Raw genomic sequence first — 144,179 nt, forward strand, 5'->3', positions numbered from 1 at the left:
GGAAGTAGTTCAAACCCACCATCTGTCAGCTCCCAGCTGGCCGCAGAGCTGCTCTGAAATCTCACATACACCACATTACCGTGCAGCACCACGGGTGCAAATGCAGGGAATGGAGGCAGAATGCAAAATGTGGAAAGAGGGTGTGTAAGGCTTGAGAGCAAAGCTACCCTCTCTCCACCCAGAGATGTGAGGCAGTGCCAGAGCTGGTGCAAACTCTCTTGCTGAAGTGAGAAACCACACCATGCAGCCTCATGCGTGGAGTGAGATCGTTCGTTCTCCACATCTTACTACTTTCGAGTGATGATTTAGTTTAGCTGATTGTTCCCTTAGAACAGAGGGGAGCATGCTGTAGTTTATGCAGAGATACCAGCCTGAGGCTGTAATAACCCAGCATGCTGTAGGAAAAGGTATTGGTGATGCAGAAGAAGCATTGTTCTCTTGGAGTCAATAGTGACTCAATGCCCCAGTATGGTAACTGGGGATAGGTATTGTGCTAGAGGAGGATTGGCATATTTTTGGGAAGACTTGAACTAGAATTGGACCCATCCCCCCCCCATCACACCACCATTTCCCATGGTAATTTCCTTAAGTCCTTAAAGGGAATTCATTTCTGCCATACACCTGTGAGCACGGGTGTACCCATGTTTCACTGGCCTGAATGTTCACAGCCAGCACATTGCCAAGATGAGCATGTGTGGATTTGCAGTAACCAAGTTTTAGATATGCACACGTGACTATTTGTATTGGAAGTACCAGTGCACTCACCCAATCTGGAAACTGAAAAAAATACCATGTGACTTCTCACCAGTCAGAACCAACCAACACAGCTCATACATCAGACACCCTTAAAAAGCTCTCAACATTAAATGCACGGAGTAAAGAAAGGCTTTTGAAATAGTTATTAACAAGGTAGATGCATTTTTTTCAGTAAGCTTTACCCAGTACCCACATCTTGATCCCTGGTGCTCCTTAAAGATCTCATGAACTTTACTGAAGAGGGAAGTGATTTTTACCCACATGTTTTGGCCAAATGCCAACTTCAGTTATTACAGTTCACCTACTTACTTTTCTCACTGCTGCCTTGGCTGCAGTATTCTCTGCTTCCTGCCCTATATTCAGCCCACAGCATCATATTTGACACTTTATATTGCAGTAGTGAAGTAAGATATACAAAAGGCTAGACTGTGCCTGCTTCTGCGGGATTGCCCAAATCTCACATCCAGCCTAGCAGAATTTTGCTAAGACATCCAACCTGCATAGATCTCCTGTAGCAATTCAAAGAGGGGAGAATCTTAAAAGAATTATGGGCCTTCTGTTGACCATCTCAGTGGATAAGCTGAGGATATTATCAGGCAAAGATATTTGCCACAAACTTTTTCAAACCTGGGAACTTGAATTAGGCTTCTATCATATTCTAAGTACAAATTGTGACAGATATGGCAATTTCTGGCAATATCTTTGGGAGATCTTATTGATGAAGTTTAAATAGCTTTGGAATCCATTGTATTATAAAGGCAAAGTTTATGTACTATTGTGGGATTGTATGACACTTTTCTTGAAGGTAGCCATGGCCAAGGTAAACCCTGGGAAGGGTCTGAGCTTCAAAGGACTACTTTAAACAATGTGTCAGCCAAGAAGGCACTTTCTGGATGAACATAGTTGTGGGTTTCCTAGGAAATATCTCCTCCAGACCCAAGCTTTTGAAACCATGCCCTTAGGAGGAAACTACTGTATGGCTGATTATCTCTTTGCAGTCTCTGCAGATCAAAGATCTAGGCTGTATAAAGTAGTGACTCAGATTCCTGAGTGTTCTTGTTCCAAGCAAAAGATTTCATGCACTTGTAACCACAGAAAAACTTCTTAGTGGGGTTGAAGGACTTATTGCCCATCAGAGCCCATGTTGGAACTGAGGGTGATCTCTGGTAAGCCTGTTAGCAGGCATATAGGTTCTTGTATTGTTTTTCATATGTTTTATTTTTAAGGTGAAAGCATTATAGACAAATGTGCTTGCTTAGAAGGTGCCTTGTGATAATTTAGAGCTATGGGCAATAACACTGTTTATAGCCTCTGGAGAGAAAGCAAAGCAGGCCTGCTTAGGCAGTCTGACTTGTTGAGGACCTTGGGGTAGGCAAGGGAAGCTTGGGAAAACCCAGGCAGGAGGGAGACAGATGCAGGTCTCTGGCCAAGAGTGGTGATGGCTGGGAGTTGGAAGCCTAAAAGTAGGTTTTGTTGCAGGACCATAGAGAGGGATACTGGTACGGTTGTCCTGAACTGTGATACAAGTGTCCTGTTTTCAAAGGTGCTGAGCGCATACAGATCCCGATGCTTCATGTCAGACAATGACTAGGCGGCACATGGAGAGCCTCTGGATAAAGTATTCCATTTTGTTTTTAAAGACTTGGTTGTAATGCAGCTTCAATACTGCAGAGATGTGCACGGAAAGTGAAGACAAAAATATTCTGAATAGATCAAACAAAAGACTATTCATGTTTAATTGGGTTATTTGTAGCGTGTTTTGGAACTAGATTCGTTTACTTAGGGGCATGGTCCTTCCACTGAAGTCAATGGCAGCAGGGTGATCTGCCCCCAAAGGGTTACCCTTTGATCATGCTCACTTCATTTACTGCAGAAGAAACGACTAGCATATGCTCACTGTTGGCTTGCTGTGCTGAAACAATCCATCTGAACCCTGATAGCATAGAACCATTTAGGCAGTTATGGAGCTTAACCCACTTCTGCTGCCGTAAAACTCTTCAAGCTGCGTCTGTCTGTTCACAACAGGAGTCTGTTTTAAGTGTCCAGGCACTTTATGGTAGAGAAAAATTGGGCTTTTGTAAATTTTAATTGGAGTAATGCATTCTTTTAAGAAGCAGCAGGGGAATAAAAAAAGAGTGGGCAACCACTTTTGCTCCTAAGATTGGCAGACTGGCAGCCTCTGAAACAGGAGAGGTCTTTGTTTAGCTCCATCACTGGCACAGTGCAGACAGCTGACACGTCAGTTTCTCCCACACTACCAAGCTAATAATATCCACCCTAATCTGGAAGAATTGCTGTACCCAATCTAACAAGGAAAGTCAGAACAGAGACTCATCAGCAAGCAGGACCCTTGAGTCAACGCAACCAATGGACCAGACAGCATGCCAACCAGCTGGCATACACCTTGGAAATCTAATGGAGCTTACATATACTACACATCCCTTTCTCCATATCAGATAAAATAATGTTGGAAGAGATCTCTGACATCACCTCCCTCCTGCAGAAATGCAGCCTGTGACACTGCTTCCCATATGTTTCATAGTAATAAGGATATGATTGTGTCATAATCATAATGTATTTTATGCAAGAGAGGTCATGTGAGGTATCATTGGAAAGGTTATGATTTACTGAATATGATTATCCTATTTGTATGCATGTATCATTTTTGTATCTAAAGTTAGGAATATTGACTATACAGCTGTACTACAAATTGTTTGCACCTGGGGAACACCCAGGAGACAGAATGTTGGCTATCTGGGAACAAGTCAATGGACCATTAGGGAAAACAATAGGTCTTAGAAGATGCTAATCTCCCATCTTCCGTAGAAGCTTTCCTGGGATGCTACAAACAGCCTCTGACTCATGACTGCTTTGCCACTGCAGGATCATGTGATCCAGTCACCTGGTACTGGACTCCATAATAGAATACCAGTATTTTTCCACTGAGAGGGTGGGAGGACCACACTGGAAAACAAAGGATTCCCACCATATGTAAAACCTATTTAAGGCAGGGGAGTCACATAATCAGGGTCATTCTCTGCTGAATCCCTGCCCAGAATGAATGTTGTGAACATCTAAAAAACAAAGACAAATGGGGTGGGGGTGGGGGAGAAGGACTGAGTCCAGGCTGGAAAAGGTGTCTGGCCTGTGAAAGAAATGCCTGGAGTTTTAAGCTGCAAGCAAGAGCAGCTTGTCTTCAAGAAACTTTGCAATCTGCCTAAAACAACATTTAGGATGAGAAATTATTACTTGTGACTAGTTCTTTAGTACAGTGCTTCTCAAGCGTTTGTAGTGGTGACTCCTTTCACATAGCAAGCCTCTGAGTGCAACCCCCCTTATGAACTTAAAACATTTTTAAATATATTTAACACCATTATAAATGCTGGAGGCAAAGCAGGGTTTGGGGTGGAGGATGACAGCTCGTGACCCCCCCCCCACATAATAACCTCATGACCCTCGGTCCTGACCCCCAATTTGAGAACCCCTGCTTTAGTATCTTAAGTTTGTATTGAATTTTTGTTTTATTTGCTGCGTAATCTTCTTTGATCTGTTTGTTAACCCTTATAATTACTTAAAATCTATCTTTTGTAGTCAATAAACTTTTTTCTTTTCTAAATCCAGTTTGTGGAATTCATAACTGGGAGAGGGGCAAAAAGCTGTGCATATCTTCCTCCACTTTGAGGGAGGAGGCAAATTTCAATAAGCTTACGCGGTATAGTTCTCTGTGCAGTGCAAGACAATACAATTTTGGGTTTACACTCCACAGGGGGTGTGCACTTGAGTGCTGGGCAGTTCCCTAGCTGAAGCCTTCCCAGGTAGAGTTGATTTCAGTGCCTGTGTCTTTCTGCAGCTGGGTGTGTCCCTACTTGTGTTTGTGCTGGAGGAGGCTTGAGAGGGCCTGGCTGGTGGAAAGCAGGCAGGCTCAGTAGTACCCAGTACATCCGGTTGCACCCCGGAGGGGGGTTAACTTGTTACAGTGGGACAGCACCGAGGGTGCCTTTTCTGCAGCCTACTCTTTAGAGTGGGTTAAGTATTTGCTTCTAAAGTTCAACTATAATTCAACCCTTGCTAGTTCTCACCCTGCCCTGTCCCATCCCTCCAGAGCCGGATGCAAGGAGCAGTGACTGTGTGTGGCTGGACAGGAAGAAGGGTGGTAAAATCCTGAATGACAGGGACAGCATTTTGATACGCCTTAACATTCAGAAGAAAAGGCCTGGGAGATGCTGAACTGAATTAATCACAGACAAACAGAATGTTAATGGGGTGTTGGGGAAGAGGGAGCAGGTTTAGTTAGTAGGGAGCAGATCTTACCCTTGAAGTTTAAGAAATGGGCAGGCCTTGACTGGAATCCTGCACATAGGGCTTGAGCATCAGAAGTGCAGAGAACTGGCAATGCTCATTGACTGCAGCTGTGTGGGCTCAGTGCTTCTTAACATCAGGCCCACATTCTAGCTATCCCGTGTAGGAGAAAATACCTGGAGTGTCTCTTCTTTTACACTGAAATCTGATCACTCAGAGGCCGTGCCAGTGTACCGATGGATGCAGGTCCCAGGTGTCCTGTACACGACTGGAAGTTACATCTCACTGCCCAAGGAGCATAGAGAGTCAGAATGACCACAAGCAGCACAAGGATGGGCTAGGGAAACCAGGGGCAGAGGAGGATAAATATGTATTGTTTTACATACCCCTGTTTAATGCCCTTAAAATCATCTCTATTAAATCTGAGAGTTTGCAATGAGGGTGTAGAAAGGTGCCTGGAGGGGAGACTCTTGAGAGAGAATGAAGCTGTATGGTGAATGGAGTCAGAGAGGGTATCCTAGGAATAGGGGGTGATGCCACTGCCAAACAGCTGTTTGGTGGTTAGGGGAGGGGCTTGGGGGCAGAGTGGAGAGGGGTGAGTGGGGGCCTCAGGGAAGGGACAGAGTGGAGGTAGGAGGAGATGGAACAAGGGCAAGGCCTTGGGCAGGGGGCAAAGGAGGGGCAGGAAGAGGCAGAGTGAAGGTGGGGCTTGCGGGGGGGCAGAATGGGGGCGGGGCTGTGGAGCAGAGCACCTCCAGGAAAAGTCGGCACCTGTGAAACTTACAGTTTTGTTTCTTTATTATTGAAAGGAAGGCAGTGTTGTCTAGTGGATCATGCACTGGCCTATGACTTAGGATATGTGGGTTCTGTGACCAGCTTTGCCACTGTGCAGAGAACTGGGTGACCTTGGGCAGACACTTTAATCGCCCCAATGCCTCAGTTTCCCCACCTGTAAAATGGGGATAAGGACACTTGCTGCCTTCGTAGAGCACTTTGTGATCGATGGATGAAAAGTACTGTATAAGAGCTAGGGAATTAACAGTTTCCACAGTGTTGCTTTCTATGGCAGCTTTGAATCTCTGCTGCTGCCTCCTTTCTCAGCCACTGCGTCTTTAAGCTTATTTCAAGCATATCTGACCTATCGCTTGACCTCTGAAAAAATTCTTTGTGCTTTCAGACAATATCTTACATTCCTTCACAGTCTCTGGCTCCCTTAAACAACAACAACATTAATTAATTCACAAACTACATTACTGAAGAATACAGATAACTTCTCTGGATGTTTACAGGAACAACAGTTTCCACCAGTAGCTTATTATTAGTAAGCTGCCGAGCCCTACTACCTCTGTGCAAAGCGTGAGGTGCCCAGAAAGGGGGTTGCATATGTAGCTCAGAACTGAAGTCAGGACTGTGAGGAGAGAGAGAACCTCCCACCTCCACCCCAGACCAGACCTGCTCACAGCCTGTGGTCCAAGCATGCGGGGAGCAGAGCTGGGGCCTGAGCCAACATGCTTTGCTCACAGCTTCTCTCAGCCACATTCAGACTGCAAGTTAAACAAGCAAACAAAGTGAGCAAGGCTCATTTCAGGAAGTGAGCAGGGCAGTTGCCTGGGGCTTTGTTAGACTTTGGCCTAGGGCTGCTCTTAAACCTGCCTGGCCTTAGTTTCGTATTAAGTAGGAAAGGGAAGAGGTTGCCCCTTTTAGTCACCCTTTCCAGCCAGCCTCTGCCACTCATCAGCCCAAGTGTGTGCAGTATTCTCCCTTCTCAGTGGCAGCTTCTCCAGGTATGTGTGTGTGGACAATTCCTCTTCGCTGTTCCTGTTTCAGGCTGTTCACCCATTCCCTGCCTATCGGGTTGCTGGGTTACAGCACACACCACCACAAGACCCCAGAGCACCCCCCTGTGGGAGCCAGAGAGGGACCTCATGAGTGACCCCAGTACACTATCACCAACATCAGTGAGTTTTGGTGTCACTCTTGTTTGATGTCTAGGTCTCAGGTCTTGCTGATAATGGCAACTGCCCAATACCACAGCATCTGAACATACTGGCATCTCCCAACACTCCTGTGAGCCCGAGAGCTCCCTTTTACAGATGGGGAAACTGAGATACAGGGTGGTTGAGGGACTTCAAAAGCCCATCTCAGAGATTCTAATGGCTGGCTCCAGTTCTGTGCTTGCTTTAAGCATAAATCTCTTTCTCTCTTTCTCTCTCTCTCTTTGCAGAGATTTTTTTAAATCCCTCCTCCCACCAGTAACTTGCCCCCCTTTCTTCCCTCCAAGACACTGCAGATGGATTTCTGAACCTTAGCCCGTCATTCACAACAGCAGTAAATTTGGGACAATGTACAGTATCAACTGTGCAGGCCTCATTTATAAAGCTAGAGTTATGGCTTCACTCAGATCTGCAGACAGGTTTTAGTGTGATTAATGCCCAAGTGGCTGGAGCCCGTATATAAGAATTACCTGCTGTTGCAGAGGCCCCCATATTTTAGAGCCTTATCTCCCTTCTGAAAGCAGAGACCACTTAATTACGACTCTCTATACTGAGAATAAAACCCTCTGATTTACCTATATCCCTGTTCTCAGCTTGATCAGCTTTTGGGATGGTAGGACTAACCCTATGAATTATTCTGCAGTATATGTAGCATTGCAACTCTGTATTTAAAATGGTTCTTCAGTGACTCTTGGTAAATTATTTTCTCTGCAACTGTTTTAAAGGATCCTAGAGATCTGTTGGGTCATCTAGGTTCAGATTTTTAAAAGGTATTTAGCTTCCACCACTATCCTTGGAAGACTAATTCACAGTCTAATAGAACGTGGGTAACATTTTCAAAAGTACCTCAGTGACTTAGGATCCTAAGTCCCATTTTTAAAAGGGACTTAGGGCCATATTTTAAAAGATGCATATGGGCACTTTGTGGGATTTTCAGAAGAGCCTAGGTACCTAATTCCCTTTGATTTCAAAAGGACTTGGGTTCTTAAATACCTTTTAAAAATCTGGCCTTTTGTGTGGCTTTTGGGCCTTAGACTCATAAGTCACTTAGATGCCTTTAAAAATTTTGCCCCTAATGGTTAGGAATTTTTTCAGTGCTTGGGTGTATATACTAACTGCTACAACATCATTAGGATTATCTAACTTTTGTGAACTCCAGTGAGAGGTTCCTTTATTTTTCACATGGGGAAAACCACATAAATGCAATGGTAAGGTTGCACAGTTAAGTACTTGAAAGTCTGGAAATGTGAAAGTTAAGGCTGAACGTATAACCTTAACTGTGCCCTAAGGCAGATGAAGTCAATGGAGTTACACCAGTTTAAAACAAAAATCATGCCCTCATTGTTTACTTCATCCTTATTTAGGCACCCTGTCACCAGATTCCTTCCCCAGGGCACCAGTTAGGTCCTGAGCTAGGCCTCTGCTCTGCAGCGTCTATGTAGTTCACCATGCCAGTCCTGTCATAAGAAGCTCAGCCTGCCAGCTAAGCCCCAGTCTGCCCCTTCCCGGGTTGTCAACTGGGAAGAAAAAAAATTAACACAAATGAATTGTCCCACAGGTGGGTTAAAGATCTCTTCATTCAAAGGGCTTCTGTTAAGCTGTAGCCCTAACTAAGCTCACAACCTAATATAGAGAAATAGACCCCAGGTCAGCATCAGGCACTCCCTTCTTTCAGGGAAGGGCTGTCAGGCAGCAGTCATCCAAGGCATTTTTGCCTTCAGTCCACCCTCGCTCTAGAAGCCAAGGACTCTCCTCTTTGGTCTGCCACCAGCTGTGGTGTGTTCTCCTCTTTAACCTCCTCCCTCACAGGTCTGACATCCCTCACAGGTATGGCTGGGCAGGGATGAGTGAGCCCACAACAGATCATTAACTGGTGTTGCCCAGCGTGGGGATTGTACACCTCCATCACACAAACTCATACTGAAGACAACAGAAGGAGGCTAGATACAATGGGCCTGATTTCCCACTGTCTGACCCATTGTGTGGTTGTATACACTTGTGGGGGAAGAGAGAGTATAAGGCCCAGATCCTGGAAGGTAGGAGCCTAAATACCGATGAGGATCTAGGCCTAAAATACGATCAGATCAGAACGCTAGCATTTTACACCTGCTTTTCACAGGTGTAATGGAGTGACAAGGGGCAAGGTGGAAGATCTTACTGTGGTCTTGCAGGCTGTGCCTTTAAGGGCTGAGCTTCCCAGACTGAGAATATGGGCAGGACACTGTGAAGCTCTTGTTGTGATCAGCCAGTTGGAACCAGACACAGAATAAAGCAGTTCTCTAGCAAGCACATTCAATACTGTGTGATCAGTGAACGTGCTTATATTTAGACCTTGCTCTTTCCAATTAGCTCTCATAGGCAGACCCTGTACCCACTCAGAAGCACAGTGTTTTCAGTGTGGCTTTATGTGGCTGCAGGGATTTGCTAGGAAGAAGCTAGTTGTGGGATTGGGACCTAAATCTTTACTGAGGCCAGCTCCCTTTGACAGTGCTATCTGAGTGTTTTACAACATTACAAAGAGGCAACGGATCATCTTGACCTAGATTCTTAGCAGCTTTGTTAAGGCAAAGCAGGATTTTTTTAAGCAAAGCAAAAGCACTAGTCTCAAATGACGGCTATACCCAGGCCAAGTTTCAGTTGCCAGCTGTTCTTACTGCATCCCTGTTCAAAAAAGTGTGGAAAGAATTTCTTTAAGTTGGAAAATTAGTTTCTTCTCCATCGACTGTTGCTCAAAAAGCAACTGATGGGATTATAAAAAAGATCCACTTTAAAAGCTATAATCTCCCAACACTATAAGGGAGCATCACCCAAGTCTTTTTATTATAGCTCCCTGTTTTCACATGCACATACTTTAAAAACAAAAATGTAGCCTCCAGAGATAGATGTCTTGGAAAGGGAGGAGGGGGAGTGTGTGTGTCTGTGTCAGAGAGAGAGAGAGAGAAAACAAGGGGTTCCAATGCAAACAGTTTTGTAGCCTTTCAGGGAGGCCTAGAAACATGTATGGCCTTACCCAATGACATAATATTTGTTTAACTGGAAGAGCCTACATGCTAAAGCTGATGAGATTTAGTGGAAGAGTACAGCTGCCCTGGCTTAGAGGCAGGTGTGTATGCTGAATGGGTATAAGGTGGGGGTTGACAGGAGATGCAAAGCAGAGAAACAAATATACTAAATATATAGAACCTGATTCTCAGTTACTTGGTCTTTGTGCATGGAGCAGGGACAGAAGGGGTAGGTTTTAAGGTGGCTTTGTGAGGTCTGTCTTCTGGGGCTGTGCAGGGGCCTGTCTGGTCGCCAATGTAAATTAGAGCAAACTTATGCTTTGCTTCCCATGTCCTTTTATGGGCCCTGGGAAGCAGAGAACAACTGTAAAGCCATGCACTCCAGCCATGCCCCTGACACACCTCAATCCCTCGCCTATACCAGATACCAGGATCAGGGCCAGGATAGTGTCCTTATGCCATTTCTACACCAGATAGGGCCTCACCTCAAGAGGCATTCTGATGGGGACTGTTTTCACCCACTTTAATGCCCTTTTATGCTGCCTTGAAAGGACCTTATTGTAATTGAGAATCAGCCCCACGTAATGAAAGAGAAAGCAGTGATGCTATCATAGGAAGGGGATGAAACCTGTCATATAATTTAATGCTTTGGCTAGTATAGCCAGTAACATAGGTTGTTCAGGGCTTTTAGGATGTTGAACTTCTGATTAAAAGACAATAGGTACAGCTTGCCTTCTGGGTGGGCTAATCTCCACTGCTGATCTATGGGTGAACTCCTGCTTCAAGCTTCACAAGTGTCTCCTCAAATAATTGAGTTACTGGGCTTACCGTATGTAACCAGGGCCTGAAACACACAATAACAACCAGCTGCCAAGTCAAATGTTCTGATGATAACAGAGCCATGCATAAACCTTGATTGTGAACTAGACTTACCCATCACATCACCAATAGTTCCGTGCCTATCTTCTGCATGTAACATTCATTAAAATGCAGCTAGTATGTAATTAGCATGACAAACCCAGGTCATTTTAGCCTTAGAAGAAATGGATTTTGAAAAAACAAACATTATCATCAGTTTTTAAATTATGCAACGAGGATGATCAGGAATTTTAACCAGCCAGACACAAATGGAAGCTTTATAGTCAAATTAATAGGAAATGACGTGCCTTATTAATGGTGGTTGTAGAAATGCTGAAGATGGGTTTTGAAATGTGGCATTGTTCAGATGGCACACATCATTCTTAGGTGGTTTCAAAAGCACCTGCTGGAGAGAGGTCCAGTGAAGGAGGAATTAATTTGAAAATAAACATATATAGCGAGTGGTCAATATTCTTTGAAAAAACAATAGAGCAAACAAGAGCTTTGAATATTGCTGATTGCCCACTGCATTCAAATGGTGGCATAATTCTCCACAGGCTTGGCTACATGCTGGTTGTACCAGTTTCACTTAAGGTGATTTTAAACCAATTCAGTTAAGCTGATGCAAAAGGCTGTGTGTGGATACACTGATTTCACCTTAAACCAGGCTTATTACAGTTCAGTTCAACCTGATTAGGAAGAGGTTTAAGTTAAACCAAAATAAGGCTCTCTTAAACCAAAATAAGAGTGCACACACCATAAGTTGTGCTGGTTTAACAAAACCTGCGCAAGTCCTTGGGGAGACAATGCATCAGGTTTTTAAAGACGCAAATCTGCACATTTGACTCTCACGTGCCTCTCCCACTGGGTATGTGCAACTCATAATCTGTGTGCATAAAGTAGGGACTGTGAAAGAAAATCCAGAACTGTTCCCATGAATCAAGAGTTTTGTACACATGGGCTGGACATATGCCGAGAACATGCTCTCTCTCACTTATGTGGCTAGTCCACAAAGAGGCTAAAGTCCGGAGCCTCGACAGTATTTAGGTGAAATCAGTGGGAATTAGGACCTGAAAACCTTTGAGAATCTGGCCCTGAAGGCCCACTACTGCTAACAGATAAGGGAATTACTTCTCACTTCAAGTAGAATATACCTTCCTTTTGTGCAGTATTCCAGCCTTGTCAGTAACCATGGATAAGGATCACAGCAATATTATGCAAAATTATACCTTTCAAATTCTACCCTCACATTAGGCCTCTTGCTAGGACAAATCAATCAAGTGGCAACTTTCACTAAGGGAGCCTTATGCACCATACACAGTTATGAGAATAGTGGCTGACATTTATGAAAGAGATGTTTTGAAATGTGTTCATTTTTGGAATATATCTAAATAGGCAGGTATAGATACAGCAAGCACCCTTAATCTTCACCTGTTTGAAAGAATCCACCCGTTTTACAGATCTTCCCCCTGTATTAAAATGGGAAATCCCATTAGAACTGGCAGAACCATTCCAGCTATTTTAACTTTTTAAAGTGTGCCCACTTTTCTCTTGTTTTGGCTAGTGAGCTGTTATATGAGTATGTAGCTAATCCTTGCAGGTTTCATTTAAGGGCACTGTTGTACGTGGCAGTTCATTAAAAAGCTCTGGAGAACTAGCATAAGGTTTCTATTTTAAAAGCTATAAGTTTAGAGATACACACAATGTTCTCTTGCAACCAAGATTAGTGACAGCTGGCTGCTATGCAGCAGCCATACTCTGTTGTAAATCATCTTCAATGTGATGTCATTATAATTGACAACAAATTTCCCAAATGACATTGTAGCTGATTGGTGTAGGATAGTATATGAATGAGTTAATTTATGGTTAAGGAAAGAGGGGGAGAGAGAGAGATCTGGCTGCTGCTCCCTGTTCACAAGTTGGTTTTCCTTTCTGAACAAACAAAGAAGAGTACCTCATGTGAATCACTGGTGTGGTAAAGCCACAAAGTTGAGGGCTGTCCAGATTCAAGTTTTTGCTGCAGTCCATTATAAAGACAGGGGCCACTTGCAAAAGTCAGATCAAGATAGGAGTTCAAATTTTGGTTGTTCAGAGCAGGGAGGTTTAATCTGGGCCCATCAATAGGAATCTCTTTTATGCACCTCTATTCCATGTGGAACATAGGGTCTTCACCACTGCCTTCCATCTTTGCTGGTCTCCTTCTGCAGTCTTAGCTTTCAATTTTGCTTCTCTTGTGTGTTTCCACCTTGTCCGTGGTCTAACCTTGTCACCTCTTAGTCTAGGGGGTTCCAGTCCAATGCCTGTTACGTTATTAGGGCCTTTCTTCCATGTAGGCTTAGCCATCTTCATTTTCATTCTGTAATTCCTTGTTCTATCAGTTTCTGTTTCCTCCTCCTCCAGAGGTCTTAGTTTGTGATTTTTTTTTCTGGCCATCTGATATTGGAAAATCTCCCAACCCCCAGCCCTAAGCCTCCCACCCAAACTCCTGTTGCTGCTTGGGAAGTGGGGTGGTGGCCTGAGACTGCCCCAGCAGCGGATGGTGTGGCTGGTCCAGGGGCCCCCCAAGCTGCTCAGACGGCACCTGGGCCAGCCACATCAGCTGCTGCAGAAGTCACAGAGGTCACGGAAAGTCATGGAGCCCATGACCTCAGTGACAAACTCGCAGCCTTACTCATGAGTGCCCTAAAAGGATAATTGTTCTGCATACCATTGATATAGGATTTTCTATCATGTCAGAAATGAGCTTCTCATTCCCATGAAAAATGGCCTTTCGCACAAGGCACTTGCATGCCAGTCACCATTGGGGTTTCCAGTTAGATAGAATTGCCGAATTCTAACACTCCTTGCACTGCTGTTTCAGGCCTTCAGCTGAAAGATGGAAAAAAAATGGCTTCAGTGTTAAACTTTACATTATGTACTCACCACCCAGTGTGTATGTGAACTCCCTTCAATCGCCAATCTTGCTGAGCCCTTATAAAACCCATACATACAATAAGACCAGATCCAAAGCCTGTTGAAGTCAATGATAACACTCCCTTTAACCCCAATTAGCTTTGTATAAGGCCCTCAGTACAGTACAGCTTTATTTTGCAGAAGATTTTTCATGCAAACACAGTCCCAAAATACTTTAGTGTCAAATAATGTTTAAAATGAAATTTGCAGATGATTTAAGATGTTTAAAAGCGAGCTGCAGAGTTGATGAGACAGAAAAACAAAGACAGGTGAAGGCTTTCACTTCAACCGTGATGGAACAGCTGGTAACCGCTGAGTGGAGTGCATGAGTAGGAGAGAGAGTGGGAAAAGCAGTTACCTATGTGTTCAAAAGAAAAATAATCTTTCCTCATGACAAGCTGTCGTGTGCAGCGTGATTCTTGTACTTGTCATCTCAGTCTGCATATGTACAAGGTGGTATAATATGTTAGCCTATAGCATTCCTGCACCTGCTGACAAAGGTTGCTTACAGCATGTACCTCAGTCCTCTGCAAATGAAAAGATCACCATTAAAAAGAAAAAAAAAATGCAACCACAGTTACCAGTGACCGACCAGTATAACTCACTACTGCAGGACATTATTGTTGTAATTTCTTATTTCTATAGCTTTAGCACCTGGGTACCCCAGTCAAGGGCTAAAATCCCGTTATGCTAGTGACGGTACAAACACAGAACAAAGAGATGGCCCTTGAAGCACATAGTTAGGTAAGATTCAAAAGCGCAGACAAATAGGAATAGCATTTTCATTCAAAATAGGTACATTCCCATTTACAAATTTGATTAATTCACATGTATAAGGATATACATTTATCACCCGCTGAAGCCAGGAATAAATACTCACCTATGTTGGTTACTGTGCATCAGCTAGATCAGTGGTGGGCAACCTGCAGGCAGCCCTTCAGGGTAATCCGATTGCAGACCATGAGACATTTTGCTGACGTTGACCATTCGTAGGCACTGCTTCCCGCAGCTCCCAGTAGCCGCGGTTTTCTGTTCCCAGCCAATGGGTGCTGTGGGAGGCGGTGCCTGCAGGGAAAGGGGCCACAGGGATGTGCCGGCCACTGCTTCCCACAGCTCCCATTGGCCAGGAACAGAGAACTGCGGTCACTCGGAGCTGCGGGGGGCAGTGCCTGCAGACAGTCAACATCAGCAAAATGTCTCACGGCCCACAATCAAATTACCCTGATGGGCTGCTCATGGGCCGCAGGTTGCCCACCACTGAGCTAGATGCTTTAGAAGGGTATTATGCCTTACTCTAAATTGCCGAATATAGGTCATTGTTGGATGGGAGGAGCATAGTTATGATGGACTTTTGGGTTCTTCCTAGTATTGCGTGTCCTTTTCAGTAAATATATGAGCTGGTCCAAATAAAAATCATCAGTACTATTATTGACTGGAAAAGTGGGTCACTGATTACAGAAAAAATTTTGTGGAAAGTGTTTTCTTTCATCAGAAGTTTTTGATTGTTTTTTGTCAGAAAACCCAGCCCTCCCAAACTGAATATTTTCTGCCAAAACTCAGTTCATTTTGTTTTTTTTATTGGCAGTTTTTGTTCAAAAGTATTGAGTTTGTGTGTTTTGGCTTTTTGATTAAAAGTCAACTTTTTCCTCAGGGAAAAATTTTATTTTCTGTCCAGCTCTAGTGAATAAACAAAGAAGTAGTTAGGAGTAACGTAAGTGCAAGAATACAGCACCCCAGAACACACAATGCAAATCAGGAGAGACTGAGGCTTCCTTTGAAAGGAGCAGTGAAAGCATCTGTTCTGCTGAGGCGCATAAGGCTCACAGTGGCAAGAAACTTTAATGATACCATTATCATTCAGAGAAATTATTACATGCTGGCATGATCTAACACCAGTGCAGCCATTATTTGCCATGGAAATGGATTACTGTAACATACACTGTCAGAAGATCATTTCAGAGACTGCAATTTACTAGTGTCCCCAGCAGTGCCACTGAAGGTTGCATTTAACCTCAAGCCACTAGCATGTGGAACTGCATAAAAAGCACTCACAGGCACATTTGTTCTTTAAAAAAAAAATGTGCACTCTGCTGGAAAGTCCCTCAGTGTACATGATAACGTATGTCTTTGTGCATAATTTCAAAGAGTGCAGAGTAGAATTCATTCTTATGAGGCTTCTAACATCCTATTAAGTCAGATCTGAGCCTGCGAACTCTAGAGGTGTTTAAGTTGTGCATTATGTATTATGTTTTTAATGACATATCCTAAGCCTTTTAAGCACAAACGAGTGTACATTTAACTGTTTGTGTGTGTATGATGGTTTTATGAAGGTAGAGCAGTGGTGCCCAAACTTTTGAGGGTTGCACCACCCCTCCCCCCAATCTGGGAACCCCTGCCCTGCAGCCCCACCTGGGGCTGGGAGTGGGGCCTCAGCTCTGGGATGGGTGGGTGGGACATGGACAGGGGTAAGGGGGCCAAGACGGGGGCCGCAGCTGAGGGTGGGGCTGAGAATGGAGCAGAGGCCAGTGACCGAGGCTGAGGCGGGACCAGGAGTGGAGCTGCGCTGAGGCTGGGGCTGGGGCCAGGCATGGGGGCTGGGAGCCCAGGATGTAGCTGGTGGTGCTCCCTCCACATCCCCCCCGGGGCGGGGGCTGGTCCAGGTGCTGCCCCACCCCCTGGATGTTCTTCCATGCCCCCCTAGGAGGGTGCACCCCACAGTTTGAGGCCTCAGCAATAAAGGATAAGTTATCCCCCTCCATCACTTTGCTGTAGCTGTCCAAGTACTTGAGTGTAGTGTTATAAAGCCTCCCATTAGGCAGCTCTTAATATAATGTAGGGCTGCATGTGAAAGATCCTCTTGTTACCAGAGCCTGAGAGAGGCCGATATGCGAGCCAGGGTCTCTATGGCGAGAAATTCAGGCTGCATCACGTCACACACAACAGCTCAGATGCAGAGTGTAACTTCCACTGCTGCCCTGCCACAATCCAGGGGGATACATTTCATTAGTCTGGGAGGCTGTTCAGAGAGGAGCAAGGCTATTCAGGTCACCAATGCATGCTTGGTGCCTCACAAAAAGAATTCATTCTGGAATCTGATTTAATTAACAGAGTGCACCAGCTTTTAGTGACACTCATCTGGATATCTGCTAAAAACACAGTAGCTACAGTTTTAGGTTAGCACATAACTGAATAGAACACTGATTTGAGCTTGACCTTTACAATACATCTTACTTAGGGTTCTCCAACCAGCATCTGAATCAATCAAGCATGGGCCATCCCTACACTGGAGTAACTCAAAGTCTGATCCAAAGTCAGTAAGTTCCCGCTGACAGCACTGGGCTTCGCATCAGGTCGCTGAAGAAAAAATAAATAAATCTGTATTATCTTTCTTTAGAGGCACCATTCATTATCTGTACTTGATCTATCCTGTATGTCTTGATAGAAGGGAACCTTGTATTACTTGGAGCCTCACAAGGATGGGTGGTGTTTGGTCAGAACTTTCTTTCCATCTGTATGTGAATGGTCATTATAAACTATTGTATTTGCGTCTCACTTTTTTGGATTCTACTTCCCTTTTTATTTCTGCATAATTCTCTGTTTTAACACGCATCTCTGTTTGTTTGTGCCACCCCATAAATTATACGTTAAAACAAACATTTTCCAATCAGCCATGCTGCAGATTCAGGTCAGAATGGGAATCTCGGGCATTTTGAAAAGCTGCTTTACGCTGCTCTTGAGTATAAATCTATAGAGCCTGCAAAGCTTTAGGTTACTAATGAAGACCGAGACCTGAAAAACTGAACATTTTTTGATTCAAACAACAAAAAAACCCCAGGCAATTCCATGCAAGTTTCAAATCAACTGAAGCTTATTTAGTTTACGTACATTTTTTTTTCTTGGCAGAAGATAGTTGCCATTTGTTGAGTCATCTTCAACCATGACCCTGACTATGAACTCACTCAGGTATCAAGGGAGCTTAAAGAGCCCTTCCGCTCCCCTGCACTTTCTACTGGCATCATGGGTTGCGCTGTGGATGGCTGGGAGGGAGTGACAGCAGCCACTGCTGGGCTCTTCCTCCCCTCCTGTGCAAGGGCAGATAGGCAATGGGAAGATCCAGGGCTGGACTAGACCTGCGCCCATGATTCTCTACTGCTGCAGGCACCAGAGAGGCTATGGCTGTGACAAGCACAACTTAGGGCAATCTGAAGGCTGCTTTAGCTTGCACTTTGGCTTCCAGCAGCAGCAGCAGCAGCAGCAGCAAAATCAGGAAGGTACACATAGCCCCCTCCCCGTCCTTGCACCAATGTTACAGCTGGCACAGGGATAAATCTGGTACAGGCAGAGGTGCACTTTGAGTGGCAAAGAAAGAGTAAACATTATTTAAGTGCCGGATTCTGAAAATCCTTTGCCTCCAACCCTGAAAGTCTTGCTGAAGTTTATAGGAGTTCTGTCTTGCAGGCACAGGCCATATTTTAGCCTATTTGATCATTTGTTTGTGTTGCCTTAGGACAACATTGCCCAAAGATGTGTTGTAATTTAAAAAAGAATGTTATTCTCTCAGGAATGAGCCCCTTTGAAACTTGAAACAAACCCAGCTGTTTTGTCTTCCAAACTGTTTAGCCTGCGTGGGGGGTGCATGCTAATTTGTTATTCTAAGGATGCTCCTCAGGGCTGGGAATTCTGAGGCTGATATTTTTGAAATGGAAGAAGTACTGTTGAAACATTTGTTCCGGGAGACAAAACAAATAAAAAAGATTCTATCAGCTTTACATTCTTTTCCCCCCCAAAATGGATCAGATTTTGGGTCTTCCAAGCTAATGTCCCTTTAAATATTTATTTTATATCCCCACAAGGTATTGAATGGCTGACAAATGAACTAGCAAAGAAAGGTACAGAGCAAAAGAAGAAAAAAAATCAACTGTAAAACTAAGAAATACGCAACTTCTAGGAACAGGTGTACTGCCAAATGTTTACTATATTTACAGGAGGACAAACAGACCTGAGATAGCTGGTCTCTATCCTGGCTCTCGGTGACTTGCTGCGTGAGTTTAACCAAGTCATTAAACAGAAATTTTCAAACACGTTTGCTTATTTTGGGTGCCCACCTTGAGATATTCAGGCATGATTTTCAGGGGGGCTGCTGAGCGCACACAGTCCCATTGCCTTCAACTGGTTTTGTCTGGAGCGTTTTGAATGGCCAGCCCTAAACCTTTCTGTGCCTCATTTTCATTTCCCCAGTCTAGGAAATAAGGCTTTCAACACTTATCCACCTTCACAGGAGAGTTGTAAGGATTGGTTGGAAAGTGCTTTGAGATCCTTGGATTGAAGACCCTCAATGCAAACTATTATCAAAAGCTTGGAAAATTTCCCAGACACCAATTGGTCGCAGGACTAAAGATTACAAGCCTGGGTGAAAAAAGATACCTGTGCTGCTAAGCCTCCAAAGCCACAACCCACTTTGGGGCCTCCATATTGTCAGTCAAGTCTCTAAACCATAGAATCATAGAAGATTAGGGTTGGAGGAGACCTCAGGAGGTCATCTAGTCCAACCCCCTGCTCAAAGCAGGACCAATCCCCAACTAAACCATCCCAGCCAGGCCTTTGTTAAGCCGGGCCTTAAAAACCTCTAAGGATGGAGACTCCACCACCTCCCTAGGTAACCCATTCCAGTGCTTCACCACCCTCCTAGTGAAATAGTGTTTCCTAATATCCAACCTAGACCTCCCCCATTGCAACTTGAGACCATGACGCCTTGTGTTATTTACAAGATGTGGTGGCAGATGACAGAACATCTTTACAACTCACAGGCTTTTGTTAGATCTTCCTTCATTTCCTGGCTTCCCTCCATTTAGCCTCCCCCACCCCCACCATTCGCCAGCGAAGCATAATATATATCTTTTCCTGCCTTGGTTTCAGGGTTCATTTTCTCTTTGCCCCCTCTCTTCCTCCTCCCCCTTAGCACTGTCTCCCTACTTTCTGTTCTCAATTTCCCCCTTTGTCAGGGGTTGACTGGAAGCCTTGGGCTGGCAGTATGGCTAATGGCGATACTCTGGGGCTTAATGCCTACTGGCGAGGGTTCAAAAGGGGCTGCTTTGCCTAGTGGTGAGAGTGGGAAGGGTAGGGGAACCTGGGCCTGCCCTACTCCACTGGGTTCCAACCCAGGACCCTTCAAAAACAAGATCCCCTGACACAGGGTTCAAGTCCTAACACTCCCAAGTGCGTTCCCTAGGGCTCCTCCTAGCCTGGTCCCAGTCCCTTCTGCAGCTTCCTCCAGGTTGGCTGTGGGCTCCCTCTCACGTCCCTTCTGCCTCGTCTCTGGCACCTCCTCTGCTGGAAAGAGCAAGTTGTTCCCTTCAGTTCCTGCAGTCGGCTGGTAGGAGACTCGACCCGGGTGGCTTGGAGTCCCAGCTGCTTCCCGGCAAACTGAGCTGAGCTGCTTCCTTATGAAGGCTCCCTCCACTGGGAGCATGCCCAGCAGGGATGATGGGACGTGGCCTCTTGAGCCAAAAATTGCTCTTAACCGTTGCTTTACCAGTGCGGGGTTGATGGACCCCGTCACATCCTTACATTTCCTATCTTCGTTCCCAACATCTCTCTCTTTCCCCATAACACACTTCTCTTCTCTTCTCTGATTGATCCCATTTCCCTCTCTTCTCCCCTCCACCTACCCAACAACCTCCTCAGAAATAGGCTGGCAGACACGGGGCTTGGAGCTCTTACCAGACATCTGTGAGCCAGAGCACAAGATCTAATGTGGAAAATGGTAGACCCCACCCCGACACAGCAGTGGCAAAATGTGGGAATAAAACCCTATAGGATGGTCAATACAAAAACTGGCTTAAACTCTTATGAGGTTATGAAACCAACATTCCCAGGAGCAGGAAGCTCACAGAAAAGGGAAGTTCAGAGCCTAACTCACACCATTATGCTTTCTTCACCTGCCCCAACAGTGTAAGCAGGGATGGGTGGATCAGCCTTCACTTTGAATTTCCTGCTTTTTGTTGATTTGCATCTCAGGCACTGTTATTCAAACCACAGATTTCACGATGAAGTGCACAGACAGGAACGCACTGCACCCTAAGCACGTGCCAAAACTTTTCAGTGGGTTCCTAGAGGTAAGGGACCAGCTGTACTAGAGCAGTGAGCTTTGCTTTGGCATTCCTAGGCAGGCTGATTGAAGTCAATCAGGAGCTGCAATGGCTGCAGATTAATGTTCTCTGTGTCCAGCATTGGCCCAAGAAGCGGCTTTTAACTGGAGTGGGTTTACTGAGGCTGTATTTGCAGAAGAGGTGGACCAAAACCAGAACCAGGGAACCATCCCTCACGTTTAAGCTTTGAGGTCTGGAGGGAGTAGGCTCCAAACCAGCTTTTGGTTTGGTTTTGCAGGACAAAATCCCCACTAACGAAAAGTCTCCTCCTGCTTTTGCCCATCATTTCTTATTGAAATATACAAAGCAAAACCAGAAGCGTTTTATATGAACCCTTCCTCCTCCCCCACCCCCAGAGGCGGGGGTTCAAACAGGCTGTTTGACCTGATGAATTCAGAGTAGGCAGCGCCTGCCCAGCTTTTACTGGTCTGTACCAGCCTCAGAGTGGAAAGCAAGGATGGGATCGGAAGGCTCTCAACCCAGAGGAAGTAGTAACACACAAGTCAAATCAGCCCCTCCATAGCTCCATCAAAGCAACAAGAGTTTGCAAAACTAAAACCAGCCTTGGTTTCCTTGTCTCTGTGTGTCAATTCTGGACACGTGTCTCCACCTAAGGCCTCAACAGTCTAGCACAGGGGTGGGCAAACTTTTTGGTCTATGGGCCACACTGGGTTTTGTAAATTCTATAGAGAGCTGGTTAGGGGAGACGGTTGTGGCCCAGCCCCCACCTCCTATCTACTCCCCCCCCCCGAGACTCCTGCCCCATCCAACCCCTCCTGTTCCCAGATGGCTCCTCTGGGACACCGGCCCACCCACAGTCCCCTGCTCCCTGTCTCCTGAACGCCCCCAGCCTCCCACTGCCTCTTCATCCAACCCCTCGTCTCATTCCTGAGGCCGCTCCTCCCCGGGGACCCGTGCCCCCATCCAACCACACCTTCTCCCTGTCCACTGACTGCCCCGTCTCCCCATCCAATCCTCCCTCCTTCCTGACTGCCCCCTCCAGTACCCCTGCCCCCATGCAACCCCCGTTCCCTGCCCTCTGACCACCCCAATCCTATCCACACCCCCACCCCTGACCACCACCCCGAACTCCCCTGCCCTCTACCCAACCCCGCCTACTCCCTGCCCCCTTACGGTGCTGCCTGGAGCACTGGTAGCTGGCAGCACTACAGCCACGCCACCTGGCTGGAGCTGGGCCATGCCGCTGCCACCATGCGGCACAGAGACCAGGTCAAGACGGGCTCTGCAGCTGTGCTGCCGCAGCAGGAGCTCACAGCCCCACTGCCCCGAGCATTGTGCTGGCAGCGGAGTGAGTGAACTGAGGCTGCGAGGGAGGTGCTGGAGCTAGCCTCCTGGGCCAGGAGCTTGAGGGGCTGGGCAGGACAGTGGGACGTAGTTTTCCCACCTCTGGTTTAGTATAACTCCCTGTGACTACGTGAACAAAGGAATCACTATCGCATTCATCCAGCTCAAAGCTATTTCATAGCACTGTTGGTGTGTGAGCCTAATCCACTGGTGAGCATGTGTTACGTCTCCCCCTGTGCTTGATCCACACAGGACAGGAGTCTGTTACAGCACCAGCTGGAGAGCCTTGGTTCTTTAGCTCAAACCACAGCGGCTCATGCTTTAGCTCTGCAAGTCCCCCATTCAATTCCTGGTGGGCTGACCTAGATGATGGCTGTCCAGGGCCGGCTGTAGGAACTGCAGGGCCCAATTCAAACATTTTCGGCAGGGGCCCGGGGGGATGACTAAAAAAAGAAACATGTTAAAAAAAGCCTTTCATTTCTTAGCAGCCGGTTCCCTGTAAAAAGTTCTGATTTAAGGGATGTGCCACAGTATGTATTTTTTGTACCAATAGGGTTACCGTACGTCCGTATTTTTAAAAATTCCTCCTGGATGGCAATTTAAGAACCAAAAAACTGGACATGTCCGGGAAAATACAGATGGATGTTAACCCTACCTAAAGTTCTTTTTTAAAAAGATGGGCCTGAACCAGCAGGACCTGAAACTCCGTTTCACATGTGAGTCCCCACCACTCTCTGGGGGTGTGCTAGGGTGACCAGATGTCCCAATTTGGGAGTCTTTCTTATATAGGATCCTACTATCCCCCCACCCTGTGCCAATTTTTCACACTTGCTGTCTGGTCACCCTAGGGTGTGCACATATGTGGGTCCCAGCTGCTCCCTACCCCTCTTATTGAAGCAGGTGTCCAGGGTTACTGCCCTGGGAACTGCAGGGCACTAGTGGATATGGGACTGGCTGGAGGCAGGGCAGGGGCTGGCTGGAGGCAGGATCTGGCTGCAAGCAGGGCAAGGGGTGTGGGGCTGGCTGAAGACAGGGGCTGACTGCAGATGGGCTGGCTGCAGGCAGGGCAAGGGGTGCAGGACTGGCTGGAGACAGAGGAAATGTGGTTAAAAGACCAGGGTGGCAGAGGCAGCTGGAGCCCCCCACTACCCCAAGGCTCTGGGGGTTATTTAAAGGGTCTGGGGCTCCCCTGCTTCTACCATCCCAGCCCTTTAAAAGCTGCAGGAGCCCTGGGGAAGTGGCAGGGCTCTGGGGGCTAATTAAAGGGCCAGGGTGCTAGAAGCAAGGGGAGCCCCAGACTTTTTAAATAGCTCCCAAAGCTCCAGCAGTGGGGCTTTGGTGGCAATTTAAAGGGCCTGAGGCCCCATTCCTGCTGGGAGCCCCAGGCCCTTTAAATTGCCCCCTGGGGAAGCCTGGCCACCCTGGTACAGCGCACGGGCAGGGCTTGGGTGCATTGGCTGAATTGGCCTAAAGCTGGCCCTGTGGCTGTCACATCGGTTCTGGGACCACAGGGCCAGGATGTGCATGTGTATTCCCTGCATTCTTGCAAGCAAGGGTTTTGTAGAGCCAGGGGATGAATGTAGACTCCAGATTCAATGAGTGCACTGTGCTAGGGAAGGGATAGGGGCTGTGTGAGGGTTGGAGAGGGTCCTGTAGAGTTACTACCCTCCCTGCGGGAAATGGGGGAGGCTCAGCCCTGGATGCAACTGTGGGCTAATCCTAGTCCCACCTCCAGCTTTGTTGCTGGTTGGAGCAGTATCCTCAACCCCACTCCTCCTCTGGGCTCTTGGCCTGACAGGTCACCTCACATCTGGCAGTAATGGGAAGATTCTGGGCCTTGCTGGGGCAGGGAAGTTACTCTCTCTGCACTATTGATAGTGAGTGCCAAACCTGAGTGCCATGGAGACTCTATTTTCTAGGTTGTAACCTAACCCACTGCAGGGCGAAACCTGAGTGGCATCACGTGTTCAGTGGGAGCAATTCAACCCCTGCTAAAGCTTCCTTTGCGTAGAGCTCTCCTTGTGATCCACCACTCCACCCTGAATACGCACAGGAGCGGTGAAAAGCAAAATAATCCATAAATTGTACCCAGGAAAGTCTAATAAGCTTAGAGCAAGAGGAAGACTATAGGAACCCTGTTTTTCATAGTCTAATGATTGCTTAGCCATGCAGCATGGAGATCATTCAGTCTCCAAGCAACTGAGCACAGTTTGCCATGACCCAAAAATCCAACTGTGCTTGAAGTCAATAGCATTCCACATGACGCAAGGGAGGCAAAAGCCAGACCAACAGCTCTGTAACCTTTGCAAGGAACTGATTAAGCACGGAATGGGCAACATAAATCATCTTTGGATATTTCTTTCCACCATAAGAGGCTAGTCACATTGTGTGCGTCTAAAAAACACTCAGTGCCTGTGCCTATGCCCGTTTACAAAATGCAAATAAAACTGTAGGTTTAATTATTCAGCCAGAATGAATAAATGACAGATTAAAGAACAGAGCACATCCTGCAGTGGACTTGTGTTAAATAAGAACAGGTGATCCATACCAGCTCGCTTTTAATTTCCCATATAGCCCTGTCTTTGCCATTGTCTTTCTAACTTTCCCATCTAGAGGTGTGAACACTGTACATCCACATGTACCCAAACTGTCATGCAATATAACCATGGTTTGCTTTGAAATGGATATTATTCCTCTGTGGTCATGCTTGCAATGAAGAGGGGTTTGTAACTGACTCACCTTCCACAGTACCTGGCGATCCTGTTTTTCTGGTCAGTGGACAGAACTCAGGGGATGCAGTCTGAGGGGTTATTATAAATCTACTGCTCATATGAATAGAGGAAACAAATCCAAAGTGGCTACATTAGAGATGGAGGCAGAGAAGAGATTCATTTTAATTAGGCTTCCTCCTCCCACTGTAACTTGTCGCCTTCTCTTCTTCGAATGCATGTGAGACAGAAATAAATAATATCTAGTTCTTAAACAGCACTTTTCATCTGGAGCTCTCAAAGTGCTTTACAAAGGAGTTCTCTACCATTATCCCCATTTACCAGGGCTTTGGGGGTGGGGGAGAAGCTGAGGCACAGAGAGGAAATGACTAGAGCCCTGCAAACGTGCAGCTACCCGCTTTATAGCCACAGACCATGTTTGGGAATCACGGATCAGATGCGGATACAAATTTTGTAACCAAGAGGGCTCTAGAAAGGACTCTCCCAAAGGCACCCAGCATATAACGGAGGTGTCCTAACTGCCCCCTCTTCCCCCCCGACATGCTGTCTCCTGTGCATATGTAGCCGGCCCTCACCCCTTTGTGAGTTTGTTTACTAGGACTGGTTGACAGGTTTTTTGCTGGAATTTTTTTGGGCTGAAGTATGTTTTTTGGACTAAAGAGAAGTTTTTAAAAGGAGGTTTCTGGTTTTGTCAATTTTTTTTTTTACTGAAAAAAATCCAAAATAGGCTCTCTCTAGTTGTCATTAAAAAGGAAAAATTCTGCATTAAAAAAAAACAAACAAAAAACCACGAACAAAAAACTTTTTCCCCATGGGAAATAAAATACAAGCCCTGACCAGCTCTCGTATTTATAGTGGTGTTAACCAGGAGTGGTGATCTATTGATGTCAAGGGAGTTCAACTGGTGCAAGGTGAGAAGCAGAAATGTGGAGAAGGAATGGCCTGATGTTGAGAGCATTTTATCTAATTTTTTTCTCACAACTTTTTAGAGAGGAAAAACTACTTAGATCCGTATCAGGAACCCAGGCCCAGATCTTCAAAGGCATTTAGGTACCTAACTCCCACTGAAATCATTTCAATGGGAGTTAGGCACCTTAATACTTTTGAGGCTCTGGCCCCAGGTTCTTACAGTATCCCCACTTAAGCAGCAGCACAGTGCTATGAGGCTGTTGGCATCTCCATGCGTTTCAGTGAATGTTATGACCCTGGTCTTGCCAAGGAATCTGTGTGGGCCTAGCCCTTTGCAGACATGAGGCCTGGGGGGCGTGGGAGTACATTGCTCACACAGTTTTTCTTTTAATCCAAAATTGCTCATGTGAATTGAGTACTTTAAAAGTTGCCCGATCAGAGTGTGGTGCACTCTGTCCCCAGGGCAGGGACATGGCGGCAGAAGCAGTGAGGGTGCAAGCTTCTACCACGCCATCTTAGCAACATGCCTAAACCTGGAGCTAGACTGGCCACTTGAATGCTGAGATAGCTCATTTCGTTATAACAACAGACCTGAGCTGCATCTGAAGTGATAAACAAAACCCATCACCTCCACTCTGAGCAACCCAGTGCCTTGAAAAACAACCACTTCACAATTCACAGCTTATCAGTAGGGTTTAAGATTTTGTCATGGTTATTTTTAGTAAAAGTCAGGGACAGGTCACGGGCAATAAACAAACATTCATGGAAGCCTGTGACCTAACCCTGACTTTTACTAAAATAAAAGTGACAAAATGGGACTGAGGGGGAGATGAGAGCCCGAGCCCTGCTGTAGGAGGGGAAAGGAGGGGTAGCTTTCACTGTGACTGACAGCTCTGGGTTTCCACCGCAGTGTCTTGGAGCTCTGGGTCCTCTCACCAACCGTGTCGACTGAGAGCTGTGGGAGCCCCTGCCAGCTCCAGGCCTGCTTGCCCAGGGCTGAAGCGGAAAATGTCACAGATTCCGTGACTGTGAGTCCTCTGAGACATAAGTAAGGATAAGATTATTAGGCCTTGTCTATGCTGGTGCCAATGTATAGGGTATGTGTAGCTACATGTGGCAGTGAAAGGCTCTGTCAGGCAGGAGGCAATGGGGAAAGGCTCCCACTGCCTCCCTTCTACCAGATACTTCCCCTACTGCTGGAGCCTTTTCCTGTAGCAGAGAAAGTTTCCAGCAGTGATGAGGCAATGGGACACACTACACTGCTAAAAACAGCAGTGGAGACAGAGAGCACTGCTTGGGTGCGTAGAGAGCCGGGTAGGGTACCTACCCTAAAGTTCTGGAGTATCTTTACTCACCTAACCAGTGCCCCACCATTTACACTGCTATTTATACCACTGAAAGGGTGTGTGCTATGTATGTACTGCACAAATTGCCATAAATGTAGACATAGCCTTGGACATGTGACTACTACTGGGAATCACTTTCATTTAGAAATAGTTTGATTAACATAGTTTGTGCTGTGTCCTTCTTCCCTATTTTACTACTCTTGTACTTTAAATTAGGAGTTCATCTGTTCTGGCTTATTTCCCACCTTACAATCTTCCATGCTATTAGTTGTTTGCTGAAGAAATGATTAGGACATTTAAAAAAATCACTGGACTATAATTTCACGTATACAATGAACCAGATGTGACTCAAGATTCAGAGATCTTCCAGGAAGTATTCCCAGAAGTTTGGATTAAAATAACAACAACAAATTCCCCTAGAAACATTACATAAAAACCAGATTATTTCTAAACAGGATGGTCCTAAGGGTGGCAGATATGGAACTCTTTGTAGAAGGGACCTCATGGGATCAGATGTTAATATAAATTTGATTTAAAAACTACCTGGTAAATCACAGTAGAAAGGGATTCCACCAGGGATGCAACAGAGTCATCTCTAGTCTTTCTACACTTTAGGGTCATCATGGACTGTGGACTGGGTAACTTGCAGATTAATTGATACTGAGCCATTCACTTCTCTATGACAACAGCAGGGAAAGTATAAATTCCAAGGGTGAAATTCTGATCCCATTGAAGTCAATGGCAAAACTCCTTTTAACATCAAAAGGGCCAAGATTTCACTCTTAGGCTACCAGGCCACAACAGCTCAGCCACTGAGAAAACTATGTGACAGAAGAGAGAATTTTGGGCCAGATTTTCAACTGAAATATACTGCGCTAGCTCCACTGAAGTCAGTTGGCCCTTCCTATTCCACTGTGTAAAATATGGGAGTCCAGGAGAAATATTTCCTCATGTTTTCAGAAATAAACATTTTTTCATGAAAAAGCATTGAAAAAAAAAAATGAGGCCTGCAACCTAGGAGGAAGGACAACACCAGCTGAGACAGCATTACACTATTCAGCCCAGTAAAACAGCCTGGGACAGTTACCAGCCAAGGAACAATATCTACTAGTATATGATTTAAGAGAATACAATCTGGTTAGGAGTTTTCATTAGTTTTACTTACCTGTCCAAAAAATTTACTCACTTGTGGCAAGGAGAATTGTGCAAAGATGTGCTATGAAACAGCCTGGCCCCAAATCAAGAAACAAACAATAATGACAAATGGACACAGGGACAAATGCAAATAGGCAAGTTGGTGGAGCCCCTTCATGGGCACATCCTTTATGTTTCGTACAAGTATCAACAGCTTTCAGATACCCAGGGTTTCTGGCTTTCAAGCTTTGGTAACATTTTTATAGGTCGTCATGCCAAATAAGGTGTAACCAAATAGAACTGAGTATAGCCTGGGCTGGTGACAAATGAACATTTTGTTACTCTTACAGGTGCTTGGCAGCCCACGCTGAAATGAGCTGGTGGTCTCAGTCTGGTGGACGACTGTCCATTCTATTAAAAAAAACCCCACCACAATTAGCAGTGAGAGGTGCCAAGGACTGAATTTCAATTCCTCTCTCAATCTGAAGGATGGTCTCTCAGGACTACGGTCAAGACTTCTGTGAGGTGATGGAAGGCAGCTTGAATACCTGCACCTGCTCTGAGGGTCTGACCTCTTTCATCTCCATGCTGTCAATGGCTCACTAAAGTCACGAAGGGACAAATCCCACTTGAGTCAACAGCAAAACTCTGAAACGATGTCAAAGGCAGCAGGAAGGAAAAAAGAATAAGGAGATGGAGCCAATCCTCCCAAACTGAGAACGTGGATGGGGAGAACAAACCAATTAGCCATCTCCATATTGTGCAGTTACTGGTTTTGCAGGGTAAGTCAAGGGAGATTCCAGGAGCTACTTGGAATCCAAGAGCTGCTTCACATACACTTGGAAAGAGGAATGCAGCACCTAGTGTCTGTTTCCTCTAAATATGTCAGTACAGGTTTGTCTTAAAAACACCCAAGCCCGTTCCTTCCATTTGTAAATTACTTTAATTTAAATATTTTGAGGTTAAAATACCTTTTGAATCAGACATGCCCCCAAAATACAAAACAGAAACAGAACCAGAACCTCCTCACAGAGGGTAACCCCCCGCCCATTCTTTCGACACTGGAGTTTATGGACTGTGAGCTGGCTGCCCTCCAGGGTCTGACACAAGGTCTGGAGTGTGGAGAGCAGCTGGAATTCATTTTCTTTCTTCAAATCGATGCACTCTCATGTGAAGCTGCATTTTGGCATCTCCGTTTAAGAGAGAGAGTTCAGTGCAAAAGGAACTAACCCCAGCCGGGTTTCTTTCCAACCCAGTGCTCAAAGAGCAAAAAAAAAATAAAAAATAAAAATCCCTTCCCCTTCCCCCACACATACACACTCGACTGACTCTACCAAACAAAGGGTCATTCACGGCTGCTAGAAATGGGTCACATGGAGAAATGTTTGCAGATAAAACCAACACTTTAAACCCCCCCCCCCCCACTTTTTAAAACAAACACCAAGGAGCTGGGGATTGTTGACCTCTGAGAGTCCTGGTCCTGGATATTCCCTCCTCCTTGCCACACTTGCAATCCACTCTGCACCGCACGCAAACCAGGCCAAGCTCTAGCAGTTTGGCCACCACTCAAGTATGTCAGTGAGTCCAACCCCCCCGGCAAGTTCCTCGGTGTAAGGTCCACTGTTAGAAGCGTTACGGTGCAGTTAGGTGGTACAGTGCGTCTCGCGAGTGCTTTTTTAGTTCACATTAGGTCAGGTGGGGGTGCCAAGAGCCCCTGGGTCACAAAATCACACACTGCAGTTTGTGGGAGCCAGTCGCTCTGTCTCCTCGCCATTTGGTCTTCTTCTTCTGACTTTTCTCTGGGATCTGTTGCCTGTTTGGAGGAAAGAAAGAAGCAAACCTAGTGAACCATCCCTACTGTTTACGCTTATGGGTAGATAGATGATCTCTAGAGCGCTAGGAATCAGTCAGAAGAGACCCCACTCACTGACCCCTACAACAGGTGAACCTCTCCTCTTCCCTCCTGCACAAGGAGACAGAGGGCCAAAAGAAAGAAAGAACAAAAGGGACAGGACTCTGTCCATGAGAATTTAAATAGCTGCACTGTTAAAAGAGCCAGCACCTTGGCACAGCTCCTACTTACGCTGCCATACAGAGAGAGCGAGCGAGCGTTTGTTCAGGAACAAACTGTTTTTCCTGGGCTCAGACCAGCAGGCGCTGCATTTATCCAGGGCTCCCTCAATGTGTTTCTGGCCAGTTTCTTAGATTGCTAGTTCTTTGAGTCAGGGACAGTGTCCTCCTGGGTGCATGAGCAGCACCATACCCATGGTAGGCCCTCCTGGTACTCAAGAATAGTAATAATGCACCAGATCACTGCCAGCTGCCCCATTAGCGTACGGAGCTGAAGTTAATGAAGTTAGGAGTGAAGAACAGCCATCCATTTGGGATGGGGGAAGGGAAGCCTCTGTAGCAGCAGCTGCTAGGAAGAAGGAAGGGAAGTATTGTGGCTACAGCAAAGGTTACAAAAGGGGGTTAGGGTGACGTTGCCATGGCAGTGGATTGCAGAGCCACATTTGCGAGGAGATTTGCTGTTCTTACTCCTGCTAGAGGGAGCGTGACCGCTACTCCCCCTGCCCCCACCAGATGATTTACCATGTGAGTAGTTAGCCAGTATTCAAGGCGTAGGGGAGAGGAGCATGCACAACACATTAATGCTAATGGGAGTTATAATGGCTGAAGTGAGAAGGCAATATACCGGGTCCTGGTTAAAACACAACCCTTTCCTCTGCCCCTAACAGCAGGCTGGGCCCCCGTCATCTGGTAAATATGGTTAACCTAGTGTTCTGACATGCTGCATTATAGCTTACTCCACCACTGGGGAAACTGAGTTCTGAGCAAGGGACTACAGAGAAACAGAAATCAGGGGAGAAGGAAAGCCTGTTAAAGATTTACATCTGGCTGGAATTTCCCCCTAGTCAAATGAATTGATTTGGAATCAATTAGCATTGGGTTTTTTTAAAACCTGCTATTCAAATGCGTTCTGCCCTGGACTGATAAATAAAACAATTTTCCAATCTAAAGTGCTGAGTGGTCCAGAAGGAGAAAGTGGTCTGGGTCATCACCAGACACCAGCCCTTAGGAGGACACTCCAGGCAGCATGAAATCAAAGCAATCAGAAATGCACAGCTGGGATTCCCTCACTGCTGTATGCCACTGCAGCTCTCAATCATTTCATTCAGCAACTTCTGTGGGTGTTGGACAAGCAATATCTTTAATGCTCCTACAATTCCATTTGATTTACATTTCTGAGTCACTGAGGGCCTCCCAAATTCTCTAGGTTACACACTATCCAGAGTCACGTCATTTAGAAAAGGGGACTGACTGCTAAACAGGGCCAGATCCTCAGCTGGCATAAATGGACATAGCTCTGTCAACCACTAGATAGTTTTTCCTTAACACTAATGGGAGTTTACACCAGTTTATACCAGCTGAAGATCTGGTCCAGAGTTGCAGAATAAATAGGAGAAAGGAAGGCTGTGTAGTTAAATGCAGGACTAGGAGTCAGTGGGTTTGATTGCACAGACTGGCTGTGTGTTCTTGGCAACTCACAAAGGGCCGAACCATAGTCTCAGGAATAAATCAGATCTGTGTGTTGGGGATCTCTTTTTGCCATCTCCTCAGCTTGTTACATACTGAGCGCTAAAACAGAAAGGACAAGCTAGCCACACCAGATACGGAACACAGCCAGTGTTGGCAATTCTTGTGATTTGATCATGAGCCTTGAGATATTTGGTGTTTTTTCCCCCCTCAAAGCCCCAGTTCCTGGAGTCCTGATACTTATGTGAGAATCTTCGCTTTGGATTTGTTTTTAAAAATGCTACTAGCTCTTATGGTTGCAGAGAAAAGCATAAACATGAGATCCTAAAGGGCTCAAAGGCTAGAAAGCAAAAAAACTCCCTCAAAAACCAAACGCGCACACAAAAAATATTAAGCCGATCTTATGATGTGTGGAGCCTGATTCATGATTTTGAAATGCTTGGGGTTGCCAGTACTGCATAGCTAAAGGTAAGTGATTGGTCCTTGACTTCTTCCCCTCACCCCCAACCACAGTCTATTGAGATAAAATTTTGAAAGACATGTTTAGTGAGTTCTTTCCAGACAGGTATATCTTCAGAGAACGGACCAGACCTAAATCTATTGTTTAGAAGTATTATTAGGAAGCAAGGTAACATTAGCAGCATTATACAAAGCTGATTTCTGGAAGATGATCCCAGAGACAGAGAATTACCCCGTTCTCTGTTACAGTGGAAGAATGCTCCACGGCGAATTTACAGCAGAACAGAGGGCAGATCAGGAAGATCCCGATAGATCTACCTACCAGTTAGCTGCTGGTACCACCAACTATATGGATTGCCCCAGGCTTCTTCCAGCCAATCCCAGCACTTGGAAGAAAAATTGGGAATCAACCAAATGCAGCTCTACTCAGAAGGAGCACAACCATTGGCTGACAGTTGCCACGGTATCCATCAGAGTATGACTCATGGCCCAGGTCCTGTCAAGTGCTAGCCCCTTACGTTTGTGAAGCAATTTGGAGATAGGTGAAGAGCATTAGGAAGTTTTAAATGACATTTTCCTGACTACAGCTGAGCTAACAATTTGCGATAAGAAGTTTAACAGATGATTTTATCCTATTTCTGATTGTGGCTAATCCTTGATAGTCTTTCAACAGTCTTCTCAAAACAGTTCAGCAAAATGTAGTTCAATTGGCCAGCTAAGTCACGTGGCATCATTTCTATTCTTTAATTGAATGAATGCACAAATTTTTTTGATACTGAAGGCAGCAACACTGAACAGGTGTCTAATTTGGCTGGTGGAACCTTTATAACAACTACTGATGCACATGACTAAGGCTCTGGGGTCCATTTGGAGGCCTGGCACAAACAGAATATACATTTTCAAAATTTAGCTTGTTAACTGAGAACATTTGACCTGGAGTCACTGAGAAACAATATATAGGGAGACCCACCATACCAATTATTTTGCAGTGATTTTTCAGAATAGTATTGGATAGTGATAAGAGCTCAAATGTAATAAATACTAACGCCTAGCCTACTAATTACAAGGTACAGAATAGTTCAGAAACATCCAGGGACATTGCCAACTTATGTCTGTAACCCTCCAATGATTATCCGCCCACACCCTCTGTCTGCCAGCTTGACAGGATTTTGGAAGAGTGGGTAGCACCATCTGCTTTTGATGGATGCTGACTCGAAGCTGTGGTAAGATAAACACTACCTGAGAGGCATCTGTGAATAAATGCCTAACAAGTTTAATTGCTGGGGAAGCCAATTCTTCCACCTCATATGGGAAAACTATAGCTTCACCTGATAGCATTAGTTATTAACCTAATAGGTTTCTTTGACAGGGTAACAAGCCTTGTGGCTAGGGGGTAGAAGAGGTTGATATGGTATAACTTGACTTTAGTAAGGCTTTTGATTCTGTCTTGCATGACCTTCTCATAAACAAACTACGGAAATACAACCTAGATGGAGCTACTACAATGTGGGTGCATAACTCATTGCAAAACTGTTACCAGTGAGTAGCTATCAATAGTTCACAATCAACCTGGAAGGGCATATTAAGTGGGGTCCCAGAGGGATCAGTTCTGGGTCCAGTTCTGTTCAATAGCTTCATCAATGATTTAGAGGATGGCATAGAGTGTACACTTTTAAAGTTCTTGTACGATACCAAGCTGGAAGGGGTTGCAAGTTCTTTGGAGGATAGGATTAAAATTCAAAATCTGGAAAAACTAGTGAAATGGTCTGAAGTAAACAGGATGAAATTCAATAAAGGACAAAACACAGAGTACTCCACTTAGGAAGGAACAATAAGTTGTATGCATACAAAATGGGAAATGACTGCCTAGAAAGGAGGAGTACTGCGAAAGGGATCTGGGGGGTTATAGTGGATCACAAGCTAAATATATGTCAACATGTAACACTGTTGCAAAAACAGCCAACATCATTCTCGGATGTATTAGCAGGAGTATTGTAGGTAAGACACGAGAAGGAATTTTTCTGCTCTACTCCACACTGATTAGGTCTCAGCTGGAGTATTGTGTCCAGTTTTGGGCACCACATTTCAGGAAGGATGTGGACAAATTGGAGAAGGTCCAGAGAAGAGCAACAAACATGATTAAAGGTCTGGAAAATATGACCTATGAGGGAAAATTGAAAAAACTGGTTTATTTAATCTGGAGAAGAGTAGACAGAGGGGAGATGATAACAGTTTTCAAGTACATAAAAAATTATTACAAGGACGAGGGGGGAGAATCGTTCTTCTTAACCTCTGAGGACAGGACAAGAAGCAATGGACTTAAATTGCAGCAAGGGCAGTTGAGGTTGGACAAACACCTGTTAGGAAAATGTCTACACAATATTTAGTTCTGCTTTGAGTGCGGGAGAGTGAACTAGATGACCTCTCAAGATCCCTTCCAGTCCTATGATTATAGAAGAAAACTGTCTGCAGAAATACAGGTCATTGACATGGGGAAAAAACCACACTCAAACCTAAGGCCTTTAAAGATTCTGCAGGTGGCACAATTGGTGTCATAAAAAGAAGACAGAAACCAAATATTTTATAGAAGTTATCAGTGTTGGAGGTGGAAAACATACAAAGAAGTCCATATTCCAGATTGAGCAACTGAAGAACAGGGGTGAAATCCTGGGCAAAATTCCATTAATATCAGCTGAGCCAGGATTTCACCCAGGGTCAAACTGATTTGCCAAAGGCCACAGATGAAGTTTGTGGCAAGACTGGAAACAAAACCCTGCTCTCCAAGATGGAAGTCCTATGGCTTATCCAGTAGATCTCATTGTTTCTCATACAAATTGGGTTACATTTCACTACTTAGTGGGTAGAAAAAGTGAAATGTCACCTTCAGAATAGAAAATAGCCAATTCCTTCAAGTTTTGGCCACAAGAAAACCACCAGACATTGTAATCAAAATGACAGTGTAATGGAAATCCAAACAGTGCCATCCTCATTCACAGACTTACACTGATTCAGGAAGTCAGCAAACAAAAGCAGGGTCGAAACAGCTATAAGACTCTCCTGTACAGTATAACAGTTTATCTGCCTCTGTAATAATTTTGCTCAGCAAATGCCAGATGCTGTTATCTGTATTGTGTTTTGGACTATAAGTGAAACGGGGATCTTAGCCACTCATGACAGTTGAAAGTCCCCCCGCACTTCTCAGAATAGGTGCATTCTTACCAAAACCCTAGTGTTGTTGTCTGTTTGTGATGAAACTTCATCCTGGAGTTTCAGTTGGGTTACTCACCTACCCTACTTAAAAAGCTGCTCTGTGACATGCATGTGTGCTGCCAAACAGAAACAGAACACCCCAAAGCCCCCTGCCACAACAAAAGGTGGCTGCATTTCAGTGATGGGGATTTTTATATTATATACATACACATACCCCCCCCGTATTTTTATATTACAGCCCTCATGAGGTCAACTGAAACCAACGATATACACAAATGTGTGCGTCAGATTCCAGTGGATTAGGTCATATACAGGACTAAATGCTGCTTGCAGACCAGTCAGTCTGTAACTCTGGAGTTCATATCTTTGAGGTTCTACTGTAATATTATTTACACCACTGTCTAAAGTACTTTGGAGTACTGCCCTATAAGCAATGCTATGTATTAAATACAATGGGACCCTGGTTATCTAATCTAACTGGGAGGGGCCAGATCAGATAACCGAAAATCCAGATAAACTGGAGAATGGGTGGTAGGGCTCTGGTTGTCAGCCCTGGAGACTGGGACTCCTGCTGTTAACTTTGGTTAAATGGGGTTCTACTTTATATTACTTCAAAATTAAAAAACTCTCTCTGCGTTGGAAGTCACAGCTTAAACTGGGTGAAAGATGTAGTGGAGTTATGGAAATCAAAAGATTCCAAGCCTTAAAACAAGAAGGATACCTGGGAGAACCAGAAGCAAAATTTCAAAGACAGGTATGAGCCACACTCAAAAGATTACTGGCATCAAAACAGAGGTCAGAGTTAAGGATGCCTGGATGTGACCCATGATGTATGTGGAAGATTGGGTAGGGGAAATGAACAGTATGTCTGTGACTGTCTGCAGGAGAAGGTTATACATGTAGATATACTGTTTTAAAATTTTATTTTCTGATTTTTGCTCTGGTGTTCCATCTGACTTTCAGGAATACAATATTACGCCAGATACATAGTGTCAATTGGTATAACTCCATGGATGTCAATGGAGTTATGCTGATTTACATTAGCGGAGGATCTGGCCCACAGTTTTCGTATGCCAATATAGCATGTTGTTATTGATCACTAACGTAGTGTTTGGATGTATTGTAGGTGAATCCACTAGATTTTAAATTTTTTATATGCAGTTAGATCTCAAAATGTTTAGCACTGACAATGAAGATTTTATACCTTAAAAGAACTACATTTTGATAGCGACAAAGAGTCCTGTGGCACCTTCTAGACTAACAGAAGTATTGGAGCATAAGCTTTCATGGGTGAATGCCCATGTGTCTGACTCTGTCGCTTTTTACAGATCCAGGCTAACACGGCTACCCCTCTGATACTTGACACATTTTGATAGTTGTGTGCAGGTATGGAACAAGCAGCCCTAATAAAGAATAAAAGATCAGGTTCTTGGTTCCATGTGTTATAATGATTCATGAGCCTCCTGACAATGGAGGTTAATAGATGACTGAGTGAAGTGTTTTATGGCTCACCTGATTACTCTAACAAGATCATGGAAGGCTTTATCAACATTCAGAGGTGGGTCCTTCGCACTAGTTTCTATGTACGGGATCTGAAAGACAAAAGCTCAGCATAATAAATACTAGTAACACCTTATATGTGGACAATGAACCTCTCTCAAGTGACAACCAAAGGACTAGATGGAAAACAGAGGGTTCTCCTAGAATGACTAATGCAGAAGGACTGTACTGAATATATTTGGAGACACTTTCAGGTAGTCTCTTAGAACAACAAACTGTTTAATAAGGGTGTTCTCAACCATGGAATTCCTTGCCCCACTGAAGTCAATGGGAGCTTTGCCACTGATTTTAACGGAGTCAAGATTTCACCTTACATATAGAGATCACTTCACTCACCACTGAAATGAGCAAAGGGTGGAATGTAGCCTCTGTGTAACAACGTACAGCTGTGCTACACTGGAGTTTGGGGCACAAAGTGAAAGTTATATTCAAATGAAACTGCCAGGAGAAAGGCAGGTAAGTGAAATGTTGCCATGATATCAAGGTTAATTGGCAGAAAGGACACAAACACACTACAAAAGATCACCCCATCCTATAAAATGTGCAACATACAAAACAACTGGAAGCATAAAGTTCTAGAATTCTTTGGGGGGGGGGGAAGAGGGAAGTAATTGCAGAGTTTATTAGGAGAGATGTTCTTTTTCCCTGAGACGTACTTGAGGACATGAAGAGCACACAAACAAAGACAAACTATTTACCATGCCTGCCAGAAGTTTGTTAGAGATTGCTGAAAAACTAACACCTGCCAAAGATCACTTCCTTGCTACACTGCATTTTAAGGTCCTTGAATGAGGATCTCTAGAGTTACCTTTCAGGCTTAGAAAACCTTCTGTTCAGCTGACAGAGGTGGTCATTTTCTATTGGTAAAAGAGCCATATTTGTAACCCTGGCTTCTGATACTGAATGTGAAAATTCTGCATTTGCACATACAGCACCTTCCACACCACTGAAACTGAGCACAACACAGGAGCTGTATGTTCTGTTCTTGTTTAGGTTTACTGTCTCTCTGCTCTTCCACAAAAGCTTCTTCACAGAGGTGGGAATAAATATACCCTGAATAATTCACATTATGTTATCTTTAAAGTCCACTGGGGTGCAGCAAGTTCCATTAAGTCTTTTCCATGACTGTGGGCATTTAGAAGTGATTAACCTAGAATAATGGTGATTAACCTAGAATAATGGTGATTATAATCTTACTTGGGAGGCATTTCTGGAACCAAACTGCAGTAAGGATAACAGGGAACTGAGATATTGGGTCTGATTTATATGGGTTTTACATTATCATTAATGGACTTACACAGGGCCTGATTCTGATCTCAGACGGTTGTCAACCAGGAGTATCTCTAACTACCTTTTCTGCATTTTTATTTGGAGTGCATTCTGCCCATTTTACATGCCCATTTCACCCACCTGCAAATAACTTGCATTACATGACTTTATGATCACGTGTGCAGTGTAGCTGTAGCCATGCGGGTCCCAGGATATTAGAGAGGTCAGACGGGTGGGTGAGGTAATATCTTCTATTGTACCAACTTCTGCCCATGAGAGAGACCAGTTTTTGAGAAGCGCTGTGTGTGTGTCCCCGTGTGTGTGTGTGTGTGTGTGTCCCCGTGTGTGTGTGTGTGTGTGTGTCCCCGTTTCCAGATCTCATGAGCTTGTCTCTCTCACCAACAGTAATTGGTCCAATAAAAGATATTACCTTCACCCACCTTATCTCTCTAATGACTTTCTTATCATCAAACTCTGCTATAGTATGGTGTACAGAACTGGCCCCACTGGAAGTAACCTCTCTCTCTGCTACTTCCTTTGCCTTTTATTTGAAAATGTAATTGCAAGTGTTTAATTATAAAAGATAAGTGATCCAATTAAACTCCAAATGCGGAATGAATCCCATTCTGAATGCCTGTAATGGAACTTAAAAGCAGTGCAACTGCCAAAACAACATGCAAACAAAGAAACACCCACAAACTTACGTTATGTTTAGTTGCCATTTCTCTTCCTTGTTCCCGAGTGATTTTCCGCAAATGCATTAGATCAACTTTGTTGGCCACCAATATCATTGGAAAAGACTCTCTGCAAGAAAGCAATAGGAGGAGACTTTCAGTGTAAAATGTTCAGCGTAAGCTTCCTTTTTAAAGACTACCCCCATCTAGCATTTTCAGCTAGGAAGATGCAGCATGTAGGCATTTAGCAGATTAGCTATAATTAGGCTCAAAAGGATTCGATTTTTAAAATCGGTAAATATTGCTAAACATAGATTTCACTGTACACGCAAATGGATGAAAAATACTTTCTGTATATTTTGATCATCATCAATGAAAAACGCTGCCTGAGAATTTATTAGAGCCAAAATCCAGAGATTTAGATTACACATATAACAAATGGACTAGTGAATGAATAAACAGTGAAAATAGATATGATTTGTTGATTTAAGAATATTTACTTTGTACATTTTGATATGTGATATTGACAATTTTGTGTTAACTTTTGAATCTCAATGTCTCTGGTCATTAAATAATTATCAGCCTCCCTCCCCCTAATTTCCTGCAACTGTTAAAATTGAAAATTGAAAACAAGAAAAAAAAATGCTTAAAACCCAAAACTTCATGGAATTGTGAAAATTGATTATCTAAAAAAAGCCTAAAAATAAACATCAATATTATCTTGAAATTATAAAAGATAAAAATCAAATTCTGCCAAGCCTAGTTATAATTACAAGCAGGATCAAGCAATCATACATTATCACAAAAACAGGACTATTTATACATAACCTAGGCAAGATATTTTCCTTGGTAGTTAGTACATTACAAGTTGTACACATAAGCAGCTGATGTGCCTGTAAGTGATCAAAGCTGTTGTTTTCTTATAGTTTAAGAATAAGCTCCACGATCCAAGATTCCTGTCAGTTACACAACTTCAGTACTTAACTAACATTGGTCCATACGCATGGCAGAAAATTAGTGTAGATATCCAAAGACATTGTGATCAAGAGAAAATGGGCAGATTTCCAAGGTTTCTCATTATGGCTTCTGATTAGTTTCACTCAAGCCATGTCTCAGAACTATGCTCGCAAATGAAAGCTGGAGGGAAATGATGTGATGTCCATATGGCAACATTATTTTGGGGGGCGGGGGGACAGAGGAACATACTGGGAATATTTTCGTGGCTGAGAACAAATTGGTTTTGATACACACACTTATTGTGAGGTACCAAAAATATGCTGAAGGCCTATTTGGAATATTCTCTATTCAGAAGCTGGTGGACTACAGGAACAATACTATACCTAGTGCCTCCTGCCTCTAAAAATACAAGGGAATGAACTACTATCCTTAAGTATCAAAAGTTGTCTAACTTTACAATAATTGCTCTAGTCTAAGTAACAGTCTACAGACACTTCTATGACAAAAACTGGGCTAAATCCTGACCTGGTGTAAATCAGCATAGATCCACTGAAGTCAATGGAACTATGCCAGTGTACACCAGCTGAGGATCTGGCCATGTGTCTTTTAGGTCCTGCCCCCCAAAACAGTCATGACTGGTCATTAATGCTAGTATTCTACTGAGCAAGACTCTCCCATGAATTTTTACCCACCAGGCCCTATGTACATCCAACTAGTTTTGAAACTGCTAAATAAGATGAAATGGTTTTTACTATTTTACTGTAAAACAATTGATTTTCCTCAACTCTCTTTCTTCTTGGAAAAAAAAAAATATCATGGGCAGCATTTTTTCTTCTACTTTCTAAAATTATGATTTCTATATTTATGGCTCTGTCATTGCAAGACTATTGGCCATGACAAGTAGCAAGCCTTACTTATTTGTATAAAAACTTTTGACTGGAGTTACTTTAAGTTCAAATGAATTTGCAGCATCTGTTTCCATGTCTTTTTTTTCCACTGAGACAGAGAAGGACTCCGTCTTTTCTCTGATATACTGCTTCAAAACTGTGGCTGGAGATACACTGAACACAGGATTTTGAGTTTCCATTTACTCTTACAGTTAATTATGATAATGTGGATTTAATTAAATGTCTGAGCAATAATGGATCTTGATTCTATGTCTATTCTAGGGTAAATGCTTTGCTCTCTTCAATGATCCATTCTTCTCTGGCTGGCAGCACAGTGGTAGAAACAGACTAAATTTGGACAGTATGTAATTTGCCTTGTTTACGTCAGAAATAAAACTCTGGACATTGTTCCCTGTAGTGAGTTGTATGATTGCTAGTCGAACAGGGCAAATGCAGCCATTAACTACACAAAACAGTTAAATGTACTGAAAAAAGCACTGTCTTTTAAACAACTCGTCCAAAGCAGGAAACCTCTTGGATGTCAAACCTCCAAAAATAAATGTTTAAGGGGGACTGTCATGGTATAATTCCCCACTCTGAACCTTAGCGTCCAAAAGATGGGGTACCAGCATGAATTTCTCTAAGCTCAATTACCAGCTTAGTACTTGTAGCACTGCCACCAACCAGGAATTCCAGTGCCTGGTACACTCTGGTCCCCCCGCCAAAACCATGCCCAGGGACCCCCAAGACCTCTGGATCTTACCACAAGGAAAGAAAACCTTTCCCCCCTACCGTTGCCTCTCCCAGGCTTCCCCTCCCTGGGTCACCCGGAAGATCACGTGTGCAACTCCTGAATCACAAAACAGAGGAAATTCACCTTCCCCTCCTCGCTTTCCCCTCTGCAGACGCTCCCGAGAGGAAGTAACCTGACACAGAGAGAAAATTAATCTCTCTCCCCTTCCCCTTTCCCCACCATTCGTGATCAGACCATCCTCGGGTCCACCAGAATAAAAAGACACCACATAGGTTCTTAAACAGAAAAGTAATAAAGAGAGGAAAAGGAGATATTTTGGAAAGTTTAAGAGGATAGGTACACGGGGCTTGTCAGCTATAGACACTCGGAAATAAGCTCTCCCACTAGGAGAAGCAAGTACAAATAAAATCTTTAGCAAATACAAATTGGAACTCGCGCAAAATCAACACTCCGAAATAAAGAAAACAAACACAAGCCTAATGCTTAAGCTGGCCTAGTACAGCCACTATTGAACTGAGCCACCTGAATGATAGAGTAGTGATCGAGAGAAAACTGGCTGCGTTTCGGAGGGCTCCCTCTTCCGAGCCTCCAGAGGAACACCTCACAAAACTAACAGTCACACACGAACTTCTCCCCAAGGATGGAAAGTCGTCCCGTATTGTGCCTGATCAGGGGAGCCAGGCTTACTGAACTTGTTAACCCTTAACAGTCAAAAGAGATATAAAGTACTTCTGTTCTATTAACTCCTACTATCTGTTTATGACAGGGACATATGATTGTTAAGATGAAAACACAGTCCAGTTCTGTTCTCAGTTACATTGGTATGAATCTGGAGTAACTACTGAGCTCAGTTCAGAATTCAGTGCCATGTAGTATGAAAAATGCTTTACCCAGGCTGCTAAAAGAGTGTTGGCTAATTAAAATGATTCCAGCTTTTAAATCAGCTAACTTTACTTTTTATCATTTGAACTGTTTGTTTACTTTATGCACTTCACTCAGGTTAAGCTGGAAAAGGAGAACATTTTTCTTCCTAGTCAATTACACTTCCCAGTTCTCATACACAAGCTGTTGGGTTTGAGTTAACAACATGGCTGAAGGGGCAGAGGGAGGGGGCGAAAAAGAGAGGAAAGTTTCATATCAAAACCAAAAGGGTGACCCATTTTCATTGAATGTAATTAGATAAAACGCATCTCTATTCATAACAGGTTATAAAACCCTGTCTTGTTCTCTCTCAACTTACAAAGACTTCATTGTCGACCTAGCTTAGGCTCAGGTTTTAAAAGAACATGGTAGATACGGAGAAAATCCCACTTCTATATCTAGGAGGCAAAATGAAACGATTGCTATTTATGTTCATGTAGATGCAGTAAAAGGGTAGCTTTTCCTTCATTTCCCTCTCTTGTGGGCTGGGTTGTTGGACGCTTCAGTGGAAAAGCATTCCAGCAGTAAACCTCTTGTAAGTCCACCCCTCCTTTTGGGGAGTTATTCAGAGACAAAAAGCCAGCAACAAGGACTGACTCCCTCTGGCAACTTCTCTTGAGGGCTCCCTTGATTAAAAAAAAATTAGGAATGGAAAAATTAAGTGCTTTAAAGCTGCAGGGATGCATGATCTAAATTCACACTCCACACAGTGAAAATGGAAAACACTTATGTGGTAGGATGGAGAAGAGTGAATTATTAACAAGACCCCGTGAGCTTCCTCTCTGATCTTTCTGAAGTATTGGCTTACCACTGGTTTAGCACTCTAATATTGCCTTTTCTCTTTTATTCACAAATATTAGACAACTGAACTATCCACCCCACGTAAATCTTCCATCAACCATTCATTCCCAAAGTGTGGGATCATTGTCCAGGATGGGTTGTAGATCTCTGATGATGTGTTGGAGGGGTTTTAGCTGAGGGCTGTATGTGATGGCCAGTGGAGTCCTGTTGGTTTCTTTCTTGGATTTGTCTTGCAGTAGGAGGCTTCTGGGTACACGTCTGGCTCTGTTGATCTGTTTCACAGAGCTCAGCAGCCAGTTGTGCTGTGGCATCATCAGGTATACTGTTCCTGAGAGCTTGTATTAATCCTGTGGCACCTTATAGACTAACAGACGTTTTGGAGCGTGAGCTTGTATTAATGGCTTTTATTAATCCTGGTGCCACAGGATTAATACAAGCTGTCAGGAACAGTATCTCTGATGATGCCACAGCACAACTGGCTGCGGAGCTCTGTGAAACAGATCAACAGAGCCAGACGTGTACCCAGAAGCCTCCTACTGCAAGACAAACCCAAGAAAGAAACCATCACATACAGCCCCCAGCTAAAACCCCTCCAACGCATCATCAGAGATCTACAATCCATCCTGGACAATGATCCCACACCTTCAGATCCAGACTAACACGGCTACCCCTCTGATACTTGACATTCATTCCCAGACACCTAAATGCAAGTACACAGAGATGCTGTTCAAATAATAAATAAATAAATAAATAAATAAATAAATTCCACCTAGCTCTCAGTGCTTTCCATCTATAGATCACAAAGCACTTGGCAAAGGGGGGTTAAGTGACTTTACTCCATTTTATGGATCTGGAAACTGAGGCATAGAGTGGGGTAGTGACTTGCCCACGGCCAGTGGCAGAGCTAGGACTAGAACCCAGGTCTTATGAATCTCAGTGCAGTGCTCTACCTGCTGGATCATAATGTCTCCAAAGCAGCAAGGGCTTGCGTTAAGGGAGCTCTTTCCTCCCGTGCACTCACCTGTCTTTGACTCGGAGAATCAGTTGGTGGAACCTGTCCACGTGTTCAAAGCTGGCTTTGTCCGTGACTGAATAAACTATAAGGAACCCGTCCCCTGTCCGCATGTATTGCTCCCGCATAGCGCTGAACTCCTCTTGTCCCGCAGTGTCTAGAACTAGTATAGGGGAGAAGATTGTTAGTCATTCTGCTGGCATTGCCATCACTACATTACATCTTTCTTCACGTTCCTACCTTCACTGAGATGACTGTCGGGATCCGACAGGTGCCATTCAAGGCTATTGGTTTGCTTCCTTGGTTAAATCAAGTAGAAGGTTTGGTTGGGGAAATCACAGAACATTACTAGCCACACGAGCTAGTCAAGTGAGAAGTGCTATCACCTCCCACACCCCCAATCATTGGGCCATTGCTAGCTAACCTTCATTGTGCCATTTCCTTCGCTACACCTGTCACCCCTACACAGGATTAGATGGCTTCCACCAAAGCAACAAGCATCTGTTGCTGCCAAGAGCAGGATACTGAATTAGGTGCATCAGCCCTCTGACAGGTCATGGCTAACATCCTCAATTTCTGCCTTGCCAATCTCACTGTTTCCCCAAACAGGAGACTAGGCAGACAGCAGTTCAGATGACTTGGCAACTCCATTAGTCAGCTGACCACATGGAGCTGGGCCACACCTTGGAATAATTACTTTTTGTTTACAGTTCTCGTCCAAGACCAAAAATTATTTTGCACAGTTCTTTGCTCCCGGCCAAAGGAGGAGAGCCACAGGGCCACTCCTAAACATATCACCCTAAAGCCACTAGCTGGTTAGGAAAGATGGTCAAGTTTTAAGTGACCTCCTTGTCGGCAGTTCAGTCTGCAGTCTAGTCAGGCTTCTGTAAGCGTGCTTATATCCTGCATCTGTCAGTGATGCAGTTTAGCAATCTGTCACCCGTACCACACCCCACCAGACCACCACTATCAGAGTAGCAACCACGCTGGGCAGTGACTGCTGTGCTCCGGCTCCATGCTGGCTCCAGTGGGTTAGTCCCCTCTTATTGTCCCTGTAATTCATTCTGTCATACCACTCTATGCAGCTGGGGTCCTAGTAAGCTACGTCAGGAGCTAGAGCAGGGGGAAATGACAGCTGTATTCTAGATAAACACTGAACATAGATCCTTAAGGGGTGTGGCGATTCTCCATCACAGGGTTAAATCAATCATCAGGTTTTAAGTTGGGGGGGGGGGGGGGGAAGTGTCCTATGAGGGCATATTGAGAAGGATCTTGGAAATGTTTCATTTTAGTTTAGTGCACTATGCAGGGATCATCTGTAAGGGGGAGAAATGTAGGGCTAGAAGGAATCTAAGGAAGTCATCTAGCCCATCCCTCTGTGCTGAGGCAGGATTAAGAATACCTAGACCACCCCTGACATGTGTTTGTTTTACCAGTTCTTAAAAAAACCTCCAACAAGGGGGATTCCCCACTCCGCCTAAGTAACCTGTTCCAGTAATTCAACCATCCTTATAATTAGAAAGTTGTTCCTAATATCCAACCGAAATCTCCTTTGTCACAAACCCTCAACTTCTTGCTCTATCTATGGTGAACTATGAGTGTCTTTCACATAAATCGATATACCCTAAGAACGCTGGAGGAACGGAGCCATGAGCGTCAACCTTTGTCTTGTCCTTCTTCAGTCAGTCATTCTACACTGCCTGTTTCACAGTGAAATACTGGAGATTCTTAATGTTTTATTACCAGTGCTGAAGGCTTAGTTTGCCAGTCAAACCCATCGTGCAGGGGAACAAGGGTGGAAGGAAGGCATGAGAAGAAACACAGGAAGTCATGGAGGTCAAGGGCTTAATAAATCTCCAGTCTCTTGTAGAATCTTATTAAGAATGGCCAGAATTACGGGTAATAAACATTTCAGAAGGGATATAAAAATGTCGCAATTGGCTTGGGCCCTGAAGCACAAACTATTAGACATCAGGATGAGGGGGCTGGGTTATCTCATGCTGGCTTACTGCAGGATTCTTACAGCCTTCCTCCAATGCATCCTGTGCTGGCTCCTCTCAGAGGCAGCCTAGGGGACCTCAGGTCTGATGCACTCCTATGGGTTCAGACAGCCAAATCTGCACACACAGATTCGCTTCCGAAGGCAGCAGGAATGCCCCAAAATGGTGACCTTTGAAGTCATGGAAAATGAGAGGAAGCAGATGGGTAGCAGCTAACATGGTATCCTCCAAGCAGAAATGAGAACAAAGTGGGATATTAGCTATTCAAATGAGCAGGGAAGGTACTCAGTTAGAAAAGTAAAGCGGAGAGCTGGGGCAACTAGACACGTTGCCTATCAGCGTTTGCTGCCCACATACGCACCAGAAAAGGAAGCATCGGGCCATAAGCAATCTACTGACTAGACTGAGGGTGCTTGACATGGGGTCACAAACCTGCACAACAAGAGAACCCTAACAAGGCACTCCTTGTTTGCATCAGATGTTGAGGCTGCCTTGGTTTCTAGAGGATAAGCACCCTGGAACTGCTTCAGTCCTGGTGGTCCCTGCAGAGTCAGCATCAGTAGCCAGCCATGCCAACCTGCCAAACATATCACCTGTAGAAGTGTGCTCTGCTATCTGCCCCTGTGCATTAGGCCTTCATATTAAGGAAAAAAGTGATTGGTGAAAGCTTTTGGAGATCATAGGTATTGTTTTGAGAGAACTTCTAAAACCTCACATCACGGGGCCTACCTGCTCCCAGCCCCAGCATGCAGGCCCTTTGCTACTCCCATGTTATCTGTCTAATACAGCTGCCCCTGAAACTGAAGGACTCATTCCTGATCCACATAAGGAATGAAAACCTGGACCTAGTAAACATCTCCTCCCCCTCCTCTACAACCTTGGAAGGGTGCAGGCTTGTCCTTTAGTGCAAGTTACAGTGAGAGACAACCTGGGCTACTTTATGTCTCATCAATTTCCATGCCTCGGGCTGAAGCGCATGGAGCCAAGAAAATGAGTACGGGGGGAAGAGGATGGGAGAACCTTCATCCCTCCACACATTCTTTGTACCCATGAACAAGGACCAGCTACAATTGGATGGGGGTGTGGGGGCAGACTACACACAGAGAAGGCGATGCCACAGTCCCAATCCCACACCAGCCAGTATCTCTGGTGGGGCAGGGACGAGCTGTACCCTGGAGTCATCCTCCACTGCACTCCCTCCCCTAGAGTCCTTGGGAGAATTCTGGCTGAGTCAGCTAGAATCCCTTCCCGAGGGCTCTTACTGCAGCATGGCCCTCCATCCGAAATGGGCTGCAGCTTCAATCTGTAACCTCAGATCAAAGGCTTGCCACATCCTATGGTTTTTCCTGTGGAATTCTTCAGCCCTTCTGGTGTTTGCTGTGCCCTGTCTGTCTTGTGCACGACTTACGGAGTACGCTGTTCAGGCAGGGATGCCTTGTGTCTCACTCTCTATTGCAGCACACCATACTGCAGACTAGCCTGGTTAGAGAAATATTTCCCTTGCTCTCCAAGAGCTCAAGCCTTCCATGAGACACAAACATTTCTACAGCCTCCCCTCCGGAGCGCCCTCTCCTCCCTAGTTATGGAATCAGCGAGCATTACGGTCTCCAGTTACTACTCCCTTGGGGCAGCATGGAACACCAGACTCTGATATCACAGGGGTGGGCTCCTGCCTCACTTGGACCTTTGCCACCATTGACAGAGTTGCTGAGTCAGCAGCTTCTATTTAAATGGCTTTTGGTCACGGTGTTCATAGAACGGCGAGTGAGCATTCCAATTGTAAAACAGCATCTGGAACCAGATCAAAACATTTTGGGTCCCTGCACACCATGGAACTGGAGGCCTCCTCCATCTTTACTCAACTTGGCCCAGACAACTCCCCTGTCATGACAGAGGAGCAGCCAGGCCACACCTGAGCAGTACTGTGATCCCATGCACCAGATCGCAACACCACTCACTCAAATTTGGCCCAGCCGCCCCTCGGGACAAAATTTGAGTGAGTGGTGTTATGACCTAATGCACAGAGGCACAGTACTGCTCAGATGTGGCCTGTCGTAGTGCCACCCTCCCAAACCTGATGGTCAGGGCCCCTGCTGAGCATGTACATTGGTTAAACCAGGCCAGGACACAATTAAACCATAAAACAGAAAGGAATGAAGGTTCAGTACATCTTAGATTGTGTGAATAGTTAAGGGTCATGTAATTGAATGGCAAGAGCCTCAGTTTAATTTCTAGCAGATTCCTTTAGAATATAAAAAGGTGTTCAGTGCTACGTAAACTGAGAAAGATGATATACCAGGTAGCCATATGTTCTAGATAGAATTTACACTCCTCACATGTTTTTCCAACATTGATGGGTCCAGTAATAGGAACTGCTGAAGTACAAAAATCTATAATTGCCACCTCCTATTATGAACACTTTTTTGAAGACCAGAAAGTCTTGTACAAGCAGGATTCTCTCTCACTGGTGTAGTTCTTCCCAGGGGAATCTGTCCTTACAGCCATGACAATGTCCCTTACTCTTGCAAGAGGCATGAAGCAGAGACTCCTCAGGCTTAGTGGTTTTGGGCTCTGCTTTGAGCGTGTGCTCAGAGGCCATCATACAGAGGGGTCTCCCCAGCCTGGATCTGACTGGTGTCTCAGGGCATTTTCCATGAAGTGTTTCCATGGGTGAAACTCTTGTCCCTTATAGGTTCAGGGAGAGGAGGAGTAACAAATGCTGCACTTGGCAGTGCTGGGCACCTTCTCAAGGCCATGCTGGCATTAGTTGCAGATGGAAAAAGGAGCATGGGTAGGACAAACAGTCATTGAACTCCAGGATTCTGGGCATAGTCCTTCTCCTTGGGGAGAAGCTCCCCAAGGCGGGGGAAGACTCAAACGAACTAGACTATAAAAAAACACTGAAACTACTTAAACACTAAGAATAATAAAACTACATTTGCCGATTCTGAAGATTGCTATAGACACAGAAGAGTCTGACTCAGGCTACATGCTGGTCAGAAGGAAGTATAGAGGCGTTGATTTGCACCTCCACTTATGCACTCTGTACAGAGCATTGTGGGGAGGAGTAGCTCAGTGGTTTGAGCACTGGCCTGCTAAACCCAGGATTGTGAGCTCAATCCTTGAGGGGACCCCTTAAGGATCTGGGGCCCTTCCAGTTCTATCAGATAGGCATATCTCCACTATGAGTTAGAAATCTGTGGTCTCAGGTACATGCAGCACATACGCACTCACGGTGGAATACACCAAGGTATCAGCACTTGAATAAAGTTTCCTCCCATTTTACCTATGGTTAAAGTGAGGCACAGAGTGGTTAAAAACAATCCTTCAAGGCCCAGGCTGCTTACCATCTCCTTGGCAACACTTGGTATGTTGAAGGATTAGCGCCTCAGTGAATCCGTAGCAGAACTTGGAAACGGAATCCAGGAACACAGTCTTGTTGCCAAGAACTTGCTCTGACCAATAGACATGGCTTTCAACAGACCATTAAAAGCTAACTTTTTGAAGAGCTGTCTACTGGGCTACCATCCATCTTTTTAAAAGGCAGAGCATTGCTTGACTGGGCCTCAGTTCCCTACACATAAACCTAGGCTAACGGCACTTTCCTGTCTCACATGTGTCGTGGCCATAAAAAACATTAAAGACAGTGAGGTGACAACAAACTATGGCTACTCAGAGACTAATCCAATACAAAAATGATTTTTTTGAACACTCATTTTGTTTTTGAGTTAAACATTTCCTTACAGCACCATATTATGCTGGAGAACCCGAAGGAAAAATAGACAAAAAGCAAATACCAATTCTGTTCTTAAAAGAAGGACGCTGTCAGGTTAAAAAACATTAAGAAAAAAATCTTTAACAATATGACAAAACTCGTTAGATTACTGAAAACCTACTTGCCCACAATGTATGCTTTCCCCAGCACCCTGCATTCCCCTTAGTTCAGACAATAAAAATATTGACCTGTCAGTTTCATTCACATCTTGTCTATTTCTCCTTCAGGGTTATCCCATGCTTACAATTTCCTTGCAGCATTGTGTTACGTTAAGTGTAAATCTAAAACAAAATGACTATTAGAAAATTAAAGCATTTTTAGTAATAGATTTTGTACAACTTTTTGGTGTAGTTTAACCCCTTTGTGGGTTCCCCCCCCCACTTAAAGTTTTGGGCACAAAATATACTCCAACCACCCACATTTTTTTGCTTCTGATTAACAATATACTTTGTTTAGAGGCAAAGGGCTTAAGCCTACAACTCATACTCTTATCAATGGTCCTTACTGATTCAAAAATCCCCATTGACCTTAATGGGGCTTATCCGGAGGCACTGAGGTCAATAGTGCTATTCTTCCAAGTAAGAGTTTGCTCAGGCTGGGGTTTTCAGATGAGCCTAAGGGATTTATGCTTTCAATGGAAATTGAGTACTTAGGTTCTTCTCAAATTCCCAGTCTTGGTGTTGCATAAGGCCTGTCTAGACAGAAATAAGACGTAGAGATACACTGATTATAGGATTTCTTCTCTTTTAAATCTGCAGTTAAGATTTTCCTCTCATTTGGCAACACATATTGCTGACATTGAAGTCACAACATTGACCTGGACACCAGGGAGCAGTGATTTCCCCCACCCCATCTAGCGAGAATTGAAATCTGACTCAAGATACGCAAAGAAGAACTTCCTGCTGAGTAACTCAGTTCTAACAGGCTTGGTGAATGGGGAACCAAGGGGGTATATCAAGCAAAGGAAGATTTCGGGTGAATAGCGAGAAGAGAGATTACTCAATGGTGACACCCATTCGGCAGGGGAGCAGTCACTCAGTGGAGTGGTGGAATCCCTACTAGATAGAGCAATCACACATCAGCTGTGGAATAGACTAGAGGCCTGATCCTGGCCTACAAAGACCGATGCATGTGCTTACTTTAACTTACCTAAGTAGCCCCATTGACTTCAATACAGCTACTTTGCGTGAGTGAAGTTATGCATAAGCATTAGTCTTTGCAGGCTTTAGGTCAAGCAAATGGGTGGTTTCATTCCCTAAGCTTGTATGGCTCCATTTTAATCAGCTCAGCTGGTAGATATCCCTATGACAGAGCCTTCTGAATGGCAGGGGGTGCTGGGTTTAAAACTTGGCTGCAGCAACTGCAAGATACACACAAAATTTCATCCCTAGAGTAGTTCAGGGACTTTAGTGGAATTACACTAGGACTGAATCTAGGCTCCAAATGGAGTGAAATATATTGAATCCACGATTTGGTCCATTAGCCAGAGAACGTGGACCTGGTTGAGCTTTTTGGAGCATATGCCCACAGGCATAACTCCCATTAATATATCTGTGGGAAGGACGTGGTAAACACTTGCAGAGTTGATGGTAAGTAACACTTATATTTAATATTATTCAGTGTTCCTTATTTAGTGTAAACTAAAGTTAGATCTGACCCAGATAACCACATCTGAACCTTCTGGGAGGTGTGTAGGGGTGTGGAGTGGTGATGGGGGGGGAGGGAAAGAGTTTAGTTCTGAATCTGAACTCCACATCTTGGGCCCATCTCCAGTGAAAACTAACTCACTGTACCAGTTTTCACAATGAATTTGCCTTTGGCCGAGTCAGCTTTCTGTTGCTCCCATCCTGCTCTTATCATGTGATAGTTTTCTGCAGGGGAAAGCCATGCAATGAGGAAACACTTGGGCCTTTATGAGCCTCTGCATTGTGCTCTAACTAAACACACAGATGTTGTAACATGGAAAAACACAAGTACTTGAATTCTTGCCCTTTCTTTAGGGGAAAGAAAAGGGCCTTTACGAAGACAGAGAAGCTCTTTAAAGAACAGCTTCCATTTCAACAAACAGAGTAAAGAGCCGATTAGTAAAAAAGGGCCTTTTCTCTGACAAATAGGCATGAATTCAAAGACTTGCGTTTTCCATGTTGCAACATTGACATTTTCCTGGCAGAAAGACAAAAATAAAATAAGCCTCTTAGAAGGTCACAAGCCCCCAAGCAATAAAAGCAGCAGCTTAAGCTAAAATTTAGCTCATTCGGTGAAACTACCTGATTAAAAAACAACCACCACCAGGCAAGACTGAAGGAGCCTGAAGATACCCCCAACCTTTCACCTTCTGGTCAGACAATTCCCAAGCTTCTTTAGTGGAAAAAGCAGACAGTCAAACGCAAGTGGTCTTAGGACCAGCAGCAACATCCTGCCTCACAGTGAGAAATCTCAGGATCTCTGTTCTGCTTTGCAAGCGCACATGCACATGGCCAGGAGAACTGTCTGCAGTTATTTCAAGGGTTTAAGCACACAGGATGGAGTGGGATTATGTAGGGCCTGATCCAAGTCTATTGGAGTCTTTCCATTGACTTGATGGGTTTGGATCCAGCTCCTAGGTTAGTATGCACAAAGATAACAACTAGGAGCAAAAAGGCATGACCTAAAAAGAAAAAAAAAACAAAACCTGAATATCAGGAAAAATCTTCCTTCTAGTACGTGCTGCTAGAAAGATTGGAATAACCTCGTGTCAGGGTTCCCTCCCCACTCTAAACTCTAGGGTACAGATGTGGGGACCTGCATGAACGACCCCCTAAGCTTATTTGTACCAGCTTAGGTTAAAGACTTCTAAGGCACAAATTCCTTCCTTGCCCCTGGTATCGCTGCCACCACCAAATGATTTAAACAAACATCCAGGGAGGGCTACTTGGAGCCATACCTCCCCCAAAATATCCCCCCAAACCCATACACTCCCTTTCTTGGGGAAGCTTGAGAATAAATATTCTAACCAATTGGTTACAAAGTGAGCACAGATCAACCCTCCTGAGTCTCTAGGACACTGAAAAACAATCAGGTTCTTAAAATAAAAGTTTATTTAAAAAATAAAAATAAATAAATAAAAAAACCAAACACAAAACAAAAACACAACCATAAAAGAATCTCCTGTGTAAAATCAGGATGGAAGATAACAAAAAGATTCCGAACAGAGGATTTCCCCTCTAGGGGAAATTTTAAAGTTACAAAAACAGGGATAAACCTCCCTCTTAGCACAGGGAAGATTCACAAGCTAAAACAAAAGATAATCTAATGTATTTCCTTGGTATTACTTACTATTTCTGTAATATTAGATTCTTAGTTCAGATATGGCTTAGGGAGATGTATTTTCCATGCCCTGGCTCCTCATTGACCCAGAGAGAACAAAACACACACAAAACCAAAAAACCTTCCCTCACAGATTTGAAAGCATCTCCTCCTCTTATTGGTCCTTTTGGTCAGGTGCCAACCAGGTTATCTGAGCTTCTTAACCTTTTACAGGTAAAGGAGAGATTAACCCTTTACAGGGTTAGGAGGGATTTTATGCCACCCTTGGCTGTATATTTATGACACCTCATAACTGGGAGGTCCCAAAAGGTGAGGCACTTAAAACTAGAGTGCACAACCACTAGAGAATGCAGGGTTCACCACACACTGGCCCCCAGGGAATGGGTCACTTTCACTAACTGGTTTAGCAATCAGGAGACCGAGCACAGAATTGGAGTTTATGTGGGTCTTCAGAAACAAAACACACACGTGTATAATAGTATTGCCCAGGAAACAAAGGCATACAGTAGCTTCTGCACCCAAAACGTGTAGGCAACAGTTACCAGCTTTGCCTCCTTACCCCAGTCCAAAATTTTACAGAGGATCGGATCCTCAGCTGGTGGAATTTAGTATAGATCCAAAGTCAATACAGTTACACCTCTTTACACCAGCTGAGAATGTAGCCCAGGGAGCCTACAAAGGGTGCACACAAGTCAATCATGACAAGTTAGGTCCAGCAATGTGCCAACCAAACCTTCATCTTGTCGGCGAAACAAGGCTATTTTGGATTCCCCCATTTCCCTGTGTGTGGCTTGAGCCCCTAGGAATTTTAGCCTTGTGAAAGTATTCCATGGTGGCTCCACATACAGAATAATAATTCCAGACTAGCATTTAACAGTCATAGAAAAATAAATCCTCTGCTGGTTACCTCTCTTTCTGTACACAGGCTGAATTAGTAAGAAAAAAAGCCGTGATTGAAACTCACTTAAAGATACAGCTAAGCAAATCAGATTAACTCAGGGAGCTATTTAAAATTCTAACCTGCAACTTGTGCTTGTACACTATGTGTGATTGCATCTAACCCGGTATGATATGGCCACTTTGACCTCACAGGACAGCAGGAAATAATGAAAATAGCTGAGTGCAGAGACAATGGAGCCTGCAATCATAAAACATCCCTAAGGAGACAGCATTCTATAATTCACAGTTAGCACTTGCCTTTAGGGGCATGTCCCTTATTTAATAAAGCACTCTATAGTATTCACCAGCAATGTGCCCCAAACGCTGCAGGGACAGTCCTGCAAGCTGGATTGGTTAGGATCATTAATAATTATCTTTGCACTTTTGTAGCAGCATCTTCCATATAATCCTCTTAAGGGGCCTCCTTACCACTAAGTCTCACTATACTGCCTTGAGGCAGGGAAATACTATTGTCCCCTCTTTATAATTAGGAAAAACAGACACCAAGAATAAGTGACCTGAACAAGCTCAGAGAGCAAATCCCCCCCGTAGATGGGTCTGAAAAATGAAATAAAAAGCAAACTGCATTTAAACCTAATTCAAGTGAGAAAGAGTAAAGAAATTATATAACCCAAATAAAAACGTTCCATCATGTTCCCAGCTTCTGTTACACAAGAAGGGCAAGCGTAGGTCTTGTTTTGGTTAGCACAAAGCATTTTACAGGGCAACGTTGGAACATTATTACAGCTCATGGACAGTATAGAGGCTTGGAGGGGAACTCCAAAGAAGGTGGATTGTGTTTTTGGAACAGTCAAATGCCTACCCATTCCAGCTTGTGTGTTATATTCACTTCTGCATCACGAGATGCTTACAAAGCCCCCGCATCTTATGTCTTCACTTGGCAATCACATCCTCCACAGCCAGTCCTAATCCTTTTTTAGAAGCACTGGGGGGGAGGGGAGGAAGGGGGAAATCACCCCGTGAAGGATTGAACTGCAAATGAGTATAATGAAAGGAAGGCAGATGAGTTTGAAGGGTAGCATGATGTATCTTTATACTTCTGTCATGCTTCTCCCCAACTGTATTGCTTTAACCACTCATGTTAAAAGTATGTACCTAGCATGAGAGCAGCTGTCTAAGGATTTGTATTATTCTGTGATACTAGTACCTGATCAAAAGCTTAGATAACTCAATGGAAAAAAAAAAAGACACCTATTGACCTTAACGGGCTTTGTAACAGGCCCTTAAGGAACAGTGTCAAAGGAAACAGGTAAGAGACACCCTTTAATTTTCTCTCAAGGGGCATGGCAAGGGCCACATGCAGTTTCAAACAAGAGCATCCTTTTCTTCCCCACTAGCTGGCCTCAGGGGTGTATGGTAAGTTTTTAATGCAGGATGAATAAAGGAAAAGATAGAGGCTGCTGCAGTTTTACCTTTGAGGCAGTAGGATGACTTTAGAATCCTCATGCCACTGCTAAGTGGGATTCCCAGAATGCAGTTCCAGGTTATGGCTGAATTAAATTCTGGATGTGATGAGGTGTGTGGAGAAGAGCTAGTCAAAATGGTTTATTCAAAGCTTTTTTTCTGAAGGGTGAAAAAATGGCTTTTTATTGAAACAATGTTCTGTGAGAAAAACTTCCATTTGTTGACAGCAGAAAAAAAGTTGATTCTTTGGAACTTTTTGGTGTTTTTGATGGAAACCCCCAAAAAGTTACATGCAAGTATATTAAAAAAATCATTTTCTTGGAATTGTTTTCTGCTGAAAACACAATACATGGTTTTGACCAGCCCTAGTGTGGAGCAGCTGTTATTGTGATGTAAGAATGTATGGTGTGGCTGCAGAGAGCAAAGGTCACTTGTCACTTTAGAAGGCAGGGTTCTGGACAAAAGGAGGCAAATCAGACAGTGGCAGGCTACAGGTAATAGCAGGATCTGGCTTGTATCTGATGTAATATTGGAATAAAAATAATTAGTTAAATAAAAGCTCAGTTGGGGGCAGGGTAGCAATAAAGCAAAACATGACAATCCATATTTATGCCCTGAACTCACTCACACATGCTTAAAGTTAAGGATGAGTGATTTTAAGCACATTAGTAGTCAGTTAAGCACATATGTTTTCAGGATTGAGGCCTTGAAGCAAGATTTATAGCCTTCCTTTAAACACTTTAGGCACTGCTTTTCTCCTCTAGAAGGTAACCATAACATCTTAGCATGCAACTGAATTCTCAGTAAAATAATTTTGATCCAAAAAAAATTAAGAATTTTTGAAGATTTAAAAAAGCTCCTTAAAAAAAAAAAAAAAAAAAAAAAAAAAGAGATACTGGTGACTCTCCCTCCCTCTTGTTTTTCTGCCTGGCTGTTGTTTAAAAACTGACAGTTGCCACAAATGCCAAACGTCACATATCTAAAGCCCCAGACCATCTTGAGCACGAACATTTGAAAAAAAAAAGCATTCCAGGCTAAAGTTATGTTTTCGGGTTGACTACGCGCCTATGAGAAATTGGACACGTGCTTTGGGACTGGTTCATGATACTGGAACTCAGGAGTCTGCGGGGGTGTTCATACATGTGATTTGTGGACTGGATGATTATGCCTTAATGGTTCATAGATTTAGATCCCAAGGCCAGAAGGGACCACTGTGATGATCTAGTCTCATTTTCTGTATAAGAGGATATTGAATGACCAAAATAATTCCTAGAGCAGATCTTTTAGGAAAAACATCCAGTCTTGTTTTAAAAAATTGCCAGTGATGAACAATCCACCATGACTCTTGGTGAAGTCTTCCAGTGGTTAATTACCCTAACTCTTCAAAATGTTACACCTTATTTCCAGTCTGAATTTGTCCAGCTTCAACTTTCAGCCATTGCATCATTTTATCTCTTTTGCTGCTATACTGAAGAGGCCATTATTAAATATTTGTTCCCCATGCCGGTACTTACAAGTCACCTCTTAACCTTCTCTTTGCTAAACTAGATTGAGCCCCTTGAGTCTACCCCGGTAATGTTGTATATTTGGTTGTCACGGTTTTTGTTTCTATGGCAACTGAGTTAGATTATTAGGGGATAGCCCAGCCAGCTTTGGCGGGTTAGGCGAGCTCTGTGTCTGTAAATAAATGCTAGTTTTGTTAGCTGTCTGGTCTCAAGTGATTTCTTCCTACACTGGCTGCCCCCAAGGATATAACAAGTGGTGACAATAGATGGGATTCTGATGCTGCTCCAGTAACAGAAGGAAGAAGAAGTCAAGGTAAAGAACAAACAAACAAACAAATCTGCTTGTTTGCACTGACTGTGAAAGTGAAACTAAAAATCATGGCTACTCTGACCGGGCCACTGGAACCTTTTGATGAGAAAATAGTGCAATGGCAGGTGTATACTGAGCGTTTTGAGCTTTTTGTTATTGCAAATGACATTACAGAAGAGAAGAAGGTGCCAATATTCTTAAGTGTTGTAGGGGCTAAAACCTACTCCCTGCTACACAGCTTACAACACCCTGTTAAGCCTGAGACTAAATCTTACAGTGACATTGTGGAAATCCTGGGGTCCCCTTTTCTCCCCAAACCACTGGTAATTGCTGAAAGATATAGGTTCCACCAAAGAGACCAAAAAGAAGATGAAACAGTTGTACAATCTGTAGCAATTTTAAGAAAGCTAGCAGAACACTGTGAATTTAAAGAGATGTTAAATGATGCCCTGCGTGACAGGTTAGTGCGTGGCCTGCTTCCTAAACCGGCTGCCCCAAGGATAACAACAAGTAAGGCAGGTTTTCTAACTCTTTAATCATTCTTGGGGCTCTTCTTTAAACCATCTTCTTGAACCATGAACAGCAAAACGTATTCCAGCAGAGGTTGCACCAGTGCTAAATATAGAGGTGAAAGAATCTCTCTATTCCTATTCAAATTTTTCCCTGTTTAATGCATCCCAGGACTGCATTACCCCTTTTGGCCACACCGTTGCACTTGGACCTCATGTTCAGTTGATTATTCCACCATGAATTCCATTTTTTTTTCCTCCAGAGTCACTGGTTCCCAGGATAGTCCCCCATTCTGTAAGTATGGGCTGCATTTTTTGTTCTTAGAGGCGTACTCTTACATTTAGTTCTTTCAAAAGATGTATTGATTGCTCACACCCAGCTAACCAAGAAATCTAGATTGTTCTGTATCAGTGATCTGTCCACTTCATTATTTATCATCCCCTGACTTTTGTTTTATCTGCAAATGTGATCAGTGATGATTTTATGTTCTCTTCCAAGTCACTGATAAATATGTCAAAATAGTATAGGGCCAAGAGTTAGTCCTTGTGGGATCCCACTAGTATCACTGAGCAGGTATGTTGATTTCCCAGTTACATTTTGAGATCTACTAGCCAACTTTTAATCCATTTCATGTGTGCCATGTTAGTTTTATATTGCTCTAGTTTTTTTTAAAAAAAAAAATAAAATCAAAATGTCATGCAATACCAAGTCAAACACCTTATAGGAGTATATTACAGCAACACTATTATCTTTATCAATGCAACTTGTAATCTCATTAAAAAAAATCAAGTTAGTTTGACAGGATCTATTTTCCAGAACCACGTGACTAGCATTAATGATATTACCTTCCTTTAATTCTTCATTAATCGAGTTCCATATCAGCCACTCCATTATCTTGCCTGGGACCAATGTCGGACTGACAGGCCTATAAATTATCTGGGTCAGCCCTTTTGACCCTTTTTAAAAATTGGCACAGCACTAGCTTTCTTCCAATCGTGTGGAACTTCCCTAGCGCCCCAAGACTTATTGAAAAAAAAAAAAAAAAAAAAAATCACCATTAACTGTCCAATGAGCTCTTCAGTCAGCTGTTTTCAAACTCTTGGATGCAAATTATCTGGACCTGCTGATTTAAGAATGTCTCTCTTTAGTAGCTTCTGTTTAATATCATCCTGAGATATTAATGGACTGGAAAGAACATTATCCTCACAATATGAAATGACTACACCATCTCCCCCCCCCCCCCCAATACATATAGAAATATTTATTGAATTCTTCAGACTTTTCTGCATTGCTATTGACCAATACCATTTTCAGGCTGATTTTGTTGCTTTTTAGTGATTGCGTTGAAATGCTGGGGGGGCCGGGGGGGGGGGGGAAGAGAGTGAATTTCCTTAACTTATCACAGAAACCATATTGTGAAGCACACAGGTTATATCATCCAAGTACAAGTACACATATGTATTAATACTGGATATAGTACATTGTAAATAAAACCATCTCAAGAGTTTGATTCTGACAGTGAACAGTTTCCCTTAGAGCTTCTGATCAACTTGTTTTCCTTTAAAAAAAATATGAGTATGTTGCAGTTTTAGCCAGTTCAGTTTATTCTTCTTGCACGAACAAGAACGGACGCACAAGTGATCTGTCCTCAGTTACAAGCACCACCACACAGCAAACAGGCATCTGACTGGTACGTTAAAAAGGTGGACTTAAATGTAACCCATCACAGAACCAATTCCTGCACACGATGGGATGCAATTGGTACCACAGTTCTTATAATTGCTGGAGGATAAAATCTTCTGCAGTGGATATTTTAATTTTAGTCCTCACTCAGATATCCCTTATTACAGCATACACCACTTAGGCAGGACATCACCCCAGAGAATCAGTTTAACCCCAAATGATATTTAATAGCAATGACAGCTTAACAACGGGCACTATAATTCTGCTTAATGTGAATGCCTTCAGATGACTCAGGTGTATATCAGTCTATGTTCATATTCCAGGTCCCTCACTTGCCAGGGCAAGTTTCACACTCGCATACCTGAGGCAAGAGGTTTTTCCACACACTGATTATAACAGGTGATCAGGAATGATAGGGGCCACAGAAAGGGAAAGATTGCCCACCAGGGCATCACAATGAAGAGAATTTACTATTTGCAAAATGATTTGTACAAGAACTGATGCGGCACAAAAATAGGGCCATTAAACATAGTGCATCCCCCCATATAAACTTCCCTGGTAATGCATAAGTTTTTATGAACCTGCATGAAATGATACAGCAGAGAACTGTAGCTTTACAAGAAGTCAGTTGTCTAGCATGTACAAATAGCTCACAAGGTGGTTTGCGGTATAATTACAAACAGCCTCAATTGGAGTAGAAGATGCTTGTAAACCCAACAAGATATTGAAAAGGTCAGTACACAGATGTGCTTGGGTACTGTCAGAATGGACAGATCCAAGTGGAAGTAGGTTACTCACCATCAAGAATTGCCCACTGGCCATCTATTTCCGTGTGTTTCAGGTAGGAATCTTCAATGGTTGGGTCATAGTCTGGCACAAAAATCTTCTGGAAGAACTGAATGGTGAGAGCGCTTTTCCCCACGCCACCATCCCCAACCACCACCAATTTGTATGTGGGCAGGTTTTCACTTGGAACAGCACTTGTAGCCATGTTTCCAGTGGGTCAGACCTGAAGGAGAAAGAGAGGCTGACTCATACTGTGCATTAGCAACAACAAGACGGCTACCTGGATACCAGTTTCCATGAGGAGTGACAGCTGGGATTCCTTCCATTAACCTCACTCTAAACTGGTTGAGGGAGAAGGTGGACCATGACCTTGCATCTTTGCTGCTCTTCTCCACGATGCTGGAAAGGGAGCAGAGGTGAGCAGTTTCTGTATGCCATAGGGACTGCTATTGCAAGCAGCTACCCTCAGGGACTGCGGGAAGCGTGAGGGTGGACGCTTGTTAATCCCCATTGGTTTCCAAGAAGCCATTCACAATCTGGGCTCTTATTAGGATTTTAGTGCTGGCTGGACAGCGCTGAAGGACAAAGTCCTTTTAGCAACAGGACTGGCAGAGTGCAGTGGCAATGCAAACTCTTCCCTCTTTTCCCACACATACCAGCACGTCTCAACCTTGACCTAGATGGACCACTGCTATGGGAGGGAAGGTGGCCATGTTTCCACAGCTTATTCCCTTTCTACACAGTCTGTTACACAAAGCTCCCACCCACAGCTCCCTCTCCACTAGCAACTAGCCTGAGAATGAAATCATCTGCACACAAGGTCAAAACAGCTGCTAAGATACAAATGATTCTTTAGTCACTATCAACTCTTGTTGCACTTGAACCAGTGACCGTAATCCATTAGGAATCCCGAGCCATCAGTTCCTTGAGTGTGTCATATTACATACATCATACATCCAAGAGACAGTTATAGTTTGGGCCTTGCCTGCTAAACGCCAGGCAACACCCATAAACAGGGTGTGATGGATGATGCAGCAGGTTAGAGTTCAAATCCTGGTTCAGCTGACATATGAAAAGGCACTTAGCTGGCTTGTCCTCTCTCACTATAAAATTTAGAATAGCTTGCACAGGAGAATCCAGGGTAGCAATGCAGGATTCAAGTTCACTGTCAGGAAGGCTATCCCTTCAATTCTAAAGCATTTCCTGGTCCTTCTTGCAGGCTAAGGGGCTCTGAGGGAATGGGCCTCAGCAGTCTGGCTCTCTTGCTGACAATCTGGCACAACGTAGATTAGGGCTTGCTACTCTTCGGTAGCAGCCTGCTATGTCTCTCTCTGTATTTGATTATAGTTGTGTTTGCTTCTGAATTCTAAGAAATAATCTGAGTGTTATGTTGCAACCTTCCAGGAATAGTATTTATATTTTGCTTTTAACTCTGTGTGTATGCACATAGGAGCATTGCTACCACAACACAAGGCAGCACATGCCATGAGGAAAGAACCAGCAGCTTTCTAGAGACTACACAGATTTTGGCAAGCCCACTTCTAGCTAGTGCTAGTTCTAGCAGGGTTGTCTGGCAGTAGACGAGAGCCGCCCCTCCTGTTGAGAAGTAGAACACAAGTTTGGATATTCATTCCCAATTACAGTCACTGCTAAATGCTGAGATGTGATTTTCCAAATGGGGATTTTTTTCCCATATAATATACACCATAGAGAACAACTTGCCTGTAGTACTTCTGCAAATGCAGGAATAAATTCAGGTTACACAAATTCAGATCCAGGTTTTGTAAGAAGCTGAATTCCTTGAACTCCCATCAGAATCACACGCTAGAAATCTCTCCTTATACTCCTAGAATTGGTTCACTGAACGTTCATTTATGTTTTCTTTCAAGAGAAAGCATAAAAAGGAGGAGAAATATTACAGTGTTGCCATAGGAATGGGACATTGAGACTACATGGACCGCAAGGTAAAAAGACAAGTGCTTCTGTCTGACCTGAGCTGAGACGAGTGTTGACATTCTAATAGGAAAGAAATACTGGGGACACCTGCCAGTATTAATGAACAGTCATAGGTAATTAGATATTTAGAGAAACATCCCTACTTTCAGAATGGAGTTGCAGAAACTCCTCCATAACAACTGGGACAAGCAGCAACATCTGAATTCGGGGGGGGGGGGGGGGGAAGGGTACCTAGGTATTTATCCATCACAAAGTCTGTGTGACATGCTCAGATAACTTAGTGAATTTATCCTCACAACATTCTGCAAGGTAGGGCAGTGTTATTCCCAATTTACAGATGGGAATCCGAGGCATAAAAAGATTATGTGACTTGCCGAGGGAGTGCGCTCACACACACACACACACTTTGTCAGAACTAGCAAATGAACCCTTATCTCCTGGATCTTGGTCTCCTTAACCACAAGCTCATCATATACATGAGTGATGTGCCTCAAAACTTCCAGCCAAACAACCAAGCATATCAATATAACTGCTTGCTTTTGCAAGTTGCAGGTCAAATCCTCTTTTTAGTTTGTACCCAGTGCAATCCCATAAAAGCTGGCTAAACCCTTTCCTTGAACACTCCAAAGGGCAAAGACCTTGGATGAAAACCAGGCCCCACTCAAGTGAATGGCAAGACTCCCATTGACTTCAACAGGGCCAGGATTTCACCTCTTTTCCAGGTGCTTCACGGCATATGCAGATATTAGTCCACATAAATGTTTCTGGACAAGCTGCAGGAAAGCCAAGCTGTCATTCATCTGGTAGCAGGCAGACCACAAGTGAGAATGAATATATGCAGCTTGCTGACCTCACCATAAACCACAAGCTATTTCTCAGTAGACGTAAGAGTTACATTTTCAGTACTAAGCCCTTCAACTTTCTCAGAAATCCCAACCTTGACCCCCATGAAATATTATCATTGTACTTTTTGAAAATAATTAGTCCACAGTGTAAATTTCAACTATAGCCCTTGTGCACACTAGAAGAACTAGTGAAGAACTGGCAACATTGAATAGCGTAATCTCCCAACTGGAATTGGCCAACTGTGGACTGAGCTTCAAAGGGGTCCTACCCAAGGCACTACAGCAATAATGGCTACCAGAGCCCTCAGTGCATGCTGGGAAACGATGTCTGAGTCAGTGGCAGGCACAGAATAGACTAGAAACTCCTGCTGAGGCCAACAGAGAGGCTTCTGCATGGGGTGAGATGAACAAGAGTTTGCTGGGCCAATGATGAGCCAGTGACAGGAGATGGCCTGACTTGGAGACAGAGGCTGGTTTTGAGCTTTGAGTTTGGGAGCTCAGGAAGAAGCAGAACAGCTCAGGGAGTCTCCGATTTACTCTGTCAAAGGGAGTCTTTGCGCTGCCATGGGATCCTGTGCACATGTCAGGCAGTTCCAGCACAGCACAGACTGAGCGTCCAGAGTAGTAAAGATCCAACCAGGACTAGCTACTGAGGACCAACTGAGACCTCCACAGGACTGCAGACTAGGGAGCCAGGAGAGGACCCTGCTCCATCCAGGGATGAAGATACTGTAAGGAGACTTAAGCTGGCCAATGTTCACAGCGCTGCAGCCCTCATCTCCAGTATGTCATTTCCCAGGGAAGGAGCTGGGGGTTGGGAAGAGTTGAGTGCTGGGAGGTGGAAAATTGTTGATGTTTATAAATGTATAATTTATCCACAACCCTTTCCCTCCCCAGATCCTATTTTCCTGCTCCCAATAAAGCCCCCCCCCTTTGGTATATTATGTTGGGGTGTGTCACCTCTTTTGCAGGGGTTTGTGCTGTGTACTTCATTGTTTTGCACCTTCTGGATTTTATCCTCCTTGCCTGTTAGTAGCATTAGTCACTTTCCCAAGAGAAAAAAAACACTCCTTGTGTGTAGGTACAGGGAGAAGTCATCAGGCATCACAAAACACAACCCAAGATCAGGGGAGAAGCCACTACTAGCAGCAAGCAAGACAGAGAAGGCTTGAGCCACACCTCGGGGGCGGGGCATCTCCATCTCAGTTACAGAGAAGCGGCAGAAAATTGACTTGAAGATTCAGACATTAAATTAGTTTGTTCAGAGCAAACAAACAGCAACAGGCATCTTTTAAATCATATCAGCCCAGTGTGGATGAAAGTGGACCTAAAAGGCAACAGAATTACTTAAATATTTCTAATGATTTTCCTACAGCCAACGGGAGCTGCAGGGGTGGCACCTGTGAATGGGGCAGCATGCAGACCTGCCTGGCCACACCTCCACGTAGGAGCCAGACGGGGGACATGCTGCTGCTTCTGGGAGTTGCTTGAGGTAAGTGCCACCTGGAGACTGTGCCCCAACCCCCCATTCCCCTCCTGCCCTCCAAACCCCTCGGTTCCAGCCCAGAGTACCCTCCTGCACCCACAACCCCTCATCCTACACCCCCCCTCCAAGCAGGAGCCCTCACCCCCTCCCACACTCCAACCCCCAATTTTGTGAGCATTCATGGCCCGCCATACAATTGCTATACCCAGATGTGACCCTTCGGTCAAAAAGTTTGCCCACCCCTGTCATAGCACATCCCTTCCACTGAGATCACAACCATCATTGTTAACAAAACTTTGTTGTCCGTTTCAGAGCAAATGTCTACATGTTGTCACAGCTGCATGGAAGCTGCAGAATGAGCAGCAGCTGCAGTGCTTAAAACTGCCCCAACTCCCAAGTTGCCTGCCTGCGAGAATTAAATATACACGCTGTACTCAACAATGCTGAAATTGAGATCTAGTCTGATTAATTCTGTTATTGACAATCAGCTACACTCAAGACTATTGTTAATTTGTAAGGTAGTAGCACCTATGACCATTAAGCTGGGATCAAGGCACATTTTGCTAAGCAATGTACAAACACAACAAAAATTACAGTGCCATCTTGAAGAGGTTACCATCTACATAGGCAAATAGGTCAAACCTTAAACCAGAAAGCTTGATGCCTATTGGAAAGTGCACCCAGGGTGCACAGAAGTTGAACATTAGCAGATCATGTTACTATGTCAAATACGACATTCAGGCTGACTTGCTTGTGTTTGGTAAAAAACACAGGTAGAGTGTACAGATTGGGAAGGAAGGGGGAGACATGAGGCACTGCAAGGAAGAAAGAATCTGCAGCTGGTGTGACAGAAGTATGAAGCATGCCCAATTTTTTTCTTTACTATCTGAATTCAAAGCAGCATGTGATAGTAAACTGAGTGGTGATAATCTTATAATACAGTAATTTATTCCAGAGGATCCAAAAGCACTTTACAAATGATGAGCCAGATCCTCAGCTGGTGTAAGTCAGCCTGCCTCAGCTTTGATTCTGGTTTCACAGAGTTGGCTCTAAAGTCAAGATCAAAACCAAGCCCCTCGTCTTGCTGTTAAAGTGACTGCAATTAAAGATCCAGACTTCAACAGAGAAGCTCTGCATGACCATGAATTTACAGTATCCATAGTAACATGCAATGTTGGAATTGCTTAATCCTGTTATGAAACCTTGAGAAAACTGCAGCTGGTCTCCATGGTGTCCAACCAGTTCACTTCCTTCCTTCAGCTTCTCGCTGAAATGACACCCACGGCAGGGAACTCATTGCTTGAGCAGTGCCACAGCAGGGTGTTTGAGCTGGATTTATTTATAGCTGGAAACTATATGTAAATCTCAATGGTGTTTTTAATAGGAATTGAGATTGAGCTGCCTGTGGCCAAGGAATTTATTGACTATTGACTTGCTTTGATTTGTAGAAAGCTGCTGTCACATGCTCTTGGTGAACAATTTCACTTAACAGACATTCCTCCACAGCTCCAAATTGGACCAGTATCAACAGCAAAGTCCTGCCAACTCCTCCAGACGTCATGACTAATAACTCTTCCCCTACCCACAGCTCACCCGTACCAACTCCTTAACTCAATGCTTCCACAGAACTGTAACAGGCAAGTTTTGCAGCATGTCCCAAAGGCCAGAACTCTGGCTGCATTGGATTGAGGAGAAAGTAAATTCCAAAGTTTGGGGTGCTTTTGCACCAGCACATCACCTCTTGTTCTCAAGTGCTTCAGCTAACTGCATAGATTATCTTCACCAGATGTAGCAGTCACCACCTGATGCACCAAGAGAGGACAACCAGGAACTCAACTATTTGGGTCTTTATAGATCACAACCAACACTTTGACTCATACCCAAAAAGGAACTGGAAGCTAGTGCAGACTACTGAGCACAGGAGAAGCTATGCCATGAGAGTTAGGCCAGTCAAGATTAGGCAGACTCCAAGAACTACCTTTTTGTCAGTTTGAACCTTCTGGGTCTGTTTGTCTCTTCAAATACATGTGATATAACTGCCAACATGTAGTTACAAAAGTAGGGCAACTGACAAATGGCTCTGAGAACTGGGTTTCACATGTACTATGGGTCTGCTGCTCAACCAGTGCCCCAACAGACCCTCACACAGATATAGAGCAAAAGGTGGACATTCTATGCTAACTGCTTGAAAGAGAGAGATGTTAGAAGTGATTACTGGTACAGGCAACTGATATCAAAACTCCCCCAGAAATCGAGCTACTGAAGGCCTTCAGCAGCAGAGTGAAGATTAATGCTCGTAGATTTCTTAGTGAGAATATCCTGTCAGGTGCTGAATGCCCTTAACTACCATTGGCTTCCATGGGACTTGATGGAGCTCAGTTCTTAGCAAGACTAGGCAGGTGAACTGCAGGCATTTCCTTTTGGAGCAGGGATCCAAGCAGAATTGGGATATGCCTCTCATGGCTTCTATTAATTTAAAGGTCTCCCCCAGCAGGAACCAAATCAGGCTTTAAAAGTAAAATTCTCTCTCATCATTAAAGGTCTTCTGTGGAACAAATTTAAAACCTTGGGCTGAATTCAAACACAATTGTTGGGATGGAACCACAGCTCCCAGGCCTACTGCCCCCTGAGGAAGTGGCCTGCCCTTTCATGTCCTCGTACAGGGCTGAGGGTATTATACTCTGGCTCTGGGGGACAGAACCCCATCCACTTTCTGTGCCAGCTAGACCTTTCTAGCTCAGGTTGAACAAAAGATCACAACACCTCTCAGATTGACTGTAAGAGAAGACAGGCCGGGGGTGTAACACGCTTGAGAGTCACAAAAGGCAGTTGCTGCCTGATGAGCACTTAGTAGTTATTTCAGGAAACACAAAATTATAGCCTGAATAATAAACCCCCCACATCCCCCAAAGTCACTGAAAATTACTCAAGTAGGCCTTTCTCTCTCTGGCTTCCCTCTTTCCACTGCAAATTCTTAAATGACAACAGGCAGCTGGAGCCCCTACTAAAGCACGGAGCTGTAACAAATGGCTGCATCTCTCTTGGCCAAACTGGATCTGAATGCTCAGATTTATTTACTTAAACGAGGGTGTCTTTTGGCCCAGGTCCAATACAGAGCAGCAAGTATCAGTCACCTTACTGACAAGTTGTCATAAATGGATAGGTAGGTAAGGGTTAAGTTTCTTTTACCTGAAAAGGGTAACCGAACACCTGACCAGAGGACCAATCAGAGAACTGGATTGTTTAAAGTCAGGGGCGGGAATTTGATAACTCGGGGTCTGTTGTTGTTTCTTAGCTATGAGGAAACACAAGTCTTCTTCTAATTCTCTCACTAATACTTTTTCTAAACATCTGTAAGTACCCAGGAAACCAGCAAAGTAATTCAATAGTGATGGTCTTTGTGGGTGTGTATTTACCTGTATGTTAATTTTTGTGCTGGTTTAACTTGGCTTATCTGTTTAAATCAAAACTGTGTCTTATATTTTCTATAGAAGAGCCTGTATGAGTTTCTAATGCAAGATGATTGTTTATATTGTTCCTCCATCTTTTTTTCTATCAAAGTTTTCCTTGTTAAAGACATTGTGAAGTTCTTTTCCTAGGGAAGGTGCAAAGGGAAACAAGCCAGGCTGTGGTGGCTATTTCTATTGGGTCCGAGGGAAAGAGCAAGACTAACCGGGAAAGACGACGAAGAATTCTCGGTCTGTTACTCGTGGTGGTTACAGTTTTTCCCCTCGTTCATCCCTTGGAGAAGGGGGGTGGCAGAGCCCAGCTGTGGGTACTTTTGCATCCTTCTCCATTGTCCTGAGGGAAGCAGAAAAGCTGGTTTATCTTTGGTCACAGACAGGTTAGCCGCGAGGCCAAGCCTGAAAGGAGGGGGAAAGGGGTTATTTCCTGCTTTAGCATCCAGGGATGGGAATCTGGGTGGTCCCCACCAAGGGAGGGTTGGGGACACCAGATGGGGAGGAAAGAGGAAGGGATCAGGCCCCATAGATTAATTCCTGATCTGGTGGCAGCGAGAATATCCAAGCTGGTAGTGAGCTTGGGGGAGTTTCAGGTAAGCCCCCAAACTTTGGACGCAAAAGTCCAGGTTTGGGACAGGACCAGACTGGTGGACACTAAAGTCCAGGTCTGGGACTGGACGGCTAGATTACCACACAAGTGTCAACTGATATTACTCTTCCCTCAAGCTCTTTAAAAAAAAAATAAAAAAATAAAAAAGTCATCATCAACTTTCTAGGAATGTAGCTGGTGGCACTGGAGGGCTAATCCAAAAGCACTATCTCAGCATAAAATTGGTCTTTGTTATAACTAAAATGACTTATTTGGGATTGTTTCTACTAGAAGCTGTACTGAACTCTGCATCAGAGATAAAGGAAAAATTCCCTGTACGTTACAGCAGTCCGGGGTTTGAGGAAAATGGATCTCTCTCTTACTCTTAATTCCCCTTCACTCCTTGTGCATTTAGCTACAACATGGAAAATCGCTTCCCTTACTAATTTATTTCTGATCAAAAAGCCCTATCGGAAGTGTAAAGGGATGACGGAAAGCCCAGTTTTGCTCTTAAATTCTTTACCACTGAAGCCAGAGATGCCTGTATTATGTTATGATGGAAATACTGAAGCTGAACTAAACATTCTGTAGAAAGAAATCAGATATCTGAGATGTTCACCAGCCCTGCCCATACAGAAATAATAGAAAGAACAAATCTGCACAGGAGGAAATGCCTCGGAATTCCAATGACTGCCCTTCCTGTTAAGTACAATCCCTGGAAATTGGCAACTTCCCGCTTACACATCAGAGCTCACTGACACGCCAATAAATCCTCTGGAATCCACCACTGTTGGCTACTTCGTCTAGTCTTTTAAATAAATCCAGGAGACTCTAAAGCAGGGGTTCCATAACTTGGTTCGTGGCTTGTTCAGGGTAAGGGTTCAGGTAAGCCCCTGGCAAGCCGTGAGACGCTTTGTTTACCTGAGTGTCCGCAGGTATGGCCAGTCGCAGCTCCCAGTAGCCGTGGTTCGTCATTCCCGGCCAATGGGAGCTGCGGGAAGTGGTGGCCTGGCCTGTGCCGCTTCCCTCGATAACCTGCACACCTGGAAGAGGAGGTGGAAGTGTTTGACAGCTGGGGGGGGGGGAGGGAGAGAGAGAGTGAGTATCTCAGATGGAGATGAGGGGATGAGAAAGTCTTGCAAGGAATAGAGTAGGTGCTGGAGTTCTGATTTCCTGTGGAAAGGGTGGGATAGGAAGGAGATGGAGCAGGGCGCGGCGTTTCCAGTGGGTCTCAGTGACAGACTGTGGCCATATGGATCCGACAGGTTTCTTTGCATAAATATGCTTTTCCCTGCCAGAAGTGCAGGTACTGTATAATGCCCCATATTCCCGATCTCCACTTCAGCTCCCCCTTCCCCAGGTGTATGTGGGAAGACAAGAGTACATTAACCTCACAAGACAGCAGACATGGACAAAATGCTGAGGTATTTGCTCTTTTAGGCCCTGATCCAAAACTAATTTTAAGTCAATGGGAGTCTTCCCATTGGACTTCAAAAATCAGGCCCTCAGGTTGCATGAAGCGATAGGCACCACTAGGGCTAGCAAAACGAGCCCTTTTCTTGTCAGAGATTGAATGACTCGATGGAGATCTCAAAAACTGAGCAAAACCCCAAACCAGGAGCGTTTTAGCCCTTCTGAAGTTTAATTGCTAGCAAAAGCCTTTGAAGGCCAAAAGTGCCAGGTCAGTACTGAAAATGGCACCCATGCCATTCTGAGTAACAGTGGCTAGCAACTGCACATGCCAACCGCCTGTGTTCAACTGAAGATACACTTTTCATGCTGACCTTACGTTCTCCCCCATTCTATATTTATATAATCCCCAAATACCATAGGGACTTCGTTATACATAAGCGTATCCTAAAGGCTCTGATTAAATCCTAGCCCCACTCACATCAATGGCAGATTTGCCATTAACATCAACTGAGCCGGGATTTTACCCTCAGTTTTTTGCAGTGCCATGTAGATCATCAAAACTTTTGCCTCCATTGGCCTTTCCTCTGCAGCTGTCCTGTGAATCTGGGGGAGACTGGTAGAATTATAGCCAGGGAGGTGTAAATCCAAGCCAACTTTTTGCAGTCAACAGGGAACAACCAGCAGTGACAGAAACAAGCCAGTGACTGACTGGTAAGAGGGCAACAGACACGATCATCATCTCATGGCAGAGGATGTGTGTGGAAGAACCTAACTGGTGTTAGCCAGCTCTGCAGGGAGTGGAAGAGTGGAGACAGAGGCAACTAAGCTGTTGGGGGTGGGGAATTCACAGATCCCAGTGAGGGGTGGGTAAACACATTGTTTTACAAAAAAATTTAAATTGCATGTTTATTATCCAGAACAATAGATACCTTCCCTGGGTGAGCTGTCAACACGCCCACCCCGCAGCCTTCCTTTTCCTCTGGCTACATACCCAGGTGGAGAGGTGTTCCTCCTAAAAGTGATCTGTGGCAGGACCTGCTGAATTTGACTTTCACTGCATTGTTTATCTATCATTGTTCAGCTCCTCAGTGGCCCTTTGCTGTGTGGTCTCACAGATACTATGTAGTGCTCAGGATGGACTAGACTGGGACCTGTGTCCACTTTGGGCAGGTTCCACACCCCAGGATGGACAGTCACAGTAAAGATACAAGCCTGTTTTACCCAGAATGCCCTCCCCTTGCATCTTAACGGTGCATTTGGCTTTGCACTCCTGCTCCACATGCTCGAAGTACCTAACTGAACTGTCTTTTACACTTCTGCAGAATTATTGCTGTACAGCTTAAGGAGTGACATGGGCCCTTTTCACATCAATTTTGCACTCTCTTTCACAGCTGCAAAGAGTTAACAGCAGTTGTGCAGCACAGGGCTCACTTCCCCCTTGGACGATGGGTTCATATTAGAGAGATGGGTGAACCATGTGGAGTCTAAGTTTTTTTTTTTTTGGGTGGTGGGGGAGGGGGATTGCGAAACTAGTTCCAAAACCGTCAACCTGTTGAATCAGCTATAGAGAAGATATGTACCAACACCACACACTTTCTAGCCCCGGTGAATGCTGCTGTCTATATTAACTGATGTGTGTATAAGCACTTGCACACACAAGAATTTTTCACCCTATCCCCTTTTGTACAATCCTACTGACTTGTTCTGCATTCTCCTCACTCTCTACTCAGTTTAAGCCTCACAGGGCTGCTTACAGGCTGTAGGGCCACCTAGAATTCCTGTAGCATCATGTGCAATGCTGCTCCCTTCCCTCCTGCTACACCAGGGTCTATAAGGAGGGGCCACGTAGGGCTGCTTATGTCAAGCATACAGAGCTCCTGAACTAAGGTGAATACAGAATCATAGATGGAAGAGACCTCAGGAGGTCATCTAGACCAACCCCCTGCTCAAAGCAGGACCAAAACACCCACTAAATCATCCCAGCCAGGGCTTTGTCAAGCCTGACCTTAAAAACCTCTAAGGATGGAGATTCCACCACCTTCCTAGGTAACCCATTCCAGTGCTTCACCACCCTCCTAGTGAAATAGTTTTTCCTAATATCCAACCTACACCTCACCTACTGTAACTTGAGACCATTGCTCCTTGTTCTGTCATCTGCCACCACTGAGAACAGTCTACTTCCATCCTCTTTGGAACCCCCCTTCTGGTAGTCGAAGGCTGCTATCACATTTCCCCTCAATCTTCCCTGAAGGGGGACGGGGAAGGAAGGTTGGAATGGGGGAGGGAAGGGGGAGAGACATGGATCCTGGAGACTATTTCAAAGGGTTATGCCATTCATCTGTCAGAAGTGATATTCTCCCAACTGCTGTGAAAGAGGACCAGGAACTGCTGAAGGAGCATGACAGGTGTGTAGACGGCAGCTGATGTTGCAAGGTATAATTGGTCAGGCCCTCAACCAACTTGTCAAAAGTGCTTAGAAGAGGTGCTCTGAGAAGTTGCGGATTCCGGTGCAGACTGCTTCTGCTTTTGAGCCCTGGTCCTCTCACGCTGCTGCTTGTAAGAGCACGGCGATGGTGGGTATTGAGGAGGTTGTGACTTGTGGTGGGGCTGAGAGGTACATCTTTTCTTCAGTCCCACAGTGTGGATTCCTAGGCTATGATTATCTTTTACAGTCCCCCTCCCCCACACCTTGCCCTGCTTGGCAGTATGAGAGTTTGAATGGGAGGCAGAATTGTCCCTAAACTTTGTGTAAACACAACTGGTGAGTGGGTGTGAAGTTAGGCAGAATTTATCTATCATTCAAATGTTGACTTTAGGACATGGTGGTTTCCCCATATTCTGAGAATACACATGGCTGTTTTCACGACATTCGACTGCTGTGGTCTTCCATACAGTTCCAAGTTCTATTTTCTATGCATTTGCTCAACTCTTGTACTTTATGTCACACCAGCGTAGATGATTCCCTACAGAATCCCAGCATCTAATCCTGGTAGATATGTGGGACCTCTGCAGTCACTCTTTCCCGGCTAAGCCCTGCAAACCGCGAGTGGCCTCTGCTATGTGCATTATGGCTACCATCTGGCTTCCATCCCTGTGCTCCCTTCCAGAGGGAGCAGGACCTCTTGATGGGGTAGCCATGCCTTGATGCTCAGCCATTTAAGAGGTGCTAACACAACTTCAGCTTAACTACTTAAAGTGATTTTTAGCAACGGAGTTTAAAATACATGTCTCAGGTCTTCCCTCTTGCCTTATGCACGAACCCCACTGGCACCTGCAAGAAGAGACTTATAAATGCAGGAGTCAGTGTAGCAGAGTGGACAGTTTTTCCTTAGTTTGAATGACTGTTTTTAACAAACAAGGTCAATAATCGGGCATTGCAATATGTTTCTAATTATTTTATTACTTCTCACTGTCTATGCTTTGCTCATGCATACTCTTAGTTTTCTATTTAAATGACTTATTGAACTGGGGAGACAAGGTGGGTGAACCAATATCTTTTATTGGACCAACGTCTATTGGCCAGAGACAACCTTTTGAGTGCCACGGAGAGTTTGAAAGCTTGTCTCTTTCACAAGCAGAAATTGAGCCAATAAAAGATACTGCCTCATCTAAGTTCTCTCTCTAATATCCTGGGATAAACATGCCTACAAACAACAGTGCAAACAATTATGAAACTGGGGTGTCATGACACGAGATGATAGAAGTCCACGATTAATACACTTTAGAAATACGCATGATAGATCTGATTTGTAGGGGATACAGTTTCAGTAAAAAGATCCACTACGAGAAGAAAAGAAAAAACCAAGAGTAGAAATTCTAAGTCACCACCACATCACTCCTCTTAAAGCTATCCATATCGTATGCTTCAACCAGAGTTGCTCAGATCATTTGCCACATCTCACTACTTCTCTGTTAACACTTTCATTATAAGCTGTGGTTGGCAGATAGGGTTTTGACAGTCAGTGAGTGAGTTTAGACGGTTCCACTCAATGAATTACTTTGGGCATAAATTATTCTTAAGGCAATAAAGTCACCTAAGGCACTGACATTCCAGATTCAACCCAGAACACGTGGGAGTCTAGAAACAGCAGCACAGCTTCAAATGGCATCAGTTACATAATCACTTCACAGAGATATTCTTAAAGCTGTAAGCAAAAAAATAAAAATAAATCTCATCTGAAGAACCCCTCCATTCTCACAGCCACTAAGCATCTTCCACACTGAACAATCTAATTCTTCTGCTTTTGCTACGTGAGTGAGTCCAAGGTGTGGTTGTCCAATTAGTTTAATACACTACAAAAATAAACTTCTCCAGCATGAGATGCTTGTCTCAGAAGTGCTCAGCCCACCTCAGACGCCGCATACCAGAGAGGAAGCCTCAAGTCTAATCATCTGATGAGGTTCAACAAGGACTAGTGCAGAGTCCTGCACTTAGGAAGGAAGAATCGCATGCACTGCTACAGACTGGGGACCGACTGGCTAAGCAGCAGTTCTGCAGAAAACCACCTTGGGATTACAGTGGATGAGAAGCTGGATATGAGTCAGCAGTGTGCCCTTGTAGGAGCATTACAGATTGAGGGAAGTGATTATTCCCCTCTGTTGGCACTAGTGAGGCTACACCTGGAGTACTGCATCCAGTTTTGGTCCCCTCACTACTGAAGAGATGTGGACAAATTGGAGAGAGTCCAGCGGAGGGCAACAAAAATGATTAGGGAGCTGGAGCACATGACTTATGAGGAGAGGCTGAGGGAACTGGGCTTGTTTAGTCTGCAGAATAGAAGAATGAGGTAGGATCTGATAGCTGCTTTCAACTACCTGAAGCGGGGTTCCACAGAGGATGGAGCTTGGCCGTTCTCAGTGGTGGAGGATGACAAAACAAGAAGCCATGGTCTCAAGTTGCGGTGGGGGAGGTCTAAGTTGGAGATGAGGAAACACTATTTCACTAGGGGGAGGGGGGAAAAAAAAAAAAAAAAAAAAAAAGGACTTTATTAGCTGTGTCAGGGACCTTTCTAGGAAGGTCAGAAGATTTGTAGTTAAAGCACCAATATAAGCACTGTTTAAAAAGGACACAGTCATCCTGATTTGGTCCTTGCCCCATTTAGTTGCCTTAGAAGGCAGTGGCATCACTGGAGTATTCTACACATAGTATATTATCCATATACACAACTCCCAGCCATGCTGCGTGGAATTCACCTTCATTTAGCCATCGGTATGAGACGTTTCCTAAACAACCGGCAGCATCACTTTGATCAATGCATCAAGTAGAACTGGACACCACAAAAACAGGAATGCTGCATTAAAAAAGAAATCCCATTGGCTTCCTTCTGACATTCAGTGATCTTATCCAAGGAATCAAAGGCGGTTGGCTATCCCAGAATACTACAGTCTTTCAAAAGTCACCCAGATCCTTGCCTTTTGATGAGGCATCATACTTAAGAATGGCCATACTGGGTCAGACCAAAGGTCCATATAGCTCAGTATCCTGTCTTCCGACAGTGGCCAATGCCAGGTGCCACAGAGGGAATCAACAGAACAGGTAATCATCAAGTGATTCATCCCCTGTGTCCCATTCCCAGCTTCTGGCAAACAGAGGCTAGGGACACCATCCCTGCCCATCCTGGCTAATAGCTATCAATGGACCTATCCTCCATGAACTTACTTAGCTCTTTTTTGAACCCTGTTATAGTCTTGGCCTTCACAACATCCTCTGGCAAGGAGTTCCACAGACTGACTGTGTGTTGTGTGAAAAAATATTTCCTTTTGTTTGTTTTAAACTTGCTGCCTATTCATTTCACTTGGCGACCCCTAGTTTTTGTGTTATGAAAACTTGCTGAACAAGCTAGTATTCCTTTTCTAAACAAGCTTCATTGCTTTAAAACTCATGAGAATTAAGTACTTGTGGAGAACTCAGTGGAATGTTTCACTGATCCATATTTAGACTTTGTCTTCATACACTTTTATTTTGTATGCAGTTTTTCCACAGGATAACTAACACGTTAACTATCCCACTGTAAAATCCTAGCAGAGAAAAAGCATCTGCAGTTTTGTTATGAGGTACATTAGGCAAGGACCACCATGTGCCAGTGTATAATGTGTCCTAGCTATCTCAAAAAAAAGGTAAAGGTCCCTTGTCTCCACTAGGATTTTACAGTGGGACAGCTAATATGGTAATATCTCACTGGGAAAGAAAAATCAAAACACTTTTTTTGCAGTGAAGTGTCTTGGCTTCCATCATTTGGCCTGAGGTGTCTCTCCAGGTAAGGATCCTACTGTGCTTTGTATTCTTTCTGTGCTAAGTCTTGAGGTCAACAAGAGTTTTGACACTGAATTCAATGGAACTCCAAATTTTCTCTCCTCAAGGACTCTCACTGCACCCACAGACTTTTTGTGTGTGCGCGTGTGCACGCTTTGACAAGGTCTCAAGGACACAGCCAAGATCTGCCTTAATCTCGATCTTATCAGTTGAAAGAACTATAAACAGTGCTATTTTTTACCTTGACCATGTGAGCCGTAATACAACATAAGCTGGTACGACAACATCTTGACAAGCTTCTGGATATACAATTCTTTCTATTAAAAAAAGCACAGAAGCATAATAGTGACGGTACAAATTCCAGCTGCCTTTTATAAACCCAATATCAGGGCTGCTAACGGACAGGATTATTTCCTGCTACAGCATGTTTCAGTTTAACCACTGCAACCCTCAGCATTTTTGGGTCCATGTTCTTTTACCACATGCAAGCATTGCCTGAATTCAGTATACACCCAGTCTTAAGGAAGGGGAAAATGACAGTTCAGTCGGTCAGTTCTGCTCACTGTGCCAACTTCTCCATATTTAAAATTAGAAGCTTTTTAGTTCATTGGCTTCTAAACAGTCTTTAGGGCACAGTAACCCAGGGATATTTTGCTGTAATTCATGATCATCTCATTAGCCAGTTTCCCATAGTCTCAGTCACAGCTATCAGAAAGTATTTTTAAAATTGTATCAAAAGGTGACTTTCAAATCAGATGTGTTATCAACTTATCGGGGCTCTGGTCATAGACGGAGGCACCAGTCAGCCTGTGCCTCAGTTTCCCCATTTGTAAAGTGAGGATAATGATCCTGACCGCCTTCGTAAAACGCTTTGAGACCTACTGATGAGAAGCATTACATCAGAACTGTGCATTATTATTTAATATTTTAGTCACACTTCATAGCCCCAACCCTCAAACAACTCCAGTGGCTCCTCATTCATTTAAAGATCCTGGTCAACATTAGCAATTTTGGGGGGAATTTTATTGTTTCATATTAATTGCATATGTACAACCCACATCCCTCCAACTCTTGGTTTTAAAAGCCTTTCCAAGATTGCTTACTCTGACTACCTCATTTTTTTCTCCACTCCCCACTGTTCATCTGGGCTCTTCATCTGTCTTTGTAAGTCTCCCCAAGCTCATTTCATCTAGCACAGTCATGCTTCATCTACCTCATAGATTTTAAAGGCCACAAGGGACCATTATGGTCATCTTGTCTGATCTCCTGCATGACACATACCAGAGAATTCCACCCAGTGATTTCTACAGTGGAAGGAATTATTCTTCTCATGTCGTAAGGGAACAGACCCTTCATCCAGTCTAAATCCAAAACATTTTCTCCTTTGCTTTTACATCCTAATGTTTCTCTCCCTTTGTTATTTGCCTCCAAGTCTGCAGAGCATATTGCAATATGGACACCCTACAAAATGTCTGCTTTGCTTTTCTCATCAAGGGTATGTCTACACAGCAGCTGGGAGGTGGAATTCCCAGCAGGCAGACAGACACACAGACGCTCGCTTTGCTCATGCTAGTGCACGAAAAATAGCAATGTAGCTGCAGTGGCTCCAGCTAGCTGCCTGAGTGTGTATCTAGGGCTAGGCCCTAGGACTTTGGAAGAGGTTATACTGGGGCAGCTAGACTGAGATACCTTGTCTGCCACTGTGGCCATGCTGCTATTTTTAGCGTACCCTAGCTTGGGGGTACATCTCCCTGAGCTGGCAATTACCCCCTTCTCCTCACAATCTGCTACAAAGCCATAATCTCAAGAGAAGACTTTGTCTTGTGGGTCTAAATTATCTTAAATTCTACATCACGTCATGTTATTTTACTTTCACCATTTTAAAATATAGGGAAAATGGGTTGTCAGGGACATTAATGAGAGAATAGGCAGAAATTGCTCCGCTATTTAATCATTCAAATCCCAAACACTTAAATGGTTTTGCATGACTGCAAGAAGAAGCTGCACAGACTCAGACTTAAGGCCAGAAGGGTCCATCATGATCATCTAGTCTGACCTCCCACACACTGCAGGCCACAGAACCTCCCCTCTCCTGGAGTCTCAGAGTCGGGGCACCAGCCAGAGCCAGAACATCTACACTGCTAATTTATAGCCCTGCAGCCCAAGCCAGCTGACCCAGCCTCGGAGACTTGGTGCCATGGGTTTTTTTAAGCGTGGTGTAGACATGCTCTTAGTGTCTCTGTCTCAGTTCCCTAGCTATAAAAAAATAGGACAGTAGCACTTCCCTATTTCACAAGGGTGTCGTGGGTATAAATCCATTAAAGATTGTGAAGTGCTCAGCTGTTATGGTAAGTACCTGAGATCAGTATTAAAAGAAATCAAGAAATTGAAGTCTTACCTATCCAAAACGTGATTATGGAACTCTTGCAAGTATATCGATTTCCACTGATAACTGCATTTGGATTGATGATTTGAGAATTTACTACTACTAAAACATAGATCTATTTTCAAACTATGGGAAGCCACAACACTGGTTCTCTTTGGAGAAATGCTTGATTTAGCTCTGTCTGTGATGCTGGACGAGATATCAATCATCATGATAATTGTCTTTTCTAAGTAGCTTAAGAATGTTTCCATACATCTTCCAGTCAGGGTTATGGACAATTAACAATGAACAAGTTCCACTGCAGCTGTTTGAGTAAGTTAAAGAATGGCCATTGCTTGCTTCTCAGACCCGTCTAGCAAGATTATCTATGGTAGCCATGTTTTGTTTTGTTTTTTAAAAAAAAAAAGTCTGCTATTTTCAACCCTTTCAGCCATTATCTGGAAAGGGGTACACCCAGGTTTATCTTGGAATAGAGAAGTCAAAGAAATTAAGTCATAATAAATCTTCTGGGTAAATGTTTTCAGAAGTACACAAGACCCAGCTCCTCAAAGGGACTTAAGTCAATGGGAAATTGAAATCAGTGTATCACTGAAACCAACGGGAGTTAGGCACCTAAATACCTTGTAAGATCTGCATCCAAGTGACTTTGAAGCCTGATTTTCCATTTTGAAATGGACTTAGGGTTTTAGGCTCAAATCCCAAAGAAACATAAGCATATGTTCTCAACATGTTATCCTTTACAATTAAGCAATCTTAAGCAAATTTTTTTTTTTAAAAGTTAGATTGTTATTTGTATCAGACTAACTACAAGCAGTTGATAAATGAGTTTTTAACTCAGGAACCTATTCTCTTCTTACTTCCATTGGAGTAAATCAGGAGTTATCCTACTGAAGTTTGTTACATCAACATAACTCAGAGTAGAATTGGACACATACAACAGGTCAGATCCTCAGTGTAAGTCAATGTAGCTGAATTTGACTCCCCCCTCCTTCAGTTTAAATTAGTGCAATCCCTTTTACGTCAATGGAACTACACCAGTTTACACCAGCTGAGGATCTGGTCCATCATGCTTTAATCAGAGAGATCCTAATTGCCAGTTAATTTGATAAAGAGACAGAGGATCCATAAACACCCCAGCTGTGCTCTTTACTTAGTCTGAGACTAGATGAGTCTGGTCTGTATTTGACAAGGAGAACCTCAGTTTACATCTGGCTGCTGCAGGAAGAGCTATCGGTGATCCAGCAGGAGACATTTTTCTATGGTTGTGAAAATCCTGGGCCCTTCCATCCCAGGGATAAACACCCATCTCTTTGTTAACCTGAAGTACCAATATGAACATATTTGGAAGTGAGCTGTTGCATGACAGACTCTACGTGTCCAGACTCTGTAGCAATAAAAAAGGCTTCTATGATGAAAAATGATATTCGTTGTATTAAGTTACACCTCAACTATTTGGAAAGAATTTAAAACAGACCTTTCAGGGTTTTTATGGTCACCAGCATTCTTATGCTGGCAGCAGGCTGAGCTGCTAAGCCTGCTGCTGGTCTGGGGCTCCATCCGCTGGCTCCGGCCAGCCAGGGCCCGCTCAGCTGGCAGACGTCCGTCCAGGCACCCCTGGTCGGCCTCACTGAGATGGCTATCCTCCTCTGAGTTCACCACACTGGCCATACAGGAAAAGAAATTCAAAAGTTCCAGAGGCTTTTCCTGTGTACCTGGCTAGTGCATCCGAGTTCAAAGTGCTGTCCAGAGTGGTCACAATGGAGCACTCTGGGATAGATTGGAGGCCAATACCATTGAATTGCATCTACACTACCCCAAATTCAACCCGGCGATGTCAATTTCAGCACGAATCCCCTTGTCGGGGAGAAGTGCAGAAATCGATTTTAAGAGCCCTGTAAGTTGACAAAAATGGCTTTGTCATGTGGATGGGTGCAGGGTTAAAATCGATCTAATGCTGCTAAACTCGACCTAAACACGTAGTGTAGACCAGAGCATAGAGTCAGGCCATTTATATCCCCAAAACCAGAGCGGTGGCTTGGAGCTGGAGTGAGGAGGCTACACAGGCATTGCATTTGGGAAGCCAGCACAGTGCAGAGCTACATCACAGGGAGCTACTTAGAAAACTTCCATTCGAAGTCAACGAGCTAAGCTCCGTGGTTCGTAATCAAGCAGTGGAGACAACGGCAACGGAAATTAAGGATGGCAGATTTTGGCCACAAGTTACCAAGGGACTAGTTTTCAGAAGTGCTGAGCAGCCACAATACAAGGGGAATTCTCTCCTGGCCATTTCTGTCGGGTACAAAGTGGACACAGATGGGAGAAACCAGCCCCAAGAGTTTTGCTGCTGCTGCAGAGAGCAGAGGCTGACCACCATTTGAAGGAAATGCTATAGTAAAAGCTATCCCGTGACTGATCTACCTTGGATATGCATATGGCCCCACTTACTGCAGTATCTGAGCACCTCATAATTAATGTATTTATCTTCACAGCACCCCTGTGAGGTACGGAAGTGCTGTTATTCCCATTATACAGATGGACAAATGAGGCACAGCAAGGCTACAGCCCAGATTTTTTGTGCCACTCAGCGTTGTAATGCCTAACTGATTTATGAGCCTACGTTTCATGCTGAAGTGTCTAAACCTCTTTTGAAAATGAGAGTTGGGTGTTGCCATACTGAGGGTGGCAATGCTCAAGTACCTTTAAAAATCTGGGCCTAAGTAAGTTGTCCCCGGTCACCCAGGAAGTCTGATGGAGTAGGGAATTAAGCACAGGTCTCTCACCTACTAGGATAGTTCCCTAACCAGTGGGCCATCTTTCCTCAAATGAAACTGCTGCCAGCTCAATACATGTGAATGACTTGCCATCACTTACTGAAAAGATAAATTACACACAAACGCAGCCAATATGAAACCAGATTACCCATTAAAAAAACAAAAACAAAACAAAACAGTAAGCTATTTAAAAATCAAGCTTTCCCCCAGCTCCCTCAATAGTTATCTCACTGGATCTCACCATAGTTATATCATCACCTGGCAGCGGACAGCTAGTCAGTTGTATCCCCATGCAGATTTTCCCTCCACATCACTCCCTCACCAATATTTGCCCATATGGAGTGACCACTTCATTGGATTCTAAAACAGCTAATCAGAGAGCCATAAATCTTAAAACCAAACAGGAATTATTTTGGGGCAGTTCTCTGGCCTGTGTTATGCAGGAGTCGAACTAGATGATCACAGCAGTCTCTTCTGGCCTTTGTATCTATCAATCTATTGCTCCCTTCTATTTGGAAAGATCTGTACGGCCAAGCTTATTGTAAAAGCTGCTGAACCCAATGGAGTTACTCTGGATTTAAATTGACGTACCTAAGCAGAATCGACCCACTGAGATGTTGGCTGCTTCTGTCTCAAATCTTGGATTTTCCCCTTAGCTGTGTTTTTCCTCTAGCTAGTCTGTGGTGGTGACATTTGAGGATGGCAGCATAGTTGTGTTCTCTCCTCCCAAGGATCTTCCCTGTTCTCAACTGCAGTAGCAGCAAGAAGTGCCATCGCCCCTAAACTGAGCAGCGTACGTTCCTCCCATTTGCCGATTTCATGCCAGTTCTGTTTTCAGTTAGTTTGAATTCTCCAAATCCCCTGTGATCTATATTTCATTAACGTTTCAGTGCCTTAGACCTTGAGAACAACTTGGATTTTTAAAAGGCTACTTTCAAGGTATGTTTCCTTAAGTTTTAAGATCATTTCTCTTTCTCGGCCCTGTTTATAATAACCTCCTGGAGACTTGAAAATGAATTCCTAATCAGAGTCCCTTTCCCACTCCCCCCTATACACTTGGTCATTACAGAGCAGCTTCTGAAGACACTCGTCTCATGTCATTGTTATTATGGACTCACTAACATTATTTGTATTACAGGTGTGTCAAGAGGCCCCACTGTACTAGGGGCTGCATGTATACATAGGAAAAGATAATTCCTTCCTCCCTGCAATCGAAATAGACAAGACAGAGAAAGATGTACCATGCAAGCAGAAGCTGGGGAAATAAGGCACAGAGAAATCAAATGAGTTAGCCAAGGTCACAGTGAAAGTCTGTGGCAGAGGAAGAAGTGGGCCCAAGTCTCCTGAGTCATAATCCAGAGCTTTAGTCACAAAAACACAGCTTTCCTCCTGAGAGCCACTGTTCTTTCTTCAGGATGGCAGAGTCCTTGGGTGCAAGAAAGCAGGCTAGATTGGAGAGAAGGTTCAACTGTTAGAGAGTTTCTCCTTGTTTCCCAATGGCTGGAACCAGTGGAGTGAACCTCACACAAGCGGGCTAGATCAGTTAGATAAAATCCACAGAACATCAGATCCTGAGGAAAGATGGGCCGTTTTAAGAGGATGGCTGGGCCTGTGGTTAAAGCACTGAATTATGACTCAGGAGACTTGGTTTCACTTCCTGCCTTATTTAGCATGAAATTGATCCCTATGCACTGAGCTAGTGCAAAGGCACTATTTTAAGAGTTTAGGTGATGCCTAGGGCCTTGTGTGACCCCCACTATAGGGACGTAAGCAAAGGAAAGAAAAAAAGAAAAGGACACAGCAAACACCACAAGTTCCCTCATAAAGACCTCCAAATGGACTGTGCAAACAGAATTATCAGCAGAGCAGAGTAAGCCCTGCTAGGCATGACAGGGACTCCTCAGATCACCCCAGAATACTCTGTGGTTTTAAATAGCTGTGAAAGCTATCCCCGGTGTATAAAACCCATCTCTGTATTTTGCGCCAGAAAGTGCAAGGGAATCTAGGGCAAGATGCCAGTGATGATGGTTCATTACACTCATTTGCACTACATTCATTTGGACTTACATCAATTGCTTCAGTTCCACCACTAGTGCAGGGATGGGGCAGCAATCCTGTCAGTTTAGAAGAGTAAAACATCTTCTCCTTCAGGTTTTATTTTAAAAACCATTCATCTCTCTCCCCTCCCTCCACCCCCAAAATGTCAATGTATCTTTTTCAGTGCCAAGAGGGAAAAAATCTCTTTTGGTTGCACTGCCAATTTTTCTCCCTGCTTTTGCTAAGTTCAGTCCCTGTTTAATAACAAAACATCCTGTGAAAAAGGAAAACTTTGTTTTTTAAATTACTTTTGTTAAAATCTTGAGCTTATGAAAATCCTCACCAAATGCTCCAATGAATATAAACTGCCTTTCATACCATTCTAGAAAAATGGGCACTGTTGACTTCAGTGCAGTCACGCCCGAGATGAATTTAGCCCATTTTGCATAGTCAGGCTACAGATGGTATTTTGTGGGATGCACTGGAGTGAAGGAAGAAGAAATTCAAATAATCAAGGGAAGAGTTATGAATAAAAGCTGGTGCTGAACAGGTATGTGTCTGTCTGTCTCTCTCTCTCTCTCATTTTTGCACCACTATTTAGATGGACATTGTCAGCTTTAGGTTTTGGGAACAGAGTAATGGAGAAAAGCTCTCAACAAAAAGCTGGATTCCTATTCAACAGCATGGGCTTGATTTTATTTTGAAAATTATATATATTTTTTATTTCTTCTGCAAAGGGTCTTTTCATCCAAAGAGTCTTTCTATCAAGGAACAAATTGATTGAGGCCTGCTTTTGCAATGGTGTCTCCTGTGCAAAATGGGCTTCAGGTTTGAGGCAACACAGAGAGGGAGCATGCTTCCAAATACACATAAAAAAAAACAAAAAACAAAACAAAACAAAAAAAACACACAACACACAGCAAAAACTGATTATTGCAATCCCAGGCCCCAACCCTGCAATCAGATTGGTGTGGACAGCTCCTTGCTCCTATGCAAGGTCCCATTGACTTCAGTCGCGTACTCTGCAAATACAAACATTCAGATCTGACCGCAAGAGTGTTGCATTAGTTGTTACTCATAGCTATTGTATCAACAATATTTTCCAGATCAGACAAATACGATTTTCCTGTTGATGGTGCCCCTTAAAAGTTGCAATAAGCCTGGTATTAAAACTGTAACCTTAAAATGAGACCCAGGTTAGCAATGGCAAGATACTTAATATTACGCAACCAAAGTTGAAGATTTTGGCCAACTGACTTTACATAGAGTAATGCTCCAGGATTAATGTTATTTATTTGCATTGCAGTAGTTCCTTGAGGGCTCAGCTAGGGTCTCATTGTGCTACAGACTGTATACACAAAAGCTTACAGTCTAAAGTTTACATCTTTCACCCTGGAACTGTTAGAAATGTATATATAAAATCATTAGAGTAACACTGACGGTTAATAAATCAGACTTATTCTGCTGCACGGCATGACCTGATGATTAGAGCACAGGATGGGGAGTCTGCCATCCTGTATTCTAATTCCAGCACTGATCTTTCCTGCCTCATCTTGAGATGTTGAGGCAATTTCTCTGGGCCTCAGTTTCTCAGTCTGTAAAATGGGGATTTACTACTTTTGCAAAGTAGGGCTCTTGGTGGACAGTAGTACAAAGTATTGTTACTAATTCACAACACCAGTGGTCACAGATACAAGTTGAAGTAGTTGGGGAGTTTTTGCCACAAGTTTCTAGAACTTTGTCCCAAGGCAAATAAGAGGTAAAGCCAATTAGTTGCCTTATTAAATATATTTCACATTGTCTTCGGTAAGAAAATGTTTCCATTACCTCTAATACCGAAGCTTCTGTATCTACAGATCCCAGTTAGTCTGGCAAACTACTCTGGGCTCTTGAACCAAGATACAAAATGAATGGCTCCACTTTCCAGGCAGCTTTCAAATATATGCTATAGCCCAAAACCAGCTTAATACAAGCCAACGAAGTAGGGAATTTCAGAGATCTAGACATCTACATCTCATTAAAGTTAATGATACATAGGCATCCAAACCTCCGAGGCAGCTTTGAAAAAATGTAAGCCTGAACTTACTGGTTCACTCGTGTGAGAGTGTGACACTTAATAGAAGAAGGTATTTAATTTACAGATTATCACTAAGAATCTCCCCCTGCCCCTCTATACTTTGGGCACTATCTTTGAGTTTTCATTACAGATAATCAGACCCACTAGGCACCCCCCCCCCCTTTTAAGAAGGTGATCATGTCAACAGAAAACAAAGTAGCAAATGTTCAGTGGTGTTGGAACAATTTTTATAGTCGGGGTGTTGAGAGCCATTGAACTAAACTGTAAACCCTGTATATGATGGAAACCACGTCAAGCCAGGGGGTGCTGCCACACCCCAGCAGCCCTAGTTCCAGCACCCCTGAAGTATTTTTGAGAAGGTGACCCTTGAAGTTGTTGCCTCCAAAACCACTATTGTGAAGAAGTCATTTCTTTCTGACACTGACTGTAGAAAAAAAAGAGAAAGTGACACGGCCCAGGAATCTCTCTCCATGGAGGAGTCTATGAAACGTGGCTCATATCAAATCAAGGGAAAAGTGTCTATAGTGACCATAGCTTGCTGGGAGTAAGAGAAAACAACAGAGAGTGCCATACACTACAGCAAAGTTTGAGCTGGAAAGCATTGGGTGTTTTAGAAAGAAAAGCATCTTTAGATAGTTAAGAAACATTTCATGTTTTGTCTCCCAACAGAGCTGTAATGCTTCACTGTCCTATCAAACCTCAACTCACTTCTCTTTTTCAAAAGAAAGTGTTTTAACCCCTCGGCCCCCGCCCACAGAACTGCAAGGGGAACTTCGACTTTTTTTTTTTTTTTTTTGCTTCTGAACATTAAGTTTGTTTATGACACGTTTCAAACACAACCACACACACCTCTTCAGACTCAATACACGAGTGGATCACAATAGATCTGTCCATTTCACAGAGTCCTACATGGAGAAGTATTCAAAAAAAGCTACACACGCCAGCCCCTCTGCCTTCCACCGCGAGGTAAAGAAGCCAAAACAGCTGTCAGTTCAGTCTGCACAAGCCTAGCTGACAACCCAAGCCTTCTATAATAATGAAAGTGCTTACAGGATTCAAGTACAACACTCAATGATCACAGTTCATTACACTCACCAGGCAGACCCAAGTCTTGTCCTGTCCCAAGGAAAGTGCCCTGTCTGGATCCAGCTGCTTCTTTCTCTCCTACAGTAGCCCCATGCCTTTGGAGACCCAGCAGTGCCTGAGAAGTGAAGCTCATTAGACCCCCACCACCATCCCTTTCAGTCTAATTGCCCCAGCTGCTATTAAAGCTGCAGCAGCCTCTCTGCAGGCAGATTTACACTCCAACCATTCTTTATATTGCAATATCTGCGGCTAAAAATAGAACGGCTCTAAAGGGGGAGGCTGGGTGGGTTAGTTTCTAATTAGGTGGGCAAAATATCAGCTGTTTGGGGTGTTTTGGAAAGCGGCGGGGTGCTTCAGAGCCGCCAGCCCATCCCCACTGGGGCCAGTCTAGTCGCGAGGGGCAAAGTTGCTCTTTAAATCTGGATCAGAAAAAGCAATGGACCCTCCCTTTGACAAATGGACTAGTCCGCCTAGTGTACTCCAATGAGTTGGCTTTAAGGTGGACTGAGGGGTCGGAAATTTGGCAGTGGGACCTTAACGCGTTTCTGGAGTGTGAGACCTTTTCATTAGTCATCCTGAATCCAGACAGAGCTATTTACACACGTGCTTGTTCACTGGTTTTGTCACATAGATGAAGCCAATGGATTTTGTTAGCCCTAAGAATTTTCTACCTCCTCCAACACAAAAGAAATGATTATTTGTTGAGCACAGTCTGAAACACCACTCTGAATTCACAGCAGGTGCTCTGCATTTCCAGGATTGAACAGTGGCCGGTTCATCAGAACAAGATCTTGTAGAGTTAAGAATTGTTTTAAACTTACCAAGTTGATCACAGATACTGAAGTTTTATTTAATATAGCAGGCCCCCTCCTGACAGGAGTGGCAGGGATATTAACCTTTTGGTAACCCTGACCTACCTATTTGTCTAGGGCTGAGAAATCAAATCAGCCAGTTGTGTCACATCCTCATTATACCTATACCCATAGTGCTGAACGCTGCCAACTTCAGTCAACTACTGTGTTCCCAGGAAGTGGAGATCTGGGTCCTGTGAACCCCATCACACCCGAGTAGTCCTTTTCACTTGCCTGGTGCTATTAAAGATGCTGAGATTTGTTGCATCAGTGAAGATGAAGATGTTAGTCTGGATCTGTAAAAAGCAACAAAGAGTCCCATGAGACCTTAAAGACTAACAGATGTATTGGAGCATAAGCTTTCGTGGGTGACGAAGTGAGTATTCACCCACAAAAGCTTATGCTCCAGTACATCTGTTAGTCTTTAAGGTGCTGCAGGACTCTTTGTTGCTTTTGTGTGAATAAGGGTTTGTAGGATCAGGCTCTGATCTTGGGCCACAATTCAGCAAGATACTTAACCCTGCACCTAACTTTACATAGCTGAGTAGTGTCCTTGAGATTAGATACTTAAGTATCTTGCTGAGTCAGGGCCTGTCAGTGAGTTTAAGGGTTTGGTCTATGCCCACCCTTTAACCAGTCTCCTGAGAGTGACACCTTTAATACGACATGCCCCAAGGACGCACAATTCCACAAGGACAGGCTCATGGCCTCCAAGACTCTGAGACTGGACCTTTGGCACCGGCAAACCCTGTTTCTCTCCATGGCTCCGTGTTACAAATCCAGCCAAGTCAGACTCCTGCGGGAGGCTGTTATTGTAGCCTTCAGGTGGCAGTGTTCTCTATATTGGCAGTGACACAGGCAGCCTTTTCCAAACAAGGTAGCCATTTATTAGTAACCCAAATGTATCACTTTTAAAAAAGGGAAAAAATCTTGATTTTTAGCCCATCTTTTTAGCAGCTGGCAGGCAGAATCGGGAAGTACTTAGGTCAGCAAAGTGAGGCAGAAGTCAAGGCACTGTCCACCTAAATCCAGGCACCCAAATACCTGTTTGGGCCCCTACAATGGTCTGATGGTCAGAGTTGCTGACTACTCACCGCTCTCATTAACCTCAGACATCTCTTTTCTTTAAATCCAGGCCACCCCCATAAGGATTTAGGAGCCTACCCTTAGGCCACCCAAGCATGAAAGTGTCGGCTTACTTTGTCAAAGTCAAGAGGAGAACTCACATTTCCTGACTCCTGGGCTTTAGCAGTGATTGTTCCAATCAGATAGACGCCTCTTTTCATTCACATCACGCACATAAAATAAAAAATAAACGTAAAACAAGTAAAATGAGAAGTGACAATCCAGCTTTCATCTGGCTGCTATCTGGGGCAGCAGCAGCAGACTCTTCCAATCCTGGGACACATTAGATAAACAATAGGAAGTAAATTTCTCCCAGGGTTGAGGCCTTACATAATGTGATGCCTATTGCAGTGCACTTCAGCAGGTTGCAGAATCAGACTGTCACACTCAAATAAAGCTGAAGATGTTCTATTCAACGGAACCTACAAAGGACATTTATCAGTGAAGAGATCCCCACTGCTGGTCTTCTCTATAACTATGTTACGTAATGGAGCACTGAATAGAGCTAGTCAAAACTTGAAGGAAACTTTCTTTAAAAAAAAAATTCAAAATTGGCAATTTTTGGATTAAATTTTCACGAAATGTTTTCTATTTCCCAGCCTGCTCGAACAATGGATTTTGGTTTCCTGGCAGAATTTGACTTTGGCTAAAAGTGGCTATAAACCCTCTGAATTGTCTAGGGGGCAGAGCAAGGGGCCAGTAGATTTGTTTACCAATGGCGTACATTGTTTGGACAGCATATTATTCTGCAGTTAGGACCATAACTATCTGTGGCCAAATATAGAAGCCGTCAGCACAGTCACCAGCAAGCTGCATATCTGTAGTATCAGTAAATTGCTTGAAGTGTGAGCAGATGCCTCAGGGTGGTTGGAAATGGCTCCCAGAATGCTCAAGGGCTTGGTCAGCAGTTCACACCTAGCCTAGACTGAGAGTGACCTAAAGTCACATTTTGGCAATGGTCTGTGTGAGTTGGTGGTCAAAGTCTAGTTCCTGTGGAACTGGTGTCTGCATAACAGCTGGCAATCACAAGCAACCCTACACTCACAAAGTGGTGAGCATTTCATAACGAAAACATAATTCAGGTACTGAGGGATTGCATGAATCACAGTTAAAAGAAAATCACTTTAAAACAACAAGTGAGCAAATCCTGACATCCTCACTCCTATGCAAACCTCCGTTTAACCTCACTGATTAATCAAGCACGAGCGCCGTTCCATTGACTTTGTTCTGTTTGCTTTCGGCAGAAATATTTTCTAATTGTAGGTGAGATTCCTATTGCCTGAAGGGTATTAGTTGCGTGTTAAATTGGAATCATCTCGGCAGTGCGTGCACACATGTCTGTGGGCGGACACATGCATTTGTGATTATCTCCGGAGTGTAATGCGGGGGGTATGTGGCGGAGCTAGGTGGGCTGCTTACATACAGTATGTGGTGTTCTCTTTCCATTAAGGCAGCACAAAGGGGTGGATTCTGGCTGCAAATAGCCTTATGGAGGGATACTCCCATGCCAGCCCCTCGAGCATAGGGGAGGGGGAGGGAGTGGCGGGATGGTGAGGGCATGTGGCTGTGCTATGCTACACCAATCTTCCACTGACGTACAGTTCTGTGAGGCCGTGCAGAAGCCGTGATCTGACCCTCGATGCCCCCCTCCCTGCCCATACACACGCTGCCTTGTGCTGATGGGAACTTTGTCACAGAGAGGAATCAAGCCCGATATTACTTACGTGTGTTCTATAACAAAGTCTGGGGAGTAGCACCAGGAAGCCAAGCCCAAAGACTGATCTGCTTTCCATGTGTGATTGGTGTTTTGTAAATAACCTTTTCAAATGGAGAGGGGAAAAAAAAGAGAGAGAGACAGCGTGAGCTAGAGACACTCAAATCAACCACACTTGGAGCTTCTGACTGCTTGGGATCGGAACCAAGCCAGTGCAAGAGCTTTGCTGAAATTATAAATGTTACCACTGTGAAAATAGTTCAACTCTCAGCTAATAACGGTCCCTGGTTCATTGCCCCAAAGGACAATCATTGGTTCCATGGGATGGGAACTGTGCAGCCAGGCTGTACAAATGACAGCGTAAACAGCCCCAATTTATCCTGGTGTTTAATGCCTCGCACTGAGCGCTAGTTAGTAATAGAGGACACCTAGTGGTATTGAGATGTAGCTGCATATGCAGATGGAAGTTTACATGTGACTGCTAAAGAAATGGGCCAGGATTTGTTGATCATGATGGGGTCCGGACTGATTGTAACATTTACAAGAGCTTTATGACAAGCTGATCAAGGAGGATCCTTTTAAGAAGATCAAGATGGAAAGAATTAAAAACCCATGTGACTGATCCGGCTACTAACAAATGTATGCAATGGTTATTAAGAAGCAGTTAATAAATACCCTTTTGGTCTATATGTCTTCATGCCCTGCAAGGAGAGATGGGCACATCACACTCTCGATAAGTGAGATACTAAATAGGAAGCACAGTGCTCTCATTGTAACAAAAAGCAACGTGTAAGGTGGGACTCAAAGGTTAAATCAGAGGATTTCTTTTGGGCCTCTGCTCTGCTCCTGATTTAGGCTGATTTGCCCCTCCATTGCCTCTTCCACGTGACACTCTCCATGTGCGTCACAAACAGTAAACTATGGCTCACACAGCATTTTTATAAAGTAGCTATTGTAACCTCCCATTTTACAGACGGGGAAAGTAGGGCACAGAAAGGTGATACGATTTACCATGTTGCACGGATCCAAAAATGGCACTTAATTCCTGACAACCAGTGCTGGCCACTGCACCGTCTTCCATTTCAGTTGAACTGCTGTGGAAATGAGATGAGTTGAATTCTGGGCCAGAACATCAGCTGGTATAAAATGGCATCCCTATTCACTTCAGGGCCCGAATGTGTCATATATGAAAAGAAAAAGTGTCCATGTTTCCTTCACGGAATACCCCTTTCTTCTTACTTTACAAGAAGGACAGTTAGGATACCTTCCTTTCAGATTTACCTTCTCTATGCTTGCCTGTTATTTTACATACCTCAGTATAGACACCAAAGCCTGAAGGAGAAGCATAGCTGCAGACAAGGACCAGAAGGGATTCTGAGGTGGGCTGTGTTCTCTGAGGATGTAGCCACTCCCCTTACCTTGCATTTAGAACTCAGTGGGACTGGGACAAGTATTGCAACCCCATGCAGTACGTCTGGGGACCACTGTATTACAGCTATGCATGGTTTATATACGATTGTGTTCTACTCCAGGGGGAGGGTTGAGCTATTGGGCCCTCCACTTGGAACCCTGCAATGAAATGTTTACAGACTCAACTCTCAGAGTAGAATCCTACTTGGAAGGCCTGATCCTGTGTGTGTAGAATTCTTACTGAAATAATGAATTCCATACACAGGGGGCTTTCAGGATTCACCCCTCCCTGTATTCATTCAAACTGCCTGTGTACCTTGGGCTGCTCCAAAGAGTAGGTCTTGGAATATCCTTAACTCCCTGGTTAAAGCACCTTTAAGTGGATGGGAGATGGTGGCCAGTATAAGGTGGTACAGCTTAGCTGTAACCTTGTAAGCTGCTACAGTTGTACGTAACGATCTGAGGCCTTTTCTCTGGTGTACTGAGGTATTGGAGGAAGGAGATTGAATCTCGCCTAATTTTCAAAAGCAGAACAGCTCTAGCGTCTTTTCTCATGGCGAAACAAAAGCCGGCCAAGTGAAAACAGCCATTTAGTGGGCCAAGGCATTAAAGAAAGACACTTGAGATGCATCCAGGTGGTCTTCATGCGAGCAGCAATAAAAGGACACTTGGGTCGTTGAAAGTTTCCAGTGTTAAGCACCAAAGGCACAACACAGCTCCTTCAGCTCGGCATATAGCCCGGCACGTTACGACAACGTGGGTTTTAAGGCAAAAGAGATGAGGAAATCAATGACCCAGAGAGAGAGGGAGATAATGCCAGATGAAGCCTATTGATGACATTTCCAAGCAGTTTGTTCATACTCTGTTCAATGAGCCGCATGTGAAGAGATGGAACAGATTAAAGATGACCTGCATATATTTCGCCCAAGAGCAAGATTCTGTGATATATAGTTGTAAACGGGTCACTGTGGTTGTGCTGCTTCCTTGCTGAAATCGTGATGACTGATTCACTTAACTATTCAGGAATTAGCTTCAGCTGAATTTAACATTTCTGAGCGTAAAAGGCAATTAGCTTGCCTCTTAGGAACTTAGAACAACCACCAGGGACATTGCAATCAGCGAAGTGTTCATTTCACAGATATTCGTGGATAAAAACACATGGATTTAAACTTGAAGGGACACTGCTAAGCAGAGTAGGCCCAAAATTTAACTTCTGCTAAAATAGGATTTTACATTATCTCAAGAGAAATATTTAAAGTTACTGAAAACGGTTCCTTAAATGGAAACATTTCCCAGATGCAAGGGAAACCGACTAGAAACAGGAAGTGAAACTGACTAACAGGGGCAGTGCCAGCCTCTGCTTAGTGCGAGGGCTGAAGTGGGCTAGACAGAAAATTGAAGTGGGATCTGCACCCCCTTCACCACTAGGTACCACCCCCTGGCCAGGTCTGATGCCAGAAGCCAGAGCCAGGCAGTGTGGGACCTGGCTCCAGGGTTGGCAGAGCCCGGGGGGCAGGGCCCAGGAGCCTGGGCTGGCATGGTTCAGTTTGGGCTGCTGTGGGCCGCCCTCAACCCTACACCTGCCTTGGGCAGCATGCCCTGGTGGGCAGGGACACAGGTCAGGGGCTGTTTTCAGGCCCCCTGCTCCCCAATCCAGGCTTACCTCTCCTCTGTTGTTGGAGCTGGGTGACCGGCCAATAGCTGCCACTCTCTCCGTTCTGCCTTTAGAGCTTGGTGGCTAGAGACCAGCAGCTATTATGGGAGGGCAATGCAAGTTTTGGGGTGGCTATAGCCCCCACATGCCTCCCCCTCAACCACTGGCCCTGCAAACTAGTCTAGTTACAACATGCTGGGTTCTCACCTGAAACCAGAGTGATATGAATGGGGTCATGGGTGTACCAGGATTGCCAACTTTCTAACTGCAGAAAACCAAACACCCTTGCCCTACCCCTTCCCTAAGGCCCCACCCCTGCTCACTCCAGCCCTCCCTCTGTCACTCACTCTCCCCCACTTTTGCTCATTTTCACTGGACTGGGGCAGGAGGTTGGGGTGCAGGAGAGGGTGATGGCTCTGGCTGGGGCTTTGGGCTCTGGGGTAGGTCGGGGATGAGAGGTTTGAGGTGCAGGAGGGGGCTCCAGGATAGCAGGGTGGAGCCAAGGCGTTTGGAGTATGGGAGGGGGCTCTGGGCTGGGTAGGGGGCTGGAGTGTGGGAGGAGGTGAGGGCTCTGGGGTGGGCCCAGTGATGAGCGGCTTGGGGTACAGGAGAGGGCTCCAGGATGTGGGGGTGGGGCCCAGGGGTTCAGAGTGTGGGAGGGGGCTCTGTGCTGAAGCAGGGGGTTGGGATATGGGTGGGGATATGGACTCTGGGCTTGGGGTGTGGACTCCAGGGTGGGGCCAGAAATGAGGGGTTCAGGATGCGAGAGAGCACTCTGAGCTAGGGCAGGGGGTTGGGGTGCAGAAGGGGCTGAGGGGTGGAGGCTCCAGGTGTCACTTACCTTAGGCAGCTCCTGGGAAGTGGCCAGCATGTCCCTCCAATTCCTAGGCGAAGGGGCGTGCATGGGACTCTGGCCAATGGGAACTGCAGAGCTGGTGCTTGCGGGGGCAGTGCACGGAGTCCCCATGGCCATCCCTCTGCCTAGGATCAGGAGGGACATGCCATCTGCTTCCAGGAGCCACGCAGAGCCGGGCAGGGCACCTGCCAGCCCCACTGCGCCGCCAACCGGACTTTTAATGGCCTGGTTAGCGGTGCTGACCGGAGCCGCCAGGGTCCCCTTTTGACCAGGTGTTCCGGTCGAAAACTGGACACCTGGCAACCTTAATGCTTACATCGGAGAAAGGAGAATTAGGTCCAAACAGAATGAAATGCAGAAAATAAAACAGACATGGGAGTTGGTAAATAGTAAATGGAACTTTTATTACAGTCTTAATGATCGAAAGAAATACCTATGACAGATTTTATATTCTCGAGAGTGTTGCTCTGAAAAGGCCAGTTAAAGTAGCCTACTTATAATGCAGTTCCCAGGTACTAATGGTGGAGCAGTTTATTTTGCATAAAAATTCCCAAAGACGTGCACTTTAAGGCAGTAACCAAATGTGGAAAATATTATACGGGGGAGAACTGTAATAACTGCAGTAGAAAGGCGCTTCTACTTCAGGCCAGGTCAACAGTGATCTCTGCTTCTGCCTGGAATGATGCAGTGGCTCAATGAGTCCCTGTCTATCTCAGTGTTGGGGGAAACTTTGAAGCATCATGAGAGATGAAGTCCAGCCAGGAGTCAGGCACACAGAAGAGAAGAGATATGACAGACCTGGAGCTACAACTCCCATGAGGCACCATGTGGGCTCAAGCAGACACAGGGAGTAATGTTGGCCTGACCTAGCATGAAACGTTTCACTGTTTTCAAATAACAAACTTTCAGAACAAATTTTCAGTGACACATTTCTTTCTGGCTTGGCTGTTCTAGAGCAGTGGTTCTAAACCTATTTATGTGGCCCACAACGTTACCTGGGCTGCAGGTTGAGAACCAGAGCATATCCCCCACAGGCCCCTATGCCCAGCGCCTCCCGCCCAGAGGCCTCTCCACAAAGTGGGGCCAGGATTGGGCCCTGCTTGGAGGCCCAGCAGCAGGGACCTGGACCCTGCTGTGCGGGGTCCGGTGGCAGCCCCGACACTGGACCTGGCCACTTGGGGTTGGGTGGCAGGGCAACCGGGCATCGTCCTGGACCCCAACCCTGGGGCCGGGTGCCAGCCCTGACACCAACCCCACGCCCTCAGCAGGGCTGGCTGGCCGGCAGCAGCCCCGGGCCCTGCCGGACCCCTCCACACAGGGCTGGCCGGTGACCCTGACCCAGCTGCGCTCTGACCAGCCAGGCAGCCCAGACCCTGCATTGCTGGGTGATCAGGCAGCCAGTAACCCGGATCTGCATTGCCTGCAGCCTCTAGCACACAGCTGGGCCATAACTGTGTGCTAATTGGGCTGCAAGAGGCCGGTGGGCTGAGAACCCCTGTTCTATAGGGTGCCCCAGACACGTTGGATGCGGAGGGCCTCAATCCATCCTGAATGTCTCTTCCACTCCCCTCATGGGTTTGTCACAGCAGAGGTATAGGGGCCCAGGCCCAGCCACTCCACTGGGTCCTGACCCTGGGCCTGAGATTATATTGTGCTCCAGGTTGCTTCCTATCAGGCTGTAGCTCCTCTATTTGGGTGCATGGCCACAAGCTCAGGAATATGTGCTTCATCTGTTAAGGGGACAACATGCTATTCTTCACTGTCTCATATGAGTTATCAACTCCCAAAGAGGAGGGGGGAAATCTGGACTGCTGCTTCCAGCGTAGCCTTAGGAATGCTGCAACCACTCCTCTCACAGCTCCAGGCATCAGCCACACTTCCTGGTACAGCCTGTAGCTCTTGCCTCTGGGGTACCTGGGTCCTTTTATGTTATCCCTCCACCTGGCAAATGCCCTGGGTGTGGGTCGGGCCTCCCTAGCCCAGTGCTGCTCTATGCCTTGCTCTGGTTTAGTGTGGTATTTTCCACTACATGCATCTGATGAAGTGGGCTGTAGCCCACGAAAGCCTATGCTCTAATACATTTACATTCGTTAGTCTCTAAGGTGCCACAAGTACTCCTGTTCTTTTTGCGGTTTCAGACTAACACGGCTGCCACTCTGAAACCTTTTGTCAGTGTTTGTCTTGTTTTGTCTTCTAGGAAATGGGATCGGACTTCAACAATAACAGCAGCTCCAGCCCATCAACTAGGTTCTTGCCTTCTCCCCATCTAGATTATACGACAGGACCCAAATCCTTAGACAGACAAAATTCCCTTTGCCAGCATCAGTATGGTAACATCTGGTCTTAGACTCCCTTCAGCTATATGTAAACTAGTAGTCTGTTCCTCCCATGTATCCGTTAAGGGAAAGTCCTATAGAAATGAGGGAAAGTGTTGCGATCAGGTTTTTAAATCAACATGCAGTGGAGGGAGATGATTGTCTCAGGTGTATCAAGGGTAGTTTTATGTAGAGAGAACACTGTTCTCTAGTAAATTCTGAAAGTTTCTAGGCTAACTTCTATAGACCCTCATATAATTTCTGTTAAAAACCTATTCATTTTGATGGGACTTTTCCCTAAAAAATCCTATTTGGAGTCACAGGGATCCCTCATGCCCCCCTACTCCGTGGGGATTTTATTTATTTTCCTTTCCATCCCCTAGTGACTGACAATTCCTCTACGGGTTTCTAATTCCCACTTCCCTGCAGAGAGCCCCAGCAGATGAAAACTTTGCCAGGCAGCATATTTGTGAACCAGAAAACACAACTTGAAGTTTTCTGGCTAGTACTTAAAAGATCCAGCTTCTTGTGATGAAAAGGACATTTTGCATTGGCTACCAATTATAGGTTCAAACAAGTGAGCACTTAGCTCTCAGCTTTCTCCAGAGAGCTCAGGCATATTTAACTCCCAGGAAGGGAAGATGAGGAGTTACCTCTCCCTCTTCCCAGCACTCCCAATCTTAGAACTGTGCAGGGGAGAGCATTATGATAGTGCTTTATGTCTGTTAATAAACAAGAGGAGATGGAACAAGCCCCTAGCTGGGGACACCAAGCTATATATAACTATCCCCTTCCTCCAGCCACATGAGCTCGGAAAGAAAAAAAAACTACAGGGGAGAATCATCCAGAAACTTGGTCAGCAGGAACATTGAGAAGCAGTTGCCACAGGGACCTGCAGACACTTTTTATTCTCAAGAAGATCTGCAGAAAAACTTTTTTTTCCTGCATTCCATGAGAATGTTCAACTTTTCGTTTGAAAAACTAACAACCTGAGAACCAAAAAAAAAAAAAAAATATGGGTTGTGAGTTTTTGGTCTTTTGGTGAAACAAGTCAATGTTTTCCATGGAAAATTTTTTTTCCTTTTCTGAGTAGCTGTATGCTAGACATTCATTCCCTTTTGCTGATTGAGTGTTTGCTCGAACACCCTCTGCTCTTCCCCCACTTCTTCATAGTCTCTTAACTCAGCCTCCCATTACCTGCTGTCCATGTTCCCTACTTCCTATCTCTCTGATATTGCCTCTCCCCCCATTTGTCTGTCAGTAGGGCTCTCTGCCCTAGGATTAGGGTTACTGTGAGTAGGGCTCTGCACCTTAGAGTAAAGGTTCCTATGTGTAGCATATTTGGAGCAAAGGTTGGGTCCCTAAGGGTAGAATAATTGGAGTTCAGGTACTTATAGGTATGCTACTTGGAACTAGGGTTAGTGTTCCCATGGGTAGGGCTTCCACACCCTAAGGTTAGGGTTCCTAGGGGCAAGGTACTTGGAGCTAAGGTTAGGATACCTATGAGTAGTGCTCCCCACCCCAGGGTTAGGGATCCTATGGGTAGGGCTCCATGTCCTAGAGTTTGGGTTCCTATGGGCAGGGTAAGGGTTAGGTTCCCACGGGTAGGGTTAAGGTGTCCATGGTTACAGCTCTCCACGACTGCATTAGGGCTCCTATACATAAGGCACTTGGAGCTAGGTTTAGGGTTTCTATAGGTAAGGCTCCCTCTGGGTAGGGCTGCCTGGTCTAGCATTGGGTTCCTATGGGTAGGGCACTTGGAGGAGCATTAGGTTTTTAAGGGTACGAAATGGCTGCGAGGGGGCGCTAGCTGAGGAGGGCTCTAAGTTACCACAGTAAATTCTTTTCCAAGGCTCTGGCTGGTGGGTCTTGCCCCATGCTCAGGGTCTAACTGATGGCTGTAGCTGGGGTCAGGAAAGAATTTTTTCCCAGGTCAGACTGGCAGAGATCCTGGGGGGTTTTCTCCTTCCTCTGCAGCCTGGAATATGGGTCACTTACAGGCTTAAACTAGTGTCAATGGTGGATACTGTGTAACTTCAAGTATTTAAATAATGATTTGAGGACTTCAGTAACTCAGCCAGAGGTGTTTTACAGCAGTGTGTGGGTGAGGTTCTGTAGCCTGCAATGTGCAGGAGGTCAGATGAGATGATCATGACGGTCCTTCTGACTTTAAAGTCTATGAATTTTTCTGTTTAGCCAATTCCCTGTCAACAAAACCCCCATCCACAAAACTGAAATAGAAAAAGAATAACCGCCCTCCCCCTAAAAAGGCAGTAGGGCCATTTCATTTGTAGCCCATTGTCTACTCTTCTTGCAAGTTACATCCCTTCCCTCCACCCCTTTGTCTGTCATGTCTTCATGACATGAACTATTCCACACTCCGTGTTTGTATAGTGCTCAGCACAATGGGGCCCTGATCTTGGCTGAGGTCTCTATAATTTATTGGTATGACAGCAGTGCCTAAACTGAGTTATTAGTCCTGTCATTTGCTAAATTCAGTAGGGAACAAAAGTTTAAAGCAAAGGTGCCGATTCTGTGGGTGTTCTGTGGCTGGAGCACCCATGGGGAAAAATGGTGGGTGCTGAGAACCCACCGGCAGCCCCCCTATTAGCTCACCCCCCACCGCCTCCCACCCACTGGCAGGCCCCATGGATCAGCACTTCCCCCTCCCTCCCGCTCACAGCGAACAGCTGTTTCGCGATGTGCAGGAGGCTGGGAGGGAGTGGGGAAGAGTGAGGACATGGCGTGCTCAGGGGCAGAACCAGGCGGGAACAGGCCAGGCAGGAATGGAGCGGGGGGTGGGATGGAGGCTAAGCCTGGGACAGTGCCAGGGGTTGAGCACCCCCTAACACTTTGGAAAGTCGGCGCCTGTGGTTTAAAGGAAGAGTCACAAAATGAGGCATTTTTATTATTCCACTAATCCTTTCTATCCCCATAACACTGTTCTTATTGTGACTCACAGAAGACATGCCACTCCGCAAGGTAAATAGATATGTGTACCATTATTATTTGTATCCATTAGTCCCTCTGCTCCCAAACAAGATCAGAGCCCCACTGCATTCAGTGTTGAAAACCAGCCAGATTTTGATATCCTAACTCACACTGCATTGGACCTTACTCCATAATTAAATCACTACTGAACTATTGTTGAACAAGGTAATATTCAATGTGAGTAAGGGTGGCAGAATCTGGCCCATAGTAAAAGAAGTCCCTACCCTCAAAAGTTTACAGTCTCAATAAACAAAATGTGGGAGAAAAGCAGCTTTCTCATCCTCATCCGGGAAGTGAAGGACAGAGAACTGAGGAGTAGGCTCCTATATGGCATCAGCTGTTTTCAACATGTGACCCTAAAATGACTTGCCCAAGAGCACAGGTCTGTGGCAGATCTGGAAACTGAAACCAGGACTCCCAACTCGTCACTGCAGTGCCTGAACTGCAAGACCCTCCCCTCTCTCTCAACCCACTTTCTTAAGAGGAGTTGTGGCATCTAACCCAGATAGAACAGCACAGACACACCTCATTTACCTTACCTCAACCCATCCCAAGGCTAGACCCCTTCCTTCTTTCTCAAATAGCTCAGTTCTTTATTTATTTCCTTTAATTTATAATCAGTGTTACAAAAGGCATCTATCCTGGATGTTTACTGAAGGAGTCCCATAAGCAGCCCCAAATGCCTGCTTTATAATTCTCCTGCACTTAGGGAATGATCCAATGCCCATTGAACCCAATGAGATTCTCACCATCATCTTCAATGGGCCTTGGACGGGACCCTGAAATAGGCAAATTTCTCCAGAGTATCTCAAAGCATGCTACAAACAGTTAGTGAAACAACCTCCTTGTGACAAAATAACCATTACTACACCCTGTGTATTGATGGAACAGCGAAGACATTGAAGGCATGTCGACACTGCAGTAAAAACCTGCAGTACTGATGCTCAGAGCCAGGGCCGGCTCCAGGCACCAGTTAAGGAAGCAGGTGCTTGAGGCAGCAAATACCAAGGGGTGGCATTCCGTCCACTATGGGGCGGCATGTCTGGGTCTTCAGCCGCAATTCAGAGGTGGGTCCCTCAGTCCCTCTTGGAGCAAAGGACCAGCCGTCAAATTGCTGCCGAAGAGTGGAGCGGTGCGATTGTGCTGCCATGGCTTTTTTTTTTTATTGTGCTGCTTGGGGCAGCAGAAAACCTGGAGCTGGCCCTGCTCAGAGCCTGGGTCAGATGACTCGGGCTTATGAGGATTGAGCTGTAGGGCTAAAAACTGCAGTGTAGACGTTTGGGCTTAGGCTGGAGCCTGGATTCTGAAATCCTTCAAGGTGGATGGTCTCAGACCTCGGGTGCCAGCCTGAGCCTAAACATCTATGCTGCAATTTTTAGCCCCTCAGCCCAAGCCCTGCAAGCCAGAGTCAGCTGACTTGAGAAAGCCGCCACCAAGCCACTGATCTTTTATTGCAGGGTAGACAGATCAGAGAGGTACAGTGGCTTACCGAAAGGTCCATGACAGTCAGAAGTAGAAACAAGGAGTCCTGAATATTGATCCCATGCTCTCAAGTCTGGACCACACAGGCTGTCACACTTCATTGTTCACTTGCACATATAGTGCACTAAGGGGGGTAATAGCTCAGTGGTTTGAGCATTGACTTGCTAAACCCAGGGTTGTGAGTTCAATCTTTGAGGGGACTGTTTAGGGATCTGAGGCAAAAATCTATCTGGGAGTTGGTCCTGCTTTAAGCAAGGGGTTGGACTAGATGACCTCCTGAGGTCCTTTCTAATCCTGATATTCTATAATCAGCTGGGAAGATATGCTCACTGTCTAGCATACAAGAAATAGAATAGCCAGACACACTCAGCTAATAGCTTAAACTATTGGTACCCATCTATATTCATCAGAGAAGGATCATTACATTATCTACTATTGTCATTGAGGGACATTTAATAAAGCAAAGGCAAGATTTAGTAGGGAACAACAGTGATCATGATGCTGCTGCTAAATTGCATTTTAATTTTAAAATAAAAACTCAGAGACAGTTAAAATAAAGGGCTAGAGAATAATGTTCTGGCATCAGTAAAGAGGCAATCGTTCCAAAAAGAAAATAAAAAATTACAGGGCTCCGAGAATAGGGCCAGCGTGGCTCACATAATTAACTATAGGACAGGAACCTTTTCAAGCATGAAGTCACTGATTTAAATCTGGCCCTGGTGGCCTATTGAAATGAGTTAATTATAGTGCCAGTAGCTGCAAAGTACAATAGACAGATTCTCATCTGGTGCAAATCAATATAGCTTCATTGAAGTCAATGGATTAATATCAGTTTAGAATCTGGCCCTTAGAACTTTCCATCCAACGATCTCATAGTGCATGACAAACACTGAGCAATCAAGCCTCACAAAAGGTCTTGTGAGGCTTTACATATGGGGAAACCGAGGCTAGTCTTTTCTGAGAGCACTAAGAAAAAGGAGCTGATTATTGTAGTACATCCCATGCCATGACTTCTCCACTACTACTGTTATCTGTGCTAGTTAGATTAAAGCCAGAATGGGTATGCCTATCCATGCTATAGTCCAGTGGTTCCCAAACTTGTTCCGCCGCTTCTGCGGGGAAAGCTCCTGGCGTGCCGGGCCAGTTTGGGTACCTACCTCATCCACAGGTTCGCCGGATCATGACTCCCAGTGGAGCAGAGAATGTGGCCACTAGGAGCTGCAATCAGCTGAACCTGCAGACGCAGCAGGTACCCAAACCATCCCGGCCCGCCAGGGACTTTCCCCGCAGAAGCAGCGGAGCAAGTTTGGGAACCACTGCTATAGTCATGCCTCCACTTGAAATGTAGATGTACCCTTGAAACGGTCATACAGGTGGAGCAACACGCTCACCCTGAAAGTAGTCACTGCAATACAGGGTCAGAGCACAGTGTGGGGATTTTGCACTACTGCTGCTTGGGCTTTAACTGCTCTCCAGATATTTTTGCCCCCTGCCAAGTTGTAGCAGATGTTGGGGCCTTGTAGATCCGTTTCCCATTGGAGGAGACATCAGTGTCACAGGGTCTGGGTATATTCTTAGTGCTACTTGTTTATTTACACTATATGCATCAGTCCATCCATGAACAAAGGTAGCCACAAACATGCAGGCAATCACTACCCAAACACCAGTGCCCAGTTGCCCGGAAGCAACTCTGCCTCAAGAATTGATTCTTGTTAGAGAGATTAAGGCAGAGCACAAACTTTCTTGCTATTTGCAACATTCCCCAGAAAATTCATATCACAAAAGAGAGACTTTCTTCAAAGACTGTATGTTCCTCGCACGTGAAGTAAGGGAACATGTCAGACTATGTGTAATAGCGGCACCTGGTGACTCCTCCCATAACAATAAAGGTCTGTGATCTGCAGTGCTGTCAGTCTGGCAGCTTTCAACAGCTTTTAATTCACTAAAGAAACGAAAGTGCCAATAAAAGTGAAACCGGTGTGTCTTTTTTTAAACTAGTCAGAAACCTGCATTTTTCCAGCAATGTCACAAGAAATGATAAAAAAAATCACATGCTGACTTCCAGTGGTAGCTTGTGACTTTGACAGGTGAGGCACAAATCACAAGATAGTCATTGCCACCTCCATTCAGTGTATAATTTAATAGCTATTTAAAGCTTGCCTTATTTATAGTGAAGCAGCAGCAGAAGGACCTGTGAGCTGGAGCTTGCATAAAGGCCAGAGCACAAGGGAGGCCTGGCTCAGCGGTTGCTCCTTGTGAACACACCTAGGGCGTGATCCATGGGGGAGGAGGCGGCCAAGGAGGCATAGGATGCAGCCCCCCCGCCTTCCCTACACGCTGCAAACCCCCTGAAGTCTGGGCTTAAGTGTAACAGTCCTACTGTGGCCTCACCAAGCAGTAGTACAACAGCGACACTCATAAAGGTGACTCCTGGGTGTGGCAAATTGCCACGGTAACAAGGCAGCTTCTTGAAGGTACTATTAGCTACCCAAGATTTGAGCCTCACGCAGCGCTACATTCTTTGAACTTACCAGCCTTGCATTTTGCTCCTGGAAAGAGCAAGTTGTGACATTTAAATCAAGTCATGATGTGTCCTTACATCTGCACAAATGCATCAATGAAAGAAGAATATGCAAAATGTATTTTGAAGGTTTTGGGGAATTCTTGGTTAGGCTATGCCTCGCTCGCCGGGACTGACAAGCGCCTCCTGCATCTTTCCAACTTTTTGTTGCTTTTCGGAAGACTAATGTTTGATTTTCACAGTTCAGGAGAAAACACTGTGTGATGGGCTGGATCACAGAAACCCTCTTTGGGCTGCCAACTGATGTGCCAAGACTACTTCTGCCCCTGCTTTCCCTGCCAGCTTGGGACTCCAGCACCCTGTCTTGTTGAGCCAGACACGCCTGTCTGCTCCAGCACAGACCCAGGGTCTGAACCATGTGCCCCAAAGCTGCAGACTTAACTGAAAGCAACTTGAGAAGTGTTCCTAACACTCAGATGCCCAACTCCCAAATAAATCCGTTTTACCTTGTATAAAGCTTATACAGGATAAACTCATAAACTGTTTGCCTTCTCTAACACTGATAGAGAGATATGCACAGCTGTTTGAATTAAGAGTATTAATACATACTCTGGGTTAATTAATAAGTAAGAAGTAATTTTATTAAATACAGAAAGTAGGATTTAAGTGGTTCCATGTAGAAACAGACAGAACAAAGTGAATTACCAAGTAAAATAAAATAAAACATGCAAATCTAAGCCTAATACAGTAATAAAACTGAATACAGATAAAAATCTCACCCTCAGAGATGTTTCAGTAAGTTTATTTCACAGACTAGATACCTTCCTAGCCTGGGCACAATCTTTACCCCTGGTACAGCCCTTGTTCCAGCTCAGGTGGTAGCTAGGGGATTTCTCATGATGGCCACCCCTTTTGTTCTGTTCCATCCACTTATATATCTTTTGATTAAGGAGGGAATCCTTTATCCCTCTCTGGGTTCCCACTCCCTCCTTCTCAATGGAAAAGCACCAGGTTAAAGATGGATTCCAGTTCAGGTGGCCTGATCACATGTCACTGTAAGACTTCATTACCACTTGCCAACACACACGTATACAGGAAGACTTACAAGTAAAACAGAGTCATCTACAGTCAATTGTCCTGGATGATGGGAGCCATCAAGATTCCAAACCACCATTAACGGCCCACACTCTGCATAATTACAATAGGCCTTCAGACTTATATTTCATATTTCTAGTTTCTGATCCAAGAATGATACATTTATACAAATAGGGTGACCAAACTCGGTAGATTATAAGCTTTGTAATGATACCTTACAAGAGATCTTTTGCATGAAGCTTATTTTAGCTACATTATATTCACACTCATCAGATTACTTTCATTAAATCATATAGAATCACACACTGATCCTGTCACACCAGATTGACTCATCTCTCTCAGGATGAGTAGGATTCCAGAGTATAACACCATATTGTCTCAAGAAGTGTTTTTTAGTCATTGTTTCAGAATGCATGTTACAGCTGGAGTGATGGAAATATTAACTGCTTTTTAATGACAAGTTTCTCAGTGACCTGTGCTGACAAGGGGATGCCCCATTTCTTTCACAAATCCCTCCCTCTGGATGGCACATAAAAGTGATGTCTGCAACACTTGTGTGCACTAAGGATCTCACTGAACTTTCCATAAGGCGGCAGGTGCTAATCCTAAAGCCGTGGCTATCCTCCAGTTTGGTAATGACCTTCTGCCTAACTAAAATCCCCCTCACTAACCGCCCAATTCTGCCAGATGTGAAGTCAATGGGCGCCATGTAGATACAGGGCTCTGCTCACTCATCACTCATTGCAGGATCAGGGCTATAATTTGGCTCACCATCTATAAAACGCTTTGGGATCCATTTGGTGGAGGGTGCTGTTTGCATATGAAGTAACATTCTGATGGTTAAATCTCTTGTAGGGAATGTCCATACTAGCTTTTACAAACATATTAACTACCTCAAGTTAACTGGCAATCAAGTAACTCTAGGTAAAATATGACATGCATCCGACGAAGTGGGTATTCACCCACGAAAGCTCATGCTCCAAAACGTCTGTTAGTCTATAAGCTGCTACAGGCCTCTTAGCTGCCTCTAGGTAAAATAGTGTATTACAGACAAGCCCTAAAATAGGAGACAATAATTCAGGTTCTTTGCCCACTCTTTGCCCACTCAATCCTTGGCCTCCTTTATGCTGAGCCCGCGTTCCAGATTTCCAATATCAACTGTAGCAGCACTGGTCCACTAGGAAGTGGTTTATGGCCAGCAGCATATTTGATCGTGGCAGCTTTCCTGCAGATACCATCCTAGATTGGATTCCATTAGTTTATCTTTCTCTCTCTAAAAAACTATAGCCTACAACTAATCCCCTGAGCCATTCAGACCCCCATCATTTAGGAGGATAAAAAACAGTCCAAATATTTTCTGAGCACAAACAGCATTTGCCAGATGTATGAACCGTATCAAAAAAAAAAAATAATGGAAGGGAAATCAAGCGTCATGCTTCAGGGCATAAACTGAAGACCTGTGGAGCCAGGTTGGAGTGCCTCTCTCCCCATCTTGATGCAGCATTGCATAACTGACTAAGTGCATTATGGGATTGGATGCAGATGGAGGTGCACTGACCAATAGGAGATGGAAGAATCAGGACCTCAAAAGACCAATGATCTGTCCTGGTGTGACAACTCCTGGGTTTAGCATTGTAAATATTGACTCCAAAGTAAGAGAAAACAAAATTGGAAGGAAGTAGTGCTGTAACAAGTGAAAAATTAGCTTTGAAAAGTATGGTGATTCAAATACAGAATAAAGAAGAGGTTCAAGGAGTTTAAATGCTACACACCTAATTCTATGGTTGTAAAGAAGGCTACATTTGAAAATAAATGGCATCTTATAATGGAGGTCAGAAGTGAAACAGCAAAACTGAGATTGAAGAACTGCTTAGAATCTCATTCTGGCAGTTATAGGAAAAGAAAAACTGATTTTGTTCCCTCTTCAGAAATTAGACTAACTAGGGATTTGGATTTGGATTTGAGGGCAAAGAGGACAAGCTTCTTTTGCTTTTAGATTAAATACCTAAAAACTCCACTTCTGCATGCAGAACTCTGTGGAAGTGCTCACACATGCACAGTGTAAATCCACAGGAGTCATTGCTGAAAGGCTGAAATTGTAAAGGCCTGGGTGACTGCCAGCTCTGGTAGCCTAGAAAAAGCATTGTTCTCAAATCTCGTTCTCTCTGTGCTTTTGAACTCTGATGGAGCGCTCTGAAAAGTTTCACATTCAGGAAAGGTTCTTGGAAACCCAGCAGCTGATTGCTGGGAAAATCATCATTAGAGATAAACTAAGTTTCCAAGGAGATTATATTTTTTAGCATCATCGTTGTAGTGGGAGTTTCCACAGAGGATTTACAAGTCCAGTTGGACACCATTAAAAAAGGTAAGGGAAATATAACCATATTAAATATGTCAATTTCACTTTCTCTTTCTCTGTGCAGAAAATATGGAGTAGCGAGAGTGGATCATGTCATACAGAGTTGAGTAGTTCAGGGCAAAATGTTTTAACTTAATAGAAAGTTCTCTTGCATTTACTAATCCGTTTGTGTTTGTCAGGATCAGTTTTGAATGTCTTTTTGTCTGCTAGTCTCTAGCAACATTTCATAGGATTGTCCTCCATTGGGCCACAGAAGATAGTAATCATGATTATATATCTACGTTAAGAATAAACCAATGAAATAGCTAGTAATGACAGCCCAAAATAGTGATTTTTCATTGGCTTTTGTTGCAGTAACAATAATGGGCCATAGTCCTGAGTTAGGCAAAACTCCCACTGAAGTTAACAAGAGTTTACGTGGAAAAAAAAATAAGGCACAAGTGGTCACCTCATCACACCTTTGTAAATCCAGAGTAACTCTACTGAAGTCCAGGGAAATGTGGTGCGATCCAAATCATAGACTCATAGGTCAGAAGGGACCAATATGATCATCTAGTCTGACCTCCTGCACAAAGCAGGCCACAGAACCCTACCCATCCACTTCTATAAAAACCCCTAACCTATGTCCGAGTTACTGGAATGTGACGATGTGGTTCTGGCAGGACCCCCCAACTGAGAGTGCCAAATCAGGACCAAATTGCTCAACAGGGCGTCAATCAGCCAAGGCTGCGGTTTTTCCACCTCTCAGGCAAACCAAACCAAGCCAGACAAAAGGCTTCGGTGTCACCCCTACTGGCTAACCAGCAAAGTCACACAAGCATTTCCTTAGACACTCAGTTCCCAGTAATCAGCCAACCAGTGCTTTACACGTCCTGTGGGATGAATGGTTATGAAAACCAACACCCCAGTAAAAGAAAGTTCCTTCGATCCAAAGGAACCAAGCCCCAGACCCACGGTCAATATGTTTATTCAGAGAATATTTAAATAAGATGATACAAAGAGTTTGGCATGTCATCATTAGTCATCGGCGGCAAACATACAGAGTAGGGGGACGCTGGTATTGGGTTATGGGTTAGCATATAGTACATACAGTCTGTAATGTCCCCAATGCGGGGTGTATGTGGGTGGGGTCAAAGTTAGTAGGGGAGACAGTGACGGTAACATCGCCATGACTAATGGGTACACATAGTCATGATTAGAGCAATGAGGGCCGGGTCATGGGGACAGGGTGAACCCTACAGTGGTGGAATCCAGATCGCGGGTTCAGGACTCAGGGGATGTAGTTTTAGTAGGGGGTTGTAAGGGTTTCCCCTCCCCCCGTGGGTGCATGGACCACATCGGCTCACCCTGGTATTGGGGCGGTGGCCGGTGATGTGATTGTGTAAATGTCCGCCTGACCACCAGATAGTGTCCCGAAACCATCAAACGTCCTCATGAAGTCGCGCATAGCGATCGGGCCCAACCCACAGGCCTAAAAGTACAACTTCGTTACAGGAGTCCCAGGCGCCTGGCGCCAGACCGACGATCAGCGGCGTTCGGTGTAACTCGCAGCCCTCTTTGCCCGCAAGGTGTCAGTCAAGGGGGCAATTTTTTCGAGTTTCACGGGCTCGGGCCTTCGCGGACGACGGGGTCCTGTTCTCTGGAACGGATCGCACGTCGACGAGGATGCATCTTGTTTCTGATCCGGTCCTGACACTGATGGTCTGGGCGCAGCGGGCTGTCGGTGTCGGGGATGTGCGGTTGCCTGCAACTCACCGAGGTGTGGGGCGATGGCTTCAACTAGCGTCCCATACACATCAGATTTTCTTACCACAAATACTGCTGTTTGCCAAATCCTTTAGAATCTAAAATCTAAAAGGTTTTATTCATAAAAGGAAAAAGATAGAGGTGAGAGCTAGAATTGGTTAAACTGAATGCAATTAATACACGTAATGGCAAAGTCCTAGTTCAGGCTTGTAAGGCAGTGGATGAAGTAAACTGCAGGTTTAAGTCCAGTCTCTGGGGAAACATCCCCGCTGGATGGGTCATCAGCCTTTGTGCAGAGCTTCAGAATGTAGCAAAGTCCTCCAGAGGTAGACAGCAGGATTGAAGAACAAAATGGAGATGAGGCCTCTGCCTTATATAGACTTTTCAGGGTCAGAACACTCCTTTGTTCCCCTACTGGTGAAAGTTACAGCAAAAATGGAGTTTTGCAGTTACATGGGCCCGTTCTGCATAGCCTTGGCCTGAAGTCACAAGGCGTATTCGCCTCCTCATCAATGGTCAATTGTGTGTAGGTGATGGTCCTTAACACCCATGGGCCAGCAGCAGGCTAAAGCTGAGCTGACATCCAAACTAGTCTGGGGTGTCACCCAGATGCAGCACAAATTAAAAATACAGACACTATACAGCCAATACTTAATAACTTCAACTACAAAAATGATACAGACATAACGACAGCACAATCAATAAACCAGTAATACCATAACCTGGTCTTTAGACACCTTATTATGACGCCCTTTACATAGGATTTGGTGCCACTACAGAATCTGTTGCAACCCATGTCTAATATGGTACCAGTTTATGGTCCAAACGTCCCACTGAAGTCTTTCAAAATTGTGGTTTGAAGACCTCAGCAGAGAACTCACACAGCAAGTGACCCATGCCCCACGCTGCAGGGGAAGGGCGAAAAACCTCCCAGAGCCTCTGCCAATCTGCCCTGGAGGAAAAATTCCTTCCCGACCCCAAATATGGGCGATCCACTAAATCCTGAGCATGTAGGCAAAGCTCCCGCCAGAAGTCAGGAAAAAATTCTCTGCAGTAAATCTCTTGATCCCTTCCATGCCACCATCCCATCTCATGACCAATTGAGTAGACCTATCTGCTGATAATCCAAGAAAATTTGCCAAAATTAAATATCCTATCATATCATCCTTCCAAAATTTATTCAAGCTTAGTCTTCAAGCCAAATCCCCTGTCTTTGCCCCACTTACTTCCCCTTGGAAGGCTGTGTCAACACTTCACTCCTCTAATGGTTAGGAAACTTCGTCTACATTTCAAGTCTGACTTCTAGTGTTCAGTTTGGTACCCATTTTCCTCGTGTCTACATTAGTACTAAACTTAAATAATTCCTCTACCTCGCTAATGTCAATCCCCCTGATATATTATATAGAGCAAGCATTTCCCCCGGAGGTATTCTTTTGGCTAGGCTAAACAAGCCAAGCTCTTTTTGAGTCTCCTTTCATAGGGCATTTCATTCCTCGGAAGTAATCCTATAGCACGTCTCTGAACCTGTCCAGTTGAATTCATCCTTCTTAAACATGGAGACCGAACTGCACACGTATTCCAGGTGAGGTCTCCACGCAAGCGCCTTATAGGCACGATCTAACGACCTCCTTTCTTTGCTGGAAAGACCTCGCCTGATGCATCCTAAAACGTGCATTGCTGTTTTTAACAGCCACATATGCATTGGCGCTCATAGTCATAAACCTCGGACTTCAACCAATACCCCAAGGTCCTTCTCTCCTCTCTCTGTGTTTTCCAACTGATGCGTCCCGAACGTATATCTAAAATCTTATTATTAATCGCCTAAGTGCATCGACCATGCACTTTTCACTATAAATTCTAATTACTTATTACTGCCAGTTTAACAAGGTCATCCAGATTTTCTTGTTTTATCGTTCAGCGTCCTTCTCTGTTGTTAGCAATACCCCCCAACTTTGTGTCATCCACAAACCTGTTATTTAGCACATTCCCGCTCTTTGATGCCGAAGGTCCAGTTAATAAAAAGGTTTAAATCAATGTCCAAAACGCATTTCCTTGAGGAACTCCACTATAACACTCCTTCCAGCAGACAGTTCACCCTTCGCTAAACCCGCTGGGAGTCTCCCCTTTTAACCAATTCCTAATCCACCTTTTCTAAATTTTCATTATTCATCCCATTTTGCATTTAACTAACACCTTACCCATGTGAACACGTGTCAAATGCTCTTATTAATCAGAGGTAAATAGATTCTACTGCATTTCCTGTTCGCGTCTAATATCTGTTCACCTTTCCTGAAGAAGGGACTCAGGCTTGTTTGGCTATGATCTACTTTAGTAAATCCATGTTGTAATTTGGTTCCCAATTCCATTGCACCTCAACTGTTTACTACTTCTTACGTCAATATTTTTTTCGGAAACCTTACATACTACAGACGTCAAACTAACAGGCCATATGTTACTCGGATCAACCTTTTCTTTCCCTTTCTTGCAGATGGAACTTAATCGTTAGCAATTTCCAGTTGTACGGTACAACCCCCGAGTTTACCGATTCATTAAAAATTCTTGCTAACGGGCTCGCAATTTCATGCGCCAGTTCCTTTAATATTCTTGGATGGAGATTGTCCGGGCCCTCCGATTTTGTCCCATTAAGCTGTTCAGGTTTGACTTCTACCTCAGATGTGGTAATATCCACCTCCATATCCTCATTCCCGTTTACCATCCTTCCATCATCCCTAAGCTGGTGCGGTGACTGGATCATAAATTGCTACTGGCATAGGTCATCAGTAGCTTATTCCTCTCCCATGCACAGGTAGAACAAGGAAGAAGCAGGGAAAGAATTAAGTGCCTACAAGGGGAACAGAAATTGAATGAGAGGGCTCCTCAGTTTAGCAGGCAAAAGTCTATCCAGATCCAATGGGTGGAAGCTGAAGCTTGGTAAATTCAAAGCAGAAATAAGGTGCAGATTATTTAGACAGGGAAGGTGATTAAAAAGCTGGAACAATTTACCCAGGGTAGTGGTGGATTCGCCATCACTGGGCATTTTTAAATCAAGAGTGGATATTTTTCTAACAGTTGCTGTATTCAAATAGGAATTAATTCAGGGAAGTCCTATGGCCTGTGTTGTGCAGGAAGTCAGACTAGACGATCACAGTGGTCCCTTCTGGCATTATAATCTATGAATTAATTGTTCCTTACAGGACATCTGTGTCCCAAGGCTACTCCTGGGATGGTGCAACACAAGCACCACCCTTTGCTTCAGGACTGGGCTCAAAGTCACAATCTACCCTTTTCTTCATTTTTCAAAATACTTTCAGCCCTTCCTATGAGAGGCCCATTTCTCCTTCCTTAGCCTGCATCAACATTTTGTTCCAAAATATTCCTTTTTCAAATTAACTTCACAGAATGAACCTCTCACTTTTTCCCCCCCAAGGAGCAAAATTTCTACCCACTGTTTTCTTGATTAAAAAATTATTGCAATCAGCAGTGAAAGAGCAACATTTCATAAGTGCAAAATTATAATGTTCCCTGAAGTGAGTGCATTAGCTGTTACAAATCTTCCCTTGCTGGGCTTTCACAATAATTACACTAACTGGTGCATAATTCCAACTTGCAATTCATTGTATTTCAGATCAAATCCAAAGCAATCACTGTTTATAAAATAGCAATATTCCTATAATGCAAAACACCCAAATAGAACTGGTTTTCTTGCTCAGTCTTTTTGGCTAGAGAAGAGTGTGGTCAGACTTTAGAGTTGTACAGTCAGTTTGTACTTCAGCACAAATCCTGCTCTTGGTACCCAGCTTGCTGCTAGGGAGCTCTTCAGGGTAGGAGAGACTTGAATAGCCCACACTGCATAACAAGCCTTGAAGCATAAGAGAACTGTCTTATGGCCACTCCAGCCTACTGAAAGGAGTAGCTTCTGTGGCTTTTTCACCTTCCTCCACAGTCCTGTCTCTGTTCCCTGTCTTCATGACTGTACCAGCAACTTCTGCTAGGTACAGCCAGCTAGCCTGCTAGCATCTAACAAGTTAGAAAAAAAAAAAAAAAAAAAAAAGAGCCTGTAACAGCTCTCACTCACCACAAGAGCACCTCCGCCTGGCCAGGCATGGCATAGCAGCTTCCAGCCCACACGGTGCCCCATGACGATGGTCACGCAGTCGCTGTGGTGGCATCTCTTTCTATAATTCAGTGTGTTCCCTCTTCATGTCTCAGCCCTCTGGTTAGGTCACTGCATGGTCCTCCTCCCTTCCAGAGTATTGAAGTCTCACTGAACCAGCTGTCCAGATTGGACCTCTCAACTTCCCAGCCACTGATAGGGGAACCCAGGGTCTCCTTTCACACTGGATTTCACACAGGGACACTATAACCAGCAGCCAAGGTCTTCATAATTGCCCTTCTTGGCTGCTATTTCCCTGGGCTTTTTTTCTGCCTTCTCAGGCTCTCTTTCATCACAGCTGATCTGGAGTTCACTCCTCTTCCAGGGCTTAGGCTTGGGCCCATTCCCATTCCCTCTCCCTTCCTACTTCTTCTTCTAGCAAGTGGCTGCAGATTCACCCAGTACAGCTACAACCTTCCTCTCTTTATAGTTCTTAGCCAGCTTCTTCCCAGCAGGGCTTCATCAGCCATTTATATTTATAAATCCCTAGGCTTCCCTTCAGCTGCAACTGTGAAGCTTAAGGGGCCTCTTCTAGGCCACCTTAAGCCCTTCTGGGCTGCTGCGGGGGTGGACACCCCATCACAGTACCACATCACTAAGATTCAGAAGTCTGTAACTTCAGTAGAGTAGACAGAAAACCACTAAGAGCATATAACAAAGGATCAAGATCAAATTAAGATGGATTAAAGAGCCTTAAAATGTTATCAAATACACGTGTACAAGATAATGCTCTATTGGACAAAGGGCCTCGATTTCCACAAGGAATAAGCTTGAGAAAAAGGCCTGGAGGGAAATAATCCTCTGATTACACTGTCAAATTGTGGGCAATTGTGAGTGAAAAATCTGACTGGAGTTGTCCATACAAAAAATAATAATAATAAAAAAAGTCTTTTCATTTATCTTCCCCTTGAGCCATTTGAAGAGAGGAAAGTGTTGAGGGGAGGGAAATGTGTACTTAGCTGTTGAGCTCTGTTTTTATTTATTTTTTTTATCTTCAGTGTTTGTGAAAATGTTTTAAAAATAAATTAGAAAGCTAAAAAAATTGTATAATGAGGATGTGGTATCTGGAACAACAGAAAGGCCACCTAAGAGATGTACCTAAATGTTTTGCAGAATCGGGGCCTACTGTACGCTCAATACAGTCGGTCCAGCAAAATTTTGCATTATATCTGATACTTAAAGATATTTATTTAGATGATGAGGCTCATAATTTCTTGTTGTCTAAGGGCTTGATCCAACACCCTCTGAAGTCACTGGGAGTCTTTCCATGGATTTTACTGGGCTTTGGATCAGACTCTTATTGTTTGATCTGGCTCTTGTTGAAGCCAAGTTACGGCATCCATTGACTTTGGAAGGAGTTGGATTGAGCCTTTAGGCCTCAACTGTGCCATTTACAAAGTATGGGTGGACCAACATGCCCATGCGAACCTCTACTGATGTCAGTGGCACTCCATGCATGTTCCTGGCGCTGCTGACAGTAAATCACATGATCACAGTGTACATTTAAGAAGCTTAAGCTCCTAAAACACTTAGACCCTGTATCCTTAATGGAGAGTTAAACTGATGGAGTGGAAGAATACATGTTTATGTTCCTTAGTGACCAGAAGTTAAGATTATATATATGGCTGGATATTCAGGTGTTGCCTCTAACAAACATTTGTGACAAAGTTCCTCCTCTACCTTGGTGGGTCCTGTACTTCTTGGCGGATTTGTTCACCTCAGTGATCTTCCCCTCTTGTGGAACCCACAGTCTGGGTCAGCTCCTCCTGTGTCTGATCAGAGTTTGGAGTTTTGGCGGAAACCCAGGCCACCCTCTATCCAGGATCAGCCCAGCCTGTGGAATCACAGCTGTCTCGAGGCCTCCTGTACAGTCCTGCATGAACTGCTCACAACTCCCTGGGCTACTTCCCAGGGCCTCCCTCCAACACACTTCTTTCTCCTCACCACAGACCTTCCTCCTGGTGGCTGATTAACGCTTGTCCTCCTCAGTCCTCCAGCATAACTCTCTCACTCTCATCTCTTGCTTCTTGCTCCGAGCTCATCACAACACATCCTTTCTCTGGCTCCTCCATGCTGACTGGACAGTAAGCTCCTTTTTAACCCGCTGGCCCTGATTAGCCTGCTTGTTGGCTGCATGTGTTCTAATTAAAGAACAACAATAGCTATCTCTTACTGCCTTCTAGAAAGATCTTAATTGGCTCCAGGTGCCTTGATTAACCTGGAGCAACTGCCATTTGGTTACCAGGATACTAGGGATTTGTTTAGCCTGGGGCTAACATACCTGTTTCTCAGTACTTTACTGTAGCCATCTGGCCTTGCCCCATCACACATTCTAAACATTTTTTTCAGCTTGTTCAAAAGCAAGCAAATGAGGACACTGAGTGGAGAGTTGTGTAAATAACATCCCAGTGCTTGCTAAGGTATTTCAGTTGCTGCCTGGGATCATAGAGGATAAGGGAGTTTGTCTTTTACTACGAGAAATTGGTATCAAAGCAATGAATTGAGTGGTCTCTGGAATAGACCTCACAGAATAAACAACAGTCTAATGGATGGAGTAGGGTCCTGGGAACCAGGGTCCTGAGGTTGGACACTGGTCCTACCACTGCAGGTCTAGTTGATCTTGGATAGGTCACTTAACCTTTCTCTACCTTAGTTTTCTTGTAAAATGAGCAGTTTCTTTTCCACATATATATATGGAAAACTAATATATATTAGTTGATAGAAAAATGTTGATATTTTGAAGTTGTTTTAATTTTGCAGACTTTGAAATGAACTCATTATTAATTTAAAAAGTTGTGATGTATTTTTTGCTATTTTTCATTTTCCTTTTGTTTCCTTCTTTACTTTCTCCACCCCCGCCCTCCTTCCTTTCCTTCTTTTCCCCAGGTACTTTAAAAATATTTTTGAAATTAACTAGGGAATTAAAGAAAGGAAAAAAATAGGGGAACTGGAAAACAAGAAAAAGAAAAATTGAAACAAAAATAATAAAAGAAATAGCAAAACATGATATTGAAAACAAGTTTAAAATGAAAAATGGACAATTTTCACTAAATTTTGATTTAGAAAAAAGGGCCATTGTTGATTAACAATGGGATTCAAAAATTACAACTATCTCTTTTTCCATATTATATATACAATCACCATATGGTTCATATGACTAAACAGGCTAATTAATTATTATTAGTAATATTCCAGTAGCACCTAGGAAACATGGACCAGTTGTGCTGAGAATGTACAAACACAGAACAGAAAGATAGTCCCTGTGCTAAAGAAATTATAGTCTAAGTAAGATGTATTATGTATATTATAAACCTTGTCTTTTGTTGGGAGATGTTAGGGTTAAGTAAAAACCTGGGAAGCTGCTTGTACGCTGACATGAATCATAGAATATCAGGGTTGGAAGGGACCTCAGGACCAATCCCCAACTAAATCATCCCAGCCAGTGATTTGTCATGCCTGACCTTAAAATCCTCTTAAAAACATGGCATTGGGGAAGAAAGGCACACACAAGCAGTATTTCTTCATTTAATAAACAAGTTGCCATTCTTTTCCTTTCCCTTTTGCTTGTTGAAAATTGATAAGCCTTGCAGCTGCACAAGAAATGTAGTTGTCTAAAGTATACCCTTTGTGTGAAAAAAAAAGCATCTCCCCCTCCCTTCCTTTCCCAGCTACATAAACGAGCCCTGGGTCATGACCCCTCCCTCCCCTGAGCACTGCTGATTAGGGAAATTTGTAGCAACACATTACTGCAAAGAAATGTATTTTCAAGGTAAAAATGCCGGTATAATATGCATAATGTTGTGAACAATAGAAAGGGGTGGGTATACTAACTGCATGGGTGTTTCTATTACTTAATAAGGGTTTTTGGGGTGTTGTACCGGATGTAGGGTATTTACATACTAACTTAAATAAAAAGCTTATACTCAAATAAATTTGTTAGTCTCTAAGGTGCCACAAGTACTCCTGTTCTTTTGAAAAAGAATGTGCTGTAACTAATCCAGTGCTTACTTGACAATTGGGTCAAGGTGAACAAGTTATCACAGTAAAGAAACCTGTACTCCAATCTGCCTGTGGGTCAACCTGCTCTTCTAACATCTTTCTGCACTCCAAACCTATTTCATAGAATATTGGAGTTGGAAGGGACCTCAGGAGGTATCTAGTCCAACCTCCTGCTCAAAGCAGGACCAATCCCCAGACAGATTTTTACCCCAGTTCCCTAAATGCCCCCCTCAAGGATTGAACTCACAACCACTCTCAGTTTAGGAAGCCAATGCTCACACCACTGAGCTATCCCTCCCTTATATTGTTGTATCTTAATTTTAAATTATAAATAGTTCTGGGCTCAGAGTCTATGAGTGGTTTCTTTAAGGCATCTAGCACACTTTTGGGTGTGATATTATAATTCATGATAACAATAACTTTTCTGTCTCCAAGGAGCGTTGTGAGGCTTATTATACAGTGGGTAAATGTTCTTTCAGCTCCATGGTTAAAAAATGCGATAAAAGGGCCTGATCCAAGTTCTTACTGAAGTCAGTGGGAAGGCTCCCATTGTATTCAGTGTTAAGGGCCAGATTTCCAAAGAGCTGAGCATACTGGATGCTGAAAATCTGGCCCTAGTTATAGGTTCCGAGCATTTGAAAAACAAGATCCTGTTCCCTTTTGAAACCCTATCCCTAAGTACACAGCATTCGAATAATCCTTACTGCTATCCAATTCAATAGCACCTTCCAGCCACCCAGAAATAAATTAACATTGACATTCTTCCTCTTCACCTGAACCGTTTGCACTGGTTGCTGCCAGCTCCACTGTAAGCCAGCTGAATGACAAGAGCATTCCCTCTGACGTGCTGAACCTCAAGTATCCTTTGTTCTGCTGTGCTACATCTCCAAGGCTTCAGCTGACAGGATGCTCTGTATTTGATCTTTATCCTACCTGTAACATTAAAGCAAAGGCCCTTCCCCTTTTCCCCATGCAAACCAAACCACCCATGTCCATTATCTTGTTTGCAAACTGTACGAACGGCAACTTTAGAACTGGATGGAAAACAAAGTGTTGAGAACTCTCAGGAGTGATCACTGCTGTCCATAGGGCACATGAGTTTGCAATGAAGCTACTGAAAATAACAGCCTGCCTCAACAGTACCTTAAATAATTCACGTGCTTGCAACCATGGGATATCTCTAATCTACATGCCTGCCTGATAATCATTCCAATCTGTCACTGAACTAGTTCGTGAATGTCACAAAAATGAAATTTACAACGCAAGTTATAGGCCTGGTCTATGCTAAACAGTTAAATCAACCCAGCTACATTGCTCAGAGGGTGTGAAACATCCACACCACCTGAACGATGTAGTTAAGCTGACCCAACCCCTGGTGTAGACGGCGCTAGGTCACTGGAAGAATTCTTCTGTCGACGACCTATCGTCACTTGAGGAGGTGGATTACCTATGCTGATGGGAGAAACCCTCCTGTCGCTCGAGCAAGCGTCTATTCTGAAGTGCTGCAGCTGTGCCTGTGTAGCATTTCAAGGGTAGACAAGCCCATAGCTTATCCATCAATGTGATATGCCCACCAATGCAATATATACAGGCTGAATTTCACGGAAGAGTTTTGGTATGAGAAGGATATTACCATCCTGCAGGACAGGTGATAGCTGGAGATCCCAGGACTATGTCTGAGCCATAGAGAACATCCTGCATGATCATTATTCTCCCTAAAAGTAATATTCTGATTTTTGCCTGCAGGGCCAGATCCAGGCAAGGGTTTATTTAAAAGAACCCTGCTAACTCCTGAAGGCTCCCTCAGCTGTCAGGAAGATACCACGGCATGATCTTTAAGGCACTTGAACCATTATGAGCACTACAGCATTTGCACAGCAGGAATAAAGCCCCTTGGGACCCCGGTTCATGAAACATTTACTCAGCATTAATGTCACCCAGCGTGCACTTTGCGCTCCCAAAATACAAAACATGCAGTGTGTTTCTTCACCGTAAGCTAAAATGTACAGTTTTATATTTTGCTGGTTAGCCCCTTCTCCTCCCCACAGCCTCTGGCTGAGCTCAGACAAAGAGACAGAATGTCACGGTCTACTGAACACATGCATTCGTTAGAAACAAATAATTGTTGCAGATGACTTGTAGGAGAAATGCCCCTCTGGCACGGTGCACACACATCACAAGAAACAGCACTGGAATGGGTGTGAATAGTTCTTCCTGGACACGTGAACAATGATTGCATTGTGCCCCAGGGATATTAAAATTTAAGCACCATAATGGGCCTGGTTGGAACACAATTGGGAGTGGTCGAGCTCAAGCAGGCAGAAGGAGTCCCTCTTGCACCCCTTTGCAAAAGGACTGTTCTATACTACTTGGGTCAACGATGTGAACCACTGCACGGGGTAGAGAAGCAGGTGCACAGTGGAGCTGGGTTGGTGTGTTAGAAGTGCCCTTTCAAAGACTGCTGGGGACAGATTTGAAGTTCAGGAGGATGTGTTGGTAGTTAACTGATAGGAGCTTGGGAAACATGGGTTCAATCTGTGGCTCAGTCAAAGTCTTTTTAATCTACTGTATGCCTCAGTTCCCCATCTGTAAAATGGGGATAATTATTATTTGTATTTCTCTAGATTGTAGGAGCCCTGGTCATGGACCAGGATCCCACATTGCTAGCTGCTGTACAAACACAGAACATAAAGATGGTATCTACCCCAAAGAGATAATACTATGACGTTTGTCTCATCTAGTTACATTGAAAGCTCTTTCTGGGAAAGGATCTTGGTTGGGGCTTTTAGCAGCGCTGGAATACAAACAGTGACAACAAGCCAACAAAAGGTTTGGGTGAAGCCTCTCACTGTTCCAGCCCTCACCATGGAAAGATGTGAGAGATGAGTGCAGTGGACTGATCCAGCTGTAGTGCAGTTAGACTCATTCCTTCAACGGAGTTATACTAGAGATAATTTGGCTGAGGGCAGGGTAGGTGTTGAATCTTAAATGACATTTCCCTTGGTGAACTGAATGAGTGAGTTTCATGTTTTATTGTAATAGTGCTAAGGAATATGCACTTCAGACATCAGCAGAATTCTCTTTCATTGCCCAGCTTCAAAGTGTTTTCCAGGGGCCCTAGTGAGTGATTTTTATTTTGTTCTGGAAGAAAAAAATGTAGCCCTTCTAACTACACAAACACAGCTTACCTGAAGAGAGAGAAGAAGGTAGTACAGTGCTGTTCTCCTTCTCATCGGAACTCCCTGTGATTGTTCATTACTCAACAGCTCGCTTTAAGGACGACCCTTAGCCACCTGCTGCAGGCTGTCTTTCTACACTGAGCCATTTCCAGAACACTACAGTCAGCATCCATGGTGGATCAGAAACCACCTCCCCTCCAAACACAGCTTTGACCATGGAAAAAACTGAGCTCAAATAGGATCTTCGTTAAGGTTCTTTAATAACAGATGTATAGGGGCTAGATCGAGGCTCTTGGTCATACTAATGAACAGATACTCAATGGCACTACTCCTGTGGGTAAGCATTCACCAGTGAAAGCGTTGCTAAACCTAGCCCACAGATTTTAACAACAGAAAGAGCCATTATGGTCACCTAACCTGACCTGAATGACACAGTCCATATCATTTCACCCACTAATTCCTGCATTGGAGTGAATTACTCTTTCCCACCATGTAAGTAATGTTAAATTGGGATAACCTTTCTTTTCACTATTGGTTCCTCCTCAGCTGCTACAAAAACAGAATGGAAAGTATGCAACAACACATACATGGAAGAACTTTCTTCCAATCCCAAGCAATTAATTTTTGGCTTGTAGCACAAGAGCTGTGTGGTGGGGCGCCTGCCCGACTCTCACGTGAGAGGGGGCTAGAGTAGGTCAGCGTGGCTGTGCAGGCCAGCAGCCAATTAAAAAAGGGCTTACTGGGAGCCAATCAGGGCTGACATTAGAGCCAGCCAATCATGGCTAGACCAGGCCCTATATAAAGGCTGCTGAGGCAAGGAGTTGGGAAGGTCTGTCTCCTGAGTGAGGAGACCAGCACCTGGGACAGCGCAGTGCTGGGCAGGCTGGGAGAAGCAGAGGGGAACTCCAGTCCGCTGTCAGGCTGCAGGCCCTGAGGAAAGGGCCTAGCTGATGCAAAGGGGCCAAAGGGGAAGTGGCCTAGGGACAGTTGGACAAGGGGAGAGGAGGACAGGGAGGTTGCCACTAAAGGGTCCCTGGGTTGGAACCCAGAGTAGTGGGCAGGCCTGGGTCCCCTCCTTCCCCCTTGTACTGCACCTGGCCATGCAGTAGGGTGGCTGAAACAAACAGCAACCGGCCCTTGAGACAAGGGGCTAGACTTTGGAGGTTGTGATTGGCCGCTGAGGCCAGTGCAAGGACTATTGCTAACCCCGCCCCCCCTTGGAAGGGGATGAGGATGGATTAGGGGGCATTGCTGGAGGGCAGTGGCCTGAAGAAGATGCTGCCGAGTGGAGAGCAGTGTGGGTCCAGACACCAGTGAGGAACAGATGACGGACAGGACACCACTGGCAGAAGGCAGTCCCCATGAACTGAGCTAATTCTTGGAGCTAACCAGCGGGAGAGGCGCCATGGTGGTGAGTCCCAACCTTGTCACAAGCTGTTATCCTTTATAAATAGCTATCTTGGCAAGTCATATCTTTGCCTGGATAATATCTTCTGGCAATGAGTTCCACAGGTTAATTATATATGCATGCTTAAAATGTATTTTTATATTATTTCCTGCAGAGCCCAGAAGCAGAAAAGGCAGGAAGATCATGAGAAGGCTTATTCTCATAGACTTTAAGGTCAGAAGGGACCATTATGATCATCTAGTCTGACCTCCTGCACAATGCAGGCCATAGAATCTCACTCACCCACTCCTGTAACAAACCCCTAACCTATGTCTGAGCTATTGAAGTCCTCAAATTGTAGTTTGAAGACCTCAAGCTGCAGAGAATCCTCCAGCAAGTGACCCGTGCCCCATGCGGCAGGGGAAGGTGAAAAACCTTCAGGACCTCTGCCAATCTTCCCTGGAGGAAAATTTCGGTTTCCAGCTCAGCTTTGCAGAGTAAAGAAGTTTCAGGTTCTCATGTAAATAAGTGGGTACTTTTCTGAATGAAACCCATGGATCTAATTTTTTTTATGCTTAGTCATTAAAACTGGCATATGGAATCCAAGTAAAGCCAAACTACAGCAAGTGTGGATATTGCAGTGAAAAATCACACACCGAACTTTACATTCTTAGGAATGCATCTCTAGGTGCCTTTTGGATTTTATCCAGGTTCTTTGTCCCATTACCCAGCTATGCACAGCTGAGTTAGGGCATCAGTCAGATTTTTCTAATGTAACTGACCAAAGCGAGGCATCTAAATTTCATATCAACCTATCCCAATACTTTTGGGAGTTGGACATGCTGTTAAAAAAATCAGGGCATTTATTCCAATCCCCTAAAACTCTATTTAGGGTCCAGATTTGCAAAAGTGCTCTGCACCACAGCTGGAGTTAGATTTTCCAAAAAGGTCAGCTCCCGTTTACACACCTCAGGTAGTAAAGTGGCCAAATGGCAGAGGCTGGGTGCTGAGCATTGCTGACAATCTCACTCATGGGCCAAGATTTCTAATAATCTGAGGGGCCCAACTTCAGGCACTTTTAAAGGGCCTGATTTTCTGAAGTGCTGAGCACCCATCCACTGAAAATTAGCCATTCTTTGAATGTGTCTCAAGGTGAGTACCCCAGAATTGGGGCACTCAGACTCAACTGGTCACTTCAGATCAGAACATCTTGGCCAGATGCCTAATTTCAGGTTCGCAAGTTTGATGATGCCGGCCATAATTTTCAGAAAATAAATAGGCTGGAAGTTTTTTATTTGCATAATATGTCTAGATTTATTTTACAGTGTGTTAAGCACAGACTGGCAAGCCTTTGAACAGGCCAAGTGACCTTTAGTATGGGCTGCAAGCACCCCAGGGATACATTCATTGCATTAAGATGAGCCATCAGCACGGCCAAGTAAGACAAACAGTACAGAGAAGCCAACCTTGGTAATCACTTGGTTTGCATTTATAGGAATTTAGCACCACCTAACGTGGACATGCCTCAACTTCAAGCACATTCCAGTGGCGGGCAGGATAGAAGCAGTCTGGTTTAAATTAGATGGAATCTGGGTTTAAAAAAAAAATCACCTCTCCCTTCAGGGACTGATCCCTGAGCTCTCCCGGAAAACTTTAGCAGGGGGTTGGATGGACAGAAGTTTTGGGAACGCATTTGAGAGAGCCAGAGGAAAAGATAAAAGAAAAGCTAAGCAATATATGATAGCCTAAGAGGGATCATGGAGGCAAAGCATGCTATAGGCTGGGATATCAATCCTTCAGGGACTGGCTAACCCAGGTGTGGCCAGCCTGTGGCTCCAGAGCCGCATGCGACTCTTCAGAGGTTAATATGTGGCTCCTTGCATAGGTGCTGATGCTGGAGCTACAGGCACCAACTTTCCAATGTGTGTGTGGGGGTGCTTGCTGCTCAACCCCTTGCTCTGTCCCCACTCCATCCCTTCCCTCAATGCCCCTGCCCCTGAACATGCTATGCCCTCCCTCCTCCCCACTACCCCCTAGAGCATCCTGCACATGCAAAACAGCTGATCACGGCAGGCGGGTGGCATTGGGGCGGGAGGGGGAGGTGCTGGGAGTAGGGTGGGGAGCTGATTGGGGGGGGCTGACGTATTACTATGGCTCTTCAGCAATGCACATTGGTAAGTTCTGGCTCCTTCTCAGGCTCAGGTTGGCCACCCCTGGGCTAACCTATATGCTAGTTATCCATTTATCCAATATTGACAGTTTCTACAGGATGACATGCACACACATCCTTCTAAGCAGTATCAGTCTGGATACTGACAGCGCTTGCAAGGTGAAGATGATACAAGTCTACTTCTGAGATAGCTGGGATATTAGCCGGCAGGGGCCAGGAAAGCCTTCCAAGTGAGCTCACAGTCTGGGATCAAAGGTGAATCCAAAGATTCATGAAACAAAGACAAACCCTGAAACAAAAGAGTTGTTGGCAGTACACTGCATTGCGGCCTGAACCGACTAGCAAATCTAAATTACAGCTGTAGGGAATTTCTTCACTTCTTAGTGGAGGGCTCACTATTGTGCAAACACCCTAGTCCCTGGACATATTGATCATGACTAGGCTACCAGTTGCTCTCTGCCTCTGTACTCTCCATTCAACTGTTTTATGTGTAGTCCAGCTTGAGCTCCTTTGTGATACGGTCGGCTTTTTGCCGCTCTTGGGATGATCTTCAGCGGGATGTATATGCATAATTGCACTGACTTCAGTTGACTTGTGCTGATTTACTCGGTCCTTAAGCTTTCTCAGGGTGCATCTATACTGCAGCTTGAAGATGTAATTTCCACCTCGGGGCGGAGCTAGCATGCTAAATATAGAAGTGCAGCCACAACGGCGAACAAGTCTTCAAAATGCCCTTCTCCTCGCTCACTTGCCCATTTGTTTAGTCTCTCCGTGCACTGTAATTCCAATAGTCTCTGATGGCCAGTTTCAGCTTTTTCCTTCACCTTGGTGTGTACACATGCGACTGCTTCACTGATATATCTGGGAGAGAATGGGGCCAGAAATATTCTCTCAAGCCAAGAGAAGTACCCTGTGACAAGGGAACTACTAGCCTGATTTTGTAGAACAAGCCATAAAATAATCATTTGGATACCGGAATGTTACTATGTTTAACTGACAACCCTGAGAAAGAAAGGACTTTGGTTCCTAAATCATTAAGTCATTTTTGAAAATGTGGCCCTAAGTCCCATTTTCAAGTGATTTGGCCTCTCGAAGGCCAGAGTTCAACGGTATTTGCCTTAGACTAGGCACCTTTGAGAATTGCATTAGGTGTCTAGTTGTATCTTTAGCCTTAATCTACCCTTAGGAGCTTAAATCTCACTGCAAGTCAATGGCTTCTAAGCACCTAAGTCACTTTTGAAAATAACAAGGGACTTAAGCATTTTTGAAAATGTCACCCTTAATTAATAATTAGGTTAGTTGATTAATCCCCACACCCAGCACTCAGAACATGGAAAGGGCACTGTTGGGGAGCACACTGAGGAGAGGAGTTTGCTATTATTTTTGTGTACCCATTGCTGCACTTTCCGACCTGTGCTTGTTGACTTCACCAGGCTCCCCCTGAGCCCTTTCTTGGGCCATAAGCAGCACAGCCAGCACACTCTTTGCTCTCCCCAGAGCCTGTAGCCAATTTATGGCTTTTTGTGTGTGGGCACTGCAGGAGGGAGAGGGAAAGAAAGGAACCTCAGGGCTCAAGTGAGACTTAAATGGGTGCAAAGCTTTGCAGTTGGCCTCTGCACAGCGGTAAATTTCACCTCAGAGGTCTAGCTTAACCTTAGATGTCCAGTCAAGAGGCACTGCTTTCCAAAGACACAAACAAGCTTGTATCTCTGCTCTCTCTTCTCCTTTTGCTGCAATATCCGCTTACACAAGATCCTCCAATCTTGGCACACAGCAATGCGATGCTGATCCCCTCAGGAAAAGAGAAGTCGTCAGGAGATTAGAAAGGGACAGAAAGACCAGTGCTGGTCCAGCATGTGATGTTTATTTTAATAGGATCCACTATTACTATGAATAATCATCAACAATTAATAGCTTCTTACATTTTTATATCACTTTTCATCCCACAATAGAGCCCCATTAGTGGATATTTTCAGGTTTTTAATCTCGCAAGTGGTACCATATGTACAAATGTGGTGGGGATCATCTGTCCCTTAAAGTGCTATGTTGGATTGTGCACATTATTAAACTTGCAGAGGATTCCAGCTCTCAGAGCCAAGGAACTCTGTATGGGATATGGCAAAGCTCATCCAGGGCATTGAACTTCTCTTCTCAACTCACTGGGTGTCTCTCTATCACTGGCACATTAGGTCACGTTTTCAGCCCAACCTGGACATTCATTAGAGCATCAGTATCCTGCTTCCACCATTATAAACTGCATGATGCAAATGCACAAAAATCTATTGATTCTCAGCAGGGATATGTTAAAACCAGGCTCTAAGAAGGAAGGCAAGATAATCTCAATCATAAGAGTCAAGCAATTTGGTTGCTTACTGTTCAGGCATTCATTCCCTGTAAATAACAAGTGAAACCCCACCATGCATACGCCTAGATGTTTTCTCATTTTTCCATTCTTATCTCAATGATGAACCTTCCCAGAGTGGTAATTACAGAGGGGAACCTCTCAGCAGTTGATTATACCTGTGTGATCTACTAGAATCACTTTCATGCCAGTGAGACAACCTATGTAGATTGCTAGAATACATTCATCCCAATTGAAAAAAACTTGCACAAGAATGTTTTCCCAAACAGTGGGACAGATACAAAAAATTAAACATGCATTATGCTAAATAAACAAACAAATAAATAAGAAAAAGTAGTGAGAAAATAAAAAATTAGAGCACATTTGTCAAGGCTGATTCCCCACTCTGGCACTTTGAGTGCAGAAGGTGGGGGCCCATAAGGATTCTAAAAATTAATACTTGCCACTCCAGGCTTGTATTAAACTCCCAAGGTTACAGCTTTTCTCTGACCTTGGCTTGGCAAATGCTGCCACCACCCAAATGCAAAAACCCCTTGGGACCCAGGAAGGTGCACTTGGGAATTCCTCCCTGTGGAGTACCTTCAAGTCCTTTCAATCCTCCTCCAGGGAAGAGCTGAGAAAGAAAACAAAGGAAATCATCTGTTGCCACAAGCTAATTAAACAACATGCACAAACCTCCTAGGACACCAAAAATCCAACCTTATTCTTAAAAAAGGTAAATTTTATTAAAAACAAAAAGAAAGAAAATCATACAGAACTTAGGCTTTTTTCTACATCTTAAAAGACACAGTTACAAAAATTAAGCATCAAGATAGTTCTATTGAGGTTCCGCTTAAAGCTAACAAGCAAAACAAAAGCATCTGGGGTTTGTACAGAGGGGTTCACAAGCCTTACAGAAAATAAAAGAAATAAACCTAATTGCATCTTTTTAGACATTTCCTAATCTACTTATGTATTTGGGTAGTTCTAGGTATAATCAGATGATTTCCATACCTGGCAAAAAACTTTTTACAGTATAGTCATAGCCCTGACTTTGCACTGTTCCCTCTCTCCAGAGACAGCCACAGAACAACAAAGGGAAAGCTCTACCCCCAATTTTAAAAAGCCTTCCCATTGGCTCTTTTGGTCAGGTGTCCACTCCCTTTCCTTTACCTGGGGGATTTTTTAACCCTTTACAGGTAAAGCAAGCAGAGAACAGCCACTAAAAGGGACTTTATAGCTAGCTGGCTGGCTGGGTGGCCATAAAAGGGAGCTACCCACCCCCCGCCCCTTTATTTATCACAATATTTTTGTTGCTAATCTGTGTGGGCACCCATTGTAACAGCAGATGCAACTGAGTGCTCAAATGACCAGTTTCACTTTCGATGGGGAATCACAGTAAACAGTGTGCACAAGTCAGACATGCAAATTCACACAATTATCATGAAAGCATGGTTCAGTCCCTCTCATTGCACAGTGTCATATGCTAATACAACGAAGAACCATATACTGTGTATATGAAAGAGAGGCATATTAGACGTAAGGATAGCAGCGAAGGGAGAGGTACCAATATGTTATGGCTGGGGTGTGGGTGGCCTGGCCCAGGGGTTACCAGAGGGCATGGGCTGAGGGTCCGGACACCAATTACCAGGAATCAGGCCAAGCTGGAATTCCAGGAGATGGGAATCAAGAGACAAACCAGAGGGCAGGGATCAATACTCAGTTACCAAGAGTCAGGCTGAGACAGGATATCAGAAGGTCGGGATCAGAAGGCAGGAACAGGCAGACCAGCAGTCGACAACAGTATGAAGCCCAGTTCTACAGACAACTTCCTGTTGCCTCCTCTGGGTTAAATAGGGTCTGTGGCCCAAGCAGGAGCCTGGGAGCTCTCAATCAGAGGGTAGGGGGTGGGGCTTATGTCCCAGCTGGGCTTCATGGACTATGGTCTCAGCTGCTGTCTGTGAGCAGCTAGGTGGAGCATTGGAGTGCGATGATGCCTAGAGTCCCCACAAAGCTGGGCTCAAGACCCATAGGGTGTGACACAATTAGGGTAACCAGACAGCAAATGTGAAAAATTGGGACACGGGGTGGGGAGTAATAGGAGCCTATATAAGAAAAAGACCCAAAAAGCGGGACTGTCCCTATAAAATTGGGACATCTGGTCACCCTAGACTCAATATTAGATTTGGAGGGAACAGAATAACACAATCATATCTTTAAATGAATTGGGGGTTTGGTTGTAAATCTCATCCTTAACATTCCACTGACTGTTTTTTTGGACTGAGTATCGTTCTTCATTGCTCTCTGGTATCTTTGTTGCTGTTATCTTAGTGTTGCAATTTTACTATTTATTAGAACAATGCAATTTGCAAACAGTTCAGGTTGTTCTCTATTTTATGTGCTTTTTCTAATTGAACCAGTTGAAAAGCAGCTCATTTAAAAGGTTTTTATAAATACGTATTCAGTGCTGACTGAGAGTCATTGATGTCTGACAGATGTTACATTGTCTTTAACACCCCTGCAGATGTCATTGTTCCATTGCAAGGGAAAATCTCCCCTCATCGCTTAGGTAGGATTTTATTGTTTAACATAAATTCAGAAGGCAACAAACAAAAAGTAAATTGTGGTAGGAGTTCATGTTGCCTAACATAATTCTACTGAATATAGTTCTAGGCTGGGATTACCAAAGGAGCCTGACACCCAGATGTAATAAATGGATGTACATAACAAAGAGGGATCTGTATATAAAAGCATGAACTGCCAGTGAAATTCAGCCATCGACGAATGCCAGCACAAGACCCAGCCACTTAAGCTCTCAAAGACAGCTCTGACTAGGACTTAAATGATGCATAGACCTCATACTGGCCCCTAGCACCAAAGATGAATCCTACCCTAAGTAAGAAGATTACCATGAAAGAATTACCAGGCTAATCAAATCTGATGTTAGTCAGACATGGCTTTCCCCTCTATTCTTTTGCCAGAAGCTGAGGACAGAAGGAACTAACAGGGTTTCAGCTATCAAAGTCCACTGTAATAACTCATGCCAAAAATATCTCCACAGTGGGTTATTCCTCTGAGCCTTCCCATCTGCTTTCCAGCCAGCAGAGCCCAGACCCTGTGGAACATCCAGAAGTTCTTCTGTGTGTATGGGATGCAGGAAGCAGGGAAGAGAAAACAGGATGAGGAGCTTCTTTTGCACTTCTGTTGAATTAAGCTACCCTATGCTTGTGGAGGATTCAATGCACCCCATTGCAATCATCCCTAGAGGACTCCAGTGGGAATGTGCTATGGTGAAGCAACCATTAGATGAAGTCTTGAGATTCTAACACACATAAGATCTATTCTGGTAAAGAACTACTAGGATTTCAATGGGTGTTAGGCACTGAGGTGCTTTTGGAAATCCCACTAGCTGCCTGTCTGCATCTTTAGGCACTTCAGTACCTTTAAAAACTGGCCTCATCTTGCTCATACAAGGAGAAAGCTCTAGTTACTGAGTTTAATCGTGTTAAATACTAGCTGGTATCAACACTGCAGAACTGTTTGTCTCCACAGGTGAACCCCGATGTGAATTAAAACCAGCTGTGTGGAGAACTACCTATGTCTTCTGGCAGTGGTGTTTGCCAATGAGATGGGAAAGGAAAATGCAACCACATCTTAATGCTATGTACTCATATCAGTTAAGCTTCATGCATCATATTTAGCATTGTTGTCTACATTTATGCTCTCAGCGATTTCATCTTGCACCATACAAATTCAATACTCTCCCTTATGACTAAGTGGTGTGACTGTTTGTAATGGTCAAAGTAGAGTTTACAAGGAGCAGATCATCATGATCCTTGTAACTTCCCTATCACTTCACCTGTTACCAGTCATTTCCACCTCTCTTGGTCTCACAGACAGAGTAGGAACCATCTCTCTCACTGGGGACTCAACACTGAAATTTGGCTACATGCATGTGCCAGCCACAGGTTTTTAATTGCAGTTTAGAAGTACCCGCTGTCTGCTTCTGTCTTGTCACCTCTCTGCCATTTTTCTCATTTTCCTACTTTCATAGTACATTTGTCTCTGTCTACTTTTTCCCTCACGGACCACCTAGTTGTTTCAATTCCTTTTCCTCATTTGTTTCTCTACCTTCTCACCTCTTGGTCCCAAGTTTCCCTTCTCTTTGATTCTGTCTCATGCCTTCAAGCCACATTTCCTTTTCACAGCTAAATCCCAGGACATTACAGGCACTTCAAAACTTGCATGCACCAAACCATGCTTGTCCCTTCTTAGTTACTACAATGAATGAGCCTGATCTCCACTGTCCTGCACCCTGTTCAGTCATTTACACCAGTGCAAGGTGAACATACAACACTGTTAAACCACTTTCTGTTGGGGCAAATGACTCAATAAGATGTAAGGCAATGGAGAAGCAGTCCCCATACATTTTTATTTGCAGTGGGTGAAATCATGGTCCCACGGAGGACAATGGGATTTTCTCTACAGTGACTGAGACTAAAAGGAGATTCAGAGAAAGAAGACAGGATGAGATGTTGTCAGGATGATCATTCGTGAGGGCTGATTCCATTATCCAGGTGTAAGTCTAAAAGTCAGTGGAGTTACTCCAGATTTGCACTGGTACAAATAAGATCAGAATCTGATCCATGGTGGGCATTTGAAGCAGACTTCATGGGATCATGAAGGCCTATGTGCCTTAAATAAAAACACATGCATGTGCAACATTGCTCAGAGAAGTGTCTCTATGTAATATTACAAAATAAGACGCGTGAACTGGAGTATTACACCTTCCTCTGAAGCAATCAGCACTGGATACTCTTGGAGACAGTCTAAAGGATGAGATGGATCATTGATTTCTTTCAACATTGCCTTTCTTATGCAGAATAAATTGAATCTTGGACCCAAAGTAACTTTGTCTGTATTGATAATGGAGGAAAAAAACCGTAGGGGCTACTAAGGCTGAAAACCAGCGACATTCATCTCAGATACACATGTAGTTGCTAGGCTTATGGGTTATAGTTAATGCTGAAAATGGCCACGAAGGCAATAACCAATATTTGTTGTGTGTATACACTAGCCAAGATTAGGAGACTAAAATTAGGTTTCTAAGGGCCAGATTGTCAAGGTATTTAGGCACCTAAAGATGCAGATAGGTACTTGGGATTTACAAGAGTGCTTAAACAGGTTAAACACCTAAGTCACATTGCCTTCCCACTAGGCACTTGTAGGTGCCTAAATACCTTTGAAAATATGGCTCTAAATCCCTACTTAGGCACCTAAATAACTTGCCTGATCTTCAAAAGTTCTGAGAACCTACATGCTCCCATTGACTTATTTAGTTTTTGCTTTTGTTTATAATCATTGTCACTAGGTATTATCAGTTCAACTCTGTAGATGGCAGTCTCCATGACCCAGTATTAGTGCTGCTGGGTGACAAATTTTCATCATTCCATCGAGGCGGTAGAAGTAAATAGCTACACATTGTGAAGACTGAAAACTATGCTCTCAGCAGTCTCTGATCCAGGGTGTTTCAAGAGACTAATGTCACCTTATTACTTGGGGAAGGAAATTGCTTGGAGATAAAATTGGCTATTCAGGTCATGGTTTTCAACCATGACATTTGTGAACCATTATGGAGAACACGACAAAGCTGCTTAGGTAGGCAAGTTGTAGCCTTAATACTGGCTGTGTTTCTCTGAGCCAGGTCTTGACTCTGACATGCATTCTCTTCAGTAAGTAGGAAGACTTTAAGAGGATCATCCTTGTAGAATTTAACTCACCAGTTGACATATCAATAAATACCATAAATAACTGGAGATATTACAAATTCTTCTGTTTTACCTCCAGACACAAAGAGAAATGAAAGAAATAGAAGATACAGGAGCAAAGACCTTTATTCAGCTCACAGTCAGTCAATCCCCTTGATGACTGGAACTGGACAAATATTGCAGGAAATGCTCTGCAAATATTTGTTTGAGTTTTAAAATAAATTTGCTTCAAATGTGTTAGCATCCCTTGTGTGTTCACTCTCCTTGACTAGTCTAGTCAATGAATTTATTGACAGAATTTTATAGTATCCTGGCTATTAAACTACGCCTATTACCCTGATATCTGAGCAACTTCCAGTAGTGCATATAAAGACCTGTCTAGCATCCATCTCATGTCGTCCCAAAGCGGCATATTTTAATGAGAAGGTTACAGAATATTTGAGGGAAAGCAAATTTCAACATTTTTATTTGTTCTGGAAACCCGATTCTAAGCACTATGCTCACCCAATCAAGGGAATAAACAAGCCATATGACCTATGTGAGCAGTGGGAGCAGGTGGAATTTCAAAATTTGAAAATCAAATACTCCCAATGAGTTTCAGAACATATGAATTGCTGTATTTGATCAGAACAGTGGCCCATCCAGTTCATTATTGTGTTCTCTGATGGTGGCCAGACCCAGAGACTTCAGAGAAAGGTGCAAGAAGTGCCATACCGGACAATTATGAAGCAATCTACCCACGAACTATTGACTATGAATCATTTACTAAAATTATTCAGCAAATAATCCCTTATAAGGAATAAATTCAAGAAAATTACCATCTGTTAAGAGACATGGGAAAGTCAAATACACAATGTATGACAAAATTATTTGCCCAGCCCTAATGGACAAAAAAATGATGGCTATTGGGGGCAGTGCTTAATTCTTGTGCATCAGTTTGGGCTAAAATTATGAGTCACGTAGCTAAAGATGGTTTGTCGTATCACAGTATCCTGGTGCTGAAAGCATGGTTGTAAATAAGTTTGAATGAGCCACTAAATGCTAATTATCATGATTAAAGGGGCAAAACAGATAAACCAAATTCTAGAAGTGGGCCTGTAATAAGGGAAGTTGGTTCTGAAATTCCACCCTCTTTGGAAGTAGTCCCATCCAGAGGGTAAAAGGCAGACAGTGTGGAGAGTAGAACTTAAATTTCAAGCCCAGTCTCTCCTCTGTGCCCTACCTCTTGCAAGGATCTGCAAAGAAAGTTTTCCACTGGGGGTTTCATTTTTCTGGATACTAACAATGTATGGGAGTCAACCCAAAACTGCCGTCCATAACTGGACCTATCAGAAGCGTGGCCTGCCTACATGGAAACTGACAATGATACCCAATCTCTGTATCTCATTCAAGGGAGCAGGTAGAAGAATTTAGGAACTGCAGTGTGGTCTCTAGTGGACAGGACAATGGAATGGGTGTCAGGAGACCTAGGCTCTCTCCCAGCTCAGTGTGACCTTGGGTAAATCAAGTACCCTCTTTGTCCTTCTGTTTCCCCTCCCATCGCTCATCTGTCTTATCTATGTAGACTGTGAATTGTTTGGGAGCAGGGACTTTCTCTCGCTGTGTATACATATGTGCTAGAGCAGATTGGGCATCCTGGCTTGACTTTATCTCCCACGATGCCCTGTGGTCTCCCCTTTGACAGAGCTACCACAGTGCATCATGGGAGATGGCGTCTGGGCAAGGACTCTGACCCATCAGTAAGAATGGGGATGAGAGGCACCTGAACTATAATCCCCACGAGGCACCACAGTACATAAGGAGGACACAATTAATGTTGAACTGACTGGAAATGAAACATTTTGACATTTCCAATTTGTAATTTTTCTGAACTTCTCATCCCAAGAAAAGTTGCAATATTTTTGCTTTTCGTCCCAAATTGGGATAACTACAATTGTAGGAATAACAGAATTTCCTGTGTGGGCAGAGATCCTGTTTTTCAATCAGCTCTATCCAGTGCCTGGGATCCCAATCTTGGCTGAGACCTCAGGGGCCGCTGTAGTACAAATGATAAGACAACGACAAACTAGACCAATGCCCTGATAAACATTTTCAGGAAAAGAACTGAGTTCCTTATATAATCTACTAAGAAACTGACTTCCTGGGACACCTTTGACCAGCAAGGATTTGTCCTGCCTCTCCTCACCTCATTAATGCTCGATCTATGTACTCAGGCAGCACAACAGAGGGATGCTAGTCCACATGGAACCTGTCCTAAAAAACGGTGGAGGAACTTGTTCATAGTAACCAAGACGCAATCCCTCATGATTGAATTTCAGTATTAAGGGATTCAGTTTTGCAGAAGTGACAGCAATAGGTTACTAGTTTTCTGTTTATCAATAGCCACTACTTTCAGTGGATAGAGATCCTGACTGTGTCACAAGGCCATATCCTTTAATAATTGTAATCTATGTGATGGGACTAGGACAAGGGAATAGAGACCACTCTCTGACCAGCACTTATTTTAACATTCCATAGTAAATCAGTACATTGGAAGAGTCAAGGTTTTGTTGTTCCCCATAAAAGAACTGGTTTCATCATGATTCCCATCCAAGTCATGAGTGACTATCAAGCAAATCATACTGATCCCTATTCAAAGGATTTGTTTCTGCAGTTCCAATTCCAAGGTCATTTCAGAATTCACCATGATGACCCTGACTGATCCGCACATAAACAAGGGTAAAGTATTTTTCCAGGTGAGAGAATGTGTATGGAATTTTCCGTGGTCTCCCTGTGAAATACCATAGCTCAGTGGCCATTAACACAGTCCCAGGTGGGGCTCTGGATTGTCTACGTGCCGCAAAATGTCTTATTATGCAGGATGCAGAATTTGTTTGAACCGTAGAAAACATTAGCAGGGCAGATGCTTTCTGTCACAAAGGACCATACCCATCCCTGTTGTAACTCTATTGAGGACCAGATCTGAATGTGTTGCTTGGTTTATCGCATGCACCTTTTTTACAGTATAATGTGCATTTTGAATATATTCAAGAATTAATATATCCAAACATTCAACGGAAAGAAATAGGGTAGGTTCTTTTTTACTGTATTTTTTAGCATTTATAAGACAACATCTCTCTTTTACTCCCTTCAGACATTCAGACAAATAAAAAGCAAACACAAGCACCAAGAAACTGAAAAGACAAATGCAAGTACAAATATTATCCTCTAAAAAATCCCTGATAGAAAACAAAGATAGGACCTTTTGGTGTTGTTTACAGATGATTAAGTGCCATTAGGAAAATCCTCTAAAATCACTGCAAGGTGTTTAGACAGAACAGCCTTGACCACTGAAGAGTCTGTCACCTCAATCCATTTCAGGCCTCCGAGTTTACCTTCTTGTAAGGAAAAGTAAATTCAACCATCATCAGGAGTACAGGTAATCTGAGCTACTAACATCCCTGGAAGCAGTGCAAGTTTCCCCACATTGCCTCCTCTGATATGCCTCAATCCCAGCATGGAAGGCATATGCCCAGGTTTCCTGGGGGCTCCCCCATCAGTATCCATGGCCCATTCAGTCCTTGGCCTCTTTGAAGAGACTGATGATGCCAACTGGTGACAAAGAAGTCCAAGGGAATTAGATATCCAGATCCCAGGGCCCCTCACTCCCTTACATTCCTACATAAATCCACGCATAGTCTGAGTCACATTCTAGTAGTAATTTTAGCGAAACAGAAGGGATAATTTTATTTATTATTGATCCACCTGCCTGATACAGCACTTTATAAGAGGAACTTCAATGTGTATTTTGAAGCAGAAGCTGTTTCCCTTCCTTCCCCATTGAGGAGGGCTTACAGAAGTTTGTAGAGGGAAACAATCAGGTGATAGGAATCATATACTCATCCTGTAGAATTCTATGGCAAGACTATAGGCTGGATTAAATATACTATAGGAAGGAGATCATTCTTAACACTAGTCTACAGGTTTTTAGAGTAGTATCTATAGAACCCTATTACTTTCTATCAAGCCCCATTAGTTTCATCCATATTTGCTTCAATAGAACTTTTCCATAAGGGCTCTCAATAGCATTATTCTTTTACTTTGTTTTTCTCTACAACCCCCAAACTCTACAAAGTTCTACAGTATGTATCCCACGTATGTTAGTAGCAATATTGTAAAGTGCAGGGTTTGGGACCTTTACCTGGAGCAGAAATGTGGGTAAAATAATCATTTTGCAAAATTATGACAGAGTTTCCCAAAGGTAAGACGCTGTTTGGGGCCATGCTGTGATCCTGTCGGAGAAAAACTGAGTTCTCACTTTTTGTTTGGGTGCAGCAGAGTCAGATATTTTATTTTGTTTAGCAGCTACAGCAGGGAGAGAGTGCACTAGGACACAGAGTCGCCCCAGTCCCAGACAGGTCTCTCAACAGGTAAACAATTACAGCCAGCATTTATACTTTTGTTACAGACAATAATAAGCAACAGCTACATTTTATTTATACATAGGTCATCCTGATATCGTGTTTTTCTCACTTGAGAGACTCCAGTCTACACTGCGTATTACCTACACATTATTTACACAAGGTCAAAACAACTTCTCACACACTTCTTTTCCACTCGCCTCACACAATCCTCGCTTCTACAAATCTCGCGTTATTAGGGTTACCGTTAGCCTAACTTTTACTAACAAAAACTGTCATGCATTAAAATCCCCTACAAATCCCTGTCAGTTCTTTCACTACTTCCACAATCCACACCTTCCACATGACTGTCCGTACCCAGTCTTCCACCTAGCAGTGGTTTTCCTAGCGAGTACACCCACTCTTTGATATGACCTGTTCTTTTGTACGTAGTACTTGGATAACACCTTTGGGGATATAAGCTAAGACATTGCTCCTTTTGCTCTTGGGTCCTTCTGCATTCAGATACACTGGATTTTGTACATTATTTGTAAATAAACAAAACTGTACAAAAATAACTGAGTATCACCAATATCTCCTCTCAGCTGGAACATCCACAGAACCCTGAAATTTGACTAGACGCTCAGGTCAAAAAGGAGCAACCGTGTCATCCCTAAGTGAGAGATTCAGCTCCAGTCAAAGATCATCTGACTGAGTTGGTGGGTCTCAGTTCGCTTGCTAGTGGATATGTGTCTACACTGCAAAGGCACCATCGCACCTCAGCCGCCACAGCTGGTAGCCTCAGGAAAGAAGCCAAGGATTACAATAATGGAAAATCCTACTGTCTCCTACAAGTGGGCCCTCCAAGTCAAAGGAAGGATGGGCCAGAGATTAGGATTCTAGCCCAGGTCTTGGGAGGCATGAACTCAAGTCCCTGCTCTGCCATAGCTTTCCTGTGTGAAATCACTGAGCCTCTCTGGGCCTCAGTTCCCTTTCTGTACAATGTGGGTAATACCACTTCCCTATCTGTTTGGATGTTGTGAGGATAAGTATGTTAAAAAGCAGTGAGGTGCTTAGATACTACAGCAGGGGTAGTCAATAGGTGGACCTTGGGCCAAATCCAGACTGCCAGATGCTTTTGAACAGACCCCAAAATGGTTTTATTATTATCATTGTAATCATTTTAAAATTATTTTCTCTGGAGTCTGGACCTTGACTAGAACTTGACCAAGAAATTTGGACCTTGACAAATAATAATTGACTACCCTGTATCATAGTAACAGCGCCATGGTAATAAGCACCCCCGATAGCCAGCGAAGGCTGAAGCACATTGGCAGAATGGTATAGAGTCTGGGAAACTTGCTCTGGCCATATAGTGTGTGTTCTGTAGCACTAGCAGCATTTCATTTTCCAGGGTTGTAATTTCAGCCTCTTTTATCATGAGTTTAAAAAAACATTTAAAACCAACCCCTGAAATCAGGCCTCCAAAGCAGGTTTTAAATTCAAACTTCTTCCAATGGAAGCTGAGCAGCTGGCATAATGAAGAGAACCCAGGTGAGCGTTCTGAGCTGGACTTTTCTTTCTGGCCTGCCTCAAAGTGAGTCTGGGACAGACAAGAATCAAAGAGATGCTCCCAGTCTGTGTAGCAGCTGCAAATGCAATTGGAGCTGAAATTACACTGGGAAGAAATTGAACCAATCTTAGTCTCTGTACAAGAAAATGGGAGGTAAGATGTGGATCACAACTTTTAAGAGCAGCCATAGTGGAGCCAATTCAGCCTGCGTGATTGTTGAAAAAGGAAAAAGTTTTACATTTTTTCTGCGGCAAACTATTGAAAGAAAAAAGAGAAGAGCTTGAAATATCAGAATCCTTTCAGGGAAATGACAACAATATATTGCAGAGCAGGCTTGCCTTTAACAGCAGCTTACCGAGTGAGTGTGTTGCTGGTGGATGAAGGCGTTGCAGACTGAGATTTTCTCTCTATCCCCAGAACAGCTATAACAGAGGCGGGGCAATAAATACTTCCTCCACACTGCACCATGAGGTGGGAAGAGCGGAGTGTGGACTCTTTGGATATATCTATGCTGTGATAATCCACCGCGCTGGGTCTCAGGGTCTAGGTCAGCTGACTCGGACTGTGGAGATCGACATTTGGGCTCAGACTGGAGCCCTGGCTCTGAAACTTACTTACTTACTGACCTGGGCCAGCCGCAGCTGTGCTGAAGGTCTAGTGTTGCAGCGTAGATGTAACCTTTGGCCCATTCAGTCATTGCCTTTCCTACAGAGATTGCCAACAAGGATGTGGAAAGCCATTTAATATAGTGGATCTAATTCTACCCTCATTTACATCAACACAATCCCACTGATGTCACTGGGGCTGCAAAGGGGTAACTGCAGGAAGATTTGGCTCAGTGTCATGGTCCATGTAAAACAGACTGAGTTGTGGTGTTTGCTAGGCTGTGACTTGAGGATTCTGTAATGGAACTCACCTGTAATGACACATTTCACTATTAATACCATTCCTGTGCCCAACTTGATGTGAATTCTTCCTCCCTGAACTGGCTAGGAACCCCCCTTAAGCAATCATTAAAATCTGTACATATTTTTGCAGCTTATGCAGTTTCTACATAATATATTTTTGCATTGTCATCATAATCATCATCCCCACCACTTATTTTTATTAACATAGCATTAGGAGCCTCGATCGTGGACCAGGGCCCTATGGTGCGAGGCATTGTACAAACACAAAATAAAAAGACAACCTCTGCCCTGAAGAACTTACAGTCTAAATCAGTAGTTCTCAAAGTCGGGCCACCGCTTGTTCAGGGAAAGCCCTTGATGGGCCAGGCCAGTTTGTTTACCTGCTGCGTCCGCAGGTTTGGCTGATTGCGGCTCCCACTGGGCGCGGTTCACTGCTCCAGGCCAATGGGGGTGGCAGGAAGCAGGGATGTGCTGGCTGCCACTTCCCGCCACCGCCAGTGGCCTGGAGCAGTGAACCGTGGCCAGTGGGAGCCGCAATTGGCCGAACCTGCAGACGCGGCAGGTAAACAAACTGGCCCAGCTCACCAGGGACTTTCCCTGAACAAGCGGTAGCCCTACTTTGAGAATCACTGGTTTAAATAACACTATGAAATGTGACATAGGTAAAACATTGCAGCTGGTTTCTCTGAGTAATAAAGTAGGATGAAAGGAGAGAGTGCAGAGCTCAGAACAGAACTCAAGAATCCTGACTCCCCCTCTCCTCTTTTTTGCTGACTGGATCCATTCCTGGTCTTTTCAATTGCTGACAGATTATTGTAGCTCATGCTCCTTTCTCCCATGAGTGCTACTGTCCACCACTATTGTCACTCTGCTCTTCTTCAGCAGTGTGACCTCTGGTTCATCTCTGAGTGTAAACCAAACCATCACCCCTTATTGGATATTAGCATATGGCTTTTGACATCTGGGCCTTCAAGAGTGATAAACTGCCAACCAGGAAACATCTTGGTTACAAGTTCATTTTTATCACTGCCCTGTGCATTTATTATCACACATCAGCAGGATTGGGCCCTGCTTGGCAGCTACAAGCGATGAACACATTGAACCTATTCAAATACCCTCATCCATATTCATTTCCATTTAAACACATTAAATTCTCATGTAAAATAATCCCCTAACTCTCCAGATGCTGTTTGTTTTTCTACTTAGGTGGCGGGAGTTCAAAGACACCTTTTAAAATATGCATAGTTTCTTAAGAGCGAAAATTACAGCTTTTAGTGATGTTTGCTTTTCGTTTCATGAAAATCCCTTTTAACCTCTGCTAGATTTCTTTGGACTCCTGTACATGAAAATTTCCTTTTTAATGACAATCAGGAAGGCTAGAAATGTCATAGTTGTTGGTGCACAGGTGTTTCGCCATGGCACATAGGTATGTCACCTCATGAATTAGAAAGAATTAGAGCTCCCAACACAGCACGTCCAACTCTTTATCATTAACAAGAAGGAGGTGGGGAGATTAGACAATCCATACACCCGAAATCTCTCAACTTTGAACAATCAGAAAAAAAGCAACGGAGGCTTTATGAAATGACCTTCAACAGCCAGCACACATCACAGGAGGCTGTTTTCACTAGTTGTCTCTGCAAGGGTGAGAGAAAGAAATATGAATTTTAAGTAGAGATTAATCTAATGAGACATGATAATAATAATGGGAGGAGGGGGAAATAAAACTAAAAAAAACCCAACCTCTCCACTAAACTAAAACTGAATTATTGCAAGCAATCAAAGGCCGATGAAATTGAGAAGATGAAATGAAAGTGAAAAGAAATAAAATGGGTTAAATAAAGTTATAAACTGGCATAGAAATCTAGTCTCTGGCCAAAAAAAATCCGTTGTCAGAACACAAGGACAGCATGATAGACTCTGAGGAAAAGACAATTTATTTAGGAGGGGAGAGGTGGAAGCCAGCCAATAGAAACAAGTTGGTAAATGAGTAGGTTGTTTTTTGGCATACAGAATAGGCAAACTCATTCAGATGGTATAAGACTTACCCAAACCTATGTGCAAGCCTTTCCAGAGGTTAGAAAAGGTTTGGATGCTAATAAAAATACAAGAGCTGATCAACCTATACAGATCAAACAATCAGATTCATTTAGCTCCTGTGGCAGATCAGCGGTCTCAAGTTGCAGTGGGGCAGGTCTAGGTTGGATATTAGAAAACACTATTTTACAAGGAGGGTGGTGAAGCACTTCCAACCCTAATAGTCTATGATTCTATGATCTGCAAGCAGAACATGATTTATTCATTAGTCAAAACTATCCAAATAGAACTGGTAGAAGTTTTTCAATGAAATTTTGAAATTAAAAGAAAGTGAGCATGGGAGAAATGTTGACAAAATTTCCCTCTCACTTTTTGATCAGGCATAGAGCAAGCAAGTTAAGATATTCTGAATTTTGAAATTAAAAAAATAAAATAAAAGAGGAAGGAAGGAATGTAAAAGAAATTCTTATGAATTTCTTTAACGTTCCTTCCTTCCTCTTTTATTTTATTGTTTTAATTCATAATTTCCCCCCTTTTAGTTCATGCTTTCCCCCCTTTTCGGCCCCCACCAGACTTATGCTCAACTAATAATTTTTATAAATGTATTTGCACCCCATATTCACAGACTATATGCAGTAAATAGTCACTCGATGGGAATTTGCTATTCAAGCTTCATTATTGGTTGCTGAAGTCACGTGGTAGTGTTTTTGTTCCCCGAATAGACAAATTACTTCTGCCTGAAATGAATTTCTTTTGCTCCCTAAATATCCTTACTTGTACTGAATAGCATGTTGCACTGCAAGAGCACTGTTGGTTTCAGTGGAAGCACTTGTTCAGTAAGATACTACTCAGCATGAGTAAGGGTATCAGAATCTAGCCCTATATGCTTTTTTTTTCTTGATTAAATGAATTTCAGTTCCGGGTCTGAAATTCTCTTTGTGAATATTCATAGGAAGAATATTTTGGCAACACAAATGTTCTTGAACAGCAAATCAGAAAAGGCGCCTGGACCTGTTTGTAAAGACCCATTTTTTCATGTTCATGAACAACTCAATGAATTGATTTCATATTATTTGACCACCAGCAATAAATTCATATGCTCATCCATCTCCGTCCACACAGACACACTCACACTTGTGCCTCTACCCACGTACACTGCACTCAGCTCCATTATAGCAAAGAGGGATCACAACCTTGCAGCATCAGTCAGCATTTTCTTGATGTACAATAAAAGTGGTAATGCAATATATATCGAGATTTATTTTAACAGTGGAAGCTGTGTATTTTTCTATGTGCCATTAACAACAACCTGTGTCTGGAACAGTGGGCCAGATCAGGTGGTATGTGAACGGGTACAAGTAAGCCCAGTTGTGGGAAGTTGATCTTGGTTATAACTTCATGGAGTTACCATGAGCTTGGGAGGAATTTGGTCTGGTGAGTTTAAACTGGTGTAACTCACAACTCCATTTGCTCCTAAGCCTGGAAATTACATCAGTTTAGGCTCCCTTAGACCCACTTAGGAGCATTCACCTTATATCCCTTTACCTCTGAATTTGGCCCTGTGTGTGTATGTCAAGGTAAGAATAAAAAAATTACAGATTTAAGGCTAAGAGCCAGATTATTCTCTGGAAGCAAATGATGTGAATTAGAAAATAGCCTTATAAACGCATTAAATTGCCATTAAGCAGTTGCTCTCTACAGTTACTAACCCCACCTAATGTCATTATCATTTATGTAGAGTGAAACAGTGCAAGGAGCTTTACAGAACATGTAAGATACAGCATTCCACAGAGTTCGAAATCTTCCGTAAATCAAACTCTCAGAATATTACAGTAAGTACCAGCAATTGTCAATGAGCCAGAAAATGGGTAGATGTTGCTAATGTGACATACTTTAGACAAATGATTGTTCTCCTGCACACACCCCCAATCTAAATGAAAGTATCAGCTCTTTGGAACAAAAATAAGGCACCATGGTAGGAATTTCACTGTGTGATCTGGAAGATATAAAGGGGCTTTAACCCCCTTTACTGCAGGTAGGTCTTGTAAATTTTCCACAAGAGTTTTTAATGTGGTAGCAACTAATAAACCATTTAAACCATTTTATCTCACTTCTTCCCAGCCAGGATTAATATTGGATTGAAGTATGTATTTATTAAATATCCGTTTTACAGCAGCTGAATCTTTGATCCAAAGGCCTTTTTTCGTTTTATGATTCTTGGGCAAGGGAAATTCTGTTAGAAAGATGTGCTTGTAGTTCCAAGATGCTTCCACAAGATGGCACAAGTGATTCCATCACACTCAGGCGGACATGGAATGAACAGAGCAGCAATACATGTGCAAACTCACTTGCTCTTTTCTTTTTAAAATTTTTTTCAAAGTTCATTAGCCCAGGAAGGCAAACCTGGACTGGGAAGAAAGTCTGATGCAGAAAGAAATACAATCCCAGAAATTAGAGAAAGAGAGAAGTTTATTAATCCCTCTACTATATTAGGGTTGGTCTCAGTTACTTAGTGTAAATCAGGAATAACAGCAATGGGATTATTCTGGATTTACATGTCTGTAAATGAGATCAGAATGTGGCCATCTTCTGACTTAGAATCTTAGAATCCTGACTTCTCCACCCTGGCAGAGTTATTCTCCCTGAATGAGCCTTGTTGTGTGATTAGGGTGGAGCAGTTTCGAGTGACAGTCAGCACTCAGACATCCAGTCAGAATTGAACTCTATCACTCTGTTTATAGGCAGACAGATAGGCAAGAAGTGAGTGTGTCGAGGATGCTATGCAAAAATAAACAACAGCGAGTGTTAAGACTTAGAAAATATGCCTTGTGTTTGAATGATAGAGAAGCTTAGAGCAGGCTGCTAGGAAATTACTGAAGTGCTGTGACTTTTAGTCAGGGATGAACCATGAAGTCCACACAAAGGGCTTGGCTACACTTGCAGGTGTGCAGCGCTGGGAGTTACAGCTGTCTTTGTACAGCTGTGTAGGAAAAGCGCTGCAGTGTGGCCACACTGAGACACCTGAAGCCCGTTAGTTGGCCGCTCTGAGCAGTAGTGCGCCATCGATATTGGGCAGAGCATTTGTACGCCTGAA

At 44.1% G+C, this 144,179-nt stretch overlaps 1 protein-coding gene across 1 annotated transcript; it reads right to left on the reverse strand.

The window, feature by feature from the left end:
- Window positions 1-29,356: 29,356 nt before the first annotated feature.
- On the reverse strand, window positions 29,357-87,423 carry MRAS (muscle RAS oncogene homolog). The gene is made up of 6 exons (XM_032795831.1): window positions 87,082-87,423; window positions 60,725-60,935; window positions 44,483-44,636; window positions 39,172-39,271; window positions 37,151-37,230; window positions 29,357-30,245 (listed from the first exon to the last, which is right to left on the reverse strand). The coding sequence occupies exons 2-6, from the start codon at window positions 60,915-60,917 to the stop codon at window positions 30,152-30,154; spliced, it is 621 nt and encodes a 206-aa protein (XP_032651722.1). The 5' UTR covers window positions 60,918-60,935; window positions 87,082-87,423; the 3' UTR covers window positions 29,357-30,151.
- Between the last annotated feature and the right edge of the window lie 56,756 nt (window positions 87,424-144,179).

Source organism: Chelonoidis abingdonii, chromosome 10 (assembly GCF_003597395.2).
Source record: "Chelonoidis abingdonii isolate Lonesome George chromosome 10, CheloAbing_2.0, whole genome shotgun sequence".
NCBI lineage: Eukaryota > Metazoa > Chordata > Testudines > Testudinidae > Chelonoidis > Chelonoidis abingdonii.

Coding starts and splice junctions, on each gene's coding strand:
- MRAS (XM_032795831.1), bottom strand. CDS start 60,917: ATGGCTACAAGTGCTGTTCCAAGTGAAAACCTGCCCACATACAAATTG. Junction 37,231..39,171: donor AAATGGCAACTAAACATAAC/GTAAGTTTGTGG, acceptor TTTGTCTTTCAG/ATCCCGTACATAGAAACTAG. Junction 30,246..37,150: donor GATCTTGTTAGAGTAATCAG/GTGAGCCATAAA, acceptor TCCTCCAAACAG/GCAACAGATCCCAGAGAAAA.